The following is a 144179-nucleotide window of genomic DNA, read 5'->3' on the forward strand; positions in this document are numbered from 1 at the left end:
AATCCCTCTGTGTGTTCTGATCATGTCATACAAAGTACAAATTAGCAGGAAGAATTGAAGTTTGAGAAAAATAAATGTAAGCAAGTTAGGTACAGACATGAGTAGACACATCAGACAATGTCAGCACACAGAAATCAGTTATTTGCTACATGGATAATGATGTGTATTGATGGGGAGCATTTGGGAGGAAATTTGTGTTGCTTCAGTTTCGATTTTCACATGTATCAAACAAGTAAAGACCTGATATCAACTGAAGACTTTTTCTGCTGTGCTATAACTAGCTATAGTAATGCACCTACGTATATACAGGTATTATACACACCTACTAAAGAGGTCCAAATCAGATGTGAAATATTGCTATAGTATAACAGATGAGAAATAACATACTATGTAATACATATGCATATATGTAATATAAATAAATAGAATGACTAAAATAAAAAGTTCACTCTATAGAAAAGGTATCGTATCATAGAGCAGTGGTTGTGTATGAAAGAAAATGCATAGTCTTTATGTGTGTACACTATTGAACTGTACATGTGTAAAGCTGCCAAAAGCAAATGATTTAAAATTGCCCCAAATCGTGTTCCTCAATCTTTAATTAATATACATGTGACTCTTTCTTTCACGAAAATAATTCTTGTTTTGCGTGGAAATATAAATAGTCTTTCGTTTCTAAGGAACCTTTTTGACCACTGCAATGAATTAAATAATAATCTGCAGCCAAAGCTCCTTTAGTTACCAAAAAAGTAGGTCATTAATGATGACATGGAAAAGTCAAGTTTTCTGCAGCTTCTGTAGGGAAGTGGAAATCCACACTATTTGCTGAAGTTTGGCCATGCTACAAACAGTAGCAAAATTGTGTAAATTTTCTGTAGCTCATGCTCTGCCCTCAGAAACTGGGACCCTGCACACACACCAACGGTGACTGAAAAGGCAGAATAGAGAGTGGAGTAACAGATGTAATGCTTTCTCCTGGACGACTGGGCAACAGGAAGAAATACAATATACATGATGAAAATATATGCTGGTATTTTCAACACGGGAGCGAGGATTCATATTCCACGTGAGCCAACTGCTGCACGTTTCCTTCAGCACCCATGGGTATTTTGGAGGTATGATGAAGATGAAAGATAAGATTTGAGTCCCAGACAAATTGATTCCATTAACAACACTGGGCTGCATGTGTGCCAGCACAGTGAATCCTAATCTGCTTGAAAGATGTTTCAGGGAGAACAAAAGTCAGGATCTTGCCAAAAAAAGTGAGGAAAAGGGCTGCTGAGAAAACATGTCCTTCCTGGCCTGTCTCCCCTGTATCCCAGGAGATGTCTATATGTGGGCACATGCTATGCATGATAGTTGTATTGTTTGGGCAACCAGGGAAGCTCAGCTCTGTGCTGGAGAGGGATGCTAAAAAGAAAACATATTGGAAAAAGGTATATTATCCTTTACCAATTATTATCCAATACGTTGCACATGGGATGAGGGCAATGGGACACGGTCCCATTGTATGTGGTTGGACAGCATTTACCCAGGGTGTGGAGTACCCACCCCATCCTGCACAGCACCTCCTAGGGATGGAAAAACTCTTTTTGCTGGGAGGAGAAGGCTTGCTGCCAACTTCACTTTTCTTTGGATAAACGCTCCCTTGGATCAGTTGCACGCGGGACAGCTAAAGGAACTGCGAGGGGATTTCTCCAGGGCTGTGATCTGGGAAGAAAACAACGACAGCGAAGGGAAGCAGGGAGCACACCGTGCTGGAGGTCACACCTGCCAAGGCAGCGTCCTGTCCTGCCTTCTGCGTGTCCGTCCATCCATCCTTCTGGCTGCCGAGCGCGGCGATCACATGCATCCCGCCTGCCCCCTCCCTCCCAGCCCTGTCCCGCCGCTCTGCACAGCTCTGCAAACTCGCCCCAAGCGGAGGAACTTTCTGCAGACGGGCTTCTTCATCCCCCTGCCACGGCTCTCTGCTTCCCCTCCTGCCAAATAAAGTCTGGGAGCTTTGCTTTTACACAAAAAGCAAACACTAATGATTGCCCTTAGGAGGAGAAGCTCTTGCTCCTCGCGGCTGTGTCTTGCTCTCTGCATCCTCGGGCTGGCTGTGCTGGGGGGTCTGTCCTGGGCTGTCCCCATGGATGAACAGGATTATTACCTGCAAGAGATTAGCAACAGGGATCACTATTACTCCTTTCCATATCCCGGTGAAGAGTATTTTCCTTTCACGGAGCAACCTGGAGAGGAAGGAACTAACCGTGCTGCAGAGACAGAGGAGCAGCCAGGGTTCAAACCGAGCAGGAAAGAGTTAAAACCGAAGAAAAGCAGCAAAAAAGGAAAAGCCATTCTTGAAACTCCACCAGGTAACTTTCCACCTCCTCCTCCAGAGCTCAGAGGCTCTGAATCTCAAGCTGTGACTTTTAACATTAATGAATGTCCCACTAATGTCAGTCTTGGTACTAATAACAGTTATGTGCTTGTGGTCGTGATGATGGCAACGCACTACGTTTAATATCCTGCTGAACAGCTCTTCAGAACTTTTACAGGCTTTTTAACCCTTTCCTTGTCAAGGGAAGACTTTTTGGATTGCTAACATTAATCACTGTGCACTCTAGATACGATGGTTTTCCCTCTTATTTGCACTTGACAACTGGATTGTTGTTAGGGCTGCAGATCTATGAGCTAATGAGGAGGGACAGATTCTGCAGCATGGGCTGTCAGTAAATGTTGACACCTCACTCTGTCCCTTGCCATTTGAATATAAGAGAAGTTCTTGAGCTGATTTTATTTACAATTGTGGCTTTTTTTGAGCTTTTGCTTTAAAGCCCTCCAGAGGAGGATATGTAGACAAAGATTTTCAGTGAAATAGACTGAGTCATGGCAAGCTCAGTGTTATTATCAGCCTGTAAAAGAAAGAAATTAAGTGACAACTAAAATTCCTTAATAAAAAAAAAGACCACCTGCATTTTCCTTTGCATTTTCTACACGTGATTGGCTGAAAATATGCAAACATTATTAAAATGTGTAGGGACCGGGTCAGCTGTTAGCAGTCAGTTGTTCCCATTAACAGCTAGTTGCACCACCAAATCCCACTTGCTTGGAATCGAGCTCTTCTTTACTTCGGGAGGAAACTTTTCATGGTAACAGCCAGAGCACGGGGCAGAAAGTTGGCAGTTCAGAGACCCTGCTGCATGCAGAGCAGCAAAACAGAGTGTCAAGAACTGTACAGGGATGTTAGATTTTCCCTGTTGTATCTAGACAATAGAATATATAGAATTTTCAGTTTATGGTTAACCTCGGATAGAAACCAGTTAGCTCTTGATTCACAAAAACCTGAGCTTCTATAATAATAAATAGAAGTAAGGAAATAGCATTTGTGAAATCTTGGAAACTGTTTGCGGAGAAGCCAGAGATCACAGATGAGAGTAGGACAAGTGCCTTTTCTGGGGGAGCAGAGACATGAGACATCTGTGCCCTTGGCTCCATCACAGGCCAGCAGCTTCCTGGTTTCAAGTACTGGCTTATTTGCTATCTAACCTCGGGCAGGGGATTTTTAAGCTACTGTCTTAGGTACCAGGATTGCTCTTCTTCAGAAGAGTATAGACAACACCAGTTTTCTACCTGTAGAGGAGTATCCTGCACCTCAGCTCTGCTTTTGACTTTCCTATTGGCTTTTTCCCAGTTTCCCTGGCACTGTGGCTGCATATCTGCTCCATCAAACTTTTGCTTCAGCACATGGAGCCTTGACAGCAATTCAATGAGTTGGTTGTTAGATCTGCTATCCTATGATGAAATGCAACGTGTTTGCCTAGGAGCAGCTGAACTGTTTTAACTGAAATAGCCCTAATATAACTTATTCAGACACTCAGCAAAGAGTATGGTTACTGTCTGTTGAAGAAGCAAGTAACTGAAAACAGGATTTGTTCAAAAGGAAGTTTCAGGCAACTTTAACTGCAGAGAGCAATAAAAAGTCTGGCTGTGATATCAGAATTCTTTCCTTTTTCCTCTCTCAAAGACAAGCATGGACACCACTCAGCAGTCTGGCAAGGGCAAAGAATGGATAGATGTACATACAGGTCCAGGCAGTGCAGGGACACCAAAGTCCCTTGCCATGTCACTGGGTATTAGTTGGAAGAGAGTATCTGTACATCTGGAACCATGCAGAAAGGACTAAATAATAAAACATACCTATTCATTTCTCACATTTGTCCCTTTAGCAAGACAGATAGAAATATTCATAGTGGTAACCAAACAACCATGAACAGTAACTACAAGTCTGGCTGTGTAAACAAGTGCACGTGTTGTGTGTATGTGTATACACTGTGTACATGTTGTATACATGTGTATACATCCCTATGTTTATGCATGTATCCAGAAGTGGAATTAATTTACTGGACATGCAATAAAAATAAATAAATCTGCTTTTTGTGAGGCTCACTGGGAGCTGGGGCATGTGGGATTAATTACTTGTAACAAACAATAGGCTGGCTCAGAGCTGGGATGAAGGAGGTGGAGGGCCGGGAACGTGTGATCTGCCCTTTGGCTGAGCAGCTGGTACTGATCAGCCCAGGCTTTGACTCAAAGCTGAAATCAAACATAGCAGGCTGAAGGTTGCAGCTCATAGCAGATAACGTGGGCTCGGCTTATTTAAGCTAATTACTAGGAGCGTGTGAATGCAAACGTTTCAGTCTGTGCAATGTTAAGGCAGGAAAAATTCTATGGATGTCAGTGGGGTTGCAATGTTTGTGTTTTGTTTCTGTCTGCAAAATACAGTGAAGAACCAATATTTGCAAATACATGATTCAGGTAACAGTAGCAAACATCATCCTGCCTTCCTGCCCTCTAAATGACTCATAAGTGAAACGGTACTAGGTCATCCCTGGAAGGTAAACAGTCAGATTGACAGGTTTCTGTATATACACATTTCAGTTTTCTAATTCCATCGTTGCTTGCTTAGGCCTTGATCCAAAGCCCATTCAAATCAGTGGAAAGAGTCTCATTAACATCAATGTTTTTCTTTTATGAGTTTTTCAATAGGGTTTAATAAATGCCATCTCAGCCACCACCTGGGTGGTAAATCCCCACTGGCTCTGTCTGCCTACAGGCCAAAATTTAACCTCAGAGTTTTATGGGGCAGAGGTGCCCACAAACCCTGCTTAATGCTGCATATTGCTTTCAATATTGGATGAACAGTTCCCACTCTCACTCCTATCGTGCTTGAATTTGCCACAATTATCTCTGTAATTATATATTCCTTTATACTTCAGATGCTTTTCAGCACAGCTATGAAATGACTTCTGAAAGGTGATACTAAAGACACCTTATTCCATATCTCCATTCAGGTCTAAGATTATACCATGCTTTCCAAAACACCATCTACAAAGCTTTCTTTCATCTGAGACCATCTTTCAGGTTTGTAGGGAGCAGAGATCCAAATGTTAGCAAAAATTCTTCCTGGGAAACAAATCTGACGATGATTCTTGTGTTGCTAGTACTTCTGTCTACACTACAGTTGTGACTGCTACTGGAAAATAAAGGAGTGGTGTTTATTTGTGTGGCAATGCTCAGAACAGTTTTTAGTGAACTTTTATTTTCCCCTTCCATAGCTCTTCCAGCACCTGATTTCTGGGCAATCCAAAATACATCATGATTTCTTTTCTTGTCTGTTTCTTTCCTCAAGTTTGTTGAGACTCTTTAGATGCATCACTGTTCACTGGCCTCATATTTGTGTATTTTTATGTAATATTGGCACACACTCAAAAATCACTCCTTTTTTATTGTTAGATTTGTTTCTGTTGCACATGGGGATCACTTGCATGGGTCAAGATCTAGAGGGACCATATATCAATTTTCAGCATCTGAGATAAGACAGCCCATGATTCCAGCAGACACAGCTGGGAATAAAAAGGTCTCTTTCATCACTGTGAAAAGTAGGAGGATGAGCCTAAGGAACTCTGCTTTCTGTCAGGCTTCATGAGGCACCCAGACAAAAGGGGAAGTTTTAATCCAGAGTGAAAGGAGATCAAGGAGGGGTGCTTCCTCCCAAGCAAAAAGCTGCACAAAGGTAGGTTTTGACCAGATTGGTGCTGAAAGCTGCCTTCGTTGGCAAATAAGCAGCAGAGGAATTGCAGCATTGCTCCTGCTTGTCCTGTTTAGCAAGGTCCCATGCAGTCTTAAAAAACAGCACCAAATCTTTGTTGCTGCCTACTATTTTCTCACCATCCCCCAACTTCCTGATCTGGCACTGCACATCCACGTGTCCTGCCTAGCAAAAAAAAACAGGAATCATGTCCTGTCAGAGGCAGTAAGGTAGGAATGCTGGGGAGAAATCTCTGCTCAGCTGATGCCTGAGGAGGAATTAGAGAGGGAAGGCAAGGGGAGGATGACATAGCCAATGCCATGAGCTATTGTAGCAGAAATACTAAGTCATGGCTTGAACCAGTGCTTGAGCACCTGGTGGGAAGGCAGGCCAACCCAGGAGAGCTCAGGTGCATGCAATGTACCTGAAGTGATCAGAAAGTATGGAGCCAGGATTCACCCATCATCCCAGACCTCGCTTAAGGGTTGGCAGTGAAGGTGAGAGTATCTTGCTGGAGATCCCTGCATTCTTGGAGCCTTCCAAAGGTAGGCTGTGGCTTTTCTGTTTGAGCAAATCCTTACTTGTAGACTAGGTCCTTGCTGCTCTACCCTCATTGCTGGGAGGGAGGACAGGGTACAGGCTTTGGGGTTAGGGATCAGGAGAGGGTAAGATGAGTCAGAGGGGATGACTGCATCCAGAGGCTGATATGAAAGTGGAGGCTAGGCTGTGGTGACTCATACAGCAACCAAGAATGTTATCAGTGTTGCTGTTATCTATCCCACTGGTATCTTTTGTCTCCAGCCTCGTAGTTAGTTCCCTTTCCTCAGAGGTCCAGAGAAGGTGGCACCTACAGTGTAATTTTAAAACTTTTGCTTAAAGTTCTTAGACTAGTTTAGACCATTAAGAATGAACTTAAGAGGACCAAAATTCTTTTTGGAATATTTCCCATGGATTTTAACACAACGTATGTCATATCCTAATTGGCAGATGTGACGAGCAAAGCTGAAAACATCTGGCTTTTAATGAGTTTTTTCATTTATCAGCTTCTATTTTCTCCTCTAGAAGTATGTAGAATAATAAAACATAACCATTCTGCCTAAGAGCCCATCCTTTAAAGAATGTCACAACAAAAGTGGACAAAGATGACTAAGAATGAATAATGAGCAGGGCCTTCAAAATTGGCCCAAACTTTTTGATTAACCGTGGCTGCAATGAATAATATAACACGAGAAAAAATGTAGAATAAACGCATTTGATTATGCTAGAGAAAACCATTTCCTATGATAATTCTCCCAGCAACCTTCTCTGAATTCAAACTAATTTTTAGGGTGAAAAATACCTCTTTAGAAAAAGAATGATTTCACTGAATAGATTTTAATAATATGGACCTGAGCCTAGACCTGTTCCTGAAGTGGCAGCGTTGTATGAGTTACTCATTATTTGAACTCATTCTTGTTGTTTTTTTTATGTTATTCTCTGCTCAGTGAGCTGGTTAGAGAGGTCATTCCAAAGGTTCATAATCAAATCTCAATTATGTTTTGGATTTGGCAGAAAGACTTCTGTCAGCTAGGTGATCTTAGAAGCTATCAAAAAGATGAAGTAGTGGAAGTTGAAGGTATGGTGCAGAAGTGATTTCTTGAATTTTTGAGATCTAAGCCTTTTCTTCTTGGAATTTTTGAGCCTCGCCCAGTTCACTGCCTATATAAAAAATGGACTCCTGCAAGATTCATTGTCCTGGAACAGAGTTGAAATTTGATTGTCATATTCATACAACTGTTTGTGATTACATTATGATGATATGACCGGTCTGGTCTATGTGAGGTTATGTCTTGTGGTATTGCTTGTTTTTTATAGCATACAGCTCTTTGAAATAAGCATAGAAATACATGCCCTTAACACTCATTATTGTTTATTTGTGGGAAAAACAATCAAAAAAAGCAAGTAAAGCACTGATACAGCTGAAATTATGCTAAACACTTCATAGCCTTTACTCAGCTCAAACATTTCCCAAGGGAAAAGAGAGGTGATAGTAATAATCAGTCATGTTAGGAGCAGGCAATCACCTTTAATCTTGCTGTCCCTTGGAGATATCTTAGTTGATGGTTTTGTCCTTCCTAATTCAATAAGCCACGAGCTGAAGGGAGTCTGTTAGGATTTCACTCAAGGTTGGTCATAGCCATTGTGTCTGTGCTGTTAGGTCTCTAATATGGAGTTAATTCTCTGCAACTTGCCTGGACACACTATCTGTGCCATGACAAGAAGAAAGGAAACAGGGTAAGGGAAATAACGGAGTACTCTGGATGTTTGCTGTGTGTTGGAAGAGTTGGAGCACAACGGGAGAGGAACAAGACGTCTTATGCTCTGTGCGGTCAGCAGGCAGTGCTAAATCAATTTGACAGGTGTAAAAGGAAAAGTGTTTCTCTTTTTTACCCACAGCTAAAGATGGCAACAACAAAAAACAGTGAGAAAAACAAGAGAGGGATAGAAAAGATGATAGATGGTGATGTGGAGAGTCAGTATGCCTATAAAGACATCAGAGGTGGTGTTTGTGGCTCATTTAAGGCATCTTTACAATAGTTGGGTTTAGTTGATAATCTCTCATCTCTGTTTGAATTAAATTACAAAGCATGTTCTGGAGTCTGTTTATAGATACGAGTTCTCGTTTAGATGTAAAGTAGTTACTTTCTATGGCATAACCCTGATATTGTGAAGTAAGGATTTGTACTGTGTTATTATAGGATAAATAGAGACAAGATAAGATTTTTATTCTTTTATTTCCACAGTGAAATACATTGTTTTTCTTAAGCAAAAGGCTTTAGTGTGACATTTTGATTCTGGAGTGGTGTTTAAAGGAGCTGTCTTATATCAAGCTAGATTCCCATTTATATCTTTAAAAAGAAAAACTTACAAGAATGAAATATCAGTCTTTCAAATAATTTTTAGAAGGCAGAGTTGGAGGAGCACACCTTACATTAAGAAGAGTGAATGACTTCACATGCTGACATATAAGTGAACTGCAAACTCTCACTGCATGGTCAGCTGAAATTGAATATCTGATTTTCTAAATTAGTGAATATAAACACCACAATAATAATCAGGACAGAATTTCTCACCCTTCATCCCTTAAGTTGAAGAATCATCCCTATATTCCTCAGCTCTCATCTGGTTCCTTGTGAACTTTATGAAAAGTGCTACAGGATGGGAGCACCTGTGCTTTAGCAGATTGATGGCAACCTTAGTTGCAGGATACATATTCAAATCAATAATGAGAATGCCCACATGGCTAAAGCATAAATTTGAAATAAAGATTCTTTCATTATTTTGTTTGATGGACATGTTTCAAGCCTGGTATCAGTGCATTGTAAACATTTCCAACATACCTCCAGGAGATGTGGACAAATGTTCAGTTAGGAGTCCTAGGACATAGTTGATGATACTCTTTCCTCACATTCTCAAATGTTATCACAAATGTAGTACCTTCCTTGACTTTTTTTTTTCCTCTTGCTGGCTCTGCAAGATTGATTCTTCTGTCTGGGACCTAAGAGGGGACCTGAAGGGGAACCCCAAAAGACCCAACTTGACAACCAGATGTCTCTTTCTCTATGAAGAGGCCCAACAGTTCTGTGGCCTCTGCTGTCATCATGTTTGCCTTTTCCCCATTTCCTCATATGAACTCTGGAGAGGGAAACAATCTCCTTCTCAGCCTCATTTCAACAGCAGTTCTGTTGACAAGAGACTTCAGAGTGAAGCAAGTAGCTCCTGATTCCAACACATCTGAGATTTCCTGTACACTGCCCAATTACACTAATCATCTTGGTATGATGGGAGATGTGGCATTCGAAATGAGAGCAACTGAAAACTCTCTCTTTCCATCTTTCCCAGAAATTAAAGCATTCTTACATTTTCTTCTGAGAGGCTGTATTTTATAGTGATATGTTTATGACTCTGCTTTACTGTCAGGGAGCTCCTGAAATATCTGTCATGTGAAGGGAAAAGTTCAAATTTTCTTTAAAAAGTTATTTCAAATCTGGATCTAAACACTCCCTTACCTATGTCCCTTACTAGTGCCCTTAATATGCTCTTTGGTTTTTCACATACACTCCTCTTTCCCCAGTCTCTTTTTCTATAGTGTAATTATTTTGTTCAATGCACAGAACAGAGGACATCTGGAGGCTGGACTGGAGCTCAGCCCTTCCAAAGAGTTTCACTGGACTAGAGCACTTTGGCTTTTCAGCCAAAGGCCTTTTACATGCAATGATCTAAATGCAGGACTTAAAATTTCAGCCCTCAACAACATGAATTTTTTGTTTTTTTTTTCCTTTATTTCTTACATACTGAGAAGTTACAGAACACATTTCAGAAACAGAATGAAATTTGCCATGACATACTGGATGGCATGTGCTCTACTACTAAGGACAGACACAGTCTGATCCAACCAAGTGTTTAAACCACTCTCTGCGTGTTTTAAATTTCAAGCAAAAATTCCACTGAAAACTCTGCCAGAAGTACATCTGGCTTGTTCATGGGATGCAGATATGGAATTTCCCAGAGTAAACCTGGGCTCTGATATGATGGTGGTCCAACTGCATGGCATGTACCCTAGTTCTCAGTGTGTTTTGCTCAGCCCAGATTAGGAGGCTTCTCTTAAGGTGGGTTGACAGTGCTGTTAGTAAAGGTAGGGCTGATGGGAGGAGAGGAGTCAGTCAGCCAGTATGCCCTGGGCATATCCCAAGATGAAGAGAAAAATTCCTTACAGGTATTCAGCCAGATACACTACTCTTAGGCTCCTCTGCATATTTTTGGATCCCACTGGAGGACTGCAGTCCGGATGTCTTTCAGACTCCCCACAGAAATGTCTCACATCTGGCCCAGCTCCTTTACATCAGGTATTCCACCAGGTAAATGAGAGTGACAAAAAGAGGCTCCCAAAATTTTATTTCCATCTTGTAGGGGAACAGGTGATTGAGGAATTGTACAGAAATGCAGAAAGCCTTGAGACATCTTCCAAAGATCTTTGCACGTGCTGCCATAGTGAGGCACTACAGAGACCCAGAGATGGATGGGATGCACAAGGCTCAGGGGAGAAAATGGGGCTGAGATAAATCCCCCCTGAAATCACAAGGAATGCCATCTGTTCTCTGCCTGAGTGATTACATTCCTCTTTTTTTTTTTTAAGAAGTAAATATGAGGGTTAATATATTCTAATAAATTTTTCTTTTCTTCCCTGCAAAGTTCCTGCGTGGTACTTAGGATCTGGAAACTCTATAAAGAAAAGAGGGTGATGTCTGTTTGCAAGCAATAGTTCAAGTCCACAGTGAACAAAGAACAAGACTTTTATCCAGCAACCGAAGGCATTCAGTGTTATTTTAAGCTGTTAAATGAAAAGGAGGGAAAAATTCTTGTGGATTTACTTTCTAAATAGTCCAAATCGTGACAAAGGCTAGTAATATGTAAAATGCAAACTGCTGCAGACACATCTGAATTGTTTGACATTGCTAATAATATGCAGAGAGCAAACATATACTTTGTGTTTTTTTTAATGCTTGGATGCCAGTCAAATGGCAGTGACTGAGAGAGTCCATACACTCTTCTGAGAGGACTAGAATGGGAAACCTTTCAAAATGCAATTAAAATGCTAGTATGGGAGTTAGCTGAAATGCCACTGAGATCTTTGAAAGCATGGAGAGAAAATAGCATAGAACTATTCCTCTGCAAAACTTCCTTATTTCTATTCATTAATCCTGAACTAATTTTTTTCCTCCCAATTAGCGAGTTGAAAAACAATTTGTTATGCTCATGAAGCTTGCCTTGAAACTTTCTCTACTCCACTGCTTTCCAAGGGCAGAATTCCCATGCCCACTGAATGTTTCCAGTGGGTGGCTGGGAGGGTGGGCTCTCCACAGCAGTGACTGATTTACTGATAAATCCCAGATCACAGCCTCAACATTTCACATCACCACGTTTAATCTTTGCAGCTGAGGAAAGGAGTCTGTTGGCAACACTGTGGGCTATTGCAAGCATAAAACTATTGTGGAAGTGAAGTAGTATCTATTAGAGGGAAGCAGTATATATTAGGGTTTGTTTGAATGCATTCCAAGGATCTGAAGGATAGTGAAGACGTATCTTTTGGTGTGAGCCTTAAAGAAGCATACAGGTATGTGTGCACACAATTTTAAACTCATTTGATGTCATGTGAAGACTCTGACACACTCAACTTTGCATCATGGAGATCTCCTATGTGCCAAGTATTTGGCCTGTGATTAGGTGCCTTTTCTGGACTAGGGATGAGGTCTTTAAACAAAGCAGGAAAGTTGTTTAGATAGAATGAATTTTGGGAAACTTTTTGTGTGCTGGACAAATCTGCAAGATCATAGGAAGCTGGAATAAGGTGGAAGGACCTCTGGACACTCAGCCATTTGGTTTGGAGAGGTGCCCACCATCTGAGGTATTTGTCTGAACCTTGCTTGAACTATTTGAGCTCTTTTGCTCTCTAGTATGGAGCTGGAGCTTTGTAAGAGCCTCCCTGCTGAACCTCCAGCCCTTCCCTTTGATCTGTTCAGAAATACGGAGTGCCATATCTTTCAGTGTTTCTCTTTCTGAAGGCAGGAAGCACAGAGGCCTGTAAAAATGTTGAGTACTCAATGTTTATAAGATACTGACAAAGCTCATAAGACCGTAAAATCCTGGTGCTTTGTTGGTCTTGAGGCATTTTTCCCCCCATTTTTATTTTTAAGTTAACTAAGTTGTCTATTTCATGGCAAGTTCTAGGGCAGATAGAGATGGGGAGGTAGAATGGATGCCCCATAGTGCGTGCACAGCGCTGTCTTCACAATGGACATCTGAAAGCTAAAGGGTCATCTGAAGGCTGAAATGCTTTGAGGACATTATGATAATGAAAAACAGAGTTGGTGAAACATGGGAGAGCCCAACCACAGGGTGCTGTGTGCTTTCTGCTTTCTGTCAAATCTTGTCCTTTTCAGAAATTTCTTTACGGAGTACCTCCACACGTAGATCTCTGTGTGGATGGTGTGTTTCCCGTTGGGTTTTTTGTGCTGCCCGGACGTTTGTGTCTCACACTGAGCCCTCAAATCTCTGACACTTATTTGATTCTTACAGTTTTATTTCCTACTGCTTTGAACTTTGCTTTCAGGGTGCACCAGCTGGGTTGTAGGGTGTGTTAAATGAAGGGAAAAAGCTTTGTTATGTGAGTTCCTAAATCTTTTTAGGATTTCCAGGTGTATCCAAAGGACCTTCATTATTTTGTGTGCGCTTCGCAAATTTTTCATCCCGTCACTAAAAGAGTTTCCACTGTTCAGGACTGTAATTATATCATTTATTTCTGATTTCTTAGTATAGTATTAGAGCTAAGCTTAAAAAAAAAAAAAAAAAAAGAAAATCCACCAGAAAGAACAATTAAGTAAAGAGCAAACAAGCCAACTGAATTTAATTTTTTTTCTTCTACTGTACTCAGGAAAATACAAACATTCGTTTTTAAGGGTTGGGAAGGAGCACACGGTTTGAAATCAGGTTAATTGTAAGCACACAATTTTCCTTCTGAATCGTCGTCTAAGTAACAGCTCCAGGCACTATGGTGACTCCTATGCTTCATGAGAAGAGTTGGCTCTTATTAATTCTTCTTATAATTTCATAAAAACAGTAACAACAGATGTGATTTTGAAAAAAAAAAAAAAAAGATATATATGTATAAATGCTCCATGCTAGAGCAGACACACCACGTCTCCGTAATACTGAGCTTTACACTGTATAAAAGGTTTTAAAACCAAGTTGGATGGATTTTAGGTATTTCCTGTCACAGACTCTCTATATAGGTCAAGTATTCAGCCCAGATGTGCAACCTGGAGGAGGGCTGGGCTGCAGCTGAGAGCAGCCTGCACGGGGTGACGGCTCAAAAACAAACCCCAAGGAATGTTCCCACCACTCCATGATGGTTTCTTGGTGGACAGCCCCACTGTTGCTGCTGTAGGAGGAGGGATAGTTCAGTGCAGGGGGCTGCTGTATGCATGGTTAGGTGCTGGGGTGGTGATGGTTGGCTCTGCTGAGGTGGCCAGCATGCCTTTGGGGATCTTTTTGCTTCATGCGTGGAGGTATGTTTGCAACTGTGATTGTCTGCATACAGCGGAAAGGGATTTTAATGCCAGTTCTTATCATCCACATACCCTTTGGAAAGATTTTAAACTGACAAGGATTTGTTTTTCATAAATCAGCAGAGAAAGAATGACTCTAAGAAAGATGGTCCCAGGTATCACAACAGATACAGAATACTTCTACGTTCTGTTGGTAAATGCATATTTTTAGTTTTAATCATGAAAAAAATGAAAGCTGACATTTCAACTCACAGCTAAGATGACTAATGACTATCTGCTGCATAGAGGCACAGCTCCTATTGCTCCATACTGCTGGCACTGAAGCTTGCTGGCTTCCACCAAGAGTTAAGTCAGAGAGCTGAACTGGTGGAAAACAGCCTACTCTGGAACCCAAAAGTGAATAGCACAGTGATTTGATCTTCATCAGTCATTCACTTGGCTTAGGCCTTGGACTGCTTCATCAAAGGAAGCTAAATGCATCTCTTTTGATATCATATTCAGCACGTTTTCCATCTTTTTGGAAAGTTGAAGAAATAGAGCTTGGTCTATTCTAGAGCTTAAACTTGATTAGAAGTTGAGTGGCGCTGAGTGGAGAGGGACCTGATGACATTTAAGGATTCCTTCGAACTCGAATGATTCTGTGATTCTATGAAATACTGCTGACTGGGAAGTGGTGCATTTCAGTCTTTCTCAAGTGTAAATTGAGTACTTAAGAATGGAGGCAACAGTACCTGTGGCAATAAGATGTAATGGTTCATCACTACTGCAAAGAATTCTTTTATAATCTTTCAGTTTTTTTCTGCTCAATGTCTGTGGGCTTCGTGTATGTGCTAGGGAAAGAAAGGTGGTGGTGGGACTAGATGATCTTAGTGGTCTCTTCCAACCTTCATGAGTCTATTCTAAGATAAAAACGGCATGATATCAGTGATACCATTCTCTTCAGTAAGCTATGTGTTTGTAGAGAGTGAAGTTGTTCATATATATTTCATCACCAGGTCTGGTATAGCCCCAGGCATGTAACTCTGATCCTTGTGATGGAGAATGTTCTTTTCCTATCTCTTTTCACTCAGATACTTCTCTCGTGCAGCCTGGGATCCCTGTTTGCTCCAAAATGGGTGACTCAGCCTCAGATTTGTTAAAGCGTGTGGAATACTTTGTAGATGCTTATTTCCAGGACCCAAATTTAGGCAATTTTTTCAGGTTATGTATGCTTGAAGAATTTCATGACTACGCTGTCCTGTACAACCTCACAATAAGTGTGCTATATCTAGCTATGGGTGTACAGAGTTACAATCAATTTCTTCCCTCCTCCTATGATAGCCATAGTATCACAAGATACTCTTATAGAGCAGATTTTATGCAGTTGTCCAATTTTCAGTAAAATACACTCAAGTAGAATTGTTAAATTGGTTAAACTTTAGCATTTCAAAGGTTTCTTGTTTATTGGGCCACAGAAGTATCTGATGATAGCAGCTATTTTTGGTCTTGATTTTTTTTTTTCCTTGAAAATGGTATTCCAAGTCTCAATGTTTATTTTTAATAGCTACAATTATGTTCTTACTGTAGAATCTTTGGTCCTGCAGTATACCTCAGTGATTTGATATTTTAAGCTATTTTTGGCGTGAGTACATTGGATAGATATGCATTTTAATGGTAACTTTAGTCCTATATCCAGCCAGTCTGCAAGCAGTCTGACTGCTTTTCCTCCATTGTTTGTCTAAGTCTGTTTGTTTAGATCTGGGAAGAAAAGAGTGGTTCTCATTTCAATGGCTGTGTTCAGTTTTGTGGCTTTAGTTGGAATTACAGAAAGTCCTCATCCTGTGCTTCAGAAAAACAGCAGAGGAAACATTTTAAATGAATAACACATAAATCAATGTTACTCAGTGCTTACAATAAAAAGAACCGATAGAACACTTTAGCTCTTCAAGGGGGTGTTTCTTTCTCAGAGCCACTAAATGCACATATTCCTTTGTACAGAAAGTGAAGGTCATGGGTACCAATGAGAGCATACCATGTATTACAAGGACCTGGAAGCTTTCCTCAGGCTATGCCCACAGTGATATTTAACAACTCCATGCAGTGATAGTCAGCACTGAACACTGCTTGTTATCACATCAGTTCTTTTGTCACAACATTATAGCTGTATAACTGTGTTGGGAACATGTAGCTGTGTGACTCTCACTCTTATCCTGTCCCATGTCAGGTCAGCGTGGCTGGCTTTTCCATGGACAAGAAGAAGGGGAAGTCTGGTGCCTGCCTGCAGGCTTTCTTTTTCTCCATCTTTTTCTTCGCTTATGTTTGGGCTTGGCTGCTTCTTGCCCCATCCCAGAAATACCACATGCAGCAAGATCAAATTGCAGGAATAAAATAGGAAAATGTTTCTTGTGTTCAGGCACATGGACACCATGCATGGAAGACTGGGATCCTGTACTGCCCACATCACAAATCATGTCATCTCTTAGGTAGAATGAATGACAGCAGCAGCAGGCAGCTCTGGGAAGGCTACATGGTGTCTGGAGTGTAGCTGAGCCTCCTGAGTCTGAAGTCAAGGCTAGAAAGCTCCCATAAAACAGGCTTTCTGGAAATTCCAGCCTCCAGCTGAGCCAGGAATATTAGATACTCTTCCTGTTAAGTGTGATGTTTTGCCACATCTAGATCCAGCCGCAATCTGGATGTGTGAGGGAGGAAAGCTGTGGAAAGTAATAAAGTGTATTTTCCTAATTCAAAAAATGTTTGATTTTGTCTCAGATATGACCTGAAGCATCAAAATAATCCTTAAATTATTCTTTAATTGCTTTGAACTGCTGATTTTTCCCTGAACTTCAAAGGCAGGAGAGAGGAAACTCTTCTGCTCTTGTACAGAGTCTGCAGCCATTTGGGCAGAAGACCGAGTCCTGCATCAGTCAGCATTTAGAAGGCAGAAAGGAAGCATAGAAGTGTTCTTTGTGAGTCACAGAAGGGCTGTGAGGGTGAGGATGTAGCTTTGGTGGCCTTGGGAGACCCTAGAAGTTGTTGAGGAGTATCTTATCCAAAGTAGCTGGAAGATACCAGATGGGTCACGTTTGTGGGACCCTCATTGAGGCTTTGCCTTTACCTGGAGCCTGTGGAAATGTTCCCCTTGAGCTAAGGAGGCTTTGGTTCGGACCTCATAACAAAACTGGCTTTTATGGTTTCCAACTAAAGGTGTTCAGTGTTTTTTGTTTTTAAATATTCATTAAGAACCATTCAAGGCAGTGCTGTAATAAATCCAGCCCTCTCTCCTCATGCAACTTCTGACATCTTAGACTCCTGTGCAGTGTTTGCTGCTTGCACTAGAAATATATAAGTTTTGATGCAGCATTAGCACAATTAATATTGTCTGTGAATAGAAAAACTTGGCATCAACTCCATCCTATGTTTGATCTTTGGTCTGGGATTGTAATTCAGCTTATTTAACTTCTGCATAGGAGATACAAGTGTACAGTGCTTGCTTTGTTCTTTTGGTGCTCAGGGAGTGGGTTTGTAATAAAAAGCAAATAAAAGCAAAGTGCATTTGCCTGAAGAACCTTCATCTGTCTTCTTCAATTAATCTGGAGGTATGCAGGGGCTGGTGGCCTGAATTCGGGCCAGAAAACAAACTAGAATGCATTAATATCAATACTTTCTATGTGAACAAAGTCAGAAACTGCTCAGACTGAAACCTATGGTGCTGTTTCCAGGGTAAACTTGGGCCATACCAAGTATAGAGTATGACTCATCAACATCTGTGAGAATTTCACACTTCCACGATCACATCTTCAAAACAGCAAAATTTAGCCACACCATGTTCCCCTACAAATGGCTTGAGACTGTAAATATAACGATTTTTTTTTTAACATGAAGAACCTTTTTCTGTTAAGTCAGCCCCCACAAAGGCTGTCTGACAGCAAAGCAATCAAAATATATTGTCAGCAGGCAGCAGGTCAGCAGAAATATTCTCTTACTCGTATTTCACCTTTCAGGTGCATTGCAGTTTCAAAATACTTTGCATAACTGTGTGCTAAGTCTTATTAGAGACATGGGAACTGGATTGCCAGAGTTTCCATTACGAGTTTCCACTATTTGGAGATGAATTATAAACCACATATTCCATGGGAAAATCTCTACGCTTAGCTAATAGGGTTAAACTTATTAAGTAAGCTCCACAAAGAATTTTTGTTTAGAACTAGAAGAGTCTAGAATTGGAAAGACAAAAACTGGATCCAAATAGGATTAATAACGTGTGTTAAAGTTTTCATCCCCCAAAATATGTCTGTGGGCTTAACTAACCTACCGTAGTAGTTTATACATTTGCAGCATTTCCTCTACCAGTGTTTAAGCATTTTAGGAGCCCGAATTCTGCTTCTACTTTGTGATGACCTACATAAAGAACTAGGGAATCAGAAACTGAAATGACAGCAGCCTTACGACATGTGGTTTTGCTGTGGGTGCCTGAGCACACCCTGTCAGCAGGACAAACTTTTGGTCCCTGAAGGATGAGGTCTCTGGAGAAGGGACATGCCTGTCCCTTGGGGATCCTAGAAGTCTTTTCCAGTCTTAATGATGCAGTGGTTCTGGTTCTATGGCTCTATGATTAAAGCAGTAGGTTGCTATCAGAAATAGCATCCTGAAGTACATCCTGCTGGCACCATGCTGCTTCCCTCTCAAGCAGTGACAGACTGCCTGTTACTGCACGTGTCTGCTGCTCACTGTCATGCCCCTGCGTGGCAAACCCTGGCCATGTGAAGGATGTAATGTGCAGTCTGGACTTCTGACTCTTTAAACTGACCATCACTAATTCTAGAGATGCTTCACTGACCGTTGTCTGCTCTTGATGCTGATTGCAGTGAGAACATGGGCTGTAATGTGTTACTGGAAATCGTTCTGGCAGTGTATGTTTGGATGGAAAATGCACAGCTTAAAAAATTGGTTACACTGCAAATGCCATGAGGTCCTTTTTATAGTAAAAACCTGATCCAACTTCTATAGGAGCAGCGGGAGTTTTTCCATTCACTCTGGTGGTGCTGGCTCAAGTCCCTAGTGTAAAGCTATAGATGTCAGCAGCAACAAGAAACTATCCTGGCTCTAAAGCCATTCTTTGCATAGAGAAAATTCTGTGTCAGCCTGTGATCAGTGCTGCCTGGACCTCCTTCCTGCCTGTCTCTACAGAGTAACTTCCTTTCTCCTCAAACAAACATTTCAAAGTGCAAGGGAATTCTTATGCATTTTAAAATGAGAAAGTTGCTGGTGGTAAAACACATTTGGAACGTAAGAAATAACTAGTTAGCTGGAGCACATCCTGCCTACAAATGTCAGGGAGCCTGTCAGATGCCACAAGACTGACATTTCTCCATTTCCAGATCTGAGACTGAGGAGTTAAACAAGCCCAGAGTGGTGGGGATTGAAAAGGATTGGTGGTACTGCTTTAAAAAAAATAATTAAAAAAGGAAATGTGCTCCTTCTTTTTTTCTTTCCATTTGAAAAACGGAACAATTTCTTAAATTGATGGAAAATGTTCTTTAAATACAACAATCATTTGTCTCCTGTGCCTTTAAAAGAGTGATTTCCTAAATCCATTCCCATTAGATACCAGAGCTGTAGAGACAATCTGTGCCCACCCAGCCATCTTTATTTGGACCAGAAGAAAATAAAATAAATGAGTAATTTAATCAATAAAGGCAAACAAGAGTGTTCTCCTTGCCCTGTTCATACTTACATCTTCTATTTATGATACATTAATCTGCATTTTCAAGGAGGCCTGCTGATAATTTTAACATAAAAAATAGTTAATGTTGCAGCAGAGTAACTATAATTATACTGCAGGTGTAAGGATAACCAAGATTGGTCTGTAGAGAGTGTTGCTTTTCTCTTTGACCCGAGTTTCAGTGGCAGATGCTGCATCATTATGGCCTGAAACTGCTTTCAGACCTTGGTTAGTATTTCTGAACAGAGCCAAGCTGATATCACAGCCTGAGGTGGTGCTGGCTGGACCTTCAGCTTGTACCTTCCTGGTACAGGCAAATCACAATGGGTAAATTCAGTTTGCTAGATGGAAAACAGTCTTCCAATGTAGCTAGCAGAAGCAAAACTGAAAATCGTCGAAATAGAGATATAGTTAATGACCCTGTTATGAATTGGAGCCCCCACAAGACCACTGCTCAAGAGGCAAATGTTATTAGATCTGAATCCGTGCCTTATCTCTTTTTAGGTCTTGGAATTGATTAATTTGATCCACATATCTTCTCAGTATCTCATTTTTAAAAGTGAATACCCACTCATGGTTGAAAATTGCATGTGAATTCGTGTTTGGATACAGCCCAGAAAGAAAGAAATGCCCACACCTCAGCCTCTTCCCCAAACCTTCAGGATGAATGCCTGCTGTTTTGCCATTGGGAAACATAAATGTCTTGCTGGATTTTGTTACTGTGCTTTTATGTACATAGTATTTGGATTAAAATGTCTTCTAAAGCCACAGCTGAATTTCCTCTTTTTTACAATTCCTTTTTCAACTAGTTAAAGAAATGACAAAGTAATTGGGTCAATGCTTGCTGAATCTATAGCATAAAGCTGTCCTGGTCCATTTCTATAGCTTCTGCATGTGTTTTCCAGACTAGCATTAAGACAGTCTGCGTGGCAGTTTTCATTGTTATATGGAAGATTTCTTTAAATTACTTAGAATATATAAATTAATACTTTCAGAAGGGCAGTCTTTGCCATAAAGCATTTTATTTTCCTTTATATTCCCTAAAAATAATTAGGTTGTCCTAGTTAGCTCTAGAAGCGTTAAGGAAGTGTGTGACGGAAGAGAAACCAACAAAATAGTGCAGATAAACTGAAATTCATGGTTTGACTTGGGGATTTTTTTTTTCTGTAGTGAAATGGCAACTTTAGGTGGACTGTATGACATTGTAGGGAGTAATCTGGTGTTAATCTGATGAGCTCATACTGAAAACTATGCTGTCACTATCTCTGTACATTACAGGTCAGTGATTTGGTCCAAGATGCTTCTCAGTGTATCCACTGATGATGGCATTTGTATGTGAGAAGAATGAGTATTTCTATATTTCTAGTACTTGTACAGTATTAACAGTCAAATATTGCTATTGCTTCCTCTTCCCCAGACCAAACAGTTCTAGGCTTAAAGCCTAGTTCACCTTCAGAGACACCAAGTAAGGTGGTCTCCTATCAATTTTTATGAATAACTGTAGAAAATAAATTCCTGGGTATTATTAACAGCTGGAGAAGATCCTAATGAGGATCACTTGATATATTGTAAGGCTTGACAACATGAAGAGAGGACATTGCATTGCTAACAATACATTTTCATCAGAAGTATCTATATTGCATATCATTGCTCTCTCCTGCCTGCTTTTAGAGGCTACTCTCTTGTCTTTGACAACTCCCATCACATTGAGCATTTCTTAATATTGGCCTGCTGATCTGATGTATTTACAAGCAACACAAATAATTGATGCTGAAAAAACAAATGATGTGCAGTCAGGCATGTTTAATCAGGATCCATATGAACATTGAGGTAATACACACAAATATATGCAGCCTTTTTTTTTTCCTCACATCCTGCAGTTTAAGAAACCCTGCCTGAAATCCACAAGCAATCCCAGAATATGGCAATTTCACAACGTTAAGAGCATTTCAGTCCAAACCTAGTTCTTTATACGTACACTGGCAGTGCACGTCAGGTCTGGGCAGGTTGGGGAACCGCAGCCAGTTCTGGCAGGCAGCTGCCAGGCTCAAAAATAGCACATTTCCTACAGGTTATGAGAAGATGGGTCTTTGCATGGAAGATGGAAGATATGCTAACACCCCGCTGAGGAAAATGGGACTGCAGATTGTGTGGCTATGAGTGACAGAGATATCTGGCAACAGAATGGGGCTGTGAAATGGAATGGGGGAGATCACTGGATCTACTGCTGATGGAGCTGGCTGTTTGCTCGGTGGGACACGTTCTGCTTTTTCATTAATTCCCAGCAGGACCTGAACATTGCCCCCCTAGCCTGTATTTGGCATGGTATAAACATGGAGCTAAGTGATGCATGAGTGGCAAAACAGCTTGCTCTGGGTACTTCTGGGTAGTGCTTGAGCATTGTGAGGGTGTTCGCAGACTTAAATACACCCAAGTGCAAAAAGGTTTGCAGGATTACTTGTGAGATTCATTTCCCAACCTGTCTGCAAGACTGAACTTGCTAAAGGAAGGCAGGCAGTCCCCAGCTCCATAATTTACTCCCAGTAGAGATCAGTCAGAGCCCGAGACTTCTTCCAGTCACAGTGCAATGAAAGATGGAGCAGTCTGCAAGGAAATGCGATTAAACCAATCTGCCAGTGAAACCCAAATCCTGTCTGCTCTGTCCTCTGGTTCTCCTTATCCATCCTGTCTCTTCTCTGCTTGGGGTAATTAGATTGAAAGCTCTTCAGAATGAGGAACTGTCTGCAGCTTGTCTCTTGTGTGCCACTACGATAGCAGTTGGTACATCAGAAAATGCATCAGTAATTAACGTTTGTCTTTACCACCTCTGATGAAGACATAGAGCTTTGGCCACCGATTTCTGTGAGAATTTCCTAAGGATGAGCACAGAAATGTTAGCACAAATAGCACGCAATGGTTTTCCTGAGGGATTTTAGATTGTTGTGAGCTGAGCAGGAGCGCAGGAAATCTCGTATATGTTTTGACAGTTTGTGTGCAGAAATACAAAACCAATGTGAGAGTCAGACTGGGCTAAATAGGCACTGAGGCACTGCTTCCCACCTCTGTCCTGTGCAGACTTTCCAATCTCGGACAGTGCTGACTTCAGGGCCTCCACATCTCCCAGTTGTGCCCTGCTGTACAATTCAGACACTGCCAGAATCCCTCTGTGCTATTGTCCACCTTCTGTGGAGCACTGAGAGTGCACCTCCCAGCCCCACCACGGTGTTTCCAGGACAAATACGCAGAGGACAGAGTGACTCAAAGACCGGGGTCATCTCAGACCACAGTGTTTTCTCTGAAAATAATGAAGCAGACTCTTTCCAACGCCTTACCTTCCAAAGCCAGAGCCCCGGGCTTTAGCTTGCTGCATTCCCGGCTCGCTGTTGGGGCAATGGCATCTGTTTTTCTTTCTCTTTCCAATTTGGAGCCGAGAGAGATGGCCCCTTGTTGCAGAATTGCCCTCTCTGTGCTCAGTCATTACCTCTGCAGCTCGGCGGTCAGCCTCCCAGACCTCTGTAACAGATGCTATTGTGCAATGTGAGCGACCGTGATTGAAGTTTCCAGAACGGATTTTAATTAGAACCATAACTTCATACAGTAGCTTGGAACGAGTACAGGGGAAAAAATCAAAACGAGTTGAAAAAGAAAAACGCCAAAAAAAAAAAAAAAAAGGAAAATAAAAAGCCATTCTCTTGGCATCTTGTACTGAAACGCACCGGACGGGAAATACTCTGCATATCTGTGAAAGACAAAACCATAGAGCAAACAATATTGATGTTATGAGAGTGACAAAAAGCCAGATCCTCACTGGTGTAAATCAGCATTGCTTCATTGGTTTCATGAGAACTGCCATTTCTCATCGACTTCAATGGGGCTGTGCTCGTTCCACCAGCTGAGAGCCCAAACCAGCTTGGCACAAGTGAAACCAAGATGCTTTGAATGCTTCTTTCTGGTTTGCTTTTTAAAAATAAATAAATACACACACGCACACACGTGATATATAATTTGAATAAATCTTTTGTTTTGTAGATTGTCCTCCACTTGGTCTGGAGACACTAAAAATTACTGACTTCCAGCTCCATGCCTCTACAGCAAAGCGATACGGCCTCGGGGCCCACAGAGGAAGGCTTAATATTCAGGTAACATCCATTTTGCTGCTAAGTGGGAGAATGGCTTCAGGTTGTAAGGCTACATAAAGGGAGCCAGTGGACGGTTATTGGTTCTGACTGCCTTGACAGCTCATGTAATTCAAGTGAAGGGGAAACGCTGGAATTAGAGCAGCGAATAAGGATGATGGATCACCCTTAAAGTTGTGGGGTTTATTTCCCCCAGTTCTAAAAGTCGTGTGCTGAGGGTGCAAACCCGAGTGGGGCTCCGTGGGTGAGCAGGAGCTGCAGGAGCAGCGCATCTTACAAGGAGGCTGCCAATGCCAGCGACTTTTTGTCATTTGCCTGTCGTTAATGACAGCAGTTAATTGAAAGTATGTGGCTCTGAGCAAAGCTCTTGCCCTCAGGCCGCTTTTCAAAGGCAATGAATATGCTACAAAAGATCCTGCAATTCGCAAGCCATTAGCAAACAGTCTGCTTTCTCTGCTTTTATTTATTAACGCTGTGCTTAGCTGCTCTGTAGGACCAACACTAGTTTTCTAACTCAACGCGTTTCTCTTTTCAACTTCAGTAGCTTTAATGGGTTAATTTTAGTCAGAAGGCTCCGTAAATCAATCTGCAGTCACTCCATCAGTAGAGGCAGCTTCAGGTGAGCGGATGGGGTTCAGGTGCAGCAGTTGAGTGCATGTGAGGTCCCACCTGCGGGCTCTGCAGTTGACTTCTGCTGAGGGCTGAGCAGTTTGCATCTTCTCAGCAAGAGGAGTGATGCTGCAACAGGCTGCCCTGTTCAACGAGTGTCCCAGAACAGTGGAGCTGTGGCTCTGAGGGATGTGATTAGTGGGTACGGTGGAGGTGGGTTGGGTTTGGATTGGGAATCTTCATGGTCTTTTCCAACCTTGGTGATTCTGTGATTCTATAAGACTAACGATATAGATCAAGAACTGTGATGCATTTCTCTGAGCTCTATGTCTAATGTTAAAGTCCCGTTCATTTATATACACGTGAATAGCTGTGGGGTCAGACCAGGAGCCCATCTAGCCCAGTATCCCATTACCACTAGTAATTCCTCCTTGAAATAAGTAGAGGAGAGTCTTTGGTATGAATGATGGTTCTCCTACTGGTGGTCCCACGTGTCCAATGGAAGCTGAGGGAGCAGACTCCTGCTGGGAAATGAGCAGCAGCTAGTTCTTCCCTCCCAGAGGTACCTGAGGCTTAGGGCAGGCTGGCTTCATTTCTTTTGGTGTCTTGTCTCCCGGGATCTCAAGGCTGTGCTGATCTCCCCCTACATTCACCTCCTGGTTATAATAATGCTTCTGCCGGGTCTGTGATGATGGATTACTGCTTCATTTATTATACAAAATATATACATATATCTCTACCTCCTCATTCTGCAGCTCTGTGCCCTCCCTGCAGGGCTGTGGGGTCCTGGGTGGAAGGACCTTCATTCCAGTGTCAGCTTAAATGGGGCATCTTCTCTCTTCTTTGGACTGAGGTCTTTGTGTGGAAAGATCGTGCATGGTTGGTTGCTTTGTGTGTTTTCTCTTTTTCCCTGTGAGCAAAAGTTTCATAATGTCACTGCAGCTTGATACAGATTTTCATGTTGTCATTTCCTTCAGCTGCAAGTTCTACATGGAGTGACTCTCCTTAATATGCAACAGCTATTTTTTGCAGTTCTTTGGTACATGGAGTTATCTAATCCTGTGGCTCTAGGAGGCCTGTATACAAAATAATCCAACAGCACCCAGCTCATGGTGAACTTTGACTTCGGTGCCTGCTCTGCTGTATTTTCTTGTTGAAATGTAGCCTTTTTCTGTGCTACAACTTTAGCTCTAATGGAGATTTTTAATAATCCACCAATCCACAGTTATCTCCAGGACTGAAAGCTTACTGGTGTGCTGTAGACACAGTAATTCCCCAACCCCCTTGACCATTAGCAGTTACCACTATGTCGGGCAGCATTAAGGGATGCTCCTGTGCTTATTTCTCCTTAGATGCTGCTCCCTTTGAAATCAGCTGAAAATTAACAGCATTAACTTACATTCTGCAGCTGAAAATTAACAGCATTAACTTACATTCCCTGTACCTTGCTTTTCAGCACTATGTTTTATGACTTGTGAGTTTCAGTTACATTGCTGTGGTGTGTATGCTTATAGCCAAGCACAGGTCAGGCTTAGCAGGGTTGTCTACTTCTGCAGTGCCCTTTGTTTGTTGGGTGGCACCTGATATCAGCTGCTGGAATTCCAACTTGTTGTTCTTTGACAAATATTCGATGATAATTGTTCTCATCTTTCAGGAATGAAAGTTTTCCAAAGAAATGTGATATTAATTTGAACTACTGAATAATAATTCTCCTCTCTTTCTGTCTTCTCTGTGATGTCGAGGAGAGGTTTAAAACCTAACGAGCATCATGCTAATGGGCAGCATTCTTAGTCTGATTGAGGGCCGAGGATCCCAGCCACAGCACTGAGGGATATGGGTGTTTGGTCTGCAGAAATTGGTGGAATTTCATCAGTGTGCAGGGAATTAGCTTGACATTGGTTCAAGGTGCTCTGCAGATTGTAGTGCTTCCTGACAAGCACTGGTTTTCAACCCTAAGGCTCCATCAAATTCTGATTTATTTTAAAATGCTTTGAAACCTTTTCTTGAAAAAAGGTTCTAACTAAGGCAGTGATCATATCTGCGTTGTGGTTCCCATTGTTCAGGCCTTCTTGAAGAATTTCTCTTCCATTAATAGAGCTCCTTTCCACACAGTGTGCTTCCCCTTGCATATGAGCGTTGCTTTTAAGATACTGGAGTGAGGACATAGAAGTAGGTGGCTTCACACACATTTGGCAAATGCATGAAGTCTGATAACATTTAAGCTACCCTGATGTCAGATTTGAATGCTTTAGAAAATGAGAAGGCTCAGGAATTGAATCTGTGTCTGTTTTGCAGCACTTTCTTCAGACATTACTGGACTCAGACAGGGAAAATGGGATTGGCAGCTGCCTCTCCTTGTTATGGATTAGACCAATCCAACACCTGTTTTGGTAGAAATTGTGTATACAAAAGGAAGCACACAGACCTGTCAGTATCCAACACTGTTACCTAATGATGACTATAATTTCCATCACAATATAGAAGAGCTGAATATCAGAGCTTAAAGGAGTCTCTAATACACATTTTCAAAGTTTTCCATACTCTTCATTTCTATTTGGGAAATATTTAAAAATATCCTTTCTTGGAGTTGCATGGATGGCAATGATAAATCCACATTAAACACAGATGATATGACATAAAAATAAATGTAGCCTCTGAGAACCATATGGAGAAGCTTCTGTGCTTTCTATGACAGTAGCCAGCTTGGTGCAGAACATTTCCTCGGTTTCAGTAGCAAGATAAATATCTGAAGACCTTGCACGACCTGTTTCTTTGACTATTATTTCTTGTGTGCTTAGACTGTGCATAATAAAAATATCTTGCAGCTATATCCCCTTTGAAATGTGGAGACGACTGCTTATGGGGGGTGTATTGTCACTGCAGTTCAGAGTATAGGTTGGTAAGAAAGTTGGAGTCCAGCAGGGAGCTAGCTGGGTGCTCTTGAATCCTTAAACTTAATTTTGCTGTAAGGTCTGAAAACCCCTGATGTTGAAAATTTAGTGATGGGAATGAGAACTGATGGAAAATAGCATTGCTGTTTCCATATGCTTTACGCTCTCTTTTGCTGATTCTGGGGGAAAAGGAGTTAACTCCACCAGTAACCATTATTGAAATGGAGCAGAGATCACTTTTTAGGACTTTCATAACTCTGGAGGCCACGTGGGTAATTTGTTTTTGGTGAAGGCTTTGTCAGGCCACAGGCACAGACAGGTGGACTGGACTAGACTGAAGTTCTGTTTGTGCTTTCTGAGCTATATTTGTAAATAATGGTTCTCAGTTTTTTTTAAGGGGTTTTGCAGAGTTCTTTCTCTCACACACTTTGAGCAAGAAAGCATTTTGGTCACTCCATATAACTGTGGAGAATGACAGTTTCAGGGTGCTTAAAATTGAGCCAAAGGAGAAAATGAAATGAATGATGACTTCATGTTTTCTTTTCTTTTTCCCAAGAAGGACCTTTGGTTTCTAGGTTCTGATTTATGAAGAGAGTTTTGCTTTCTTTTCAGGCAGGTGTTAACGAAAATGATTTTTATGATGGTGCTTGGTGTGCAGGAAGAAATGATCCATTTCAGTGGATTGAAGTAGATGCTAGAAGGCTAACAAAATTCACTGGAGTCATCACACAAGGAAGAAATTCACTCTGGTCGTAAGTACATGCTTGATTTTTTTTTTTCCCCTGATATTCTGAACTTACAAACCAAAGGATTCATGTTTCAGAGTGCTTCTGTTTTTGAAGAAAAAGGAAGAATGGAAATGATGCGTGAAGTTGAGTATTGAGTGGAGGAACACTAAAAGATGAAGTTCTCATATGTGGCATAAAATGCAACTTTAAAGCTAGCAAAATTCTGTAGTCATTATTTACATCTGTGAAAGGAGGCAACAGGTTATGTGTCTTTGTACTTATTTAGCCAAATTTGATTGTGTTGAGCTTTCTAATTCTTTTCCAGTATTTAACTTAGTTAGCTTATCATATTAAAGAATAATTGGTGAAATTCCAATGTGATTCTTAAAGGAACAGTTAAAATTTTTTATATCTATATTTTTTGTTCTAAATTGGAATTTATAACTCAAACCCACACAGAAGGTTTTGACCAGGAATGAACTGTTAGGTAGCAGGCATGCAGTTTGGGCTTTATGGATGGGAGGAGGACTCTATGCATTTTGAGACTGTGTGCTTTGAAGATTTTAAGAAGCTTGCCATGAGTAAGGCAGCAGCCCAATTCTGTTGTTGCAAAGAGGCAATCCAGCCGTGTATAGCTGAGGTCTACTACATTTGGTTCCCCAGTGTTGGCTGTTTCTAATGCTGAAATTGTGAGCATTCTGGCTATTTCTTGAGTTATTGGTTGAGTATATTGCAATGGGAAATAACTGCTCTGCAAGGAGTCGGATGCATTTGAGTGCGTTTACTCATTTGCGGCCTGCTTCTGAGTGTGGGTGCCCAGATCACTATGATACAATTTAAATGGGATGCAAATTATATGCCAGGAGTAGAGCAATAAGCTGACGTGAACAGGAACTGGAGGCAAAGGTTTATTTTCTTCCTGATCTTTGTACAGCATTCATTCAGTCTCTTTTAACTTCTGGTTGGGTCTCACTGTATTGTGTGAGCAAGTTACCCTGCTCATGGGGAGAGACCTTTTCCAGCAAGTGCACAGTATTAGATCTGTTCTGGTCAGATCCCTCATTAAGAAAATTTGTGTGATGTACAGTAAAAGGCAAACAAGAAAATTATGTTTTTCTTAACTATAAAGATATAACTTGCCTTCTACCATTTAATTTTCTGGTATTTTATTTCTTTCAACAGTGGTGTGGAAGCAGGAGCCTTTTTGGCAATAAAGTTTCTATATTTATTCCACACTGTTCTGCGTTGGATAATTATGGTAGCCAAGAATTGTTCTTTCCTGTATTCATACTCTTGACATTACTATTCTCATCAACACCAGCACTGCACTGCTTTATCTTGTCACACTGCTATTATTAGTATAGCTGTATTGTGAGTTTGCAGCCAGACAAATGTTCTATTTGTAGCTGGTATTCAGTCTGGGTTTTTGGAGGGATTTTTTTTTTGGTTTTGTTCTTAACTTACTGAGTCTTGCCCCTTGAAGAGTTTGCAGGCAGAATGGTGACAGCCTGCAGGAGGAATGGGACTGGAGCTGGTGGAGCAGATCCAGGCTCTTCCTGAGTTGTTGCTCAGTGAAACTGGCACATTTCTGCCTTGTGGGGCAGTTGAATATTTCCTGGAAAATGTGGCCTCTCTTGTCAGCATTTGGTTTGGTAGGCATGGTAGGATGGGTTGATGATTGGACTAGATGACCTTAGTGGTCTTTGTCAACCTTAATGATTCTTTGATTTTAACTTGGTTTGTGGGAGTAACCTCCCTCGTGTCTACCTCACTTCTGCTGCCCCCATCATCAGATAGAACGGATGAAAATCTCTGTAGTTGATGTTTGGGTTATCTTTTACATGCGTCAAACTCTAGATTTTAAAAACAACTTGGTACCCACTGAGGTACAAAAATAAGATTTATAATATGCAGATCTCATCTGGACTAAGAGGGGGTGTCCTATGGTTTCCAGTGCCTCGGCACTTGAAGACAATGGGCCCAGAGCAATGTCAGGTGCTGCCTTCTGAGTTAGTTGTAGCAGAGCATCCCCCCACAGTCAAGGACGTGAGAGGAAATTAAAACCATGAAACCCTGAGGTGGACAGGAGCTGCACAAAGAGAAATAAAATCTGAAGAACAGTAGAGACACTGAGCATGATGCAGAGCGTGCCTTGGGTTGGAATTGAGGAGCACTGGTGACTATGTTGGCACTCGTGATGGCGGCAGAATTATTGAGTGCAGTAAATTGCCCTTTGTAGCCCTGCTGAGGAGAAGCTGATGTCAGCTTGGTGGGTTTTGTGCTGCTATGGGCAGGTGCTTTGGTGAGTGTTCTCTGTAGAGACAAAGGGGAGACACATTACCTTCTTCCTCTTATGCTTAGCTGCCAGTACCAGAAAGGACTTTTTATGAAACGAGAGCTTGTACAAAAAAATGCCAATATGTTACCTGAGGCATCTTCCCAACTTTATGAAGTTATGTGACAGGAAAAGAGTGCATTTGTAGATAACAGAATCATAGGTATATTGGAAAATAAGCTTATTTTGGGTAGGAGAGCCAGAAAACAGCCCTCTCTTCTGTGTTGTATTAGAAACAAAAGCCTGCCAAGCTTGAGAGCCAAGGTAGGATTTTATTTAAGCCTTGGAGATTTTCCCAGCATTATATAAGAAAGTCAAGACACTGGGGTGTGTGCATGCTAGGTTCACCAATGCTATTATGTGATACAGATTAAGAATCAGGAAAAACAACTTTTCTCTCTTCATATTGAACAAGAAACGTGAACAAAGTGGGGAAAAAAAAATACTTTCATGAAAGTCAGCTCTGAACTTCTGCTCAGATCAGATTCATACCTGTCCCTGTCCCTTTAGCTTCCTGCAGCTGACTTAACGGGGACACGTAAGATGACAAGGAAAGGCAGGCAAGGACACTGCACTGAATGCTGCAGGAAATCACTCTTCTCCTCACTGTGAGGCTGCAGTTCTGGAGCTGTTGGGAATCTGGCCTTTGATTCTGCAGCTGCTTCTGATGCTACAGCCAAAGCTAGCTTACTGGTGCAGGAAGCAACTCTTTATTGCTTTATAACGGCTCTGGCATCTGTCACCTGGCTTTGCTAATGCCTGCTCCACCCAAGAAGAGATAGTCTCCTCATCTCAGCCTTATTGATCAGTTTTAGGGACTTCATAGGAAATGGATGACCTAAAGGTCATGCTTGACATAATGCAAAGAACACAAAAATGCATGGGGCTGTCGCCCTTTGTACACCAGCAGGAACTGCTTCACTTTAGTTTGTCCTGTCTCAGTTTCACTTGCAGAGTTGATTTTTCTTGTTTGCCTTCCCAGGGCACTTGTGCCCAAGCTTGAGACATGAGAGCATTAAGGAGGAAGAGGCCAATGTGCTGAAACAGCTCTTGAAAGCACATGTGACCTGACTAGAGAAAGAAAGAAACCATGCTTGGTTAGTAATGAATACTTGAATTGTTTAATCATTTCCTTTATAGAGAAAAACACTTCTCGAAGTCAAATTCTGTACTCGAGCTGTGTGGCTGCAAATTCCATGACAGCTACTTGGAAATAAATCTTTCTGCTTTTTTCTCTCCCTCCTGTTACAAGCAGCAACAAGCCTTGCATGAAACCTCCTGAGTTGGGAGAATCTTAACCAGTCAAAGCAAATATGTGCACTTGGTGGGTGTTGCTATTTGGGCACTGCAGGTGCTCCTGTGAAACCCAAAACCATGGCAAACCACTCTGTTTATCAGTGCCAGCTGCAGGTTGGGCTCTCCTGCAGATCTGCAGATGTTGAGTTTCTGAGGCAGTGGGGGATAGCTCAGAGAGCCAGGGCTCCTTTCTGCCTCCCATTCTGATGAGATGTGAAACTCAGATGTGCTACTCTTGTGGGCTGGTATAAATAAGAGTTAACACCTTGAAAGTGAGTGGGATGCCCATTCCTTCCTACAAAATGAGCAGGTGTGGAGATGAGTGTCTTGTTGCAAAAATCATCACTAACAGAAGGATATTTTTGTTCTCTCTTTGAAGAGCTGTTTTGTTTGCCTTTTAAGAAGGTCCTGTGAGCGATGTAACCTTTCAGAGATGCACATGACATCCTCTCCCTAGAGGCTGAGGATGCCAACAGATCCGATCTAGCTGAGCTACTGGAGGGTTTGTGGCTATTTGGGGGAGAAATATAGTGTGGAATTCTCCTTATTGCTGCCAATACATCTTTGAATTTTATGAATTCTTATCTTTAAACAACTGTTCAAGGCTGAGTGGGACACTGGAAGCATCGCTGTGGAATTGGACCATATTTAAAGCAATGATGTGATAGTTTAAAATATGCACTCTTTTGACAGAGAGGAAGAAGAGATTAATCACTCTTACCAGTTTGGCAAGGATCTAAAAAACATAGGAAACATGTTTCCCACAACCCAAACAATCTTGATAGCTCAGCGCCATCTTTTGTGTTGAGAAAAGACCCATATGTTTAAAGTGACTCAATGTGTTAATACAAACTAATTCAACAATTTCGAGGCAGAGGATGTTTTGATGTTAGAGAAGTGGATGCGATTCCTCAGCAGGTTGTATTTGTGATGATACATCCTTTTAAAGTTAATCTTTCAAACATGTCAAATGATGCACTAATATTACTTGTCAGGAAATAAAATAGTGTAAAAAAGCACGGTTGAAGCAATTTGTGCAGAATGCTCATTCTAGAGTAAATCTCCACAATTTTACAGGAGAAATTCAAAATACTTTTATATATATATATATATTTATTTATGTATATATATATAATATGTATATATATATATTTAAAGAACTCACAGCCTCATGAAAATACTGTAAGCTTTTCTTTTATACAAAAAGTTCTTTTTTAATTTAAGAAAGCAAGTGGGGGACAGCAGTTCTCAGTGCTCAATTTGAGTAGAGGTTAGTCTGTATGATTTCTTGTGAGACCAGGGTGATTCCCACCTGTCTGCTACCCTTGTAGTATACTTCAGCTGGATATCAAATATCCAGTAAAATTGACTTAGTATCTGATAACCCTTGTTAAGTTTGTTAGGGGAATAATTTTGCAGTTTCCTATAGCCCATTCACAGGCTTTTCTGTGTGTTCACCTCCATTTCCTCAGGAGCCAAGGGATGGTTCTTAAGTGAGGAACAGAAGAGCGATTACTCATTGGTATTTGAGTTGTTGCTACAGATACCCAAGAAAACAATTTGCACAGTATGTGAAAAGAAGGGGTAAAATACAGAGAGAAAACAAAACAAACACAGCACTGCTGTGGAAGCATAGTGGAATAAATTGTAACCTTGGTCTGGTTCACAATAACAAGAGACATGTTTGGCATTGACTTCCAAAGCAATACATTTTTTTCCCCATGTTGGGGATGTGAAAACAGACCCTGACTAAAAACTTAGCAAATTCAATGAAAAAAGTCTTAGTGTTTCATCCAAATCCTGTAATAAAATAGGCAGCTGCTGTGTATGGACACAAAATGTTATGGCACATTAAATCAGTGTGAGCTGATATTGGCCCTGACTGGGTGACAGGGGCTGCAGAGATTGTTATAGCTCCCTGAAGTCAGGTCTCACTGAGTGAGTTCCCAGTCCACTAACATCATATCATATATATCATGGAAGTTATGAAACAGTCTGATTTCAGTGTCACTGGTTATCTGTTATTAAAGAATCGTAGAATGACTTGGCTTGGGAGGGACCTTAAAGATCAGTTAGTTCCACCTCTTTTCCCTAACTCTGGCGTGGTGGAGCTGCCCCGTGGGGGGAGAGCCTGCCCTGCTCTTGGGGGTGTTCAGAAGGGAAAAGGGACTACAATGAGAAGCTTTAAACCGAACGAGCTGAAGCTTTTAGGAAAAGGATATATCGCATAAGGTAAACAGGTTCATCACATCTATCACTCACAGCATGGATTTGTATATCTTTTAATGGATATTATCCAGTGAGAGTTTGGGCTAAGCATGGGGTTACCAAAAAGCTGTTGGGCAGCTGCTCCTTTTCCACTTCCCAAGCCAGCATCCCTCCTGCACACAGCAAGAGCTTGGTCATAGGTGGGCCCTGGACAGCCCAAGTTGGTGGGGGCAGCCAGCCCATGGCAGGGGTTGGAGCTGGATGAGCTTTAAGGTCCCCTCCAACCCAACCATTCCATGAATTTCAAGGAAGGTTAGAGATTAAAACCTTGTAAAAACCCAATCTAAGGTGCTGCCATTGGGTGGGAAACACATTTTGCAAACTCGCTAAGAAGGGAGTTTGGGGAAAAAGAATAAATAAAAAATCCATGTTTAATTCATTCAGAGCAAGAGAATTTCTGGCCCTGAGCTTTTCTGCACAGGGCCTCTGAAGAGCCAGATTTCACAGCAGTGTATTCATTTAAGTCAGCTAGAAGCAATTTTAAAAATTAAATATTCACAGATTTCAATTATTTAAAGAAAAAAAAAAAAGCCCATCCTTGCTTGCTGTTCTAGCTCCATCTCTTAAATTGTGTTCATTTTAATTAGTTTGTAGAACTTGCTGGGCTACCTGTGATTAGCCAGAGCATTTTTTAATTTGGCTTATTTCTGAAACTGTTGGGCGGTGGGTGCTTTAATACGGTATCCACAGAAATATTACTGTTATATAAATGGTTCTGTATTTATTTGCATAATGAGATTACAGATTGCTTTTCCAATCAGAAAATCATTAACTACCAGCACGCTGATCGTATTGCATCATTGGAGATTAATCTAATGCTTGGCTAGCTTTTTTATTATTATTATTATTAATTCCTCTATTTCAAGTACTTGATTTATTGTTGAAGGACACAAATCTGTTTGCCTATAGTTTCTCTCTTCTACTTTTGAGTTTTGCAATGCAGACATATTGGATTGGCCTGACAGCAAATGATATGGACAGCTGGAATTGGGTCCACTGTAGACGGTGCTCACCTGAACTCTGCCAGTGCTTTCTGGTCTCCTCTGCATCATCTCCGTGGCTGTGGGGTTGAATTTTTGCCTGCTTGTTTAAATCCTGTGGGACTGAGTGGTGTGGACAAGCATCCTTTGAGGCTGGGATAATTCACCTGTTGCTCACATGGCTGTCTGCAGCTGAGAAGCTTGGCTCTAAATAGTCCACGCAGCAGATCCTGTTCATACAAAGTAAAACCATATCCAAACAGTCAGAGGTCGATGTGCTCACCTGCTGGCAGCCAAACATCCTGGCACCTCTCCGTTGCTGCTCCTGGAGGAAATCTGCTCTTGGTTCTCTACTTTGATTCAAGTTTCCCCTTAGTCCACGGACAAGTTATTAGGCTTCCCCCAGCTTGCTTTTTTGGATGAAAATAGATAACATTTCTCATTCATCACAGGAAACTGAATGTAAAATTGAACATGTCCAGATAAGCATATTTTGAAGACAGTGCATTGCAGGTGAAAATTAACCAATCACAGAAAATGCTTTTACTTCCTGCAGTGGGATTTAAAAAGAAATTTGGATTGTATTTTGATATTTGCATTTAGTCATAGCAAAGCACACTGGCACTTCTCAAATAATTTTTTCTTGAAAAGGTAAGGCTGGCATAAACCTCAAAAGGGATCATGAATGGGAAATGCCTGAACCAAGTAAACCCTGTCACATCTGTATCTCGTGACCCTTTTGTAGCACAGATGAAATGAAGGCAGGCATGAAGGTGGTGTCCAAGCTCATCTCTGTGCTAGTTCACGATGAACTGGATATAAATGCTAATAATGTCAACCTACATCTTCTAGGTTCCAGCTGAGAAAACTCTTGGTAACTAGTTCAGCCCTTTCTGAGTGCTGGCACAGGACTTTTCCCTGAACTGTCCTCGTGACTCTGTAACACAGATTTGTGTATTTCATTGGAGGTTTTAGAGTGAATTCAGAAGAGCTTCTTTACACCTGTATGAACATCCCAAGTGCAGTAATGCTTTATGGCTTTCTTTCAAGTTTCCTTGGATGGGCCCAAAATATGTGATGTGACTTGCACCAGAAATTGATGTCTTCAGATCCCAGACTCAATGAGATGGAACTTTCTGTCCCCAGGTGATGCCCACCAGTCCTTCTAGCACAAGACTTTGCTTCAGCTATTGTGTTTCTGTGATGGGTTTCTCTGAAGGCTTCACATTTCTGCACATACCCAAATGAAACAGGCGCTCTGCATGTGTTGAAATCTTCAATTCCAGGGAGTGCTGTCCTTCCCTTGCTCAGACTGGCTGCTGGTTGGAGCATGTGCACCACATCCATTTGCTTCCTGGAAGTATAAGACCTTCTGTGCTCCATGTGTGTGGAATAGCTGCAGCTTTCAAGCAGATTGAATGTGTTAAATGCTGATCTGGGTCCATAGGATTTTCCTGAATTTAAATACATTCAGAAATGTCACTTCAAAGCAGAAGATGCCCTTTTTGGAGGGGAATCTGAATTTACATCAGCTTCCTTAGTAGGAGCAGAGGCTGGTTGCTTGGTTAATGGCTTTGCTTCTTTGTTTTTGGTGGTTTTTTTTCCTTATGATACATAGAGGGGAAAAAAAGATGAAGAACTTACACCCATAGATACAGTTTTGGTATTTATTGCTAGTGGGAAGGAGAAAGTCACCCGCAATTTGTTTATTCTGTACCTCAACAAATGCAAAGGGGTTGCTTATTCTTTACAGGAGGACCAGACTGCAGCATGTGACCTAACGCACTGTGATGATTTACATACTCCCATGATCGTTTGAAGTCCTTCTATTCTGCAGCTGTACAAGTCTGGATGTGGTCCCATATGTATTTTAACTGGCAGACTGCCTCTCAGAAGCATTCCACTTGTTATCACTCAGGATGGATTATGTGTACAGCTGATTAGTATACATTTTCCTTCAGGAAAAGTTTGAACTTCTGTGACTGTACGGATTGAGAAAATTAAAATATGGTAAATAAGTCCTAGCTGGGGAATGCTTCAGAAGCAATAATATTTTCTGGCTCATAACATTGCCTCTTTTGGTTGTTTATCCTCATTCTGAAATCTGGCCCTAATTCAGTTATGTGAATTGAATACGTGCACCCCACATTCAAACCTGGGAGTATTTCACTCAGACTTGCTTTCTTTTTCAATTGGAAAAGTTATTTTTCCCCCTTCTTGGAGTTTTGATGACCATTTCTGAAATTGTCTTGTCTGTGCTGGATGAATACCATCCTTCCTTCAGTGTTGATCCTGTTGCCACGTTATTGCCATTGTTGAGGGAAGAATGTTAATTTCTCTACAAGAGTTGCTAGAAACTTACGTAGGGCACTGCAGTCATTGCCTTCCTTGTTGTATATCCTCTCACAGCATCTTGAGATGCCAACATGGCACTTCCGAGGTCCATCCAGAAGAATTCCTAACCCCCAGAAGGCCATCTACTGGCAGGCAGAAAATTAGTATTTTCAAGGGCTGGTAACTTGCAGAAGTCTTCTAATAAATGTGATGTGTGCATTACAAACTATACATAGTATCAGTAAGTTCAATCTCCTTTACAATAGCCAACATTTTCCCCCTTAATATAACAGAACAAAAACCATTCATCTAAAAATCCTGGTCAGATGTTTGTAAAGGTCAGAAATGGAGCCTAACAGCCAGGTTTGTTCAGTCAATGCTTTCAAATTTGTGTGTTATTTAGCCTCAGAGTTTTGGTGTCTTCCTCTCTATTGCTAATAAAACGATGCAGGTTGTGGTTCACAAGCCATAGACTTCTCAAGACCTGTGCCAGGTGAAGGACTAATGCTCATAGCAAGGAGTGGAACCAGCCTGCAAACAGAAGAAAACTCTGAACCAGGGAATAGGAATGTTCCTGCTTAAAATTTGCAGACTTTATAAAGGTTTTATTTTATTTTTCTAAGCTCCTGACAGCAGCAGAAACAATAAATGTTCTGTAGCTTGAAAGGTAAGATTTTGAATGTCAGAATATCTGTTTTTTTTCTTTCAGGGTAAGCAGTCCCTCCAGGAGAGCAGTGTTCCCTCACATCCTGGGTTTCCAGGATATTGACTTGGGATTTTCTCTGCTTCTGTTCACTGGGATTTTTTTTTGATCATCTGCTAAATCTAGATTCACGTGTCACTTTTTTCATCTAAGTGTTGATATGGCTGTGCTAAGTGGGATTTCCATTGCTAGCAGCCTCACATGCTTTATAACATGAAACAAAATTTGCAGTTTTAGCTGTGGAAAAATAACTTCAGCTTTGTCTTCTTCCAGGAGTAACTGGGTGACCTCCTTCAGAGTATTGGTGAGCAATGACAGCCATGCTTGGACTGCTGTCAGAAATGAATCTGGAGATGTGGTGAGTACCAAGAAGCAGATATATATATATATATATTCTTGGAAGAGAAGTAAATCAAGGAGAAAGGGAGACTGTCTATATGGAGTTTTGATTTGTGACATCAGTCAGTATAAAGGTCCCATCAACCTGAAGTGAATTTAAGAGCACATCATGCAATGCAGAGTTGGGCTCAGGCTATCCTTTAAGGCAGATCTCCCTGTGTCTGACAATGGATGTGAGTGCTGCCCTGACATTACTTGAGATGAGATATGTTATTAGCATCAGGCCACTGTTTCATGGGGCCATGTCATGTACTCAAAGTGCTCACTACAGAGGGAAAGTGCAAACTCCTGCTCCTCTGCCCCTCTCTCAGGAGCACTCTCAGTGTGGGACTGTAACAAGGTGACTTCAGCTGATTCTGTCACTGTTCCAAAAGTCTTTTTGAAGAACTGATCTTACCATTTTCATGTTTGTTGTCTGCACAGATCTTTGAAGGAAACAGTGAAAAGGAGATCCCTGTTCTCAATATGCTGCCAGTGCCACTGGTTGCACGCTACATCCGCATAAACCCTCGGTCCTGGTATGAAGAAGGTAGCATCTGTATGAGGCTGGAAATCTTAGGGTGTCCTTTACCAGGTAAGTCTTGCTCAATTGGTGTTGCCATCACTGCCTGTGCCAAGACACAGAAATTTTATGTTCTTTGAAAAATTTTTGCTCTTGACACAATACCTCACTTTCCCGGGCAGAACTATGCAAAAAGAATTGGAGAAGTGTGGGCCATATCAGGAGAACTCATTTCAAACGCAACTCCATAGTATTCATAATTGGTTATATTAATAAAACAAGATTGCATGGCAGATCTAACAAGATTGTCTCTGTTATTTGGGTTGAAGTGCAATGCAATTAATCTTACTGAGAGCACACGTACTAGGGAGGCAATAGAATTATATATTGACAGTCACTTGCAGATATCTTAAGCTTTTAGGGCAAGAATGAGCCATTATAATAACACAGTTTATTCTCATTTTTTTCCTTAACTTCATTGCACAGGCTATAGGACTTCTTTGAATTAATGTGAAGGGAAGTGCTCTGACTGATAGTAAATGATCTTAATCCTAGGCTGAGACAAGTAACTGGGTGCTGAGCAGAGATGTTGAGCATTTGATGTCTCTTTTATTATATGTGTGAAGTATAATTAGAGTTTGTTATTCAATACCAAGTGAAAACTTAAAAATGGGTCCTTCAGTGTGACAGACTTGTATTTCTGCTAATCATGTTGTAAATAGTCATATGGTGGATTATCTTCTGCATGTCTGCAGAACTCTATGTTCAGAGCTTCTCAAAGCTGTCATTCTGCTCACTCCAGATCTTTCATCTCCTTTTTCTCTCTTTTTTTTTTTCCTTCTCTTCTCTTAAATGCTGGCACCCTTGGGCATAGATCTCTCTTGGGGCTATGAATAATATTTTCAGAAATACTCGAACCACAAAGAGAACTGCCTTTCCAGAGCCTGTTTTAATTGTGCCTACTGCTGTTCAGAGACTTGCTGCCTCCGGTTCTACTGTTGATGTAGGGTCTTCAAATGCCAAGTAGAGGTAGCCTGATTTTTGTCCTTCAGTTGTTTCAATATTATTTTAGACAGCAGCTTGTAGAGTAATTCTCAACCCTTCTGAATTCTATAAAACAGTGTTTAAAGAGGAGAGAGTAACACTACAGGTATTTTGTCAATTTGTTTTATGCTGCAGCAGTTTTACATGTGTACTCTTATCAGGTATACACCCATATAGGGCCAAATTCTGCTTCACTGTTGACATCCATCACAGCTTCACAGGACCATATTGGTGAAGGTGTTACTGAGATCAGAATCTATCTGCACTTTGTCCGTTGTTGAAATAAATACTGTTACAGCTTGTTGAAGAACTTGGATTAGCTTAGAAACAGCACTGGGGCTTCCTCCTGACGGTTCTTTATTGAGTTACTTGTCTGCACTGACCAGTTATGTTTATTTTTGAAAGAAAATATTATACTCATTCATTGGGAAACACAATGAGAATGGGATGGGTTCATTCAAAATGTAATTGGACTGCGGGAACTAATGGGTTTTGATAAACTGCTGACCCATCTTTTTAGCTCAGATTGGGCTGACATTTCTTTCTCCTAGCTCACTTTATTAATTGCAGGCAAAACACTCAAAACAAAATATTCCCCAGGTTGCACAGACATTTCCATGCATATTTTCCACCAGCAGAATATGGTTTATCTTTTGCAATTGCCTGTAAGTGAATGTCCTCACCCTTTGAGGGTTCACTTGATTTGGTTCCAGTTAAATAGCCAACTGGTTTGGCTTTGAGTCCAGCCTTGTTGATTGTGCTGCTCTGCTATACTGCATTGACTATGCAACTAGAACTCAAACTTCCTGTTCTGAAAGGGGTTTTCCATGTAAAACTGAGAAATGACAAATTCATCAAAACCAGTATGTAGAACTCTGTCAGTTTACCCAACTCTGTCCTTTCAGAAGCCAGTGTTTTATGGAAGTAGTTACACAATACTCAGTTCTCTTGAACAAATAGTGTACTTGTGATTTCTATCCTGCATGTTGATGTACAAGATACCAAATTGTCAAGAGGAGCAGTTGGACAGACTTCAGAGCTCCTGTGCACTGTGTCATCCTGAGCCAATGTCAATGCACAGGTAGATAGGGTGTAGGGAAGCTCTTCAAGGTAGAAGGGTGGTTTGTAGAGAAGGAAAATGATTCTGGAGGTTTTTCATACCAGACCCTCATTTCATGTCATTTTAACTTGTAATGGTACGTTTTATGTCTTTATTAATCCCTGAGTACGTTGAGTGGTTGGCACTCAGCCTGTACTACATATCAGCTTTCCATCATGTAGGCTTAAAGGAGAAGGAATATCAGATCAAAAAAAGAAACCTGGGTAAAATATTAATACTCTAGGAAAGCTTGTTAGCACTGGCAGGAGGCCGTGAAAAAAGCAAGGTCCTGTGGTAGGACCCTGGTAATGAGACCTGCTGTGTATGCTACATGACCCAAACATGGACAAAAAGTGAGAAACTGCTGCTTAAAAGACTCTCACAGAGATATTACCGATTAGATCAATAGTATTACTAACATACTTGTCACTTTCATCAGTGCAAGGCTTATATGTTTATCAGAATGCATTTTTGCTGTGCTGTAGGCTAGTTTTGACAAATTTTCTAGATTATGACTATAGCTCTATAGAAACAGCTGTGCTATCCAACAGCGTCATTATCACCTTTCAACCAACAGAAGCCATTTACTGTTTCACCTATGGAAAACCACTTAACTGCTGGGCATAGTGTCAGCAAATCCTGCCTGTGTCAGGGGGTTGGAGCCACCAGTACTTGATAGCGAAAATAAAAAACAAATGCACCCACCCATAATTCTCTCCCCAATCTCCAGAAATATCAGTGTTTACATAGATGTAGACCGACATGCACCATCTTTTGTAATTGGCTCAGAGGGATGGATGTACTTTTTTTGCCTGTTCTTTTTCAAACTTGAGAAAAAAATCAAAAAGAAAATGCGTATGATCAAAAGTAGCCAGAGAGGAGAGAGAAAATTAGCCTGGCTCTTCATGCATTTATTTATACTGTCGAGTATTCAAGGCAATGGGCAATCTTTTAAATCGAATACATTCGTGATAAAATTTAATTTTTAATAATTCTTATATAGAAGACTATCACTGATATCATGATTATGCCATCGCTTTCAACTTGAGATAAAAGATGAACTTTAACTCCCTGGTAATGGAGTGCTGTGTTCTGCAGTGGATGCATCATTCGGTCCTATTTTCACTGCTTACCTCTTTTTGTCAAGCTACCTGGTTAAGCCCAGGGATGTGGTCATAAAACTCCACAGTTAGCTTTGATTACTGGTGATTGTGCATGCAGCAGCACCGAATTCAGTGCATTACTTTTGAGAGTAAATTTTTGCTTGAAGTGACAGCCTGTCCTAAGGTTCTGCTTTTATCGTTACAAAGCTAAAACTTAATCTTCTGTGATTTAAAACTTTTTTGGAAGTTCTCCTGAGCAAATACTGAATAAAAATGAGACCAATTTCAGTAATGCTCCTGGGAAAGGCCAACCTGTAATTTATCTCCATACTCCTCACAACACATTTGTCTTCCAAAAATGCGGTGACCATCTTTAAAAGGATTTTATTCATATTTTATCTGTAAAATGTTTATCGTTCTAAAGAAGTATTTCCAATGCTTGTTGTCATTATGTTATTCCTTTTTTATAATGGAATTGTGCACAAATGTGCATGGGAACTTCTTCACAGTGCTGGTGATGAAGCACTGGCACAGGTTGCCCAGAGAGGTGGTGGAGTCTCCTCCTCCTGCCTGGACACCTACCTGTGCAACCTGGGCTGGGAGTTGCTTTGGCAGGGGGTTGGACTTGGTGATCTCTGGAGATCCCTTCCAACCCCTACAATAATTTGATTCTGTGATTTCCATTAGAGTTTTCTGTTATTACTAGAATAGAACTGTAGAAACTCATTAGGAAGATCAGATGAAGGTAGAAAACTGTTCAGAAGAAACCACCAGAGGTCAGGGATTTGTTTTCTTTTGGATATCTCATTCAGTCTGTTGAACTGGAATTAATTGTGAAGTATTGGACTATATCTCAACATATGTAGAAAACAATCCACATATAGTAGAATAGTGTTATTTCATTTCTGATTTAATATGAGGTGGTAATGTTCAAGACTGCCATGAAATGGATCATGTGGAAAGAAAAAGAAAAAAAAAAGAGCCTTATAACCACCGGATACTTCTGCCAGTAGGTTTTTTTGAGATAACAGTTTTGTGGAGTCCAGTGGAATTCACTTAAATTATATTGAAATGAAAAAACAAACAAACAAAAAAACCCAAAGAATAACCACAACAGTCATTTGCTAAAATGGCCTGCTGGGATTTCCAAAGCAATCTAAATGATTTCGAGTATTTTCTTCTTTTTGTTTAAAAACTTATCTAACTCACCTGGAATTAGTTGATTACCTCAACCACATGAGCACCACTTCTGAACTTGACAGCTCCATCCACATGATGCAGTGGAGGTTCATCAGTGAGAAGCATATGAACAAATTATGAATGGCCGCAGTGTTTACTTACTGAATGAGATAATTTAGGTTTTGTGAATTTTTATTTCATCTTCGACTCACTGCAAAGACTTTCTTACCTTTACAATGCAATTTGAAGGGGTGCTGAAAATTAAAGGAGGCAAAAATTCAACACAAGATGGGTGAGCAAAATATTTGGCAATATATTGGAAGCATCAGGGCTCCTGCACAGCTTCTGCAGGTGCTGTGGAGAGCTGCAGTACAACAGAAAATTCAATCTATATGTCAAACTGCTCAGCAATAGGTCTTCACTAGTGCTAGGTTTAATTTGTGGGCAATCCCCAGAGCTGTCACGATGGACTATTGGGCAGTTTCAAACGGATCTCCTTACATAGAAATGGAAATGGAAAAGGCTTCCTAGCCCATCTTTTTGAAGAATTAAAGTGTGAAGGAAACAGCCCACCTTTACCTGAAATCTTATTTAGTGGTCATGTAAAGACAGATTAGTGGAAGAAAAGTGAATATATTCTTCTGTTTAAATGGAGGCACCACACATTTGCAGTATCTTTCCCCTTTGGAAAAAAGAGAGGCTGTCTGAGATGGTGTTGTGAATAAATGAACACATTTCAATTCAAATTATTGTCTGGTTTGAATATCTTGCACTGTTTTATGAGAGATAAAAGTTTTGCCAAGGTGGTCCTAGACAACTGTGTGGGATATTTTTATGCATTTCTATGTGCTAGTTTTTAAGTTTCTGATCTGAATTCCTGCTGTAGCAGAAATCCAATGATCTAAGCTGACTTGGAGTAGAACCTGGCAAAATATGTGTTAAGTCTCTGGGGAGCTGTCAAATAGTGTGAGTTTTCTGATGAAGGTCTAGAGATGCCATTGTTCTCACTGTATGTGTGCTTCAGTTCCTTGAATTTCCACCAGCTCTGCAGTATTCATAGCCATTCCTATGACATTAATGTTTGATGTATGGAAAAAGTGCCAGACTTTGAAAGGAATGGGATTAAAGTATCAGGAACAAAATCAGCTGCTGTATACTTTGGCTTGTGGGGATAGAGAATGCTTTCAACATCCCAGCAGTTGGGTTTTAATATTTTTTTAATATTTATTTTAATGCTAATTTTTACAACAGGTATATTTTTATGGTGTTGAAATATTCCTTGAGGCATTAAGCACATAACATCTTTCTACAAGAAGTGCTCTTACAATTTCAATTTCTTTGCCATCAATACATTGACAAGTAACCTCTGAATTAGCATGGGCTGACCTTGAAATGTTTGGCATACCGGAGTTGTCTGTTTCATTTCATAAATAACTTAAGTGATCCAAAGGAAAAACAAAAAGCAAACAAACAAAAAAAAAACCCTAAAACCAAAATAAAGACATTAAGAATTTTATGGGGAAAGGAAATGTGAGAATTTAGAGATGTTTATATCAGAAATATGAAGATTAAACATGTTAAGCTGTAAGGTGTTTCTAGGTAGTTTTCCATAATCTCAAAAAGCATTAGCTAGGGCAAGAAATTGCCACAAATATTTCTACTACAACTAGTTATCTTTTTCCCTTCCAAAAAAATCACAGCTACTTATAGTTCTGGTTGTTTTTTTTGGTTTTTTTTTTCGTTTTTTCCTGTAGAGATGGTGCTTTTTCTCTGAGTAGCAACAAGATAGAATGATATTTAGATTTAAATATTTGGTTCTTTCCCCAGTCATTTTAAACCAATTCAAGATGCTTTTGTGGGAAGAGAAACTATTTCTCGGTTTGATGATTACACTAAGTAAGACATTCTAGAGAGAGCATGTAAAGAATATCTGTTTTCTAAAAGATTTTTGTTTATCTCTAAAATAAATCATGCTAGATTATATCACAATATATAAATCTAAGATCTAGCAGTCTTGGCTGGTTGATTGTTGGTTTTTGTTTTGTTTTATTTTTAGTCCAGGTGGAAGCATCAAGGAGGAGAAAGGTTTTTTTGTTCAAACCACATATTCACCTTTGATAGTATGAAGCATATGAACTGCAAATTATATCCATATAGCAAAAAATGTGTAATTATTTGAAAGTTTCCTTTTTAAAAAAGACCTTAGACTGCCATAAGAAGTGATGGGGCAACAATTAGGAACATTTTGTAAGTTCAGTGGTTCCTTTCTGTAGGCAGCACAAAGGCTCTGAAAATACCATACAGAGTAAAAGGCAACGCACCATTCCTTGCAATAGCAAATTAATTAAGTAGAAATAAAACATTTACTGGGGCTTTTTCCTCTGATGTGATACTTCTTTTTCTGCTCTTTCATCTCACATCTGACTCATCGTCTGCCTGTGTCTTTTGCACTCCTCTGTGGCCCTAGTGTGCCCTTTTGCATCTCTGTTGGAGTTCAGCAGCGTAGCTGCCGAGTGAGCAGATGCCTGCTGCCTCCTTGCTTTTGTTCAAATCAATACCTGTTGATTTGTGCTGTAACGAGAGATATTTCAAACTCTTTTCTTTCGAGTTTTGTTTTTGAAAACCTGCGTAGGAGTGTGGAAGTCAGGTTCCATGCCTTCATTACACTTAAGCATCTTTCTACTTCTAAATGGCTAATAAGTACATGTAAATTGTTTGGTTTCTTTTCTCAGACCCAAATAATTATTACCACAGAAGAAATGAGATGACAACTACTGATAATCTCGATTTTAAGCATCATAACTACAAGGAGATGAGGCAGGTAGGCAGAGTCTAGTGTGTGATCTTCTGGATGGCGGGGGGATGGGTGCAGCTCTTCCAGAGCTCATACAGAATAGAATTTCTTCCTATTGAAATGTTATTAAATGTGCCTGCAATCTATTCAATTTTTATCTCTTTTACTGTATTATTAAAGGCTGCAGTCTATTAAAATCTTAAAATCTAAATCTGTACTTCATCTTAAATAAGTGTCACTGCATGACAAGGGACTATTTACACCAAACGTGAGATCATTTTGCTTTCCATGTGTGTTCCATTTAACTGGTGAAGATTATGTGAGCTTCTCCTTACAAATTTAACCCTGATTTGGCCATTAGATTTCTCCTATCTTTCAGTGGATTAGCATAGCCACAAGAAATTATAGAGCATCAAATTCGGTAGAGTTTGAATTGTTTTGCTGAAAAGGAGTGTTAACAAGGAAAAAAAATCCAGTTAGTATAGTACTAAACCTCCCAGCCTTGTTAATCTTGTTCCTGTTGTTTCAAATAGTCAATCTTGGTTTTGTTTTTGTTGGTTTTTAATCTTGTTCCGTATCACCACAGACATAGGTGTGGGTTGCGCCAAGGAAATGTATTTGCCTCCTTTCTCTTCAGATATAAAGATAATATGTTTGGACTTGAAGTGTGTGAATCATTCGCTGAATTTTCAGTATATTTGTACTGCATGAATCACTGTTCATTTTTATTGAGCAATTGTGTACTGAGTCACACGCTTATTTCAGCAGAGATTTCATGGCCTATATCTCTTAGCTCAAAGATTAGACAAGTAGAATTCAATTGGCATAATTACTGCCAAGAGCAATAAAGTAAAGGGTATTTTAGATTCTCATTGCAGAAAGACAGGTTGGTCAATTTAGAAAGGTCTTTGGAAAAAAAAAAGTTCCGTTTTAAAATTGGATGCTTTTCCAGTTTTAACACAAGCAGAAAATTTGCAGCTGTGGTTGAGACTGCTCAGTTGTGACCTGTCTCCATATTCTCCCATGTTTGTGTTCCCGCATGTCAAAGCAGTTAGTGTGTTTTGAACTGACTGCATTCTAATTGGGTTCTGCTGGGGGTAGGCAGAGTATTGCAAGCTGGGTTGTGGTAAGTCTTATATCCCCCAAATTGCTCTTTGGTGACAGCTACAGAACTTAATGATTCCTTTCCCAAGTATAAAATGGAACGATTACTGCCTATTTCTAGACTTTAAGATCTTTTTTTGGTCATATAGAGCATTATTATCCATTTTGTTAGCACTGCCAATCATCTCAGAAAAGCACTCTTCTTTGGAGTTATTTATCATAAACACTGAAGGAGGAGGAGGAGGGTGTTCCCTGGGCCATGTTTTGGAAGCATTACATTACGCTGCAGTGTGCCAAGCATTTGTAGGAAGGAGGGATTTTTCAGTGTCAGATTATTTTAATAGAACTCTCTATTTAGGAAGTTGAAATCTATATTATGAAATTTATCAGGACTCATCCTTCAGTCAACAGGGACACTCTCTGTAACTCATACTCAGAAGCAGGGATCATCTTCTAGTCCACAGAGTATTTATATATTCTAGAAAGTACAGACGATGCATTTCTACTGTATAGCAACCTTTGAAAATGGTTGGTGGATATCCCTGGAAATAATTTGAGATGAACGCTTGAGTACATATGTTACCTGTATAACCCAGGTGAATTGTACAAAAGAATGGAAAACCATCCCTTCTCATAAAATGAAACATCTGATTAAATAGAACATAGGAGAGAATATTGCCAAAGTATCTGATATTTCTTTCCATGATAGGGCTAGCTGTTCTAAAACAGACATCTTAAGCTTCAGAAGGAGGTGAATCTGAATCTGGCCCGAAGCTTCAGCCTTGTCTTTGTTACAAACTGAAATGTCTAACCAGATTCATACTTCGCCTAGAAAATTGGAGTGTTAATTTTTAAATCTGTTTAACTGTGTGTAATTCTTTCCTTTGGGAAAAGCCAGATTGCAGTCGCCTTTCAGGTCTTGTGTTGGTGTCCACGGACAGCTTTGTTCATGGAAGTGGTGGAATGATAGTGTGGAATGTTCTAGATTTGAGCAGTATGTGATACCTGTTGATCTGAGGGTGAGCCAATGAAATCTGGAAGACTAGAGCAATTAGCAGTAAGCATCCTGTGTTGCATGCAAGGCCAGATTGATGATCTCCATCTCTCCACTCAAGAAGGAGGCAAGTTCTGTTTTGACATGAAGCAAAAGAAAGAACACAGAGATATCCATACCTGCTCTGTTGCAGGACTCAGATACCCAAATGATCTTCATGCCCTAACCTGAAAGGCACCTTTTTGTCTCCTCCAGGTTTAGATAGCACTCAGACCTACATTTAACAACCTTTTCTGCCAAATTGAAGAATTGGACCTTCAGACACCAGTTCTGAAGGGCTTCTTCAAAGACTGCTTGCAGTTTTTCCAGGGCGCTAACAAGATAAATAATTGGTAGTGACAAACAAACAGGATCTGTCAAATAAGAACTGCTGGTGAGCACAACACTGGAAATGTTTTACAGCCCTGCTGGTTGTTAATAAAGCCCTGACGGACTATTATCATCAATTGTCTCTGACAGTTTGTACAAGCGCAAAGAAAACACTGTGACATTCCAGGTGACCTATTGTGCCGTTTGTAGGAAATGGGCATGAGAAAAGCAAATATGAAATATGTTCGTTTCCAGCATTGTATTTATATATAAACACTTAGCCACGTACTATACCCACGCTGCCATCAGAGGGACCACAGTGCAGAATGCTGCAGAGGCCCTGATTCAGGAAAGGTTCTTAGTTTAACTTGGAAATAGTTACATGCCTGAAATAAAACAGATGGTTGGGAGTTTGCTGAGGCCAACACAAATATTTCCATTGTTTGTGAAATGCTTTGAAATCAGTTCTAGGCATTTTTCTCACCAGGAACAAACTTGCTTTCCTCACTTGATGCTCTGGTTATTCTGTGCCAGGTATGTTGGAAAGACATTGTGTTGAGGGACGTTGTTTACAGAGAACTGTTGATGTTAGGTGGATGGTTGGACTGAATGATCTTGTAGGTCTTTTCCAACCTTGGTGATTCTATGAAAGCTTCTGCACTGCAGAAGGATTTCATGGATAGCTCTGCAAGGGACAGGCTCATCTCTCCCTATTTCAAAGCTGGGTAGCTGCTCTAGTAAGAAAGAGCTCCATAGCTTCCTGTCCATTGGTATTTCTAGTTCCTTGTGAGCACGTTCAGGCACAGTAGCTCTTGACTGGAGAGATTTAAAGCATTCTGTCTTAAATATTTGGGACTGACTTGTTAAATCTTGTGTAGGAAATGAAAAACAATGTCTCCTGATTCCTATATGTGCTTCAGCTGGAAAAACAAATCATGGCGTACCCTTATGTACATGTCTAGAAGATTAAAAAAGTTCCATGGAAATATTTGGGTGCTCATAATACCAGCACATTGATGATGATGATGGCAGTGATGGAAAAAAGTAGATATGAAACACAAAAACATACCAAAGAAGCATATGTGAATGCATTTTTAGAGGACTCTGGATGTTTGCTAAAGAAATTGTTTCTTATATGTATAAAGCCAATGCACAAGACAAACAAACCTTAAAAAACAAACAAAAAAACCCCATCTTTTCAGACTTTTAGTGTGAATATAAATAGAAGTCTTTTATGAGAGGAATTTTAATGATGTTCTTCTCAATGTGAATTGTGCTTCCTCTTTGATTTGCTAAATGGTGACATGGGAATTGGACACATCTAATTAATGTGTTGGTTTTTTTTAATCATCGGCTTTGTTATCATCCATATTGTCTCTATATTAATACTTTGCAAGCAAAGAGGTTTTGTTATGCTGCAGTACTTCTTCAATAATGTATGCACCCTTGTTTATGGAAAGACTGTCTAATTAATAAACCCCAGGGCTCCAATTTACTGTAAAGTCCTTATTTATTTCTTTAATCCTTTCCACTGAAAAAAGATCAAGACAGATACATTTTGTCATTTAAAGCAACTTGCAGTAATTTGTCAGTAAGAACACACGTTTTTAGTTTTGTTTGTGAATCTTAACGTTCACCTGAAATGTTGCAGTGAAAATAGGTTTTGTTTGTTTCTTTGTGGGATGATTTAGACTGCAAATGTCCTTGTCTGGGTGACATCTGCACAACTCCATGGATGTAAACAGAACTACAGCCCATACCATGACCTTCCTTCTGTGCTTTATTAAGCAGTAAGGCTAATTGATTACATTTAGAAGATGCCATGCAGTATCTGGAGGAATGATTAACAGAGTAAATTTTGACAAGAGATGTCTTTAGACTAGATGTTGGCATTGGCAGAATTTTTTGCTTAAATCTGGTAAGGCAATTTACACGAATTGTGTTATACCATTTATTTGCTAAAAGAATATATCCTGTTATGTTTTTGGGAGTAATTCATATAACACCTATCTTGCTATTTTGGCCACATCAATACTGCCTATGACAATGATTTTACTCATATGAGACTTTATATTATAATACAGGGCATGTACCTCAAGAGGTGTTGAGAAGCCTAATTACCCTCCATCCATCGTGTAATGTTTTGAGAATATGTGCTCTATTGTCTCCTGATAGCGTAGGGCTTATGCAGTGGATTGTTTGTTTGTTCTTTATTATTTCTTTAGACCCTACCTATCATGTAGTTAATTGTGTGATAATATTACAAATACATCTCATGTAAGAAAGGTCTAGAATTTCACCTACACGGTGCTGTTTCAGCTTGTTCTTTCTGAACAAAGTTGATGTTGTGTGACAGTAGAGCTGTAATTTGTAAGTTAAACATAAAGCATTAACAACTAAGAAATAAAGTAGAAGATGAAGAATATCTGAAGCAACCAATCTGGAATAAAATCATAATAGCTGAACACTGTTGATGCTGCTAGTCTAACTCTATGTCATTTTTTCTTTGGCAGTTGATGAAAACTGTGAATAAAATGTGCCCAAATATCACAAGAATTTACAATATTGGAAAAAGCCACCAAGGACTAAAACTGTATGCTGTTGAGATTTCTGACAACCCGGGAGAACATGAAGTTGGTTAGGATTTAATCTAACTAATTCTGTTGAAGGGTGTTGGGCTTTGGGTTTTTTTGTGTTTTTTTGTGTTTTTTTTCTCCTCATTCTCTCTATCTGCAGTAATTATCTCTGATGGAATTATATTCATGGCAGCAATGATTTCAAATGTATGTGGGAGGAACTTCAGTGCTGAGTTTCTAAAATGAGAAGAGTAGGATGAGCACAAACAGAAGGCATTTTGAATGTAGGATCAAATTCTTCAATGATAATGAGTTTTATTCTTTATAATAATATAATAAAAGTGAATCCTAGTACTGGGGAATGGATTTTCATGCTGAAATTTGTGTTACTCTGGACAAAAAATTGCATTTCTGTATGGGAGTTGTATGCATTGCAAGCAAAGGTCAAATCTCCCAGTATTCTTTCACTGGTGATTGTTGGGGTACAATTTCCTACAGTGATATAATCCCACAGGACAGATCATCATTCAATCTGTGATCCTTCTTTGGAGATGAATAAAGATCTCACTGTGTTGTTGTCCAGGTCAGGCCATACCTGTGAATACCTTCTGCTAGGTGCTCGCCCCATACAAGGGAGGTGTGACCCAGGTGCTAGCACCAGAATAATTCATCTCATGTCCTTGCCCACTCATCAGTGCCTGAGATTGTGTGTTATGGGCTCGACAAGCAGGAGGGTCGACCCAGCAACGAAGCCAAAGGTTGCTGCTTTGGGGTCTGTAAGTGTTATTCCTTCAGTGGACTTGGCCTCTGTGAACCTCACAGGGTTCACATGGGCTGACTAAAAAGGCAGAGCCTGTGTGTACTGCTGAGGTGATGCCGTGACTCGGATTTGAACCGAGGTTGCTGCGGCCACAACGCAGAGTACTAACCACTATACGATCACGGCGTGCTACCGGGGCTCTGATGCATAAGCCTGTTATTTTAGAGTAACTACAGTAAGTAATTATTTGTTTCCTATATGTTTTCATTTATTATTTTTTCAGTTAAGGCATTTCTGCAACCCACACAAAGTGAAAAGCTGCTGTTTGAGACCTGTAGACCCTTCAGTTTGCTGCTCTGACTGCATTTCTGTCCTGTCTGATTGCCAGGTGAACCAGAATTCCGGTACATTGCGGGAGCTCATGGGAATGAAGTGCTCGGACGTGAGCTGATCCTTCTCTTAATGCAGTTCATGTGCCAGGAATACCTCGCTGGGAACCCACGCATTGTCCATCTCATTGAGGATACCAGAATCCACCTTCTTCCTTCAGTCAACCCTGATGGATATGACAAGGCATATAAAGCGGTAATGTCAAGGAATTATTTAGATCTACTAGACTAATGAAGCAAGCTCCTGTTGTCATTTTTTTTTAAATATAATTTTCTGGAGATGATATTTTACAAGCAACTAAAAGAAACAAAATAAAAAATTAAAGACAGAAACATCAAAACAAACATAAGCTACTGAAGCATCTTACCTGGGGAAAAATCTGAAAAGGACTTTCTGCTATATTGGCTAGTATGAGGATGTGTATGGAAAGAAGGGGGCTCTTAGACTTCCACAACAAACTGTACTTGAAGAGCAGATCAGTGAGAGCAGCATTGTGTAAACAGGAGTTTTTGTGCAGCCTGTTTTGCCATGGGAAACCAGGCTTAAGCACATGAAAATCTGTGTTTCTCTGTAGCTGAAGTTTAGTATAACATGTTTAAGAAGAACGAAATGTGTTGGGCATCGTGGTATTTCAGTCTGGAATAAGACAGACAACAGGAAGGGAAAATTCATGGGCTCTGTTCAAGAGCACTGGAAAATCTTTCTGTAGCAGCAGGTTATAATACAAAAACTGTGGTCACAACTATGGAAGGGATGTATGCCATCTCCACTGCAGCCTAGGGAAAAACAGTCTTCAGCATAAACCTTGAAAACAAGTCAGAACATTTTGGTATTTGCTTTACCTCAATCAAGTGATGAAAAAAAAATCCACGTTTTCATTTCAGTCATAGAACTAATTCATCCTTCTATTTCTCTGCACGGAACATCCTCAGTCACTTTGCTGGTGATCACAGGTTTTGTCATGCTCTGAATGATCGTTTCTTTTTCTTTTTTAAGGGCTCAGAGTTAGGGGGCTGGTCTTTAGGTCGATGGACTCAGGATGGCATTGACATCAACAATAATTTCCCGGATTTGAACTCTTTGCTCTGGGAATCTGAAGATCAGAAGAAGAGCAAAAGGAAAGTTCCAAACCATCACATCCCCATTCCTGACTGGTACCTGTCTGAAAATGCCACTGTAAGTAACACTGGCTCTGGAGAGATGGGAAAATGAATTTGGGGGAAGGTAGAAAGACTGAGCTTTATATTTCTCGTGGAAAGAGCAGCTTGTTGCTGCATACTTGCTCTAAGACAACTGTCTGGGCTTCCCTGATAGTCAACAGAAATAAAATTGCACCGCAAAGATACAGTTGAGTCCCACAGTTGTGCAGCTGCCCTTGGGAAGGGAGCAGCTTCCTTGAGTGCTGTCTTTACCCTCAGCTATTGGGAGAGCCTGGAGGACTTGATACCCAAATTTGAGGTGTAATCAGGTAAAGAAACAGAAACACAAGCCCACAGTTGGGCTTATCTCTGAGTCAGGCTGTTCCCTAGCTTTGCAGCATGGATGAGCTCTTTGCCAAGCTATGCACCGTGCAAACTTCTGGTTTTTTTTCCTGATGTTGCTTGAAATAACGTCACAGTAGATTATGTTAGCTGTGTTCAAATTTAACTTATTTTTTTGCACGGCCTTTGAAATAACTATTCTTAGTGTCCAAGCTTTCCCTGTTTTGTGGGATGGCACTTAACTGCAGCAGTTTTGTGAGCTTTAGAAATATTTCCCTGCTTAAAATCCCTTATTTCCAAAATTCATTTCAGCTGATGCCACTGGGCACAGCGTAATAATCTGACAACTTGTTGGCTGCTGTTCTAGATCACTCCTAGGTTCATAGGTTCATAGGTTCGTTAGATTGGAAAGGACCTACAAGATCATCTAGTCCAACCATCCTCCTATCACTATCCCTACCCAACTACTAAATCAAATCCCTTAGCACCTCATCTAAACGCTTCTTGAACAGTGCTAGGGATGGTGCCTCAACCACCTCCCTAGGCAGGCCATTCCAGTGCCTGACCACTCTTGCAGAGAAAAAATGTTTCCTCAGGTCTAATCTAAATCTTCCCCGGTGCAACTTGTGGCCATTCCCTCTCGTCCTGTCATTACTTATCAGGGAGAAGAGGCCCAGCCCCTCCTCACCACAACCCCCCTTCAGGAAGTGGTAGAGTGCAATAAGGTCTCCTCTGAGCCTCCTCTTCTCCAGACTAAACAATCCCAGCTCCCTCAGCCGCTCCTCATAAGACTTGTGCTCCACCTGTACTCCTGCAGGATAAATCACAAATGTTAAGGTTGTGTTGGCTTTTATGGGTTCCAGTGGCTTCCAAATCGTGTCTGGCAAGCACTGTCATTAATAGATTTTCTTCTTGGCCACATCTCTTGCACTGACCACTCGCTCTATGAGAAGCATCTTCCAGTCTGCCTCCAGAAGATAAGCAGATCTCACGGGCCACAACAAAGCTGTTTCTTTCTCTCCTAGGTGGCAGTGGAGACGCGAGCAATCATCGCGTGGATGGAAAAGATTCCTTTTGTGCTGGGGGGCAATCTGCAGGGAGGAGAGCTGGTAGTGGCGTACCCCTACGACATGGTGCGGTCCCTGTGGAAAACACAGGACTACACACCCACGCCAGACGACCACGTCTTCCGCTGGCTCGCCTACTCCTACGCCTCCACGCACCGGCTGATGACGGATGCAAGGAGGAGAGCGTGTCACACAGAGGACTTCCAGAAGGAGGACGGCACAGTTAATGGCGCCTCGTGGCACACCGTGGCTGGAAGTAGGTGCCTTAGGAAATCAGCAGAATCACAGAATGGCTTGGGGTGGAAGGGACCTTAAAGGTCACCTAGTTGCAATCCTCTGCTGTGGGCTGGGTGCCTCCAAGTGGCCCAGGCTGCCCACGGAGATGAGCACCTCCAGCGATGGGAACCCACAGTTCTCTGGGCGGCAGTGTCAGGGCCTCACCACACTCCGAGTACAGAATTTCCTCCTAATTTCCCATTCATTGTGCCATTACACTGTCAAGCATGGTAATAACATCACTGCCTGGTATTCATTGTGGAGGTAAAGGTGATAAAATGTGTTCTGAGAGCAATATTTCCTCACCTGGGAATTCATTCCTTGTGTGTCATCACATAGCAGCAGATTGACAGGCGCTGCTTTGTCACTGATACCCAATGGGCCATTCCATGTACTGACAGCATTTTTAGAAGCACACATGCAATGTGTAATGTATAGATTACGTATATTCAAGATGGTTTGCTGGGGGAACAACAACCCAGTCTAAACCCTATATCAGGGGAACCTCAGCCTCCTGCTCGTTGCATCAAACTACTTGCAAGACCTGCTTGCCTGCTGCCATCCTCTTTTTATGAGACCTGGATGTGCTCATGCTTAAAATATGAATAGGCTCTGCAGGCATTTTTGCTGCCAGAATAAATTACAGAGCACATCACTCACAGGGTGCCCCAGCCTGTGTCACTGTCACTGAGCGCAAAGGGGAAGCCGTGTCCTGTAGTGCAGACAGAGCACTGCTTTCCAGGGAAACCCAATTAAAGGCACATTATTATCAGCAATAGCTGCAGTAATCTCTGCAGGTGCACATTTGAGCAGACTGATGAGGCACTCTGCCGAATCATCACAGCTCTACTCAAAACCTTTGTTTCCAGGTGCATCAGTTAGACAACACTTACTACAGAGTTAAGAAAGAAGCAGCTGCCTGAAGGACAACAGGAGCCACTGCAGCCCTAATGGCAAACAGATGCAGGAAAGCATCTGTGCAGACCACGTTTTTATTGGAGCTGGCTCTTGTTTGTAACTTGCAGGTAGTTTCACTGCATAAACATTTCTGAGCTTTGGACTTTTTTTTACATTGGCCCGTGTATGATTAATGTTGGACACCGTTTAAGGGCCAGAGCCAAGAATTAACTTTTCAAATATTTTTTCAGGTTAAAAAGTGGTGGGTGAGTTTCAGGGAGGGGGAAGAGAAAGATAGAGAGATTAAACTGCTCGGTTTGCAGGGCCAGTATCTAATGATATATTTGTATGCATTTCTCTGAACTATTTAAAAAAAATCTTTTTTTTTTAACTTGGTTGCTAACTCAACTGCTTAATTCTATAATTTATGAGCTTAATTTTCCTAAGTGCTACAGAAACACGATTATGAATCAATAGAGGAATGATAGCACTGGCCATGGCACTGACAGATATCAGTATTAAGTTACATTAAGTAATGGTGTGTAATATGGATGCTGAATAATATCTTGATTTCTTAGAAATGATTGCATATTGGATTTTGTTCATCTGATCTATTTTATTGCTTTACGATGTTTCTCGTTATATTACATATCCTGCTTTATTCCATTATAATAAGACTTCCAAAATTGTCTTTGAGAGAAATGCTTGAAGTATTGCTTTTGCCTTTGCTCTTTGCATCCCAGAGTCTAGGCTAAACCTCAGATGATGTGGTCTCCGTTCAACCTGTGAGATGGTTTTAGACCTTATCTCTATACAGAGAAATGGAGGAGAATGATTTTTGTGGTGTAGATATACGTACACACGTAGATGTGTGCATGTCTTTCTCCATATGCACACAGACATTCTACAGCTGACAGCTAACCAACGGTGCTGTGTTGTGAAGGGTTATCCAAATATGATTCCAGAGTTGAACACGAGTTTCTCCCATACTTTTTCCATTCCATTCCCTCTGTTTTCCCACGCTGACACAAATTGGTCACTCAAGTTTCTGTTTATTTACCCTTTAGTTCAACATATAACAGTTTCTGCATGCATTTTGGACCACAATGAATCCAAGTTCTTTAGGCACATTTACGTGTAACATTTCTGCACTGGGTGAGCTGCTCAAAGGCAAAGAACAGATGAATTTTATTTTATTTCTAGTGTTTTCTAGACTGGAATTGCCTGTTAAGACACTACACAGAGTTGCTCTTGGCAACATTAAGCCATTTTCTAAAATACATGTACTAAAACTGAGCAATTGCTATATATTGCAAAACATTTCACAATAGATTAATCAGGATGTGATAGAATATATGAGGGAAAAATAACTGTGGCTGTTTCTCAGATGGAAGGGAAGCGTGTTTGTGCAGTGCAGCATATGCCACTGTCTGACATTCAGGCTTTCCCCATTAACAAATGTGAAGAGCATAACATCTGCATTACATAACCCTCCCGCTCTGCACGCAGGAGGCTCTGAGGACTCATTAAATATTTGACTACTGCTCTGTAGTAATTGGATAGGACTACTTTTTTTTTAGTCTTTAACTCTTTTCCATTGGAAATGAATGCATTTCCTATATTAATCTTTGCTATTGTGAAGTATAACACAATGATCATGAATAAACATTTAAGTAATTTTTTTTTATTGTAAATGCAGGTGGATAGTAACAAGGGAAGCTCCTATCAATTCTTTTCCTAATGCTCATAGACTGTACTGGGCTATTGCTGTGGTTGTGAAGAGCTAATAAATGGAATTTTTCAAAGGAAAATAGCTGCAAGAATTGGAAGCAAAAGCTGAAAAGTGGGAATAGTTGAGATCTGAATCTAAATGCAGTCTTCCATAGCAGTCGAGACCTTTGTAAAGGTCACAGCACTTTTGTTAATGTAGACAAGCAACTCCTCACAGGCACTGAGCTTCCTGGGTTTTGGTCAGGACAGATTTCTAATGGAAGTTCCCATTGCAGAGTGGTGATGGGGATTCTATTCCTATGGAAAACCCTAAGAGGAAACACAGAATGGATTCTTCCACTCATGACAAGCTCATATATATATTATATGTACTAGATATATGTATAAAACTGCATGCAACTTAAACTTGTTTTTACTTCTTTGATTTCTGCTTCCTGTTGCATGGAAAATATTTGAACTGGGAAAGTATTTAATAAACTGTTCTGATAATTTCTTTTTAGCTAACAAACAGTGTGTGCACGTTATAGAATCATAGAAAGGTTTCGGTTGGAAGGGACCTCTAAAGGTCATCTGGTCCAACCCCCTGCCATGCACAGGGAAACCCACAGCTCCATCAGGTACTCAGAGTCTCTCCCCTGACTTTGGGTGTCTGCAGAGACACTGGGCAGCTCGTTCCAGTGTCACTGGGCAAGCCCGTTCCAATGCTTATCATATACAACTTTTTCCTTATATCCAATATAAATCTCCCCTCTTTTATTCCATTTTATTGTTTCAATGTTATTTTCATTCCATTTTGTTTTGCTTCATTTTATTTTTATTTTTTTTTACTCCCCGTTGACAGGCATAAATGACTTCAGCTATCTGCACACAAACTGCTTTGAGCTGTCCATCTACGTGGGCTGTGACAAGTATCCCCACGAGAGCGAGTTGCCTGAGGAGTGGGAGAACAACCGGGAATCCCTCATCGTTTTCATGGAGCAGGTATTCAAGAGCATAATAACTCCTGACCCACTTGTTGCCTTCTTTTTCTTCTGATTTATCTGTCTCGGATTCAGTGTTGCTGGGATCCTACCAGCATTTGTAAGCTGGATTTGCGTTGTATGAACCCCAAAACAGGAAAAGCGTATGCTTAATTCACATGTGGGATTAATGATTTGCTCTGTCTTCCTAACTCTGCACTGATCCTTGCTGTGTAATGTTTATTTTTTGCTTGTTCTCCCAACAGGTCCACCGGGGCATCAAGGGCATAGTGAAAGACATACATGGAAGGGGAATCCCAAATGCTGTTATTTCAGTAGAAGGTGTTAACCATGACATTCGCACAGGTAATAAACAGTAATAGTACTGAGCAAATGAACTTCCATCTGCTCTGAACCAATTGCCTGGGTCAGGCTGTGTTAAAAGCACGATTATTCCTCCTTTTGTCATGAAAAGTGAATGCAAATCTAACCTGGAGCAGCACTGACAAACAAGCTGTAGAAGCAGCTTGCCATGCAGAGTGCTCCTCTGGCTGTTAAACTGTGGGAACAGGAACGTGTTGGAGACGTGAACCAGAGCTGTGTCCAGAGAAGGAACAGCTGCTGCAGGGAAAGGGTTTCTTCTGCAAAGCATCACAGCTTTGGGAAATAGAGCTTGAATAGGCTCAGCCAAAACACTGCTTTGTATGAGTGAATGTCAGCCTGAGAATTAGCTTCCAATATGTATAACTAAAAGTAAAACATGCACAAATGTCTGTTTGCCTTGTTTGATCTACACCCAGATGTAGCTATCTGTGTTCAGAGTAAACTCCAGACCTATTTAGTGGCCTGGCAAGTAGCCATGGCACTAAATAAAGCATTGCTTTATATAGACACTAGTGACTCCAGGATTAATAATAATACCCGAAAACTGTTGGTGGCAGGTCAGGGGCTGGATGGTGTCCACCAGCTGTTGTGTCTGTGGAAGTTCTGTGTGATCAGTGGCTGAGCCACTTGTGAGCTCTGTCACTGGGAGATGGGCATGGAAAGGATGAGCAAGAGGTGATGGCAAGGGCTGGTTGCTGAGGTACAGGATGGCACACTTTGATGTGTTGGCTGAATCCAGGTTATGGAGTACCACATAGATAAGAGACTTCCACCTCTTTAATCTTTTGTTGGAGCCAATAATAAATCTTGGAATATCTAACAGTTTACAGATAATTTTATTTTGGTGCTACTTTGTCTCTATTGTAAAAGAGAACTTTGAATAACAGATACTTAATTAGGCAGTAATGACTCTTCCTTAAATATTTCAAAATTGGACAAGTGGGAGATGATAGCGGGAATGAAAGTAATCAGTTTGTTTTCTCAGTCTTGGAGGAGCGCCATAAACTGTCAGTTACGTTATTCTGCTAATGGGATGAATGTATTTCTCTGGTTGAGACCAAACAAGTGCACCAGGCTCCAGCTCTCCATGTGCTGGATTCCCACTAGAAAGAAAAATCAATTGCTTAAAGACTGTGAACAAACATATGGAAGGGAGTCCTGGTGGCATGGGAAGAAGCGTGCAAGGTCCCAGAACCCAGCTTGTACCACTCGGGAAGCTCACAGCTAACTTGTATTAGGATTACAACTGAGCTTTTGTGGCTCAAGGCCATCTCAGTACAAGCAAAAGTAATTGTTTTATTATTTTTATTCATATTTTTAATGAGAAATGCTCAAGTTGATACTGGGTTTGGAAATGACTTTTTAGATGGGAGCTACAGGAGTTTATCTTGTTTTGTATTATACAGATATCAATGTATATGCTGTTGAAGACAAAAAGCTAAAATGCCACATATAGCTTCAGAGAAAGAAGGCAAATTGTTGGCATTCTCCTTTCCTCTATACCTATTAAGATGAAAGAAAATGTATCCATTTAAATATCTGAATTGTGTTGATATAAAAATAGTCCAAATGGAAGGAGAGTTACGGTCTCTATCTTTATTCATGTTACATTTGTTTAAAGCAAGCTAGACTGCAAGGTACCTGCTTCAGCATGGTAGACTACCTTGTGGAGCAGACAAAATTGTCTGCAAAGGCCTTCTAACATTTATTTGTTTGAGAAAATCTCTTGCCAAATGTGCACAGAAAGCACTTTTTTTGTTTTCTCTTGGAAGTACAGTATGTCTTATGGGCAAAGGAGACTGGTGGCACGAAGCTGATAATATTAATAGGCTATTTGGAATTATTGATTTTGAGAGTAAGAGCTTTATGGAAGATTATGCCATTTTCTTTTGATGCAGATGCAATTATTGATTAACTGTGATTTAGTTAGAATCATTCTGTGATTCTATATAATGTTACGATTAGACGTGGACTATTCTCTATGAGATTACCTTTGGAAAGGAGTTCATCAATTGGGTGAAGGAATGTACTGGATGCCTTTATGTCCTGATGCAAATGCAGCCAGTTGTCATAGAATCATAGAATCATTCTGGTTGAAAAAGAGCACAAGGATCAAATCCAACCATTGACTCATTATCACCACGCACACTAACCACGTCCCTGGACCACTTCTTCTCACTCCCACTAGCAGAGATCAGTGGAATTTCCATTGCAGGGGGAAAGGAGTTTGCAAAATGCTTCTGATTTACCATGGCCATTGTGTTTTAAATCAAACTTCGGTGGCATCTTTCTGAGTGCCTGGCAAAGGATTGCGTTTTGATTGCTACCAGCTGCATGCAGTAAGCAATTAATGCATTAGTAAACCTGGAATATTTAGTGAAGAGTGAAACATTTTCTGATTTTGCACACTTTGGAAATTTCAAAGCAAGTCTTGACAAAGAAATATACAAATCTCTTCCAGTGAAGCATTTTGTGCCGGAGCCTATACCAGAGTTCAGAGACTTGTGCATTTCTGTGTGATTTTTTTTTTTTTTTTTTGCAATTAAGCGTAATTAATTTAATTTCACACAATGTTCAGAGGAAAAAATTATGAATATTTTGGTAAACTTGATGTGCTTTCAACATACATTATGTAACCAAACTCAAAGATTTTGAGTACTATTTAGTTAGTATTTAATATCATTAGTCTCAGCTAGGCATATTTCTACTGTTAGAACTTTCCCTTTCTTTTCTCCTTGCTGGCTGCCTTTCAGTGGAGAAAAGTTGGGTTTTAGTTATAATATTCATAGGGAATGCAGCACTGTGACTCACTTTTCTGGGGACCTTTTTGCCAGTAGCAGAGTATTAGGATAATTTATATAAGGTATTAATAACATTTGCTACATTTACATTAATCACTTAATTTTAAAATAGACTTCATCGTTGTATCAGAGAGGCATGGAATCTTTAAGGTTGGAAAAGACCACTAAGATCATCAAATCCAACCTTCAACCCACCACCACCATGATCCTGTCAGGGTCAAAGAGTGAAATGCATCCTGCTCACAGCTTAGTATCCAGTGTTGTAATGGCTTCCCAGTGATGTGTCAATGCTTAGATATTTTCCTGGTGAGGGGCTGTGATAAATTGCTCATTAGATGTATTAGAAAAATGTAGGTCAGCCTCAGGGTGGGGATGAAGCATCCCAAGGGACGTAGTGTTGGGCACCGCAGTGGGAACACCATCCCCTTCCGAATCATTCCTTTTCCCTTGCTGTGTATAACACAACATGGCTGCAGTCTGAGCCCATGGGGAGCCACAGTGTGAGCTCAGGAACTGCCAGAGCTGAGAGGCATCTACAGCTCAAATGGACTTTTAGTGAGAAATTCAAGCAATGTGGGAAGCTTTCAGTTTTGCCTTTTGACCCAACAGTGAGAGAGAATAACTAAACAAGCTCCTCAGAGAGCCCATTCTAAGAGCACTGTTCCTAAGGTCCTAAGACAGGAAATCTGGACCTTGGCCATCACCCCACAGGCTGAAAGAAAGACCTGAGCAAGGTGCTATGCAAGAACAAACACAGGTGTGCTTGCACACAGTTTCCCATTTGCAGTCAGAGGCTGTGATACTGCAGTATAGTTCATATTTCTGTTTTGCTAAGGTTTGCTATTTGCAAATTTCTACCATGCCCTAAATTAAAATCATATTTCTTTAAACCAAGGCCAGCTAGTCTGATATTTTCCCAAATATCATATTTTTACCCAAATGATCTTTAGTTTTTGCAAGACTGCATTGCAAGCAACCCAAGGCTAGTAGTAGTAAGACTGTCAGCTGTCATTAGAGCTAAAAACAAGAACAAACACAAAAAACCCTCTCTGTACAAGAGATGCTGTGCTTCTGTTTATATATAGAATTGCATGCTTGATTGAAACATACTGTCTTTTTATTTTTTTTCCCCACCATTTTGGAAATGTTGGTGCCGTGTTCTCCTGTTGGGCTGGCAGGAGAAGGAAGGGCACGTGTGCCACGGGGCAGCCTCAAAGCCACCCTCCTGCCTTGAGCTTGTCACTCTACCCATGCACTATCAAGTCTACATTCACATCAACAACACTTTCCTCAGCTTTCCTTGGGGATCAGTGTCACTACTATGTGTTGTTTTAACCCCTTTTTTCTCTTCCTCCCTGTGCTTTCACATGAATGCATTTTCTACATGATTATTTTAAGGTGGTCCTTTCTAGGAATGAACTGCTCTTCTTGCAGTTGATTTGAACTTCTTGCGTGGTCTTGCTAGAGACATTTCCTTTAGCCCTGTGTGTATTTTACTATCTAGGGGAATATCTGGGGGGAAGTAGGATTACTTTGCATTTAAATGTACAGAGTGCTGAATAGGGAATGAAAGTTAAGATGGATTTTTCCTTTCTGTTGTTTTGCACATGGAAGCTCTGTTTGCATTTTCATATACAAGCCCAGCTCATAATATCTGCCTGCAGCCAGGTCCATGTTGCATCTCTGAATCAGGAATGTTCCTTCTTCAGAATGAGGAACATGTTTTCCCACTATTTTTTGAGGAGTGGTTCACTGCAGAGGCTGATTGCAGAATTATAGAATGGATTGAGTTGGAAGAGACCTTTAAAAGGTCATCTGGTCCAGTGTCCCTGCAATGAACAGGGACATCTACAGCCAAATGAGGTTGCTTAGAGCCCCATCCGGTGATAACCTCTTCCAGCTGTGAGTTTTCCTATTGGAGCTCCAGAAGAAAGATTTTTAGGGAATACACAGCAAGGAATGCATCCCGCTCCTCTTGCTTCTTGGGCTGGGGAGCTTGTATAGCTAGATTACCCTAAAATTCCTCTGTATTAAGGGATTGCTGGGTTGCTGTGAGGGCCTCAAGGGTTTGCTTGTTAGCTACAAGGTTTGGGTGGTCAGTTTGAAAAGCAGCCTTCAGCTCCTGCTGGGTACCATCCTGCACTGCGTGCCAGCCCATGTTGGGTACCAGCTCCTGTTGGGTCCCAGCCCATGCCGGGCACCAGTATGCATTGCAGGAGAAAGGAGCCCTGACTTCACAGCATCCCTTTTCCAAACAGGATCTGATGGAGACTACTGGCGCCTTCTCAACCCAGGGGAATACATGGTCAGTGTGAAAGCAGAAGGCTACACCACCGCCACCAAGACCTGTGAGGTGGGCTACGACATGGGAGCTACCCGCTGCGACTTCACCATCTCCAAAACCAACCTGGCGAGGATCAAGGAGATCATGAGGAAATTTGGGAAGCAGCCCATCAGCCTGTCCCTGCGGCGGCTCCGCCAGCGAGCTCGGCAGTGGAGGCAGCGCAGATAGAGCCTGGCTCTGCCAACATCAGCCCAGCTGTAGCAGTAGTGAGAGTTGCATAGCCCATCCCTTCGTGTGCATTTTCCAGTCTGAAGCCTTTCTGTTAGTGGAGCTGGATGTGGGTTTGCCAGTGTGGCAAAAAGTTGGAAGCAAAATTTTGTTTCGAGCTTGAAGTGAAATGAGCCCCGGTCTGTAGGGGGGAGAGGTGGGAAGAATGAAAAGATGTTTTGAGTTGAAATGAAATGTTTTGTTGTTGGTTTTTTTTTTTTTTCCCTGTGGATTATTTTAATAATATGTAAATCTGTTTTCTTCAAAAATAGCAAAGGAAGAAGAAAAAGTACCTGTAAATGAGAAATAGTTTTGACTGAAAGAAAAAAAAAGAAAGAAAAACGATGTTTCTAAAGTATAAAATTGATATGTTTTTGCAATTCAAAAAAGTTATGACAGTCTTACATTTTATTCTCATATGGGAGAAAAGTTGAGAGGGCACAGCTTCTGCTGAACCATTGAGTCCAAATTTCGGTCTCCCTTTCTCTGTAAATTCACATTTTGACAAGGAGAAAAATATCCTGAATTAAATAACCCATCTCAGCTTTTCTGTTTCGGTATTGAAGAACACCTGGTGACTCCAGGATTTAGTGCCCAGTGTTTTCTCTGCTTTCAAGGGTGTGTTTTCACTCTGAACTATACCTAACAGAATGGGCACTGGATAAGGACCACTGCAGCCACAGCACCTCCTCTCTGACACAGGAAAAAGACTTGAAGTGAAGCTTTCCTTGTGGATGCAGGCTTGGGCATGAGGGAAATCCACTGACAGCATCTTTCTTTTTGATTCTTGCCTGCCTATAAGCACCTTTGTGCTCACGCACACCTCATGTCGCCGTCTTCCACAACATGGCAGGGACTCATGTTCCCCTGCATGGTCTGCTCATCTTGCCACTACAGCTGCTGCTTTCCTGACCTCGCCACTCTAAGAGCTGGACTTGTGCTTTATTGTTGGCTTTTAAGCAACAAAGTTGTACAGCAGGATGGAATTGATGTTTGGGAAGGAATGAACTAAATAAACACTGGTCAAGCCATCAGCTGGTAGAAATCAACTTTGCTGTGTTAGCTTCAACTTCGTGACCTTGGTTGTATGAAAAGAAGGGCCAGCTGTACCTTTTTAGGCAGTCAGAAGTCTGTGGATAAATAAACATCTCTGGTATGCATGATAGTGGGGCCACAGTGTGCACTTCCACATAGAGTCCTGTTTAGAACTTCTTAATTGCCATTACAGTGCTCGCCTATATTGATGTGATTCAAGGAAAAGACATTCACACAGCCATTATTCAAGACCAAGCAGGAATAAACTGTGAGTAGAAGACTTAATGTAAAAATATTACATGCCATCTGTACTACAACTTTTTTTTTTTTCTCAGCAAAGAATCTTGCAAATACAAAAGGCAAAATATGGCAGAGTGAATAAAATAATCATAAAACCCTTACATAATAAATAACAGTGTTTTTAAATTTCTTAGACAATTCCAGCCCATCCTCGTTCTGCAAATACCATTTAATAACAGCAATCAGTGTCACAGTGAGGGAGAAGAGAAAATAGCAGAGCGCAGACACAATTCTCTACATCTGAAATTATGGTACTCCAGCTCCATTGACAGCACTGTGTAAACTAAATCATTGAGTCAAACAAATAATATTAGCATTCTGAGCTGTGTTTTACATATGCCACTCTATTTACCACCTTTGCAGTGTTCTGTAGCCCATTTATTTATTTTGAACTGCAAATGTAACAGCACAGTTGTCAAGAAGGGCTTTTTAGCAGCCAAGATGTCATTCTTTTCTTGGGCAGTGATGAGAAATGCTTGGGAAATATTGGAATAGTGACAGCATATCAGTACTCCCTGCTAATTTGGCTCACTCATTGGCATACATAGGTTTTGCCACCACTGTGTTATGATCTGATGAAGGTCTTTAGGTTGGTTCTCCATGGAATCCTATGAAGTCTCAGTCATCTTTCTGGGGTGAAGGTCTGAACAATCATACAGCCACATTTGTATCACTGATAGCTGGACTGAAGGTGGAAAGCAGTAGATGGACAGTCTCAGTCCAGGTAGGTCAGTTCTTTCTACTTAGAAATAATGTACTTTGCAAACTAAAAAGTCCTTGTGCTCTGTTCTCAGGTATGAGGTTATCTCAATCACCGGGTACTTTTATTCGAGGAGTCAATCTGATGAGAAATTCTTAGATATCTGTGAGCTAAAAGTAAATGGCCCTTGATTGCTAAGACTTCAGTAACATCAGATAATGAAGATGGTGGCCTTGGTGCTCTATGCTGTCAGTGGCCATGCTTGCACTGAATGCAGCAGCACTATCACTAATGCAGGTGACTTCATCCTACTGTGTTCCAGGCATCACTAAGTAAATGGCCTAATAGCCATGAAATGCTTTTATCAGTGCAATTATTTTTGTTTTTCAGCACCTTCCCACAAAACATCCCAGTTCAAAAGGAGTAACCGTAGATGCATGAACACCTCATGCTGAGACAGGATGCTTATGCCTGCCCTAAATACAACAATACCAAAATGAAGCGTGTCCTAGTTATTATTATAGTTATGCAGTTGGGAGCTAAATATTCACTTACAGAATAATATGTGGCACTGCTATTTAATTTCCATGTAGATCCAACAACAAACCAATAAAGTCAGTATTTTGCAGTTGTCTATCTTCTCCATGTCTTTAGAACAAATATTTTTTTCAAAATTCTTTGGGTTTTTTTCCTTTTACTGTTGCAGGAAAAAAAAATACAACCCTGCAGAAACTACAGGAAATAAAACTGGAGGATAGATGCACTCCTTTTATAATTACAGATCCATTCTAACAGCTACTTATGACTTGGCCAAGCTTTGTTCATTCCTGATATAAAGGGAAAAAAAAAATCTCTTCAAATAATAAGAAATTCAACGTCACCCACATGGTAAAGGTTGAACAAATAAAAGGTTAAAGCAGGACATATTCCATTCTCCTTGATAATACCAGCCATCAGTCATCTGCTCCCACACAGAGCCCTTGAAATCACAAAATTCAGCGTGAGCCCACTGCCTAGAGCACCTGTGCTATGCCATCCAGTTCCTCATTTGTTAATCTCTAAAATGATCCCGATTTCTATCACCACGTGTCTGTTTTTCTCATCCATCTTATTTACTACAAGTGTGCAAACCTCTGGAAGACAAAGCTCATTATCTGCAGATCAGCTGGGGAATGCTGTAACCAATAATTCTGTATCTACTAGAACTGTATCTACTTACACCTGTTGGGATGGTTGTACTGAATCGTGGTAATCTCTAACAAATTTAATCAGAAAACTGTTAGGATTATCTGTGCCTTCAAGTGTGAGGTTGAACTCTGTGCAGATAAAAACATGCTGATAAAAATGAATGCAAATGAAGCCATCAATGATGTTGGGGAAGAAATGCAATTTTTCATGGGATAGTTTATACCTGCTGTGTGTTTTCAGTTTCTCTCACCTTCTTTCCCCTCCTTCATCCATGTATAGTTGTTTTCACTCTGACTTCAGCTCATTATTTTTGCTCGAACTGCAGCTCATATTTTCAGTGAATCTGGGACATCTTACCGAAGTATGGATTTTAGCTGCCAGTAACAGAGTTACACAACCTGATTTACTCGTCTCTCATCATCTTGCAGTGGGTGCTTGACCTTTCTGAGAAATAACTGAACAAAGGCAGGTTAACTTGGAGTGGAGTACAAGTGATTCCACGCCAACACCTTTCCTTAATTAAACCTTTAAAACTGGCATATAAATGCCCAAGTTTGGAGGCAGAAGTGATGCTATCACTTTCTTTTGTAATGATTTCCTCATGAATTCAGCTACCAGTCTGGTGTGAAGAAGTGTACGAGCCTGTGCCAGTGGCATAGGATGGGGCAGTGTCACCTCTTGTGCATGCACATTTTTAGGCTGGTATGGGAGCACTGAAAGTCAGCTACATGTACACCTACAGCTATCCAACAGCAGTGCAGAGAAGCCTTATTTCTTACTAAAAGGATGTGACACATCTTTTCTTTCTCACTATTGCACGTGTGGAGAGGGGGGAAGTGGTTATTATGGTTGATTACTGATAAATTTAGTACCACTTTTACATGTGCTTATCAGTGCTACCACAGTGGCATCAAAATATTTCAGTCCTCTTCAGTAACAGGTGTACCAGTCTTTACTGAAAGGCACGATTGTTTTTAAGCTACACTTGTAGATGGTGAAGATCTTTATTCCAATATCTTCTCAATTTTCCAAGCTTAAATCATATCTGTACATGCAGCCTAACATGCTTACTCGTCTTTAATTTCTTTTTAAAGGTCATTTAGCTTGAGATGACATTTTTGTATTTCACTGTGACACTTTAATAAGATTTTTGAGCAGCAAAATTTATGGTCAATGAAGCCATCATAGTGAATGTGCCTGGAACAGCAAGTCACTAAATAACCAATCTCTGCCATCTCCGTTGCTGTACAGTATGTATTGCCTGTTTACATCTAGGTGGCACTTGGAAACCCATCAAGTTCACATTCAGATTTGTAGAACAATTTGTTCATGAGTTTTTGTGCTAGATTTTTTCTCTTAGCCCACCCAGTTATGTTTTGTTTTTTTTTTTAATTCTCTGTGGAGATTTGATTACTGCTTCACATGACATTTTTAAATGGTGTTCTCCCACTGACTGTATGGTCCTTGCCCATCAGGCAGCAAAAGGACAGGTTTATGCCTTCCATGAATTTCAGAGGGGCCTCTGCTTGGTGGTTTGCACAGGCTGGATCAAACAGCATCCCACACAGCTCTACACTTGGCTCTCCCTACTACGTGATCCTCAGACACCTCTCAAACACTCACCCATCCCCACCAGCCAGGCTCACACACGATGCTCTCAAAGCATGGCAGAATACAGCAAAGGAGCATCACACCTCTCTGCCGTTGCTTACAACTTCAGCCTCATCCTATTCCAGGAGAAGACACTAAAAAGCTACCGAGATTAATTTTCCAGGTCATACACAATGCTTGTAAAGAAAAAGCTGGAGAGTTGACAAACAGCAAAAAATAAAAAAACGTGGTGATGTGATAGCTCCAAGTCAGAAAAAAAGGGTATATGGAAGAGAACATACCCAGACATGAAGTTATACAGTGTACTGATTCAAGCAGGGCAGCATGGTATGTGCCCAGATAGTGGGAGCCCAACATGGGCTCTCTTGTGATAACATCCCTGTCTAAAAATGACAAATATAGAACAGTCTCTTCCCTGAGAATGAGATTAAAACAAACAAACAAACAAAAACAGCAAAAGCACTTTATTTTCTGCACATGAAACAAACAGGAAAAGTCTTCCACTGCACATTTACCAATAGTAACACCAAAACATGGTAATGGAAAGAAAGCTTTCTCTCCTAATTTCAGTTTATTTCCATTAATTCCATCTCTACTGTATATTCTGAAATTCTGGTGCTTTTTAGACCTAACAGTTAGCAAATATTCCCTCCTATTATCAAATTCAGTTATATCAATCATCTGATATATATATATATATTTAATCATTAACTCTTTCTTAATTTGCAGCGGCTGCTTTCCAGAATTCAATGTACCATTTATGTCAATGCCACAGTCACTCTCATTAACTGAGCACTACCCCAAGTGCAACAGAAAAGAGCACTCAGGGTAAACCACCAGTTAAAGAGCTAAGAAAATCCAGCCAGCCTTATTGTCAACAAGCAAAGATATGAAAAATGGAATTACTTTTCATGTTTTAGGTGTGACAGAAATTCAATACCTAGGTTAATAAGGATCAATGGCAGCAGAATCTCACTTGAATAGACCAGAGGGATTTAAATTTGAGATCTATTTCTTACCACAAAGACCTGGATCTGATTACACGGCTTCAGGTGTTGTTGGGTTTTGTTGATGTAAAGGGCTTTAAAATCACATTCTTATTTATTACAGTGTTCTGAGACCTCTAATTGGCAGGTGAATGGAGTCATTACTCTGGTTGTCTCCCAGAAGCATGCCACAGCTTTAAGGTAGCTCACTTCAAGTGGCCTCAAGGCTGGATCAGGCCCTCAGAAGCAGAATTGATAGATTTGCAGTATAACCTGGAAAGGAATGGGATGGAAATGGAAAAACAACCTTTGTGTATATATCTATCTTGTATCTGCCCAAATGCAAAAGCTTGTTTTTACATATTTGGCAATGAATGGCATCTAGAGCTGCTCTCATAAAACACAGTGCATCCTTGGCAATATTTTGGCACCCCTCTGCTTACATCAAAGGACCAAGGCCATCGAGCCAACAGCTCCAACAGAAACTGTACACTATGGCACTTTAAATCCTAAAACATATTGACTGAATGTGAAATCTTGAGGCATTCTTGCATTTTAGTGAAATTTTGCAGTAATATTTCACTGCACACGTTATGCCATTTTTTGCCCCATAATGACACCAGGAACAAATATAATGAATCGGAGTCACTTGAAGTGTAATGATTCATGTACTGGTGGTACTGTATTGTCAGTAACTGTGCCAATTTCAGCACTAGATAATGTGCAGCACATATATGACTTAGAGAAAATCCAGCAGTATAAAATCAGTTTCTCACTAATGAAAGTGTTCATAAAATTAATTGATGAATTTTCACCTCAGCTTTGGAGGCAATCTATCATTTCTAAAGCAGTATGGGCCACCTGAGAGTGCTTTTCAGATTATCACACTCCTCAGTTGTATTATTAATTGTTTGACTGTTGGATGATTAGTTGTTAGTCTGAAATTCAAATGTAATTAGCAGTTCAGGACGGGAGCTTCACTTGGCTATTTGCTTGAAGGCTCACCAGCTCAAACTGTGGAGACAATGAAGAACAACAGTCTCTCACTTTCTGAAAATGTCCCAGTAATGCTGAATGAAAGGGATGCTTCTTCTCACCTTTATGTCCACACACATTTTCTCTAAAATTATTCCCATTCCTGACTTTTCAGACAATCTGATGTTGGCTTTCATTGAAATGTCCAACAAAGAAGAGCCACAGAGGTGGCTTTTCAAGATTTCCTGTACAAACCAGAGAATTGAGAAGCAGATATTTCTCCCTAAGCTTTGATAACTGTAATTTTTCAAATAATAGAAAATGACTGAATTTTGAGATCCGGTAGGAGGGAAGAGAAGATGCAGGAACAGAGCTGGTAAAAGGTCAGGATAGGAAGTTGGATGGTCAAGAAAGAATTCCATCAGTGAGTTAATGATTTGACATGAATTTCACGTTTGGTGTGAAAGAAGAAATGGTGTTATAAGCTTTTCGTGGCAGGAAGATGGACAATCAGTAAAACTCACATGAAATAAGCCAAGATAGGACTCCATCCATCTCCCATTGTGCTGAATACTTGGCCCATGCCAGGGACAGCTCTAAATTATCACTATCCCTCAACTGAGAATCTAGGGAGAAGAGATCAGTTTCTAGAAAGATACTATAAAAGTAGCATAGACGGCTGAAATAATCCATTCTAAATTTAAAATACAATAAATGTATAATAATAGGGGGAAAAGATTAAGTCTGGATGGGGAGAAAGAAACAAATAAGGATGTTAGAGATTGTAGAGTAGAAATGAGCCTTTATGACCCATGACAATACTGGTATGTGTGTTTATGTGCTGTTGTGTAGGCATGTAGCATACACTTCATATGCTTACTTGGAGTAGATAGAAAAAATTATGAGGACAGGCAGCCCTCAGGGGGCATCAATGCTACAAAGCTGCCAATTGCTTGACGTTAGGAAAGCCAAACTGTACAGATGTAGCCTTATTATAGTAACAATCAGAGCAGAGTGTGGGAGTCTGTAGTATTTATCAGCTTTCCTGATTATGTCTCATTGAATTTGTTTCAGTGATCAAGCTGTAGCCTAACAACTCAAGATGGTTTCACCATTGCTCCCACTCTCTAAAAAGGGAGTAAGCTGCTGAAGGGAACCCCAAAGTCTCCTGTGAATTCTGCATTTGAAAAAGCTATCCTGAAATATTTAATACCTTGGCCAGGATTTTAATCTAGTCAGGATAAAAAGAGGCTTTAGGGTTGTAACAAGAACAAATACCTGTTGAAGCTGTCTCAAATCTACAGGTATCAAAATAAAATTTCCCAGATGCTTTTTGCTGCATTGGCTTTCTTATCATGGCTCATGGGCATGGATCATGAAGAGTTTTTGGTTTTATCTGGCTCCCAGTGCAAAGTATGATGATTTTCTCTAGTGTAAGAACTACAGACCCATCTCCACTTGAAAATCTGCAGAACATTCCACATGTTGTGAGCGCTCCTGTAAACACACTACTAACAAATAACATATAACTTGAGTTGTGGTGAAATGCTGACAACACTGATAGGTGTGCTGGAAATCTCCATGAAGAATTTCCAGGGTTTTGTTGTTGTTGTTAAAAGAAATTTCTAGACTTAAAAGCTGTAAAGAAAACCCCCAGATCAGATGTCTGCAAGCTGGAGAAACCATGGCCAAATACCATTGTCCTCAGTTATGTTTTCCTTGCAATTTCATCATTTTTAAGCTGAACTCATGACTTTGCATGAGCCAGAATAAAAATCTGAAGATAATGTTGAGAGGATGATTTGTTTTTCACTTATTACTAACTAAGACTGCTGCTTCTCACATGAGTTGTATGTTTATCATTAACATTGAGCTTGTAAGCACATTTTCTGGACCTGGGAGATCAGTTTAATGACCTCTTTATTAACCAGTGCAATCCCTCTCTCCTTTGCCTCTTCCTCCCACTCTAAGCTGTAACCCCAATACCTTCAGCAATAAGTAGAGATGGGCCCATAGTCCAGGTCACTGCTGAAAATCGATAGGTTTCATTGGAAGATGGTTTTGTAAAGTTGAATTGCTGCAAGAGGGAGAAAAGAACAGCTGCAGGATCTCAACAGAGTCTGGTGGCAGTGAAAGGGAACGTGGGGACGGGGATGGATAGCTGGCACATCCAGTACTATACATTAGTGAGTTGTAGAGAAAACACCCTAAAATTCAGCAGTACCTGCCTCCCTCAGCCAGTCCTTACTGATTTGTAATGGTGTAGATGGCAGTGAGTGTGGAGGGACAACCGTATTTCAGGCTCCACATATGCAGAGGGCAGCAGACATGCAGTTATGATCAGGAGAACTCAGATACCCCACAGAAGCACAGTAGGCTCCAGGTGAGGTGCTAGATCTAGGGAAACCAGCCTGGAATGTGCCCCATTACATTTCAGAGTCTGAGTGTGTGCTGTGAGCAGCACTGCTTGCACGTCCCTAGACCAACATATCTGAAATATATCACATTGGTGAACTAGCAAGGGACCATTTATAAACAGCAAATAGGGCTCAATTCAATCAGCTGCTCGCAACACGGAGTTTGAACTCCTCTGTACACAAAGCCAACACAGATAATTTTAATGTGAAAATTATAGCAAATACACAACCATTTTAACAGGATGATTAAGAGCTGCAGGCTCCTGGGGAAAGCACTTCAGCAGTGTGTGCACCTGCACCTATTAAAAGTAAAACATACAGGCTAATAAGCAATAGCTCATCAGCCCACAGGCATGTCATAGCACGGGGCAGGTAAAGCTGAGGCAGAAGAGGAAATGCAGTGTAAGGGCCATGTAATGAAAGTCTTCAGCTTAAAGCATAGCTCATCACACAGGCAGCATCTTCAAAGTCCCACAAACTCAACCTCACAACTCACTTCTACCATGGGTAAGAATATGGAAAAAGTCAGGGCAACTTGGCCAAAAATAAGAGGTGCAAGCAACACAAATTCTTCCAAGATGATTCTCTCACTGCCTAAATATATTCAGTATTGGCTGGCAGCACTATTTTTTGGCTTCTATTGACACAGGAGAAGTGAAAATAATTATACTTTTAAAATATTAATATTTTTATAAAAATAATTGAGTAATTTTTAGCAGATAATAGATTTTATTGCCTTTTTTGTACCTTCTGGAGGAATACATTTGTAAAACACATACATATTTATATGTAGTATAAATATCTAAGTGTATTTATATGAAAAATGCATGGATATTTTTCCCTGCCTCTTCTATCTTTTGCATTGCAATGGAGAAATACAGCATGACTGAAAATATATTTGGACAAATAAACCCTGGCTCCACAGAGTGGTCTCTTACTTTTCTGGTTCCAGAATTAAAACAAGTTGAGCAAAGCAAAGAAAATTATTAATTGTGCTTATCCACACCCAGAAGGATCAGTAGGAACCTTGTCCCCATACCCATAAAGAGGTGGGGGAGTCCCCATCCCTGGAGGCATTTCAGAACCATGAGGATGTGGCACCTGAGGGATGTGGGCACAGTGTGGGTGGGCTGGGGTTGGCCTTGGGGATCCAAAAGGTCTTTTCCACCAACTAAGGCAGCCTAACAAAACTCATCCACATTCTATGGTACTTAACTCTCTTTCCCAAGCTGGCTTAAAAATTGAAAATACTGCAATACTGCAATCCATCAGGGATTCAGCTAAGAGTTTATGTATAACATAAATGTTGTATGTCATGTATATATTATTTATGACGTAAAATCTTAGGCTTACTACTGTAGAGTGTTGAGAGACAAAACAACACAATGATTTTAACCAAATTTTTGGTAAGCAAAATTTTAAAAATGTGGGTTGTTGGATATTTTTTTTTCCTATTTCATCATTTCCTGAAATCTTTTCAAAAAGTATCATATGACACTTGCCCTTGATATATCAGCAGCTTGGAAACAATGCAAATAATTTGTGCCAGCATGCATGAAGTGTCCTATTGTGCAAGTGTTTATCCACTTCAAGGGCGTTTTGCAGGAGAAAAGAACTGGGGAACTTTCTTCTTTTCTCTGAAAGTTTCCTTCATATTTTCAGTGTCTTAAAAATAGAGCTTTCACTCTTTGAATTCGCACCTGTTAAAAGTGTTTCCTGCCATAACCACACATGCATAAAACAGATTGAGATCTATAGAGTTTGCAGCGTGGTTTGCAGCAGTGATATTACAGAGATTAATCTAATAGCGGGAATCATAAAATTGAAATAGTGTGAAGAGGATAGATTTATGGAACAGCCATCACTGGGGTTATTATGTGCTGCTGCTGGATTCGTTTTAACTGAGCCCACCTGAAGACAGGAGCCCCAAATACCCGATTTGTTACAACATTTTCTTTACCAGTTATTTTCTTTGCTCATTTCCAAAACACGGCAGCTGGAAATGACTCTGTTAGTGTACACATGGCAGATCAGCCATCAGCCAGATTGTAAATCTGGTGGTTTTGCTTTGAGAGGGCTAACAGGGAACTCGATAGCCCAGCTTCTTCAGATCCAAGACTTTACTTGGTGGAATGCCCCATCCATCAGGTAGATTCAGATCCTCTCTTAAGATTCTACTGCTGTCATCTGCTGTCCCATTTTACTTTAAATAGTTCCTTATGTTCCTATGAGAATTTCAGCTGTTTGGGATTATTCATGCTCACAATAGAATTACAACAAAAGACAAAAACTATGTGCTGGGCTTGTATAGCTGCATTTCAAATAATATACATAAGCTTTGATTGAAGTACTTACAGCAAATTTGTCAGGAGACATTCGAACGTCAGGTCATACCACATACATGGGTATTTTTCTGCGTCCAACATAAGGTTTTTGAACTGTCTTCTGAAAATGCATGTCTCTATTGACTGGAAATGCAGTCCTAGGCACCAGTCATGACACGTCGCCACTGGCAGAGAGGCTGTTGAAAAACAGCCTACAACATAAGCTGCCTTAAACAGGGATGAAGGCGCTCATGCAAGTGCATGTTCAGCAGAGCAGATTACACTAATTCATTGAGAAGGTGTCAAGAAAATTGCCTTCCTAAGCAATTGAGACAGAGGGTTTCCTAAAAGTCTCCATGAAATGTTTATGGATATTGGCAGCTCTTACGCTGAATAAGAAACCGAAAACGTACTAACATGTGTTGATCTTTCTTCTGTCCACTTGAATGATGACAACTTTGGAGTGGTGGTCTGAGGACTGAGTGACACAGGTGATAATGTGGAGGGATGTCTCTTGCAAGGGAGATGCTGAGGGAAAGCCTGATCTGGAGCCAGGACCCTGCCTAGGAGACCATGGGACCCCATATGAGCAATCCTGAACGATATTTGCCTAATCTCTTTCTCTGAAATGCTTTTTTCATCTTTTCATACAATGCTAAACATGGCTAGCTGCTTATTTACTGCTACATAACTGTGTTTGATTTGCTTCCTTTAATTATATTTTTCATTTGTCTTTCTGTAAAAAAAAAATACATTGGGAATACAGGGAGAGAGATGCTAACAGATGAGTTGAGTAAATGACACTGATAAGTGTATTTCTGCACTGTTTGCAAGGCACATCTGGACACATCTATTGGAAAACCATGGAAACGTCCACACACAGTGATGATCAGTGATTATCTGATGGCCCACAAACCAGTCAGTGGCTCTCAACCTTTCCCCTTCAGAGTCTTGATGTGATGCACCAACACTCCTCTGCTCATCTTTCACTGAGGTGTGGGGGGATCAGACTGACTCAAGGCATGTGTAACACCTGTATGGACCAACTTGCATCTCTCTTTTGTGCTTGGACTTCTTAAACTTTGGCTAGCAGCCATTTCTACGCCTCTAAATACAAAATATAAGTAAGAACTTTATGTTCCCATGATGGATGCACGTCCACTGTGGTGTAGGTGGTATAGCTGTTTCCTTCAAAATCCTGGGTAGACGTCAGCATGAAGCATTTAACTGGGTTCTTGCATGATACAGCCAATAGAAAAAAAAGTTTTATAACCATGTTTACAACAAGCCCTTTGAAATGGAATGTGTTTTCCAGGGTAATTATTCTGTCTCTGCTAAATCTCCAGGCAAAACCTTCCAGGAATTAATGTTCCTTTGCACCAGCCTTTGTAATCTGAAAGGCAATATTTAGGTTCCTCCTAAGTGAAGAATAGTCATAACAGAGAGCGGAGCAAAACAAGGCCTCCCATGGATTCAGAGGGAGCAGCCTCACAGCACCTCACACTGAGTTAGTGGCCTTCCCTTGGGCATCTTCCCCTGTGAGAGGCCACTATCCTGGTGCCAAGGGTTGGCAGAGCCACCCCATCTCCAGCATTTTCTCCCAAGGGCAACAGGAAAAATTCCTTCTCAGAAAGAGTGGTGAGACATTGGTACCGCTCTGCCCAAGGAGTGATGGGGTCACCATCCCTGGAGGAGTTCCAGACTCACGGAGATGTGGCACTGAGGGATGTGGCAGTGGGCACGGTGGGGGTTGGGGTTGAGGTCCTGGGAGGTCTTTTCCAGCCTCCACGATTCTATGAGAACTACTTCCTGGGCTGACCAGTCAGACTGTTTTCATGCTCTCAACTGACATCTGGATCTTTCTTTCTGCACTGACCTCAGTATAAATTAATGTGGCCATGAGCTGAACATGAATAAATTATTTTCCCCATCCTGCCTTGCAAGGCTTTCTCAGATAATTGCATCTCAGCACCAGCACTCACAAACCCACACACAGCACACAGCATCCTCACAGCACCATCTGCGTGTGTGAAAAGGGAAAGTGCACACACTGAAAGACAGAAACTGAGCAGTTTAAAATAAAGGGGGATATGGGAACCAGCGTCATGGCACAAAGAAATCATACTGGTTAAATCTGAAATTATTCAATGTCTGAGAATTTTGAGCTCTTTTGGAGGTCTCGTCTGCTTTTCTGAACCCACAGGGGAAGCAAAAAAGTCATTAAGAGTCTTCAATGATGCGCTGAAGTGGAATTTAATCTTCAGCTCAAATCTCTGATCACAGGAAGAAGTCTGGGGATATTTGTCCCCATTTCAAAGTGCTGTGTTCATGTTATCAAGGAAAGCATAAGGACCAAATGCTATCATGACTAGATAAATGCACAACATATTAAGGTTCTCTAATTATTTCCCCTTTGTGTTGCTCATAAGCACAGTGCAGTAATATTCTGTTGCAGCTGACTTTGACTTCAGCCAAATTTTGGAAATCAGTGAGGTCCAAACACTGCCATGGCTTTGCAGGCCTGACCTTCACAACAATGAAATGAAACGGATTTTCTTTTTAAATGTAAAGTTTTATATAAAAAAAAATAGCTCACACGACATCATTTAATCATAATCACATTTCATTAACAGTAAATATAACAAAATCACAATATACATACACAGTACGTATTTATTTATATGTTACTTTGTATCAACCATTAACTTTATGTAATAAAAATATATTACAATATTTGATATGTATTCACAAAGCACAAGCCATTGTAAACGGAATAGGCAGCACAGGCCCCTTAGTCAAAAATCTGGTCAGGATTAAAATTTACTCTCTTGTATTCCTTTCATCCGTATTAATACAACAGAATTTTATGTTTCTGTCCTTAGGTGAAAGAATATGTATCTCTGAAATAAACACTGGGAAGTGAGAACATTTTAGCTTTCTTGGGACTCCAAAGTTCCATGGTCCATTTTAACCCATGAAACTCTTGAGCATTACAAGTTGGTCTGTGCATCACTCTACCCATGTTTTCATATTGCCTTTTTCCCCATATAAGTAGCCCCTGAATTTACAACTCATTGTTATACAAAAAAAAAAAAAGTAAAATGCAATAAATTATAATAATATAGTTGAAACATGCTCTACCTACAGCATTTATTATTAATGCTACTTCAGAATTATCTCTCTGCAGACTGACTAGGTGCTAAGAAATAGGAAACCATGTATTTTTGATATCTCAAAGCAAATCAGAAAGGTTTAAATACACAGGCCAGACCATTTTAAACCTCTTATCCTACAGATGGTCCTTACTCACCCAAGGAATCCTACTGTTCTTGCAGCAAGTGTTTGTAAAAAAAAGTCCCTAACTTTTTCCTGTAAGGTTCATTTATTTATTTATTTTTAATCTTAATCTTATCTAGAGGAAAATATCTAACTGCATCTATTAAGACTGGTAATACATCACATTCCTGCAAGAATTCAGAAGGGTATGATAAATGATTGCCAAATACATGAGATTTTTTAATCCTAAAATGATGTTAAGAACATAAAAAGAATATGAAAAAATTCAAGGTTTACAAAAATGCTCTGTGTAGAAATAAAAGTAAATCAAGGCACCTTTTAGTTATCTATTTCTATTGTCCAAGGCAATTTGTGATAACGATTTTTCGAACGTTATTATCTGGGAAGCCCTATGGTTTCTATTATAAATGACCCATCATTCACTGTGGCTGATGCAGGTAGGATTTCGAGCTCAGAGAGGCAATATAAATTACTTTAAATACAACAGGTTGGTTCTTTAATTGTGTTCCAGGACTCGAGATCGAACAGGTGCAAAATGACTGAATGGGACTATCTGTAGTGGTCAGCAAGGAGATGGACACAGCCACGTTTGCACACTGGGTCACACTGTGTTCCCACTGGCATCCCACTAGGATGCACTGGCACTACATTTGAAAGCATTTGTTTCCTTCTTCCTTAGGAGAATGATCTTCTTGGATCAAATCCCAGGAGGATGGAGGCTCTCCATTTCCTTTTTGCTATTTCTGTGATCTTTAAAAACAAGTTTGCTCCAAAGCTGTAATTTTATAACTACAGTGAAAACAGTTTCCCAGCATTCAGTAAACTCCAAATGGAGATCCTTTTCCTAACATATCTTTGAGGATTGTTGATCAGCCGTGTGGACTCAAGCCTTTGGGTATGTAGTAACCATGTACAATCTTCTTCAACAAAACAGACATGTTTTACTATATAATAATCACACGTGCATGCTGTCATACAGCAGATACATTTGCTTCTCAACACACAAAGTTCTGAAGTGCACTTACAGTCTATAGGGCTCCCCATCTCTGTTATAAATATAGACATATATGAGAAACCATAGCAGCCTCTCGAGATCAGCATCATTTGCTTAAAAACCAACAATTCTCACTACATATTTACATGGCACACATCAGGACTACAGGTAAGAAGCAGACATTTTACAAAGACTGCAGCAGCTCTTATCTCCATGTAAACTTTTATATCTTCCAATAAGGACAGCTGTCTATTTGAGAAGGATGGTTTTCATAGAGAAACTTCATCCATCAGAGATTTTGAGATATAATTCGTGCTCTGAATTAAAGCATAACATGCAAATTAAATAATAATAATTAGTTTAAGGCCAAAACGTTATTTTTGTCTCACCTGTCCAGGCTCAAGTAGCTTATACAGTCCCTGAATCTACGAACATGGAAGCCTTTGTTTAGAGCTAACTACCCAGGGCCTCCTAAAGCAAACACCATAGGATCCACTGATCTGAGCTTTCTGTGCTGAACATGGTGTGCAGTAACATATTGAGATCTTTAGGGCCAAGTAGCAACAAGCTGACATAAGCATGAAGTCTCTAGTTTTGAATCTAAGCTTCATTTAATCAGAAGAATACAAGGGAGAAGATTGTCCAGCAGTGGAAAGTGAGCAATCTCCAATGGGCTGTTTCAAATATTCACTGCACGTGTAACGATGGACTGGACAAGATGCTTACAGGCCTCAGAGCCTTTTTAAGGCTCACACATTAACGGGTGGTGAAAGAACCCTTGAACCTCCAGGGCTTTAAGAACTAGGCTATTTCCCTCCCAAGGCAAGATTCACCCAGGTGGAGCTGCTTACAGGCCATCATTGTGAGGCTTTCCCACTCACCCCACCTGAAAACCATTTAAGCATTCTCAAGCCAACCAGACCTCTTCTATGGAGGCTGTAGTGCTTGTGGAGACTCAGACTTCTCTGTGGCAGCTACTGAGCTTTGAGTGAGATCACTCTTTGGGGGTGAGTGGGTGGTTGAGAGATCTGGAGACCACTGCAGCCAGAGTAATGCACATCATTGCAAGAGCAACAAAGGAAGGATAAGGATTCCCAGACTTTCTGGCCCCAAGCCTCTCAATCACAATTTTGACCCAGGTTGGTAACCTCTGAAGTTGTGCTGACGCAGCTGTTTTTGATGTCAAGTCTAAGCTCCAAATATTTTGTAAAATTAATTTCTAGGAAGACTATTTTTTATGTAGACTGCTATCGTCTCCCAGCACTGTTGTAGAGCACACAGATGCACTGGGAAAACTAAGATGGTAGTGTGAGGTAGGGATTACCTCTTGGGAGGTGGACAAGATCACCTCCAGAGGTCCCTTTCACCCTCAGCTCTTCTGGGATTATATGATGCATGTAGTACTGCTGCAGAATTCCTCAGCTTCATAAGGAATTTTCTGGGACTTTTAAATTGTCCAGGCTTGATTATCTCAGAAATAATATGCTGTAAAAAGTATGGTTTGGGGCCATCAAAAACAGTTTTGTGGATCTTTTACCCTCAAAAAGATGTAAAAAACGGGGATAGACCTCTTTTAGAGATGGGTCTCATAGCTGCCTAACACTGCAAGTGGGAACTTAAACTCAAAAGGAACTCATTAAATCCTGTTTACATCTTGCCATGTGTAAATATTTTTGAAGATGTGGTCTTACACATCTAGAAATCAGATCTATAAAACCTTGATATAGTTATCTAATGGGACTGAATCATCAACTGAAACAGTAGTTATGTTGATGTATGTCTGGAGTGGATTTGGTGCTGATTTTTTGGTAGTTTTTTCAGTAAACTCATTTCATTGTCTTACGCGTTTTGCTGAACAGAATTACCTAGATCTTCACAGGGGTCAAAAATGTAATTAAAAAATGGTGCTCTGAAATCATACTAATAATACGTGGCTGTAAAATGAGCAGCAGGAGAAGCTTGGAACCTGCAAAATGACTTACTGGGTTTAAATACTTATAACTATCTGCCAGTGTTTGGCCTGTCAAAAGTACAGGATAGGAAGAAAATGTTAATTAAGCATGTGAGAAACAGATATTGCATATGGGTTGCAGATACCACCAAACAGACAACTGCGTATTGCCTGAGCAGCCGCGCAAGCTTTGCACATGCAGTTCCATATTTTGGGCACATGTTGTAGCCATAATTTACAACATTTTTCAAAAACATTTAAATAACAAATGGGAAATCCACCCCTCGCACACACCCTCACAGCATTTGACAAGAGAACAGTTCTGACTGATGATCAGAGATAATGAAGTATTGAGCATTAGGTTTGCCATCGTTATTCTAACTCGCTGGAGTGGAAGTGTTGTACTGTACATATAATACTCAGCAGACATGTAGTTAGTCATAGCTACATTCATCACTTAGACGTACATTTCAGAACATTTTGCCAATTGCCTATGAGAACTCAGCTGAATAGCTAGCACTTAACGAGCCACAGTATCATATTTCTATATCTTATAAAATGTCATCTGGAAATGTTACGGTATTATTTTTATTTGTACATGGAGTCAGTTTGTCAAGCGCCAGCATGCACAGCTCCCGCTCGCTTCAGATGGTAGAAATATGACAACGTGTGTCAGAGATCTGATGTAAGTTAGGAGAAATTATGTTTATTCTCTGCTATCAGATTAATTCTGGAAGAAAGGCACAATGAAAGAAAGACAAAGTTTTAAACACGTACAAGGGGAGAGATTTATTGCTTATGGTGACACATAAATCAACCAGGGACTGACTGTGATACACAGTCTGATGCTATATTCTTCTCCACCTGTTACCAGTCATTCTAACTGTAGCTTTGTTATATATATTTATATTTTTTTTTCTGGGAAATTATTTTTCTCTATTGGAATAATGGATTGAAAGTATGAAACCTCTTTAGGGCTGGATTTATCAACATGCACACGTCCCACTGACTTGGTGGCAGTCCAGTGTATAAACTGACAACACTTGCAGACTTCAGCCACCACCCTGTTCTAATCTTCTTACAAAGAAGTGGTCTTAGTAAAACATATAACATCTTGGTACAATGTATTTCACCTTTTTAAGCTCACTAATAATTAGATTTCTAATATCCTTTTGGGATACAACGAAATCATCCAAGCAACTTGAATTTTGTAAGAAACGAGCATTGAACAGGGTCTTTTTACCTACTGCACCTGAGAAAATTACATTAAGCCTAACAAGTCCGATGGTTAAGATGAGGTAGATGATGTAACATGACTAATGGCTAACCTTGAACACAGTGTCAGCAAAACTTAGAGCGCATGACTACATTTGTGTATGTATTTTACTGCACTTAAGTTGCAGTTTTAGAACTAAACTGGATAGCTAAGCTGAATATTTCTATTTACATGGCTATTACTGGTCTTCCTTCTATTAAATCTTGCATTTACAAAGCAGGTGACAATGAGATTAACATTAGATGAACATTTTCCTTGCAGCTGTGATATCACGCCAGAGAGTGGGTTAAGGCGAGGCTCTGCACACCAGTACCTGAGGTATTACCCCCAAATATATTAACTGCGGGGTGAAACCATTCACCGAGTTACCTATCCAGGTTTTGAACTGATGGTGAGAAACTTCAGCAGTGGGTGCTTTTTTGCAAGGTGTGAAGAAAACTGCTGTCATAGCCTCTATTGTGCTGAAGGAGAAATATTCATGGTGGATCTTGTAAAATAGAGTATGCTGAGGTTTGCAAAATGATTGGTTGGTTTGTTTGTTAGTTTACCATAAATGAAGCAGAATACATTAATTTAGCTGCTGCCTCTTCTGTCTTCCAAGCAAGGAGAAACTTTTTTGCAGAGCTATAGATGCCACCCGGTGTCTTTTGCTAGGACACAAGAGGTGGCAGCTTCCATTGATATGATTGTGATTTCTGTATTTACAGTTGGAATATAAGGAAGAATAGATGCTAACAGAGCCAGCTGCATGCATGGAGCTGGATTAGCCAAGACTGTTCATAATCTGGGTATGTGATGTATTTGCTGTTTCACCCATACCAAAAAGCTGTGTACTTTATGGACACTGAACAAAAAATCTCCTGACTTACTGAGGAAAAAATTCTTTTCTTATGTTAACTTACCATGTCTTGTAGACTTGGCTGGAGACAGTTACAGAGTTAAGGTTGCAAGTCTCAAAGTATAAATGTAAAGCCTTTGAAACCAGTAGGTCTTTACCTGAAAATAGTTTTAAGGGACACATTTTCTTGATGCAAGTTGTTCTATGAAATGATTATCACTAAAATCAGCAGTGACAACCAATTAATTATTATTCTCGATTTCTTGAGTTTTGCAGCTTTGGGACAAATTCCATCTCTTCATAATTCAGAAATCCTAAACAAGGGATTGAGGGTAGGCAGAAAGCATCCTAACCTTTCCATCCTATCTACCTTTAAAAAAATTTTTTTTTTACTGTTTTAAAATTTAACGAGGAGGAAAATAATAGAACTTTGTGAAAGTTACATAGAAGACACAGTAGAATCCAGCCTGTGGTGTACTACAGAAGTGATTTTCTCTCCACTCAGTTCTACAGAATTGTTCAAATGGTATGCACCAAATGAGATTGAAAGCTATGCTGGGCACTGTATGAGTACTCAGTTAAAGATTTTGCTATTAAGATTTTCCGAGTATGATCTTTTCTATAGAGTACCTGCTGAAGCAACCAGGTTAAGGTTGTTTTGTAAAGCTGGCAGATCCATCAAAGAGACCCTGATCTGCAGCCAGTGAAGAACATGGCACAGATACCTGTGTCGCTTTTTTTGAAGTAATCTCACAATTACACCTTTCTGCTCCTGCTCATCTCAGAAGCCCTTCCACCAAGGAGCAGCTTTCCACTCTGTGTGTAACTGCTGATGGAAATCGATGGGAGATTGGTCTTGGTGAAGTCTGCAGGACTATGCATCAATAGCACACTGCAGTTGGAGGGAGGAGGCACAAAGCAGCCTCCCATGGGTGTATGGGGGCTGTGGGAGGGACACAGCCCCTGTGACCACCTCCTGAAGCCTTGACAGCTGAGGATAGCTACTAGGGATAGGCCAGTTACTGCTGTTTCTCATACTATTTAATGCTTCTGGAAGATCCCATACCCATGAGGAAGGCTTCTCATTCATTCAGCTGCAATATATTTCGATTGTGTGACTCACTCGTGAGGGCGGAGGAGTTGATGGAGCTCCTTTTGAGGATCTTGTTTATGATGTCCTTCCATGTCTTCTTGTACTGATTCCGTAGCAAAGAGTACACAAAAGGATCTGAAACAACTTTGCTGTAAGCTAAGCACTTGGAGATAATTCCCCAGTGGGAATTGATGGGGATCACAGAGGATAATTCAACAAGTCTGTGGGAAGAGGAAGGTTGAAAGAGTGAATATTCCAGCAGCGCAATGAGAAGTCAGTGACACACCCCTCCCCAAATTTCTGAGCACTTGCAAGAAAACAAAAGGGTGGAAAAAAAGCCATACTCATGATAATGTGACTGTACACATTTTTTGTGACTCTGCAATGGTAAGCTTGGGGTCTACACAGCTCCTGTTGAGGCATCCTGAACTATGAACTTCATGGCACTTCATACATTTGGATGTATGCTTACTGAAGGTGGAATTGGGCCTTGGATGCGTTGCTTCCTGAAAGGTTCTTCATATCTTTGCCTCAAATCTGTTGGACAATTGCACACAAAGTGCAATAGCTCCAGCAGAAAGAGGCAAACTCTAGGAGAGTCACCATTTGTTACTGCAAGACAGCCTAGGAGACTAACAATTGAGTCCAACTCTCTATGTAGGATAGAGAGCATTTTGAACTGCTATTGATGAAACAAGCACGATGGTTGATAAAGGGTCAGCTCACTCTGTATATAGTACAGTAATCTAGCCCTGATTATTTTTTTTTCTCTGTAGTGGATACTGTGTTTGGAATCATAAATACTCTGATGTCAACAGGTTAATATTCTGCTTGTGAAAAATCTCTACTCATAGACATTGCATGTCATACCCCCAACCATTATGGCTTTATTCTCTGCCAAAATTTGTGCACAAGGACAACGCGTATTATTTTCTCTGATTTCTCTAGGATTTTCAGTCCTAATAAGATTTCTTGTTAGAAAGCTAAGCCATCATAGTTGATATTTCTTTTTTTTTTTTTGTAATTTAGTGTGGAATTTTCTGTGTAAATTTTTCTAGTAGCACATGCCATAGGATAATGTTTTTGGCAACTGAAGCTCATCACAGACTTGATAAAACTCTAAAGGATACGAAAGGAGTGTAAATTTCCCCAACAACATTTCCAGATTACTTTCTCACTTAATCATTGAACCCATTGTGCACAGCATACTGTATTATCTATATTGTAATACAGATATCTATATTGTAATATAGATATATTTCTGTGTAGCCCAACACAGTCTCCTCACTATTTTTGTAAAAACTTTGAGCGCCAAAGTCTGAGATTGGGACACTCATTATCCATTAGCAAATGGCACAATTAATCTTAACTTTTAAAACTGGTCATTTGAAGCCCAAATATATTTTTGCAATAAATCTGGCCAAGAAAAAATTTTAAGCCATTGGGAAGGGTGGAAAGGAGGGAAGGAGGGAGGGAGGGAATGAGAGAGAGCTTTATATGCTCCTCACACCCCAGCAAGGACTGTTCACTTTGTTCTGCGACCTCCAGTGTTTTTGACAGCACAATATTGATAACTCCCCGAGATTTTCTTTTCCCTTGTCTTTGAGCAACACTGAAGGGCAGCTCTGTTCAATACGTCTCTACAAATGTTGAGAAACTATTGATTTTCCTAGAGAAGAATGATTCCAAAGGGCATATGTGCTGCAAGAGAGACCCACTGTGCAATGGCAAATGAGATCTTTGCTGACAACTATCTTCAGACACAGGTGCTTTTAAACCTGCCTGGAAAAATCTTCAACTGCTAACATTCCTCCAGACAAAGAACCATTTCCAAGGAGCATTCTCAAGTGGCATTCCTACAGCATCAACACCAACAGTGTTAGCATTTAAAGCTGTTTAGAAATAAGGATTTCCTCAGCCATTTTGTTTGTGTTCCATAAAGTTTCCCTTCATTTTGTTGTTTAAAATAGCACTGGCAGATGGCATGGACTAGTCACTGGAGCATGAAAGTGGGGCTGAGGAGCCTGAATTTGGTACAGCATGACAGTAGTGCTCGAAACATCCCCAGTGCTCAGGGGCACTTGGATAGCTACTGCTCTAAGAACTACTTCTGCTCTTGAATGTTCTTACTTACATGGGCCTCTTTGTCATCTTGAAATGGTTTCTGAGCACTTCTTTGCCATCCATTTGCATATATTGCAACAGCACGCAGTGCAAGCTTAAGCTGTATTAAATGAATAATCTGAAGGAATCGTGAGATAAAGGAAACTAGCTGAAGTTTGACAATTCATGTTATATGCTCTTAGTTTCACTGTCGAATAATTAAGCATTAGTCATTGATAACCTTCATGTTTCAGAGAGAAATATCTGTCACAAATAACATCTTTACATTAGTATGTGCTATTATCAAAGAACAAATTATTTTCAGGTTCTTTAAATCTTCACTGAACTGAATGGGCATTTCAGAAATGTTCTGCATTTGTGTGCTGTTCTCCAGAGAGACCATTCATGCTTCAGTGGAGACAAGGGCTGAGAGGATTATGTCTATGAAAAGGGGAACATTTAGTAACAACTGGGTTAGGGGCTCACAGGTATGTGAGGCATTGGAGGTGACCAGGCTATATTATATGAAAATGCTTGAGGATTTGGCTCAGGTCATCACTGTGGGCTCCTCTGAGATCCCAAAGAACTGCCATCATTCTTCTCTCCTTTCGTCTTGCCTAAGTAAATTCTGCTCTTCTAACCTTTCCTAACTAACTCATGGTTGATATCTTTTTTACAAAGCAGCATCCAAAATCAGGCACAATTACCTTCTACTCTAGCTGCTAGAGGTCTGGTCTGGTGTATTCTGTCATATAAGAAAATGTAGCTATGACACTCATGTAAATATGTTCTAAAATGAGATTTGAATATTTGGACATTAATCTACTGAGTCATATTTACTCTATAATCTACTGCGAGCCATCCTTCTTCACATATTTAATGCCTCCTTTGCATTTTAAATTTTATCTTGAATTTAATGTGGTTGATTTACTTTTGTCAAATGTTTTACTGATATTGAATTTGATTAAGTTTCACTAAGTGCATTGGATGCCTTGAATGATCAAGGTATAACAAATTAGTGTCTGAAGCTCTGTCACCCAGTTCTATGAGCTGTTAATGATCTCCATTTAATGCACATCACACGGACACTGTAGGGTTGTAAGTCTAGGCTTACTAATTCTGCCTTCAGTGACTGACCAATTAAAAAGCCAACACTTTTATCAACAGAATCTATGATATTTTCTTTAATTATTTCCTTGTGTCTTTGACATTTACAGGTCTTGCCATTTTTGTGTATTATTTTTGACAGGAAATTACATTTGCAGACACACAGCAACTAACAGCTGAGGATAAACCCTAAGATACACAATTCTAGTTTGTGTAGAAACAATTAAACGTCTTCAAGTCACATCATATAGCTTATTGCCTTTGGAAGAGGGGTTTGTTTCCCATTAATGAGGGAAATTATATGCATAGCTGCAATTTTCATGAAACATTTCAGCCAGAAAGACATTTTCAGTGAAGGTGCATTAATATTTCAGGGCTACCTGTGAATTAAATTGTACAGCACTGGCTACATAATTACCTAACTTGCTTTCTAAAGCTACTCTTCTACTGTCTGAAACTCAGTTGCTGTACTTCAAAACTATAAACTGTTTTGCCATGATCATTTTTTTTAATATTTTAGAAACATAGTTCTGTAGTGCACTTGGTGACAAGTGGAAATCCAATTATTTTGTTTCACTTTCAGTAAACAAACAAGAACATGACCTTGAAGAGTAGGGCCTTGATCTCTGATCTCTGATGCAGATAACATACAGTGAAAATGCTTTACATACATGTGCAGTTTATCCTGTTCAAATATGTCAACCTAAAGCTGCTTAGGAAGATTGTGCATTTATATGCAGACAAGCAAGATCATGGATCAGAACTCCTCTGTGAGTCTGCCTTTCTGTCTGCCCAAGTAGGATTTGTATGCAGAGGGCAGCCAACCAATGTAAAAATGCATTTTGTTTGTCACGTTTCCCCAGAGATGATGCAAAACAATTTCAGTCTTCTGCCTCTTCTGCCATCTTCCTCTAACCCAAGGGCTTGGGACTGCACACTTCTTTCTGATATTACTTCAGAATTTTTAATTTAGGGCCAATTTCCCCACAAAGTGACAGCTTTTATTGAATCACATGAGCAAAGTTCTGTATTTGTCTGAAAGGCATAGAGTTGGACACGAATATTAGAAAATAATACGACTCCTTTTGATTTTTCCTATGAGGAACTTCTAGGAGAAAGCAGGTTTTCAATACCGTTGCTCAATCACATAATGACAAATACAGCAAAAGAACAGATGCATTTTTATAGCATTTTTCTAAAGCAAGCAACCAACTACACCTAGGAATATCCAACATACATCTGGTACATGAAGACACTGAATCAAGAAGAATAGGACTGCCTAGATGAACTGCTTAAGGTCAGCCTCTGAACTAATTAGATGGGCATTTCCTTGACAAAAGGGGGGACAAATCTGATCTTTACCCTGATGCAACCTGAAAAAGACTCTGGTTGAACCAGAGAGGCATCTGTCCAACTGAAGTTCTAAGCATGGCTCCCAACCTGGCTCATGGGGTGCTGCAGACAGCTGCTGGCTTTTGGCATGGAGGCAGAAAGATGTCATAGCGTAAACCAGTACCTGCCTGTTTGGAGGCCTCAAATCATCAGCTAGTTTATAGTACATTTAATGGAAGTATTGTGCCAATTAGAGCCTGCTGCTCATGGGGGAATAATACACTTCGTCAGCTATCTTCTGTTCACTGCCCTGAAAACCGACTGATGGCCCCATCTTGTGAAGTGCAAAACACTTGGGATTTAGTCCAAAAAATAATACTTGTTTACTAATTAAGTCTCCTCATTCCCCTAGGTTTGACATCTAAGCCACGTGCAGAAGGTGTCCTCTAATATCCCTCCATATATCACGGTGCAAAGCATCTCTTTGCCATTGGGACCCTATGCCTCAACACTTCTGGTCACCCCCTGCAGAAAAGCTATGGGTCCTTCATGGACTGAAGACTTGTGTGAATATATAGTGACCCTTGTAAGGATTGAAGCAGGTAGGTTGAGATTTTTTCTAACCCCTCCTTTTTGTACTTCAGGATCGGGAGAGCACAAATTGCTTGGGAGCTCAGTGGTAGTGGGGAAGTGGTAGCTGAATTCTGGGCTGAGCTGTAAGGAGCACAGAAATACTTCTGACAGCCCTGGCTTGAGCGCTCGGTGTCGCTGGGGCTGAGCCAAGAGCTATTTAATGCCTGTGATGATTTTCATTAGCTTCACACAGCCAGTATAAAATGAAATTTAACCACTTGCAGCAAGACACACTCTAATATCTTATAGCCTGAGAGTTAAGGCTAAGTGCCCGTAATTATAAATCCTTTCATACCCTCAGAGCACGGGGCATGGTCTCTTTGCCACTGTGAAGTCGAGGTGAGGAAAAATTTCATAATGCTGTACAAATGTATTCCCAACACTGTCACAAGATTAGCACAGATCAATTAGCTATTATTACCATGAACATAAAATTAATGTGGCATGCAGGTTTTCCTTCCCAACAAGAGACTACAGGACTGCTTGTTAATTGTTTTGTTAGAAACAGAAATTCAGGATATTGTACTGCAATGGAAAAGTGGGTTTTTCTATTGACCACTTACACCGAGTCTTAATTCAGCTTTTTCAATGTGTGTATTTTTGTCAATTCTGAATTTGACTGACATCAGCCCCAGTAATTTCTCTCCAATAATACTGGAATAGGTGATGCTTTAGATATATATATATTTTTCTTTCCCTGCTCTGCACAGCAGAATTTCAGTTGTTCCAGAGTTTTAATAATGAGCACAAGTTGTAAATTTCCTTCCAACAACTTGATAACACTAATCCAGATACACTTGCTTTTCAATAATTTTGTTTCACAGGAGTACTTTTGTGTTTCCCATAGGAGTCATTTTCAGAAATAAACTGCTAGATAAATAGGGACATCTGACCATAAATCGCAAGAATTTTTAGCTATAAGCCACACTAGCTTTGATATTTGATGTTTATGACCAAGAACACTGCCCAAGAAAGCAGTTGTTTAAGTCTGTGGGCCATGTTCTCACCTCATCCAAGTCTTGTTCAATCAGAGTTCTCCATCCTGACCTATTCAGACTAGTGTCCTACACTGTGGGTTGGCTCACCCCTTGGGCCACTGAGGTAGTCCAAAATGTTAGGTAAATTCTTGGTCTCAGAAAATTACCATAACATTGCCTGGCACCTGAGGACTGAACCTCTTCATCCCTCCCATGCAACCCACACTTTGGCTTGGCTCATTGTATGGGGTTTTGCCCACAGACTATAGGGGGATCGGACTGGAAGTGCTGGGACGTTCTACATAACGTGGTTAGCTCAGCAAACAGGATCTCTGGTAGCTGAAACATGACACAGAACTTTCATAGGGGTCTTGCAACAGTTTCTGGTTCAGCTTTTCTGAGTTAAGAGTTCATCTTCCCCATTTCTTCAGTTCCCTCTTACCTTGTGATAACATAAGGTGCAAAACAAAGTATAAAGGTACCAATGAAGGTACTTATTTTCTTTGTTGCTCGTTGCCTCCGTCTCTTTTGCTCTTCTAGACAACGTTCTCTTACACTGTGTGACATTCAACACAAACAAGAACATGAATCATAATATCAGGTAGCAGACTTTAACAGCTATACTTCTGGAATAATTGAAATCAATTCTTGCAATAACGTGCTGTTTCACATAGCCCAATAGCCAATGCATTGCATTTCCATAGGAGAACAGTGAGTGTTAGTGCTTTGCTTGATGTTACTTTCCAAAACCAATTACTGAGAAATGCATGAATATACACTTATATATACATGCATCCCGTTATATCAATTTACATATGGACAGGCCGGTGGCATTCAGCCTTGAATCCCATTGCATCTCCTTTCTGAATCATTGCAAGCTGTATTTGAGTTTCCCTCATGATATTCAAAGGTTTACAAAATAACAGAGTGGGATAGGCAGCATCCTACTTCCCTAGGAAAGGTAATTCAAACAACCATATCATGGATAGGAGAAACTGTCCAGCGAGGTAAGCAATAAACAAGATGAAATCAGAACAGGAAAAACACCCTCTTAACAGTCAGCACAACACTGGAGAAATCACTGCATCCAGTAGCTGTGAATAGTGCAGCCATAAATCTCATGACAGCTTGTGCACGTGTTGAGCACTTTGCAAAGCCAGGAATTACACAACAAATCTGAAAAGCTGAGTTGTTCTGACTCCAAGGCTCAAACCAGCCTTATTTCCAACCAAGCAGACACCAGTTAGTCCTGCCCTGATTTCTCTATCCTCCTCTACCTCCCTGTGCAAGTTCTGTGCTGGCTGAGTGAAGCCCAGGGACGTGTCTGTGGTTCTCCAGGTGTTTCTGTGGCATTGGAAGCACAGGTTGTACCTCCCAGAGTCATCTGTACCTGCACTGCTGAATGTGCCAACAGATTCCCTTTGGGAAAGGGTGAAACCAAAGCCAGGCTGCTTGCCAAAATCCCTCTCTAGGTACATAGCAGCGTTGCTGCCTGTGGGCTCATTGCGCATGTCTTGTGGCAAAGTACCCACATGTCCTGGGTGAACCTGGTGGTCTGGCCCATGTGCTGCACGTTGTAACAGCTTGGAGCTGGTCTCCCTCTGGTTTTATTGTAAATCTGTAATTGATAACTCACTGTCAGTGTTCTTGAGGATCTCAAGGTGCTTTGGTGCTATCTGTGTCAGACAGTTCTAATGTTATGTTTTGACTGGGCGAACAAAAAAAAGTTTCATTTCTTCCTCTTTATTTACACTCTCGCATCCAGTTCCCAGAGCAGCTGCCATGATAGAAGTGAACAAAAGAAATAGTGGACTGCCTTGCTCTTAAAGAATATGCCTAAGTAGAACCGAAACGCATCAAACAGTGCTACATGATCTACTTCTGAGTTATATGCAGCTCAAAATGACAGCTGAGCAGTAAAAAAAGAAATCCACCTGTTTCGGGGAACCTTTGCTTCCAGTTCTGCAAGAGCTGAGAACTTGGAGTACTTTTAGGTGCAAACAAGATCCTACAGGTTCAGCAGTTCACTTAAGATCTGCATTGAGACTCATAGTATCCCAAGCATGCTTCAGTATAGGAAAAAGACATCCAAAGCCATTTTCTTTAGGACGCTGTTAGGGTGGGGAGGGCTTTTTTTGTCTCCAATAGTTCCCTCCATAATATCCCTCCACACATTAATTGCTTCATACAAAGTCGTTTTTGACTCCAGGAGCTCACATGTGACGTGGCAAGTCCTGAAGACTTCGACTGATGTCTTTTGTTCAGCATTTCCAGATGTAGCTAGTAAATACCACATCACAGATTGAAGTATTTTATCTTGTTCCTTCAAATAGATCATGTGCTCTGGTGGGTATTTTGCTTTTGTGCACTCTTTCATGCAGTTAGATAAGAACATAAACATGGGTTCCAGGGGTGACACTGGTAATAGAAGTGGATTGTTGACTAAGCTTTCATTCAAAGATTTTAATATCCTGGAAAATCTGAGATATATCCTTTTCAAGGTTTGGTATTTTAAACAAAGCTTGTGAGATACTGAACCTTAAGATCCACTATCTTTAAGAGCTGGATACACTGAAAAGATAGGATAGATAATTTCAGTTGAGTTAAGCGCTTTAGAGCTCTCACATTAACTCAGATAGTCTTGGGAACAAAGTCAAGAGAAAGCAGTATCCAGTAAAAATGCTGAAGCTAACTTGAAAGGACGTGTGCCCTAAACATTCTCACGATTCTGTGTGGTATTTAGAGGTTTCCTTCGTACTCATCTCAAATGATCTTCAGAAGATCACTCGTGTCTCTCCAAGTCACAGGTAATAAAGCCATCTGTCGTAACGCCTGTCCCAGACCCCTGGCGGGTGGATTCTGAGTCACAAGGAGCAGAAAAGTGTCTGTACACATTTCTCAGTGTTAAAACTGGACCACACAAAAGCCAGGGGTAGTCTAAGCTAAAAATGCAAACTTTAGCCTCTCATGTATGTCCTCCCAGCACCCATGTTACGTTGTTAGGTACCACTGCAAACAGTAAACATTCCTGTACACGTGGCATTTATATAACTCAATGCAGACCACTTCGTGAAGAGCCTCTGTGTAGGGTCTAAGATCTGACCAGCTGTCACTGATAGAACAGAGCAGCACAGGTTGGAATCAGCCATCACTGCTGTAGTCTAGAGAAATCAAAACTCCCCTTTCCTACAGAACGGCCTGATGTGAGAGCTAAACAGCTGCAACAGGGGATACTGCCAGCAAAGTGCCTGTACAACTCCATCTCCTGCAAAGAGGTACAATACCCGCAGCCCCATGAACCTGCTCTCCTGTGAGAGGATTAAGAAACGCAGGAATACCTCCAAGTTAACTCAGACAAGAAAAAATGCAGAGGAGGAGAATAGCACTGTGATTTTTGCCCTTTTTCTAAGCTTTTCTGTGCAATCCAGCCATACTTTAAGCATTAGGTGTAAGGATTGCTATTTCAAACAGCCCCAGCACGTCTACAGCACAGCCGTGCAAGTGGCTGCAGCATCCCACAGCAGGAATTAGGAGTGACTGGGGTACAGTTTAGCAAACCAGACAGCACGTGGGGTAGGAGGCTGTTTTTTCCTCTCTGTGACTTGATGGATAAGGGAAAATTTATACACGAGTTTCTCAAAAGCAGGAGCAGGACTCACCCGAAGTCCTGCTCCGCATTTGTGGTCAAGACACGGATCAGACAGCTTAACTGGAGAATTTTAAGCAAATGTTTCTGTTCCTCTGACACAGCACTGTCCTGCCCTGATCCTTTCAGACTTCTTTGCCTCAGGCTAAGGAATCCCCAAGCTCTGACCTCGTTTTGAGGACAGCCACATGTGCTTCCTTCCATTCCTCAGGCTGGCTGCAATACAGGAGCAACTTCTCGTCTCCAGCCTGCAAAGAATGGCAAGGTGGGATGCTGATATGGGACAACCCTCCTCCTCATCTGTTCGTGGTTTTCCTCTCTTCTTCTCCACGTCGGACACCTGCCTGCAGTGCCAGCACCTTGCTGAAAGACACTTCCCTTCAGTCTGACAGCGTGAACTTTAAGATTCAGCCTCTGACAGTCTCCCAGGCAGCATGCACATCCTTCACAGGCTCATTAAGGTTGGAAAAGACCACTAAGATCACCAAGTACAACCAGCAAACCATCACCACCACTGAACTCACTGAACCATGGCCCATATTTCCCCTGCCCAGAGCTCACCCTCTGGCTTTGACACCTTGTCCCAGTCCCAGCTGGTTTTTAACCTATCTGCCTCAGCTCATCTGAGCCTCCAAGCCCTGAGTCTATTGTGGTCCATCAACCACTCCATCCCACCGCATGCTGCCTCAGCTTTGTGGATTGATTTCTAATTTTCCCTTTTCCCAGGCAGATTGCTCTGGCTTGTCCTGCTGCTACCTTCTCACAGGCCCCAAGTCTGGGACTTGCATCCAGCAAGCCTTTCTCACCTGCTTTACAGCTCTGTCCTCTTAATGACCAGGAAAAAGTCTCTCCCACTCTCCCTTCCCCAGCCAAATCTGCTTCCCTTCCAGAGCCAGACATGTCCTATTTATGCAAGATTTATAGCTTGTGCATCATCTCTGATGGGACTCTTGCACAGCTTCTCGACACACATCCATGCCTGCTTGGTGCTTGCCTTTCTCCTCCCAGCCCCCAGAGACTTTTCTCCTAACAATTCTCTCGTTTAAAGACTCTCATTAGCAATGAGCTTCCTACATCCCTCACTTGCCACATTAACATCACTACTGAAGTCTCTCCGTGGGATTTAAATACAGTTATTCAAGCTGACATATTTAGCAGATGCTATTCCCTTATGATGCTGCCTTTGGGAAAGATAAAGTTACAGAGAGCACGACAACATGGACACAGCTGGAGGAGCAGCGAGTGCCCCAGCTCCCCTTCCCTCTCAGCTCTGAGCCAGGGACATGTGCTCCCTCTCAGCAAGAATCACAGTGTTTCAGGCTGACAGCGCTAAAATCCGTGGATCTATCAATCGCTAAATCCACCTTCTGAGACAAAGAGCAGTGGTCTGATCACTGTCTCAAAGGGAAATGCATGCTCAGCCAAAGCTGCTTGTTTCTTTGCTCTCCCTCCCAAAACATGCTCCTAAGAAAGAAGACTTGTTTCTGCTGCCAGAGAAACACAAACACAAGTGCAAAGCAACGTGCAGGACAGACACCAGCAGGTAGGATGCTTCTTTTCTCTCCCCCTCCCTGCTGTGACACCACTCAACTGCATTTAACATAACAGTAAGCCCGGTCCTCACTTCCTTTGCAGCCAATATTCTCTCTTGCTGAGCACACAGGCACCTACCTGGGATGGATGTCCACAAGCAGCACCAGGGTCTGCATAGTGATCACGTCAATCCGTTTACAGTGGAACCGTGCCACCTTCAGCACTTTCAGATAAGTGAAACACAGGACTATAAGGGAGAGGAGGAAGCTGAGGGTGTGAAAGACCCCAGTGAAAATCACAAACTGTGTCCTATCCTCTGGTCTCTTGTTGTACAGGGTGCAGGAGGCATAGAGGTGATGGAAACCCACCCAGGAGAGAGACGCTGCCACTATGGGGAACGACACGGAGTGTAACCACGTGTAGCTCAGGATGAGAGCAGCATCTCTGTACCTCATTTTGGAGTGGTAACTTAGAGGGAAGACCACGGCAATCCACCTGTCAATGCTCAACGCTGCCATGCTCAACATGGAGTTCGTGGTGAGGAAAGTCTCCAGGAAGCCCACAACGTGGCAGATCTGATCTCCTCCCGGTTGCCTCTTGTAAATGATCCCAGCCAAGGTCAAGGGCATGCTGGAGACGGTCATCAACAGGTTGCAGAAGGTGAGGTTGAGGATGAACAATCCCGGGACCTGCTTGCGGATGTCGGCGCTGTACAAGAAGCACATCAGCACCAGCACGTTGGCCAGCAGGGCCACGAGCATCAGCACCACCACCACGAAAGCCAGGATCACCTCCCAGATGCTCATGGTGCATCCAGTCACAGGAGGGACATCTCCGAGTGTCCGGGGACCATGGTGCGAGGTGCTCTCCCCTCACCCTCCTTCCCAGCCTGCTCGCACTCTCGCATGCCCTCCGTATTTTTAGAAGAGCTGCAGTTTTTTTTCTCCAACCTCCCCCTCCTTGCTGCTCCTTTCCACGTCAACGCTCTCCGAGACGTGCACAAAAGCACTGGGAATGCCCATCAAACTGCGAGGAGGGCTTTAAAAATATCAGCAGGACTGAACCACTGTCTCCACGCGGTCCATCCGAAGGCGAGCAGGTTATTCTCAGAAACTGCACCCCTGAGATCCCTAATTATCAGCCCAAAGCTCGCCAGCAATTCACTGAGCGAACCGCGCTCTCTTTCTCTCTCGCCTTCTCTCTCCCCTCCCCTCTCCTCCAACCCTCACTCCCTTCCAGGCTGAATGTAACCTGCTTTTTATGATCACAGATAAAAACCCCATTAATGGATTAAAGCATGCACACTGCTGGTGATTCGCAAATGTGATTATGTCATCCCCACTCCACAACCCCTCCCCTTCTCCTTGCAATTGTGACTAGACTTTCCTCAAGAGAAATCCCATGCTTTCATTTAATTGATTTAGCCATTAATTTGCAAACAGCCATGTAACCGAATTCCTGCACTACACTGAGTTTCCTGCATTTCAGTGCATCACTTTCACAGTTTCTGCCTGATCTCTGCTAGGGCAGGGGAATTCTTTTCTGAGCTCAGAAAGATGGGGAAATGGATGTATTCTGCTACTTCTCTGAAGCTGACATTAGGCTACCGAATGATTTAACAGTCCTCTGCCTCCAATCACGATGTGTAGGAGGAAAGCAATTGCCTTCTTTCATCCTTTAAAAGTAGGGAAAGCAGAACCCCAAATGCCCCAGTGACTTGCCCGAGGTAGCAGTGCAGGTGAGAGGCAGAGGCAGCGAGGTGCAGCCAGCCTCACCACTCGCCTGCTTTCACAGCCCATGTTTCCCCCAGTTATCCTTCCTTCGTGCAGGGTGAGCACCACAATCACGAAGGGGCTTGGCAGAATCAAGCAGGGCTGAGTCTGCAATGCATTTAATTAGATGTTACAATTAAGTTTGTTTCAAGAGAAGGAATGGGAACAGTTTTCTGATTGCCTCTGCTGTCACTTTAAAACCACTTCAACCGGGAATGCTAGAAGATTGCAAGCAATCAGGACAGCTTTCTCATCAAGGCAGCCAAGCCTTAATCCCTGTACAATGAGGAGGGAAACGATAGCCTGCAGCAGCACAGTTATTGTGGCTTGCTAAGTGCCTCGGCACATGTGCGAGAACTGGATGCTGAGGTGGACTGTTCCTCTGTGCTTGCAGCAAGCACTTGCCAGAACCATGCACACTTGATTTACAGCAGCTCTTCCTCTCAGACACTCGCTTGCTTGGTGGTGGAGCTGACACTGCACACAGCATCGACACTTTGCACACTATAGGAAGGCCCTTTTGCTTCCACTCAGCTATTTCTGCTGGCGTTATTTTTTCTTAGACTGAGCTTTAAAAGGCTGACTGCAAAAGGAATTCACTTTTTATGTCTGAAGACTGTCATTAAAGACATTAAATAAAGCAGACAGCTGTTTCCTGAGGTGTTGAACCGTGTGAGAGATCCATTCCAGTGGCTGTTCTAAAGTCCCCGCTAAGGGAACCTTGTAAGAGGGTACAGGGACACCATTAGGAGAGCTATGCTGAGAAGGTGCAGAGCTCACTGCACTAGAACATGGGAATTCCTTTGTTGAGTAGGAAGGGAAAGACTTGGCTGAGAAAGATAAGATTTAGCTGAGAAAGATGCCCTGGAATCAGCAGCCTGAGCAGGGTGATGGTGCTAAGGGATTGGACATGGCCTGAGGCTCAGCCATGAAAGAGAAAGAAACGCACTGTGGGTCCCCAGAGAGGGAACAGGAGAGCTGTGAGATGCAAATACAAAAAGTCTGGGAAGTTTCTGAAGAGATGTTGAGGCCTCCTGGAAGGATAAAGAAAAAAAGGAAAGGAAACTCAGGGAAACATGGGACGGGTATAGGGCAGCAAGCCTGAGCCCCACTCCCACTGATGGTGTCAAGGTGACACTGACCACTCACTCCCATCCTCCTCCTCCTCCTTGGTCCTAATCAACACTATGTTGGTCATACATATCATGCCCAGCAGCACTGGCCCTGGGTAATGAGGATGTTTATCTTGCCACATTGCCCACAAGGCCAGCTCTGCTGCATCTGTCACTGGGGAGTGACAATGACACTGCCCCAATGTCAAAGGGAGACCCCCATCTCTGTTTGGTGTCAGCTACTTCTTCTGAAACCCGACATCCCGCTCCTCTCCACTCAACCATTTTTCCAACAGGAGTTCAGCATGGTGCTGATAATGTTGGTGTCAGTGTAGAAAAGCTACACTCAAGCAGTAGATCCTGCATGTGCTTCAGTAACTGCTAGTTGAAACCAATGAATCTTCCTAGTTCTAGTTTCACAGTTTGCTGACTGTTTTGCCTTTTCCTATCAAGCAATTTTCGTACAAATTTTTCTGGGGTAAAGAAAAAGCTAAACTCCCTGTACTTCTAAGAAAAATCTATCAGCTAAAATCTACAGTCTTGGGAAAAAGCTCTCTGAAGTTCAGGGAAAGATAAAGTTTTCTGTTGATGACTGCCTTGAGACTCAAATTGTATGTCTAACTCCAAAGGCCCACATACTTTACATAACTGATTCCCCTGCTGGTAATCCCTGCAGTTGAGGATATTTATTGAGTGTTTCTGGATTTATTTATCTTGCATAGCTAAGTGAGCGTGATGGATCGAACTAATAGCTTCATTTTATACAAATCAGAAGGAAAGAGTTTGCAGTGCATATTTTACCACAGAAGAGGAGATGAATGCTTTGCACAATTTGCCTGTGAGCTCCTAGAGGTGGGGCCTGCATGTTTTGTTTGTAGTATTTCAATGACAGACTACATTATGAATTAGCAATAAGCACTACTAATAAATGACAATTATCACCAGTGAACTCTGACAGTATTAGGTCTTGACTGGGAAAATCAGTACTCCTTCAACATTTGCTGCATTGTCGAGCACATAAAACCACAGAATATTTACTAGGTTTGCAAAGGTGGCTCTGTGAAGCTATGGCCTGGAGGACAGAGCTTTGGACTGACGACCAGGAGACTTGGGTCCTCCATGGCCATGGGGACATCAGTTCACCAAAATCTCCCCCTTTTCCTCTGTCCATTTACACTGTAAATTCATGGGGACGAAGACATGGAGTTTGTACAGAATGAGGACCAGATCTCTGAGGGATCCCAAAGGCCTTATCTCGATCGAATAATGAAGTCTATCCACAAAGGACTTGATCTAGAAGGGTAACACAAATCTCTTGCTGTTTTTTAAAACTATAGCTGATGGATTAGTGGCCTACATACCACACGCATACCTTGACTGAGAAATGATTTGTAATGATATTGTACCAAACAGGAGGGTTATTGCAACAATATGAAACTTCTCCAGATAAGAGGTTAATTTATCACTCTCCATTTGGTAGTTTGTATTGCATTTTTTTCTATATTTGGCAATGGACAATAAAAAGCATGAAGCTGACAAGACTGTCAGTGTTTAGGACTGACCTTTGGTTCAAAAGTTCTGTGACACACAGACGGAAGGTTTGTCTTTGCTGGAGTGTTCATAAAGGAAAAGGCTTTTTATGCATGCTGCTCTACTGAGATCATGAAACAGCTACTTGGGATCAGCAGAATTTTTTGAAGTTATATCCTATATATGTGGTATAAGAGACTATTTGATGGCCTAACTAAAACATTTCTGTCACTCATTTCATAGGAAACTAGTGTTTAAGGCTTAATACCACCAAGAAAACTAATTGAAAATCTAACCTGAAGATGCATTTCAGAAGTGATACATTTCCTTTGGACCGAAAGATGCAGCTGCCAACTTTCCTCTATCAAATTCTGGCATCTCCGTGTCACGCTTTCACTGCACTTTCTTTCCCCTGTTGTCTTGCCTTCCTCCTTTGATCAACGGTGTACAAACTTCTCAGGTCTTTAATAACAGGAATACTGACATATGGAAGAGTTTTTTCCCCTCTATCTCTGTCTCCGCCAGCTCAAAGACAGCAGATTTCCTCTGGGAAGCCTACATGCCTGCAGACAGCCCATGGGTATTTCCTCTTGCCTCCATCAGCTTTTGCTTTTTGCTTCATTGCTGTTTGGAGTGTTTGTTCATGAACTGCAGAGCTGACCCTTATGGATACCTTCCAATTTGGGATGTTCTATGACTCTACAAATCACTTCCTTTTGCTGTCAATTAAACTGAACTTGAGTAACAGCAGTATCTTTCTACTGATTATTTAAGGGTCAAGTGTCACGCTGTAAAAAGCAAAATCTTATCCTTTTTTACACATATGAGCAAGAAAATGGCTCACGAAATCATCATTTGGGTGGATTGATAGTAGACATTTCATTGACTTCAGCAACTAGAACTTCGCCATATACACACTGCACAGATAACTAAGTAATGACTTGTGTAACATCTACATACTTGTCAGGATGGCAGACAGACTTAATGAGGCAGCTCATTGCTCCACTGAAAATGTCAAGCAGCAGACAACACTTTCTCCTCTGCATCTGCAATAGCACAACTTTTGTGTCAGTGCACAGAAGGAGATCGAAGCCTCTGGTCAGATGGCTTCCCACAGGCCACCACTTTGGGGAACCAGCAAATGGAACCTTCATTTTCCTCACTCTGTGGCCGTGAATGCTGCTGCAGCTACAGCACTTCACCGAAGCCCTCCTAGTGAATTATTCATGCTCAGGTTGTCACTGCTAGTTTGCTTCACACAATCAAAGAAACGTCAGGTCCTCAGGCAGATGGCTGATGCTGCTGGCACTTCTGCCTGCCGGATGGATTTTTAAGGGCTGCAAGGGCAGCTAAGGAAATCAAATCAACTCAGCAGCAGCAGTGAGGCATGGGAACCTTCGAGTCAGGTGGGAAGATGTGTGTAGGTGGGAGGCACTGCTCTCCCTTTCTCTGGGCTGTTTCTGAGCAAGGTGAGAGCTTTCTTCCTGGGGACCAATTAGTGGATGAGCAGCTCAGTCACCTCCAGCCAGTCTGAGTAACTTCATCTCTCAGTGTTATTTCTGCAAATGTAAGATGTTAAAGTACATGTTCCAGCACATTTTCGCAGTTTATATTTTAGAATCACTCAATGGCAATATCAGCAATGAGGCACATCTTGAGTCACACTTCATCCTGAGCTATATTAGTCCCGTTGGAACTGTATATATTTTCATAGGAAATGGTGTTCACCTAAAGGAGACAGTTCATGGATGCACCAGCCTTACGCCTACAAGAGACAACGAGGAGGCCTCAAATTAAAGCTTGGTCCATAGGGTTTAAGTGAACTTTCTACTTTTCAAATAATTAGCTATATTTTATTCATATCAGAAAAAAAAAATAATCAAAGAAGACTTTTGTTTTCTGTTTTTTTGTTTTTTGTTTTTTTATTATTCTTAGTCTGTTTTTATGTCTTACTTATTCCCCTTGCTTATGCGCAAATGAAATAAGAGAATAACAAATGAGAAAACTCACGTAGTTTTAGAGATATTTTGAAAAACTCCATCAAAGAAACGATCAAAATATTTGAAACAGAATTAAAAGAGTATAACCATAATATCGCAACATTTAGAACAGTATCAGAGAGAGGAACTAAATTTTTTCTATCAATCAGCTCTTCCACCATTCATCATTTTGAATTCATATCTCCAGCCCAAATCCCAGAACATATTTCTGGAAAGGCTCATTTCCAGCCTCTGGAAACTGCTGAAATATGACTTGGGATGCGATATGCACTAAATGACTGAGAATTGCCATTGGGAAAATGGCTCCCATGTCCTGATAACTAAGCGGTATTTGTCATACCTGTGCTTTTCTAGACAGAATTGGCTCTCTTTACCCCATAGTTCTTCAAAATGTCAGAGCAGAAATCATTTTTGTCACATTTGCTCTTTTTAGACATGCAGTAATTCAATTTCCTCTTGTTTTAAACTGGGCCAGCTCCTTCTCACTCAGAAAAGACAAAAATAGAAGCTGGCAACAGAAGGCTTTAAAAATGATGCGTTGATGGCACTGCCTATTTCTATACCCGAAGTAATCCGTGAGCACCACTCTCAGAAACTTCTATTTATCCATTAATTCGGTATTTTCATTTCTTCTAATTGTTTCAATTTCACTTGCTATCTAAATCTACTTCTTTGTCAGCAGGAAACATTCATTATTAGAAATGTTACCTTGTGACTGAAATAAATAACTTTTACATCTTGTGCTACTGAGCAGAGTGCCATCCCTGCTTTTTCTAATGAGTTCTGCAGGGGAGGAGGTTAGTATACTTACAGGGATCATCTAACCAGACCCATCTGCTTTATGAGGGAAGAATATTTGGCTCTGTGATTCAGGCTGGGCAGAAGAACTTGGGTTCGAAAACATTTGCATGGATTTTTTACATAGCTTTCTCTATTCCCCTCATTGTGAAAGGACCAGAAATTCAGAGCTCCACTAATTGTCTATCACCGGAAATTCCCCACCTCATCACTCAGTATCTTACTATACTGAAAAATCAACATCATTTCAAATCAGAGCATGTAACATTACATTCATAGGCCTTACAGAGACTAAAGGGCGAAGCAGTCTGTTAAAGGCTTAAGTTATTTCCCTGTAGCAGTACTTTTGGGTCTGTGATCCCTTTGGATTTCTGATCAACTGATAATGTATTTATGAGGCTTTTTTTCCTTTTTTTACTGGAAGCTTTTCTACAGGTTCACTATCTTTGAGGATTTTAACATTTTAATTATTACTTTAACTAACTTGCTATGGTAATGAAGGACTTAGGCAACCTTTCTGATGAGCCCAGGCAGCTTTTTAAAAATAGCTACGTTATTTCCAAGCCTGTCGTTTGGAAAGCAGTACTAATGAGGTACAGCATGCTTCCACTATCAGTTCAGCCCTTTCATTGTAAAATGCTATTAGTTTAAAGGTTCTGTGGTAGAGCCGGCAAACCTACGGCAACACTTTGCAATCAAAATCCATTGATCAAAATCACAGAATTGTAGAGGTTGGAAGGGACCTCTAGAGATCATCTAGTCCAAAATAAAAAAAAATAAAAAACCTCCAAAATATATTAGTATTAAAGATAGTTGATTGCTGTGTTAATTCCACAATCATTTGACCACCAGTCACAAGTAGGTCTCACATGAAATTAATAGAGCAAGAGCTCTGCTGGCATCTTATCTTTGCAATCAAGACAGACAGAGCACTGCCTCGTTTGAAAAAACATTTTTGCCTTCTTGTATCAAATTTTTGAGACAGCAATAAACTGTATGAGCTGATTCTGTCATCTTTTATTGACACCGAACAGGAGCTTATCTCCATAATATCCCAGTTGTGATTTCACCGCTTGCTTTCTACAGTTGCAAGCAAACACCACATTCACTTTACTGCAACTCAAGAGCAGTGGCTCTCCTCAGTTCTGGAGCAGAACACGCTCCAGCAAAAATACGAGTGTAAATCAGAAAAAAAATACAAATGCAAAACTATCTGGTGAGCAACCAAGCTGATCAGTGCAGAAACTGCAGGGGTGGGAGGTGCTGCTGACCTACAAGAGCTCACAGGGGCACCAGTGAAGTCAGAAGGCTCTGAATGACTGATGGTGAATTTAAGCAAAATGAAAATGAAAATGTGGGGTGACAAAGGTGCTGACAGCCAAGCAGGCTAGATGGGAAATCACTGAAAAGTTAGCCAAACAGCTTCTGGAGTTCGTGTGGGCAAACAACGTACACATGATTGAGATGCATGGATCAGAAAGCTACAGAGCAAGCACTAATTTATCTTGTTGGGATATTAGTGTCTGCTAAGAAATAGGGTTACTGTATTAGGCTAAATAATTTCATCTTTTTAAAAATTATTTATTTATTTCACTGACTTACATCATTTATGTGCACAGTGAATAAAACTGTTGACTGATAACACCTTAGATTGCTTAAGAGACCTCTTCAAAATTGCATAATGATGACAAAAGCCTTTAATGTATCAGTGTTTTCTGAAAGGTGTAGTAGAAATTCTAAGTCACAGCTTGAACCAGTGACCAAGCACCTGGTGGGAAGGCAGGGCCAACCCAGGGAAGGTCAGCTGCATGCAATGTACCTGAGTGACTGCAAGGGCTGGAGCCAGGATCCAATTTCTCAGCCTTCATTTAAGGGTTGGCAGTGGAGATAAGGGTATCTTGCTGGAGATCCCTGCCTACCTGAGGCTTTCTGAAGGTAAGCAGCCTTTTTCCTTTGTTTTTATGCCCATAGCTGCTGCATTTGAGCTGATCCTCGCTTCCTGTAGCCTAGGACACTGCTGCTCTGTTATAGTTGCTGCACTTCCCATTGTATTATGCTTGATGAGCCAGCTGGGTGTGACAGCCCTGTTTAGGATGGATTCTCTTAAAAAGAGGATGCACTGGCTGGTTACCAGGACCCCCTAATACCCCAAAAGAGAAGCTCCTTGGGGAAACCCTGGGATTTCTGTGTTCCCTGTGGCTGAGTGCCACATGAGTAATATAAGAATGGATCCCTATAAGGGACAGTGGTCCCATTGTTAAATCCCCTTCCAAGATGTCAGAATTTTTGAATAAATTAGAACAAACTTTCTTGACAACTGAGGAAGGAGCAGTAGAAATGTCTGCTGTGGTGTGGCTGCTGTTACTATTAACTCATATCATTCCTCTGAGGAAGGGCTGAAAGATGAAAATAAGCTTTTAAAAGCCTGTATCAGAGAACCGGTAAATAAAAATACACTTCCGATGAGGCAAACTGTCTGATCTTCAAGTGGTATTTCCTAAATTAAAGACTATATTGTAAGTAGAGGGAAAGGTTGAAAGTGTCCTTCGTTTTGCCACTGGCATAAAACATGTGGCTAAAAGTCCTCTAGAAGTCTGTACAGCTTCAGTCAGCTGCAACTCCGCCTTGTCATCTCCTGTATTCTTTTTTCAATGCAGTAAATATTTAAAGTTAACTCAAGGAATGAAATAACAAGTGTTGACTACTTTCTTCTGTGTTCGTATCTGTCAGCATGCTCCATCTGGGTCACTGATAGTGAAAGGAAACTTAATTAAAACTCTGTGCAGAGAGAGTCTGGGCAAAGCAGGAGTCCAAGTTCAGCAAGCTGCTGATAGACCAATCTGGAATGTGCCTGTTTCACAGTAGTACTGGGCAGCTGTAAGCAGAGACTGATTCTGTTAGCTCTCACTAAAGGCTTCTCTTGACTACTCTCAAGGGAGAGAGTATCCTGCAATAGCAAACATAAATTTAATCCATATTCAGAATATTTCCATGTCTACTAGGCAATGCATTTGCCCCCTTAACATGTTCTTCTGATAAAGGTTCAGAGGAGCCACAGGAAAAGAAACAACCCAGCTCCTCAAGAAGATTTAAGATTTGTGGAAGAAGCGAGTGAGGAAAGAGACCCTGAAGTGATCAGTTACATCCTTTATATCATAATATTCTAGGACACCTTTGACTTTTCTTATATTAAATTTCACCTGGTAGTTGAGTCTAGCTACAAAATCTAATTATACGGCAGAAAAGAAGGAAGTGATGGAAGTTTTGTCTATGTCCTTAATCACTGTTTGATTTTTATCAACTCCAGGCATAATAAACATCACCTGCAATTATCTCCCACGCAGAAAGATTATTTCCTTTTGTCATGAATACCTGTCATCCAGACCCAGGAGCCCTGTGCTGTTATTACTTGGGGCTCAAGGAGCACCTGTGCTTTTCTGGCAAGCTCTGGGAAGGATAATGCTTCAGCAGTGTTCATGTAAGAATTTCCTCTGCATTCATGGGTATCTCCTTGATCTGGTAACTGTAAAGGAAGAAAAATTAAAGGAGCTGCTGACTAATTTCTGCTAACATTGTTGAGGATCTTCTACTCTTCAACACAACTTTGAGATGTGTTTCTCACAGAAAGTGTTCAAATTTTGTTGGAGATCTGAAATCCCCAAGGATTTGGACAAAAAGCTCCAAAATGTTTGCACTTTCCTGACAAAATGTAGTTTTCTCGTGTGTGTGTGGGGGGGGGGGGGGGGGGGGGGGACGACAACTAATTATTGCCATTGCTCTTCTCATTTTAAATATGTAAGATTCAGCTCATTTCAAAGGTTTTTTTTTCTTTGCTTTGTTTTTTTCCTCCTCTTCTCTCTGGGCATAAGAGGTGAGGGGGCTGTACCCAGGAGGAGCCTTCCACGCCTGGAGATACAAGCAGTGTCCTGCAGCTCTACTGAGGATGCTGAAGTGACCTTTTCTCTGTTCTATGTGAAAAATAGCATCCATAAAAACATCATAAATGCAGAGAAATTAAGGTTGTCTTAAAAATATATATATCCCCTGCAGTATTACAAGCTGTGTTGCTATTTTGGATTTCCAGCTAATTCAAATTCTATTCTCTGTATGTAATCCTCTCCCTTTTCTTGATACCAGCTCTGTAAGGTCACAGTGGGTCTTGAATTTGTTTACTCTAACCTTTCTTGCAAATTAGTGGAGAGAAGTCAAACAGAACTAAGAACACTGATACCTTCCTTGTTTGTTTGTTTTCTCAGTAGACCTTTTTAGCATCTGACAATCTGTCTCTTCTTCAGTGTTGTCTCAGGGGAAGGAAAAAGCATTACAACGATCTACATGGGAGAGCACACTGAGAATAAGAAATTCAATCTGGTTAGTATAAAGAGTGTGTTTTGTTTTCTCCTCAGGAAAGCCTCTAACATACATTGGCAGGGCAGAAATTCAACTGTCAGTGACTCCTCTCAGATAAACGACCCTTCAAAAGAGCATTGCATAGCTAGTGACTGAACCAAGTGCTGGGTCCCTCAGATTAGAGGATCCCTGCCTCCAGTGCTGCCTGCACCTTCCCAGCAAGGCATTTTGTCTGCATGGCTGTGCCGACAGCCCACTTGCTGCCTGGCCTTGTTCTCTGGTGGGATGTGACAAAGCCAGCACATGCTGATAACTGGAATCACCTCTGATGGAGTCAGCCAGGAGAGCTCAAGTGCTTCATAAATTGACACAAGTGGACTTATGCTGCCTGGATTTCAAAGTAACTGTTTGGAAGTGATGCTAAGGTTAAAGTTGGAGGTGAAAGAGGAACGTGTGCTTTATGATGCAGGAGTAATTCTGGCTTCTGGCACTGGAGTTCTGCAAGCCTAACTAAAGGCCTCATGTATGGTTTCAAGGAGACCATTATAACATTTAAAACTCCTTGAAATATTAATGTTTTAGCCATACTCTGGTCTTCTGGTCACAGAATCGTAGAATGTTTTGGGTTGGAATTGATTTTTAAGATCATCTAGTTCCAACCCCCCTGCTATAGGCACTGATACATCCCTCTAGATTAGGTTGCTCAAAGCCTCATCCAGCTGGTCATGGCTTAACTTGTCCTTCTGGCTAAGCAGAGGCCAACAGCTCCTGCCAAAGGAGGCTTCTGGGCTGCCAAAAGGGCAAACGACCTGACCTGGGAGGAGGATACAGCATGTGCTTCAGGAAGGCCTGTTAGAAACGTATGTTTTAGTACTTCAGGCCAGAGGATAACGTGTAGTTACAGCTGTCTGCTTAGGAGACAATGAAATGAGGCACTGCTTTAAATTCTGTTTAATAATTCAAGAACTGTGTGTGTGTGATGCGTATGCAAGCTGCTATATTGGCATATACACTGTGAATGACATGATGTTCCTCTTCGCCTCCGTATGCTTACAGATAAAGGTGCAGGTTACTCTTCAAATGTATATTTATATGTGTGTTTGTATGTGAACTTGTAAGAATCTGCCTATCTTAGGAGTGAGGAAATGCTGCTATGGTAAGAGAAGGTGATGGCAATGCAATGTGGAAGCAAGCTCACGCTTGCTATCAATGAGCAGTTTGCCTGGTGTAATAAACTGGCAGTGTAATTCCAGAGCAGCCCCCTCCCTCAGCAGCAGGGGCACCCAAGCCATGTTTTGAGGGCTCCCTATGCAGGATAAAAGCTCAAAGTTATCCACCAAGTCATGAATCAGCTAGAATCGGTGCTTTTAAAGTATTCTTTAGGTAAAGTATTGTTTGGGATTGCTTCTTTATAAGCCTCACAGGTGGAGGGCTGTGCTGTTAAATCTCTGCTTTAAACTAACTTTTTCTGACATGATATGCATCACTGAAAATATGGCTTTGTAGCAAAAGTGATGGCACAATGCTGTAGCGCTGAAAACACAAACCTGCAGTGACAGCATCTCAGAGTTCTGCTCTGATTTTTACATGTCTGTTCTTCAGAAGTTCACTTACCTTAGTGACATCCCATGAGGGCTTAACCCATACCAGATCTGAGCAATGATTCTCTGTGTCTTTAGGACATTAAATAAAATGGTCTCATCTGTGGCAGCAAAGGGGATGAAGCAGTGAGTAAATCACCACCTGAAGATGCTCTGGTATGGATGGTGTCCCTGGTTATAGCAGCAAACCTTTACTATGTTTTCATCTGTCACAGCAAGAAAGCGTAGAAGCTTTGTCTCCCTGTTATCCACAGAGATCCTGCAATGGAGAAGGCAGCAAAGTAGCCTCTCTTCTTGGTTGCTGAGCCAAAAACAGGCAAACTGTATTTGAAGCTCTTTTTATTTATATTGTTCTGCACGCTTCCTAAACTCCTTTATTTCCTGGTAGAAAGAAAGCTATTTCTTTCCTAAGCACGATGATAACCCTCACTTCTCAGACCTCTCTTAGTTGAGTACACTAGATAGGCAGACAGATAGACAGACAGATAAAATATCCAGCAATATTCCAGGATATTACCTTTATCCACTAAAGGATAGGACTGCTTGCTGTGAGACTTCATGAAGAACTACGTCAGATCATTTTCATCACGGGAAGCTGTATCGCATAGCAGATGAAAAAAGCACAGAGCTTGCAATAAATATGCTAAGAGGCAATTCATTATCCAAACTCAAAATCCTCTGAGAGATTCTGAGAACACAGAGATGTCTCACGTTATCAGTTTCTTTGATTGCCCATTGCAAGGTGCTCTGTTTTGCACGTAGAAAGCCAAGGATGCGTTACCTGGTAATGTGATTTTCAGAACAGCAGAGACCATATCTTTTCAAAGCCTCCTGAATTAGATGTATCTCATTTACAGCAAGACAAATGAAGAGAAGCATTCTTTCTTAGAAAGACTGTTTGCGTGAGCACCCAGAGATATAGAATATGGGCTTTGAAAAAGTGTGAACTGAGAACTGCCATATCTTAGTCTGAGCAGACTGTTCTTTCTCTATCAGCCCCACCAAAAAATATATGTTCTAGCATCAGTTTGAGTCACTAGGATCTACCCTGACTGCAACCAGGCTCTGCAGCTTTAGAAATTGCCCCACTTATCTGCCACTGGCTCTGCTGGAGGAAGATGCTCTAAAATACAGTCATAATTAGAAAGTTCATCTTTAGTGATTTACTCAGGTTAAAGTGTTTGGGTGGATTTTTTAATTATTATTATTTTTTAAACAGCCACAGTATCCTTATTTAATCTCCTGCAGAACTATTCCCTTCTACCTTGCCTCATCTGCCTTCTATTTTTCTACATCTGCTAGACCAATGAGTTTCTTTTCCAGCATCCTTTGCCTCTTCAATATAACAGGATAAAAGGGACAAATGGAGTATGCTGTTTTCAAAAAGGATCTGAAAAACTATGGCTTCTGAGTTGGATTTGGTTTTCCTTTCTTTTCCTTAAGGAAAATCTCATAGGTGAGAAAGACACGACAAGGAAAATGACTTTTCTGACCAATATATACCTAAGAAACTCTTCAGGAAAAGTTAATCCTCCAAATATATATATATATATATATATATTTATTTATTTATTTATTTATTGAGCAATTCTGGCAAGATTAGGGAGGAAAGACTGTTAATTGTGTGTCTTGCTGCTCTTACCAGGCCAGAGGTGTCAAGACACAAGTTTACCAGGACTTTGATATTTTAGTTAGTTCTTTCTTTGGCAATTAGTGTTATTCCTTATTCATGTTACTGCTATCCTCTGTTCATTATTCATTTTAGACTTCCATCCCTATGACAGATGGTATTTAAGGCCCTATCCTAACGTTGGCAAAGTTAGTAGAAGACTTACTGAAAGACTAGTGGAAAGAATTTGAGGGGTTTCAATGAACTCTTCTTATGCTTTCCATCAAGGAGGAAAATGGGAAAAATAAAAGGGTTCTGCTGCCTTCCTTTATCACCCAGGAAAGGCTGCTTCTGATGCTTCTAGAACTGGGACAGCATGGTTTAAGTTGTGAAAGGTATACACATAGCCATTCTGTATATTTATACCTAAAAACGTGAAACGATAAAACCAACTGAGTAAAATCATTCATGAAAAAAGGCCAAAAAGCCATGATTGATGCTGACAATAAGAGAGATGTTAACATTTCAGGTTTATTTCACTGTGTGGTACTCTCTTCTATGCAATGATGGTTTATGGCATATGATCCATGTGATAATCAATGCTTCTTGCTAAAGACAAAGCATCAACAGGTCTGGTTAGAGCTAGGAGCCCTAAAGAGTTCCAGTGGATTCAAGGATGAGCATCTCGTGGCCTTTCATAGTAGCAGGCATCACATATGATCCTGGTCATCTAAAAAGAGATAAACCAGCACATAAACTACTCAGTTCTGGGCAGAAATGAAATATGGTTTGTTACAGTGTGGTCTGAGGTGTGAGTGACTGGGAACAGACCACCTATAGGGAAAGGAGTTTGGAAGCTATACAAAAGATCTCCTTACAGGTGATGGGGAGGGTCTCCACCGGGCTGTAAAAGCCTGGAATATGAAGAGGATTTCATGTCTTCTGGAGCTGTGGAGACATTTCTCCATGCTGGACTCTGGCACCACATCGTGTCTCTGTCTGTTCCTGACAGAACTGAGAGGAAAGACAAGTGACAATCAATCCAAAGTGCCAGACTGAAAGCCTACGCCAGCTTCCAACACATCTTTCCCAGTGAAGTGTCTGCCAGCCTGAAGGGTTTTCTTCAATCAATTTTTTCTTTACTTGCTCATAATTGAAAATTGTCAACAAGTGTCTGTGAAGATTCCTTCCAATCTTTTTTTTTTTCCAAGGGAAAATTACGAGTACACGTCTCAGCTCCTTGCCATCAGCAGTGTATGCTGTACCTTCTCAAAATAGTTATTATGCTCTATCTTGTGCAAAGCATGACTGAAACACCCCATCCCCCTCATGCAGCTTTCCTCCTTCCTGCCTATTTTTGGCCACACTGAGCCACACTAATCGAGAACTAACCTGATTGTTCAGTGACCTCACACAGGATGCCATGGTTTCCTTCTGGCTAACTTTGCAACCCCAGTGGCCAATTGTCACAGTGTGGTCTTTCAGCTGGGGGTAAGTTTTAATTTTTGCTCTTTTTGAGGGGTATGGTTGCTGGCTGCTTGTTGCCCACACTGTGCAGGCACATTTTTCTCCCACACTTCTGTCTCCAAACAAACAGGACAAGATGCTCTGTGTCTTAGGTAAGTGCATTCAGGGATATGAAAGAAAGACCAATCTGAATTACAAAGGTTAGGATGAGACCCTTTTTATAAGTTTGACTACTTACTGCCAGCAGAAAAACTCATTATTTCTATCTTCTGCTAAATATGGTTTCACAGATTTGAGTAAGGAAGTGGCTGCATTCTCATGTGTTTGGTTTACCTATTGCTTTAACAGCCAGAATTAGAGTGCCATGTATTTATGTCATGCTCTAACTGTCACAAACTTGATTTTTGTCCATTAACATGAACAATCTGCAGTTAACTCTCTAACAGAAGGAGCTGTACATCTGTGTGGCTCTTTTTGTTCTAGACATGGACTTAAGTGCAATATAAAGATGGTTCTAGCTAAATATGTTCCCCAGAGCTTTTGAGCTAAGTTTAATTACAAACACGTATTTTATTCAGCTACTTATCTGAAATTTATCAGCCTCAAGATACTCTGTAGCTGAGGTAATCATGCAATATTTAAACTCTGTAGGCATAAGATGGTCATTAGAATTTAATACAAGTGGTATTTCAAAGAGAATTTGTATTAGGGCTGATATACCCCATTGAGGTTTGTGCAATACAGGCATGCAAGGACAGTTTTTCAGTTCTGCAGAATAAAGTAGGATCAGAAAGGTGTGGCAAAGGGTTCAGAATGGGTCAGAAGCCCTTACTATCAATTCCAGTGTGATAAGGGCACAGCAGAGTGTGTAAAGTCTGGTAGCTCTCTTATCCACAAGGCATAGCAATTCATCTCCTTCTCATGAGTGCACCCCTTCCCTGTGGCAACCATAATCCACAAGGAAGATGCAAATCAATGCTGTACTGTGTTTTAATATGATTTATTTTCTGGACCTGGAAAGGAGAAAGCACAGTAAAATCAGCTTGGTGTTTGTGAACCATAACAAGCCCAGGGAAATAGCACTCAGACACATGGGCTTGGGCATGCCCAAACCTTTCGTTCTCTGTAAAAAAAAAAAAAAAAAAAAAAAAAAAAAAAGTCAAAGCCTAATGTTTTGCTATATCCATGCTCTTTTAAACTTTCCATTCTTCAAATCACTCAGCTCGATGACTTTTCAGCCCAGCTTAGTATGAAAAACATCATGCTTTTCCACGAGGTGGAAAAAAGAGCTGGGAAAAAATGCTTATGCTAAACCTAATTGGCAGTGGGGAATAATATCAGATTTCTGAAAGAAATGTTTATGTATGGCAGTCCTTGCTGCTCTCTTTACAGGAAAGTTAAAAACTGCTGCTGGATTACTCATGTCCCAAACTCCTGGCCTTCCTAATGGCAGTGGCACAGATAGTGGGGCCTTGAGAAGGAGCTGGGATCCTTCTGCTCTTCAAAGATCATCTGAATCTACAGAAACTGATTTATCCAGAAGCACTGTGCAGCTGTATTTTCCTATCTCTTTGGTTAATGAGAGGATTTCTAATGACAGCATCTCTGCGGTCTGTCAAACCTCAGCGTGCTGCTATCCAATACGGAAAAACACAATCAAATGGATTAAAAGCAATTTAGTTGGCTTTTAGATTTACAATGAGAAATGACTGACAACACCTTGGGAATTTTTCGCATGGAAAAGAAGTGATGAGTTTTGTTTTTCCATCAACTCACTCGCTAAGACCTTAAATCCAAAGACCTTTGTCCAAAGAAGGGCAACCCAAGGCTTGTGAAGGGCTTGGAGAATATGCCCTACGAGGAGAAAGTGAAGGAACTGGGGCTGTTTGGTCTGGGGAAAAGGAGGCTGAGGGGAGACCTTACTACTCTCTTCTAATATTTGAAAGGTGCTTACAGCAAGAGTGGGGTTGGTTTCTTCTCACTGGTGGTAGGACGAGGGAAAATGGCCTTAAGTTGCACCAGGGTAAGATTAGGTTGGGTATCAGGGAACACTTCTTTTCAGAAAGGGTTGTTAAGCACTGGAATATGCTCCCCAAGGAGGTGGTTGAGTCACCATCCCTGGATATGACTAAAAACCATTTGGATGTGGTGCTCAGGGATGTGATTTAGCAGAGGGCTGTTAGAATTAGGGCAGTATGGTTAGGTCATGGTTGGACTCGATGATCTTTAAGGTCTTTTCCAACCTGAGTGATTCTATGGTTCTATATCAGTGTTCTGTGAGAGTTCGCCTAAAATGTTCTATGTAATTCTCAAGAACCAACGTGAAAATGGTAACTGGAAATGGAAATGTTTTTGTTTTCATGACAGAATTCTCTGCAAACATCATCCTCTCTCTCAACTTCAGTTTTGTCTGACAGGTTTCACTTCTAATATAACACATGAATTTCCACCAAACCATATCAAGAAAATGACTTTGCGATGAGCTGACTGGTTGTTATCCTACACCTTTCCACATTTTATTAAGTTGGTTTTTAACAGATGGCTTTTAATGAATAATTACACAGTAATGAAGAAAATATCTCGTACTTAAATAAAGCTTTATGCAGATTTACTAATCAATTTAGACACTGTATCTCATTTGCATACGGTACATCTCCCGCTCGGAGTATAATTATCCAACTTTGTGTCTGTGTTTAACTGCCTAAACTGAAAGAAATAAAAGTGGGTAGAAGTAAATATTTGTCAGTGTTACCCACCAACTTGTAGCGAAGGCCTCATCAGCACAGAGCTGGTGAGCACCAACTACTTCAGGCTTTTACAGATACTGAAGAATATTATTCACCAATTTTTTCTTTTTCTGTGGATACACCATCACATTGTTCACAATCTGCACCACTCACGATCGATCTCTTGAAACGTGCAGCTGTATCTGAAGTATCACAATCATTTTTTGCTGCAGCGCTGCAGTGGATGGAAGGGAAAAAAAGAGACTTTCAAATCACTTCAAAGCATGGCGTACGCTGCTGCACAGCACTGTGTACTTGTTAAGTTGATGAGTCTGGTCCAGCTGCCCCTCGAGCCCATAGAAGGCACCACTGAGCCCTTGATCTGTACCCTGATGGGCTTCCTGAATCTGGGATAACTCACCACCAACTCCCCACTTTCCCCATCCCTTAAGAGCCTCTCTGTCCACTCCTAATTCCTCGGTTCCTTTGCTTGGGTCTCCCACAGCACTTTCATGCGCTCCTCATCGCTGTACACCTTCCTATTCGCGGCTGAGCTTTCAACTTGTAAATCAGAACTAGCAAATCCCAGCAATACTGTGTTCACCACAGAGCTCTCCATGAAGTAGAGTCCCAAATTAGCCATACTAATGGTATCTAACTGGTTAGATGCTGACAAAGCATCAGCAAGACCCAGCAGCGGCGTGAGCAGCTGCAAGCAGTGGTGATTTTGTGGGGCTCTCTGGAATGATGGGATTTCACAGTCTTTGTGTGGCTTTTTGTCTCCGCTTCTGTCACTGACAATTTTCCATTCTTCTCAGCTTTTTCCCTTCCTTTTAAATGGGCTCCTATAAAGGACCCTGTTCTGCTTGGGTTTGCGTGCACGGGGAAGCCTCTTATTTAAAAGCAGACACCCTGGGGCACTCCCCAGTGTCATTTTATTATATTTTTTCTTCATTTTGTTTATCAAAGCTTCTATACTCTGAAAGATTGTTATGTTAAAGCTTTTAGATACAGTGCAACTCTGTCTTAAACACCCTTAGGGTCTGGCGTTCTGTATATACTCTCCAGGTATTCATCATCCCTAGAAGCAAACTGCTAAAGAATTTAGGGCTAATAACTAGATCATTTAAGTAAGTGAAAGTTTTAGGCTGGTGGGTGTAATTACAGATCAGTTCCCAGCTAGTGCCTAATTACTTCTAATACTTGAGGTGGTTTGGAAGGACTGAAGGTTGACAGCTCTTCTTTTAAACGCATTATTATGGCTGATCTGATGGATAGTCAGAATAAAAATTTTATCTGCTTGGTTTTTGTTTTTTTTCAGTTTATATGAAAATAACAAAGAAAAAGAGCATGCGTTGCTGCTCTCCTAAGGTGTGTTGCTGATGTTCTACATTACAACAAATGGCACTTTTAAACGGCCAGTCCACTGTGGGAAGAGCTCTGGCAAAGCCAAGAGAATGGAGGAGGCAGTTTGGAGCAGTGCATTGTTCAGCTCCAAGGTAGGCTGCACTACTTTAAATCCAGGGCAGAAACTTCAGCACAATGCTGATTTTGTTCCCCAGTTGCTCTTATTTGCAAACATTTTACACAGACAGGCACCTATTTAAAGCTTTCCATAACAGCTTTGTCATACATGCTACAGATGAGTGAGAAGGCCCAAAGATGCAGTGAATCATTCCATCTTAACAGTGAGCATTACCAAGTCTGTGCAACAATATGGAGAATTACAGCACTGCTGCCCATCAGGGGCTTGATCCAGGACGAGATCTTTTGGGAAATCATGCTAATAGTGAGGCAGCTGCTGAGTTAGATGAAAGGCTTACTGCTGTCTGCCACGAAGAGCTCAGGGAATCAGACACAAATCCCGCTGAAATGGATTTGGGGTGCCTTAAGCCCCAGCACAATTCCCAGCCTAGGTAAAGACAGTGACAATAGATATTTCCACTTGAGACGTGCCTGCAATTTAAGGTTGGTCTCACTGCAGTTCCAGTGAGAAACACCACCGTGACGAGCTCTACGGGCACTGCTGCTGATGCTGATAATCCACGAGTGGTCCTCAGCTTCATGACACGCAGAGAGAGCACTTCTGGATGGAAAGGACACTGGAGATAGCACCATCTCTCCTTGATTCACCCAGCCCCTCAGCTCTGTTTAAGCTGGGGAAATTAATATCACAAAGATTATGAAGGAAAGCCTCTCCCGGGGCTGCTGGCAATGGTGTCGGGCATGTGGGAGGGTGACACAGCCTCACAGGACTGCATAGCACAGGGACATCATTTTGGGTACTGGAATTGCTGCCATAGTTGGAATTGTAAAAAATAAAAAAATAAAACTGGTGATTTTTTGCAAGGAGCAGCCTCTTGCTGAGTTTCCAAGGAAATGCCAACACCCTGGGAATCAGTGTGGCAGCGAGACGTAGCAGTGTGACACTCATGGTCCCTTTCGACAGCGGCTGCCAATGTGCAGGAAAGAAAATAGCAGCAGCCTTGGCACCCTGCTGCCGTGCCTTGCCCTCACAGCCTGGCTGGCTGCTCAGGGGGCCGTGGAGATGCAGGGTTATTTCCATGTCTTTGAGCAGCTATCGAATGAGTAGGGTCTACTGTGCTGAGAAAGTCCATAAATAAAACGGAGAAGAAACTGAAACCGACCGAAGTGGGAATACAACACGTATAAAAGCACACATATGTTTTGTAAATCCACTGCAGTGTTGAAGTTTACGGCAGCGTGGCAATGCTGTCAGGTTTTTAAGAATATGCTATGCCAGCTGTTTCAGGACCATATCTCAGTATTATTATTTAATGAGCCCTCCCAGCCTGAGTACGCAGAAATAAATAAACCACTGGGTTAAGTGCAAAAACAACTGCACTGAAAGGATGTGCTCTACTTGCTCTGCTCAGGTATCGCTAGTAATAGAAGTATCCTAAAATGACTCAAAGTGGAAGGGCTGAACGCCTGAGTGCACAGCACAGAGGAAAACACGGTCCTACAGACACTGAAATCATGTCCCTTCACATTAGTTTGGGTAAGTAAGCAAATGCCACATATCCCTGCTACGTCCTGTCCAAGCAGCAGGGTTGTGATGGTATTTCTGCTCCTGTTTGCCCGGCCGTATCTGGGGAAGACAGGATCCCCTTGGAAAAATAACCTCTGCACACAACAGGCACAATATTTATTCATCAGAAAATGTGTGTTTAACAAGCTCCACTGGCTGCCCTCTGCTCTGGCAGCTTCAGGAAAGGCTCTCTATGCCTTGTGCTCTGCTTCCCCAGCGGTCTGGGGATGCCATCCGCTCCTTCGCCTCTGCTGGCTGTTTTCCACTTATTTGCTTACTCTTTTCCATCCCAGTTAGCTCTGCATAGCCTGGAGGGAGTGAACTAGATTCTCTTTCTGGGGCATCATCGAAAGAAATGTTTACCAAATTGCAGACAATCGCATCTGTGTAAATCTGGTGGCAGCACATGGGGGGGATGGCAGTGGCCTGTGGAGATTTTATGTTTTCCCGTTAGCTCAGGAAGAAAAGCATCCAGTCCCCCCACCCTATCCTGGAAAACAAAACCATTTTAAGCTGAGACCACTGGGAATTATGCCAGTATATCATTTAAATTCCGCTATGAAACAGTCTTCCTCTGAAACAATCGTCTTCCGCCTTCCTCTATCAGCTGTAAATTGCCAACAGTCAGATTCTTAGCCACCATACCAAATAGAAGTTTGTAGCTCCTCAGATCAAATGTGTCAACCAGAATATTAACATAATCAAATTAACATGCCTTTAGCATGCATATTTCTTGAGGCAGAAGTGTTTCTTCCTGTTTCGTAAGGCACCGAATTCACTCCCAGCCATTAGTCTGTACTGACAGAAATAAAACCTTCCTTCACATCTAGTTCCTTGGCTTCCAAATGCAGTTTTCCAGACAAACTCTCATTTTGAGCAGGTGTCATGCATAGCAACAGTGCACTCAAATATCATGCCATGCAATGGCAGGCTGCATCTGTGTACTGGAAATCCCACCTGAACGGGCCAGAGACAGGCAAGTACAAAAGCAGAATCGTTCACTCACTTTTATAAGCTTCCATCAGATCAAAGCCATTTTTTTACATATGCACCCATTAGATTTAATCAGAATTATAGTGGCTCTGCCTTTGCAAAATATTTGCCTCTTTCCCTCCAAGAATCAGTTCTCTGAGCAGACAGATCCCAAATTTGCTCTCAGAAATCTGAGAGCAATCCACCCGTCTTCCCATCAGCAAACATTGGTTTGTTCTTCAAGTAAGCTCTCTGACAGACATTTAAATCATCAAACCTGATACACAGTTCACTGAAACTCTCTCTAAACCATCCTTTATCATTCACTGAGACCCTGACTTATTTTACTGGAATTGATCACAACTGACCTCACTGCTGAGGATTAAGGCAAAGAGGCACTAAAGACTACTTTCATTGCATGACTTGTGGACACCCTCACACTGTGAAGCTGCAGGACAAACTCTTAGGAAATGACTCAGTATTGCTGATATACTTGCAGATTTTTTTTCTACATTCCTATTGCTCTTTTCATTTTATATCCTGTTTCTTATTTTACGTCCTCACTTCTCTGATTGTTATCTTACATACTTATATCAATTGTCTCCAATAACATTACATAGTTTCCATTTCCTTATGCTTCATTCACACAATTTGTGTGCCTGTGAAAAGCTAGTTATTCACCTAAGATGGTCATTTATTGTCTATCTTCCTTCTACAGTGGGACACTTTGCACTTAGGCCCTTAATATCATCTATTTAAGGTACCACCAGAATCCTTCATTCATTTTTTGACCCCTTAAGAAAGATCTTGGGGAAAGTTTATCTACTCTGGGTTTATTACCATCTGCCTTCCTAAAACAGATTATATTTGTTTTATTATTCTTCCTTGCCACCAGGCCTGTAGAATCTGTCAATACATAGTGATTCACAGCAGATTACTTTCAGCTTGTTTCTCTCAACTAATGCTTTTTTTCCTGCCAGAATCTCACTCAGGTGCCAAAATCTACCTCTCTCCTTGTCTCTCTCCACTTGCCTTTTCCATAATTGACAGAAAACATCTCAAAAAGACATTCTCAGACTAATCTGGGGGTCATTCCCTAAAATATCCCTGGTGCCAAAAGGGTTCCAAGTTACAGGCACACCACAAGCACAGCCTGTCCATGCAAGCACATGTGCTGAGGACCAAGCAGTCAAATCATTTCATGAGAGAATAGATGGGAAAAACATGATGGTGAACCTCGCAGAAAAGGATGCAAGGGAGCATACATCATGGGAAGTGAAGCTCTTAGATGGGGGAAAGGGACTTTAGGAAACAGACTCTGGGCTTTGCTGGAATTGATGGCATGTTTAAGACACAGGAGGTTTCCTCCCTTTCACCAAGAAGCCCATTGGTCCTGGACCATGCATGAACGTTTATTTTGCTTCTCAGTCAGCTGGGAAATAAGCATTTAAAAGGGCTTAGCTCTACAGCACAATCCCTCTCACCAGGATTCTCACAACCTTCCCTTTTAATTTTATTTACTGGTATTATGAGGGCCTTATTTCACATATGCTTCATTGGAAAAGCAGCACTGATAACTGAAGGATTGTTTTCACTTTTACTGGAAAGACTTTTCTGAATATTAGCTTTGGATTGGCAAATTTTCAGTAATTTGTACTCTCAGCAAAATCGGTATGAAAATTGGATTTGGGCAATGGGCAATCCCTGAGCTACTTTACTTTCAATGTAATAACTTTAGCTAAGAAGTTGAGCGTATATCATGCTTTCATCTATTGCTTTTCTGCTCAGGATCAGCTGTACATTTAGGGTTTGAGTCTTTTAGCCCTTATCTACATGGACAATACCTGACAATAGGAAAATAGCATCACTCTGATTGATTTGTGGAGCTTGACAAAGAGAGATGACATTAAAGCCTCTATTAAGAGATTGCTTTAAAAATTAAAGTGTAATTAAATTGTGAGCATATCATCAGTTGACCCCAATTAATTTGTAAGGCGCCTCAATTTCAATGGCATGATTCTCTGATTGTTAGGCAGGAAGTTTAATGACACTAATGTTGAAGTAGCTTTTGTTTAGACTTGAAGTAACACTTAAGATGGACTGCAGCCCATCCATCCATTCGCATGGCTGGCAAGATAGATGGCAGATATCAGGGTCAAAGGGACCCTTTGTTCATCTCTTTTACTGAGAAAGTTTCTCTCTTCCTGGGAATCACAGAAAGGTTGAGGTTGGACCACTTGGGATCATCTTGTCCAACGTTCCTGCTTCAAGCAGTGCCACCTATAGCACATTGCCCAGGACCACATCCAGGCAGGTTTTGAACACCTCCAGAGAAAGAGACTCTACCATCTCTCTGGGAGCTTGTTCTAGTGCTCAGTCACCATCACAGTGAAGCAATTATTTCTCACGTGCAAATTGAACTTCCTATGATTCAGTTTGAGTCCACTGGATTAAAAGCATTGTTTTGAAAGTAAAGGTAGTAGGTGATTCACAAACGTGTCTGTGAGTTTAAACAGGAGGTCATAAGTTTAAGAAATAAGCGCTTTTTAAAATGGCATTAAATATTATTGTTGTTTATCCAAGCAGGAAAAAAAAAAAGTCTTTTTATCAAGTCTTGCTACACAAAATGTGTTTTTAAAGGCAATTAAGAAATTCCTACAATCGGCAGAAATTCTTGTCTGCCTGAGGCCAGACTCTCAAGATGTAAACACCAAGCAAATTGGATTAGTAACTGCAGCTCTGGAGCTCCCATTTTCATTGCTTTCCTCATCCCTAGGATTAGTCTGTCACTTCTGCAGCCAAAAGGAGGAACTTGCATAATTTAGGTAGTCATAAACCTAAAGACGCCAACTGTGCTCACCTGCTGTATGGCAGAAGTGATGTACTTATTAACTCCACTCATTTGCCTAATGACTCTGACCAGCAAGTTCTTCTTCCTTCATCAACTTGTAGGCCAGATCATGATGCCCTGGGCAGGCTAAGTGACTTTATAATGAGTAAGCTCAAAGGTATATACCATGTAATGTTTCTCTTTCCTTCATTCTGACACTGAGCCCTAGATATGTATCTCTTAAAAGTATCAGGAGATATATGGAGGATGGTTTTGGACTAAAATTTCAAAAGGTAAAGAAGCAACAGTAGTTGCTTACATAAAAGGAGGAACTGATGTACAACTCAATTTATCCATTCTCATATCACCAAAGCTAGCTAGACCTAGAATAAAGCACATCACAGTTCCCATGCCATGACTCAAGGCAAGATAATCAGGGAGGTATTTCCCTGTTCTACCTTCATTTGTTTAAAAGCATAATTTACATTTACAGCCAGCTGAAAAAAGGAAGTTGCCATAGATGAAAATGTTTTCAGCACCTTTCAGATGTGGTGACACCACCCTCTGGAGTCACTTATCTCACCGTAGACATTAAATGCGTATAGCTGAAGGATCCAAGACAGACTTTCATGTTGCTAACAGTATTGAGATACTTTCTTCCTCAAGATTCATCGGAACATCTTGCTCATCTTCCTTCAGGAAATATTTATCCAAAGGAAAACAAAGATAAGTATGTTCATTTCTGTGGTAAAGCTCTTCCTCTAAAAGAATATGCTAACAGAATCCAAGTACTTCTTCCAGACCCTCTGAAATCCTTGCTTTATCTATCTGCATAAAGCCTTGCTGCTTACCATATTTTGCAAGAGCTCTGAAGACCTAATTTTGCATACTCCAATTATTATTAATCTAGAGAGATGGAAAATATAAGCAGTCTTTCTAAATTAATACCCATCTTTTTGAGCAAGCTTTTAATCAACGAAGACAGCATGACACCTCCAGAGGCTTGTGTGCCATTGTGTTGCCAATAACATTATCATGTTCTATTTGAAATACATTTCCTTCCTCTATTCTCAGGGTGTTTTCAGTTCCTTATAAATTGCTTCCAATTATTAGTTTTGTCTGTGGTTGGTCTTCAGCTCTGGAGACTGATTTAGACATGGACTGTGTTTTTATCAGATATATGTATATACATATCTTCAGCACTGCTCTAAGTTATGTTTATTAAGTGTCTTTCTTTCTTGTGTGTTTCTGGAGTAAAATCCCAATTTGTGTGCCTGTGAAATGCTAAAGAGCCAGTTGTTTTCTGAGAAGCAGGAGGCCCCCCCAGGACAGCACATCAGGCTCTGGACATCATGTGCAGACACCCACTGGCAGTGGGTGTGTGGTGTCTCAGAAGGGGCTCCCACAGGCTCTTATCAAAGGTGTTGCAAACACTTTCCCAGAAGCTCTCCCAAGATTTTCTCCCTTCTGCCTGTGACAAATCACATATCCCTGGGGTGTATATGATGGCAGATGTGACAGGAGTAGATGAGCTGTCTTGTTTCTCATTAGAACTAAACTTTTTCATCAATATAATCACAACAACAGAAGTAGTACTGCTGGTTACACCATTCCTCATAACTTTAGCACAATAGTCCTTCTATTTCCCCAGTTGTTTAGTATTCCCAGGAAGCTGTGGCACATAAGACAGACTCTTGGGGGGTGCAGATTCTACTATGGGAATTACAGAGATCAAATCCTCATCCTATTAGGTACTGCCAACTCTGAGAAATTTCTGGCTCAGAAGAGTTTTCAATCTATTTAGGGGCATGAATGAATTATAGCCCCCTCCCTAAAAAAATAAAAATAAAGCAGTCTTAAGCCCTAGCTCAAAATAAGCAACACTTGGTGCTATGCTAGGGAGCTCCACCAAGTGCTATGCAGTTGTTTCTTCCCAGCCTTCCTTCTGCTTCATGTGGACATTTTTGGCACAGTGGTCCTCAGTGTGCCTGAGAGCTAGCATTAGCATATTTCATTTTCTTTCTGTATGTATGCACACCCACACTCACACATTCTGTGATGCTATGACTCATGGGGACTGCTGAACTCCAGCCCCTGTGCCTCATCACCAGGAACACCACGCTCCATTGCTTACAGTCCCACAGGCTCTGCCCTGAGCATGGAGTGAGACCAAGACATTGTCTGTGGAGTAGTCACGGGTTTGGATGTTGTGTTTTTTTGTAGCTTTTGTTGCTGTTTTTGTTAAATTAGAGATCGGTGTAAGCCCTGCTAGTGGCAGTGGATAGGGGAGGCCTCTTGCAGGGCTGAGAAGCATCCCTGCTGTCAACTCTCTCTCTGGGGTGCTAGGATGAGCAGTCTCAATCCCAGCTAGGAGTGAATGGACTGTGGCTGCAGATCTGAGCAGCAGGACCTGCTCCCGTCCCTGCTCCTCATGGGATTCCTCCAACTCTCTGAGGGTGGGAATGGTGGGAGGGTCACTGAGATCCCCAGGAAAAGCTGAGCTGGAAGTGAGGGAAAATCTGACAGAACTCATAAGCTTCCTGCGGAGTGGGCAGATGAATTTTCTCCAGGTCCACTGGAGGATACAGTGGAGGCAGAAGGAGTGGTTGCAGGGAACCACATAGGACACATCAGATCTCATGTCATGGCAGATGGGACATGAGCACACCTCATCACCACAACATCACAACATCACCATGTTTTTCACATGCAGTGGGCTGCATGGAGACGAAGATGAAGAGCTGCTCCCCTTGCTGGCACTGCCCAACAAGGAGAGGCCAGTCACTGTCCCAGTTCCTCAAGGGTGAAGGACATTTGCACATCCATGGCAGGGAAGTTCAGTGATCAAGTTTGTGGCTCAGTGAGCAAACTTGGATGAAGCTTCATCAGTGCTTGGCTGATGTTTCAAAACCCAGCTTTATTCCTAGGCTCCAAAATACCATGTCTCTAAGCTGCTGATTGAGCTTCTAACAGAGCTATCCAAAAATGTCTCCATTCTCAAGTTTCATACAAGGCACATACATTCACTATATAATGTGGAAGCTACGGGGATTACTGATCCTTCAAAAAATGCATTTCAAACAAAATAGAGTTTTAAAATTACCTCAATTATACCTGGTTTTGATGTCTTTCATATTTCGCTTCACCGTGACTTTATAAAAAATCCTGACAACTGCTTTCATTCTGTGGATGATTTACAGCAATACACCCTGCAGCGACTGCTGTGTTCCTGGGGTTACAGTCTCTTACAATTTTTTGTCTGCTATTTATTGCTTCTGTGCAATTATTTCTTCTGTGCAAAAGGATATAACCATATGAATGTTTCTGATTACTTGTGACGGCTGAAATACGCTAAGGGGGATTTCTCAGCATTAGGAAATTCTGCGGCAACATGCGGCAGAAAGGAAGAGCAGAGGATTTAAACCTCTAAGAAGCGAGCGGACAAGGTCATTAATATGTACCCACCTACAGATTCAGGCTGCTGGGAAAGAGCAGGGGTGTAAAGCTAAAATAACTCAGATTTCACATTTAGACTTGGGGAACAATAGCCTGGAGGCTTTGCTTGGGAATTCAGCATCACAAGCAGATGGTGGCATGGGCACGGCCACAGGACTAACAGCACATACACTGTGCAGTATCACTGACAACTGCACCATGAACCCACAGCATACCAACCAACCAACACAACAGATCACCATTTTCCTGCCCCCTGGACACAGTGCAACCTCATTAATGTGATAGCAGTATACCCTTCAGATTTTACCTCCCCACTTCCCAGAATTGCTTATGAATACAATTTTTGACTTTCATCGTTCCTCAAACTTGCTAACGCACTTCTTTCAGCAAGTATTCAGGACCTATTCTTGTACACTCATGAAAATCAAGTCATACCTCACTTGTCTTCTTGACTACCCATACGAGAAATCATTTGAGCTGATGACTTCAAAATTTAAAATATATATATTCCATTCTAGCAAAAAAAAAAAACCCAAAAACATTCAAATCAGGGCCTTCTTAGAATAGCAACACTTGTTATTTTTAGTTTTTTTCTTCTTTTTTCTCCGAGCAATAGCTGACCAAAGCAAATGAGCATACTTTTCTATTACTCACAGGCTTGCAGTCAAGCCACTGGTAGCATATGGCACAACATAACATGAGTAGGAGCAGCAGAATCTTTCCCCTAAGTGTTTATTTGCACCAAACAGCTTCCCAATGAAACAGTTTACCATGACTTTATATTTTTATAGGTTTGGGGTTTTTTAATTATTTCAGTTGTTAAACTTAACAATGTGCTGTCAAGATTGGTCCAAAAATGTAAGACCTGGTTTAGACACACCTTGACCTCTGGCTATACAAATATGCCTCCAGCATCAGCAAATAAAACAGCAGTGGCTTCAGTGAGTTTCCAGTGAGATGAAAAAGAGAATACCCATCCTGAAAGTCTGGAATATCAGGTAAAATCTCTGAAGGCAGTGGGTGAGAATCACAGAATCACAGAATTGTAGGGGTTGGAAGTGACCTCTGGAGATCATCTAGTCCAACCCCAGTGCCAAAGCAGGCTCCAAAGACAGGAAGAGTCCTGCTGACAGAGACTTCACCTCTAAGAGTGAAGAGAAGAACAGTGGAGAACAAAAACATGACATGCTGCAGAAAAAGACCTGTGAAAACCTGATTGTGCAAACATATGGGAGTGAAGAACCTCACACCAGTGGAGATCTGACTCCAACAAAACATACGTTATGTCTTTGTGTATGATATCCTTCAGAGGAGATCTCTGTGTGTATCCTACTTCAAGGCCACTAAGTATGTCACTGCTTTTCTCCCCAGTCACCCCACAAATGCCAAATGTTTCTGGGAAGGCTAATAGGCATATTATTTGTATTCTTCAGATATAGGATGCTACGATGTACACAACTATTTAGTCAGATATGAGTGACCATAAAACTGTGCTTCTCTTGAAGCCTACTAAGTTACTTCAGAGTGTACTGTGAAACACAAGAAACAGGAATTACACAATGGCTATGCATACTGAAAAACCTGAGTGAGAAATCACACCTTTTAATTACAAAAGATGAAATCTAAATTGCTCACAGGCCAGCATAGCATGGCTCATATATACTGCTTTGCATCCTGGTACGTTGCTTATGAAGTAGCAACATATGGAGCTGGGTGCTGACAGAGATGACAAACTGCACCTCCAGAAGCAGCACAAGCTGCCTTTATTGGCATTAATTGGCAAACTGAAAGGCTTTAAACGAAAGGAAATAAATAAAAAAAAAGATTTGGGAGAATAAAGCACTCTTGACGTGGCTCAAAGCCTGAAGAAAAGCAGGCCAACACTCCTGCATGACAGCAAGGAGCCCTCGTGTGTGCAAAGCATAATTTATTTTGCTCAAAGCTACCTCCAAGCAGGTAATAGTCAAAACACAGCTTAGTATTTTCAGTTATAGGACAGCAAGCTTTAATAAGTCAATCACTGAAGTCAAAGAAAATGAGGAAATCTGGGACTTGATCCAGCCTTTAAACCACCAGCTATCTACAGCTGAATTCTTCTTCAAAAAAAGTTGCAGAGAGAATGTTCCAGACCTGACCAGAAGGATGACTGTCTCAGTAAGTAGTATGGAGAGAAAGCAGAGCTTTGAGGAAAGGATGCTAGATGCCATTAAGGAAACCAAATGAAAAGCAAAGTCTTTTTTTTTTTGCAAGCATTGGGAATGTATTTTAATACGAATAGCGAAGTCTTGTTTAGACAGGTATCTATTAAAAGCAGAGAATATGGGTTATGATGCAGAAAGGGTATTTTAGAGGCAGGAGGTAACACACATAAGGCCCAAAGTTAATTGAAGTTCTGCTTCATTTTTCTATAAAGTGATGAGGGCAACGAGAACTGCAGAAAAAAAAATAAATGAATGAAATGAATGAAGGTATGGAAGTGGAATATACAGCATTAAACTGCTTCATAAATGCAAAATTTGTAAAGCAATTTGCATTAGTGAAAGCCAGAGAAAGCAGCCATGTGAAATGACATCTGACACCAATCATTTCTAAGAAATGGGCACATTAGAGGGACAACTGCTGATGGGAAAACAGCGAAGACCGAATAAATAGCAAAGGAGAAACACTGAACTTTACAGAGAAGAACTGCAAGAAAAATGTGACTCTCATCTGTTCTTTACACAGTCGAAAATCAAATCAGAGTTTTTTTTTGTCTGCAGAGGAAATGCTGAGTCATGGCCTGAAGCAATTACTGAGCACCTGGTGGGAAGGCAGGGCCAGGTGCATGCAATGTACCTGAATGATAGTAGGACTAGGGCCAGGATCCACCCCCTTCCAGACCTTATTTAAGGGTTGCCAGTGGAGGTGAAGGAGCTTCATCTGGAGATCGCTGAATACCTGGGAATGTTACAGGCCTTCAAAAGGTAAGAAGCTTCATTCTCTTACTTCTGCACCTGTAGTTGGCGGAGCGTTGTAGTTGGCGGAGCGTTGTAGTTGGCGGAGCGTTGTAGTTGGCGGAGCGTTGTAGTTGGCGGAGCGTTGTAGTTGGCGGAGCGTTGTAGTTGGCGGAGCGTTGTAGTTGGCGGAGCGTTGTAGTTGGCGGAGCGTTGTAGTTGGCGGAGCGTTGTAGTTGGCGGAGCGTTGTAGTTGGCGGAGCGTTGTAGTTGGCGGAGCGTTGTAGTTGGCGGAGCGTTGTAGTTGGCGGAGCGTTGTAGTTGGCGGAGCGTTGTAGTTGGCGGAGCGTTGTAGTTGGCGGAGCGTTGTAGTTGGCGGAGCGTTGTAGTTGGCGGAGCGTTGTAGTTGGCGGAGCGTTGTAGTTGGCGGAGCGTTGTAGTTGGCGGAGCGTTGTAGTTGGCGGAGCGTTGTAGTTGGCGGAGCGTTGTAGTTGGCGGAGCGTTGTAGTTGGAATACTGACGTCTAACAGCACTCTCTTGTGTATGAAGTTCTTTGATGGATATAAGCAGAAGCTGTGAATCCAGATTGAAGTGCAGTTCTGTAGATAAGCTTTCACAGACATCTAATAATGCACGTGTAGTTAAATAAGCCATGCAATGAAATCCGTAGCCAAAAGTGGTGGTTATGTTAAAAACAGAGCAAGTTCTCAGCTACAAAATACCATCAAATACTGTTATTGTGCTCTTTTCTGTTGTAGTTTCTGTAGCAATAGAAGGCATTGCTTTCAAAGTAATCTGTAGTTGTATGGAAAGCTAGAAGTCAACTATGTCATGGAGTGAGATATTACTCACTATGGTTATTGTACATGATTTCTCCAGAGGCTATCATTTCATTGATGAACTTAGTCATTGTAATTCATTTTGTACAACAGTCATGCTCATAACTTATTCCACAGACTGCATACGTCCATGGTTGCATTAGGTCCTGATTAGCAGCCCTCTAGGGATAGCATGCCCCTACAGGGGACTTTCAGCACTCTGTAATACTGTACTTCTGGATATCAGCTTCTCCAAGAGAGGAAATCTATTAGGTGATGCTGTAGTCTGGATTTTGGATTATTGAAGGATTGGTTATCCCAAATGAAACCTGAACAAATGGTGTGACCCAGGGCTAAGACAGGGTGTTCAGCATGCTCTGGGAATGCCTTATAGTGCACTTAGTTTATCAGAAAAATAGATAAGAACTCAGGGTAGACTGCGTTCTCCCTCTGTCTTCACAGCAGCCCCACTGACCTTCTCAATCACAGAGGGAGATGCCTTGAGCGCAGAGGGTCTTCAGCTCGCTATTATATACTTGGCTACTAAATCTCAACTAAGTACTCTTTCTGTTAATTTAATCCTTTATTGAGTCTAGTTCTTTGCCTCGCTCTGCCTTTACTTCACTGTAAGGCATTATTGTACTGAGGCTGGAATACCAGTTGGCTTCAATTTGCAGGAAGAACAACACAGCAGAGCCATGAGATGAGTTAGGGGCTTCTTAATACAAGCCCATCCAGCAGGACTGGGTCAGAACCACAGGGCACAAGGTTTGATAACATAAGTGGTGTGGAGGATTGCTTTCCCAACAGTAGTTTGTCAACATTGCAAAAATGCCTTGCAGTGGCTCTAATTGTTTTCTATTGGTATGTTTGATGGTTGAGAGGCTCTGCTTGCCCATCTCCCACTCGCTTACTCAAACATGAAAAAGGAAAACAGGTAAGAGTGAGCATTGAGGACAGACTCACGTCAGGAGACAGGCTTGTTTAGGAGAATTAAAATCACTGCTTTCTCAATGTAACTAGACAGTGAGTATGCAGTCCTTGGCTATTTATATCTCACAAATAAGGCAAGCAGACAGCTAATATAGCCACGGGCTGGCAGAAGTGAGCAATGCAGTATTATTAATGAGTCTAGGTGGACATTTTGCTTGATACGTCCATGTGTGAAAGTATTTCTATCACTTATATGTTCAAAAAGGTCACAGAAGCTTTAAATATGGAACTAAATAAAATTAAGCCTTACTGAAGATAGCAGTGTTCTTCTGGCACTTGGAGGCTGTCAGTGGCTTAAACAACAGTTGTAGGGAGTGGACTAACCACTGGGGACTTTAGCCTACACAGGGAAAAAAACAGTGCCATCTTTGAAGTAGTTAGAAAAAGAAACAAAGATTAAAAACATAAGGCAATTATTGAACAACAGAGGAAAAATAAGCACCTAGCTACAGACTTCTGTATGTAGACTTTCTGGTGTATGAAACACTGTTCAGTTTAACCTGGAATATTACAACTGAAATAATTGTACTGGATCGTGTTATCTCAATTCCATTAACCTGTTGATCTCATCAGCTGGCTAATTACCCAGTGAACAATTTAGGCACCTGCAGAGAGATGCTAGCTGGCTTAATACACCTGCATATATCTCTTGCAGAGATAGCTTTGTACTGTGAAAATTAAATAAAATAACAAGACCTGAATCTTAATACTTCAGGTATTATGCTTTACTCTTTTCTTGAAGTGCTTGGAGATATCTGCCATGGCCTACTTGTTTGCTGAAGCCTAAGTGAGGCCCCAGCAGAATTAACACACTCATCTTACACTTCTGAAGTGGAAAGCTGCCATCCTTTTTCTATTGTCATGCTTTTTTAAACATTTTATTTTACATGAAGTTTCTGAAGGGAGTTTGTGTTCTTTTTATCATGTTCTTATGCTGTTCATTTAAAAACTACATGTATAGAAGGTTTAACCAGTATCAGCAGTCTTTAAAAAATGAAATACATAACCATGTTTTCCCCTGGACTCTTAAAGCCTATAGAAGCTTCCAGAAACAAGGGGCAGGGAGGGGGGTTGGGAGGGGAAGAGAGAGACACAGCAACACTGTCCTTCCTCAAAAAGCTCAGCATCAGCTGCAGTGAAGGCTCACTTGACTTGATGATTCCTTGTATATGTGAACCTGTGGCCAATGGAGCTGGAGAAGATGGGTCGTGTGGGTACCCATATAAGTACTGATCCTTCCAGACTGTGTGTGGGGGAAGTTTGGGTGGGCTGATGCTTTTTGTGAAGCCAGAACACAATAAGATGGAGAAGGAGCACAGAGGGATACTGATCTTTCCAGTATGGAAGAGTGCTATGGCTATGAGAAGAGTATTGTAGCATCACAACACAGCTATGGAAGTCAGTTTTCCAAGCAAATTACAACCTCTCAAAATAATATCTTAACAAAACCTCAGTTTGCTGTTCTCTCTTTCCTGTTCTTTTTTAATCCTTCCATCTAAGTTCCTTTTTGGTTTTTATCTTGCTGTTGGGGAAGTCATTAGCAGGGCTGAGCTCTGAGAAAATCCAAAGTGCATATCTGTGTGAGCATTTGCACTCGTCTTCCACTTCAAATACTGGGACAGCAAAAATCTGACCTGAGAATGCTACAGGTAGTGCTGAAAGAGAACAGCAGAAAACTTCAGGATAGAAGGCAAAGATTTTATATTGCTTTTGCTTCCCCTCAGCTTGGGAAGGAATGGTCCTTGCCATCAATGACCCAGCCTGTGTCACCAGATATGTTCTTATGTACCTCATGCTCTTCCACAGTGATGAGAAACTCAGCGTTTTGTGCATATGAGAGAAAATATGGTGATTTTAAAATTGGTACATTAACTTCACCCATTAAAGCATAACCCTTCTCTGTTTTCCTAATGGAAAAACCTTGCACAAACCCTAGTGAAGAATATAATAAATAAGACATGCCATATAAAATTATGAAGTAAAGTTTGTAAAAACACTATCTAACATAGCAGCTTTTGATCTATGTTGGGGAGCGTTCTGGGTAACTCAGAACTCCAAGGTAAGATGTCATCTAAATAGACTTTTAGAAGACAAAACACCTTTTAACTGTTGGAACATCATTTAATTGGGGGTGTTTCCTGGATTTTCTTGACTGGGATGGCAGAACTGCTTTCCTCCCAGAAACAAAGCATTTCAGCCTGCACAGGATTTGTAATGCTTGCAAATATATGAAGATGACATTCTTGAAATGCAGACAGTGACTGCCTAGAAAAATGAGAGTTACCACTCCACAAGCAATGCTTTGAAGGAGTAAAGCATTAATAAGCGATTTAACGTTTCATGAAGCATTTGGAAACGTACCTCTTTGGTTACTTGGTTAAACCAGCTTCGACCTTCCTTATCAATTGCTATTTTTAGAGTGGGACTAAAATCAGGATGCATAATGAAAGTCACAACAGTCTTCTGATGTGCTCCCTTTTGTTTCTTTAAGTTCCTTAATATGTGTTTCTTGTTGTTTTTTAATTGAGGCAGTCCTACTGGGAAACTTCTTCAGTGAAGGGCAGTTCTGATGAATTCAAGAATGCAGATTAGAGAAAGCAACTGCTGTTTAATCAATAGCCAACCACACTTCCAACATACAAGGAGCGGTTGCTGCATGCTATGCTGCACAAACAGGCGTGGAGATAAACCCCTTCATTCAGGGGGGAAATAATAGGTGTGGCTGTACGGTTTCCAGCATTTTGAGCTGTATGTTTTCTTCTTCGGCCAATAATTAGTCCCTGCAACCCCAACAGAAGCATGGACCACCAGTACTTGTTAAGATAAACTGTACCTTACGTACTCGGAAGAGAATGACCGAGTGATTAAAACAGCTCAGCCTGATTTCCACCTCCGTTCAACAAGAACGAATTCATCCACCTCGGGAAACGGGTGCCACCCGCTTACACCCCAAGGCTCTGTAGGGCTGTTAATGCTAGAGCTGGAAGCCCCAGCCCGGCCTCCCGGAGGGGGTGGGATGGGGTGGGATGGGGTTTGGGGCCGTGCCATGAGGCTGCAGCTGCGGCTCGGCAGCCCCCCCGCGCGGCAGCTTGGTCTACAGGCAGAGCGCTGGCAGCTTGCTTCTCAGAGCATCCTCTGTCGGGGGATGCTTTCCTGTCGCTCCCCTTTAGAAACTGAAAGGAATCGTCTTCAGCCGGGACACGGTGTTTTTTGCGCTTTTGCATCGAGTAATTTGCTGATTGTAGGCTAAGTGCTGGCTTAGTGTGAGTTTTCCCTCCTGATTTTAAGCAGAGTGGGATTCACTCTTTGTCTTCTAGTGAAGATCAAATGTGTATCTTGCAACCATGCTGTTAGTTATGCTATGCTGTTATTAAGCCTTTTTCTATCCAAACAGGCAAGGTTAGTCTTGTCTTCTCTAATACATGCCGGCATATTTAATTTGCCTTTATCCTATCCCATTCCTTCTTTGCTTCCTGATGTGTTTGTATGCATTAACACATCAAGTTGTCTATAGGATGCAGGGCCATTATCACCCCAGTGCTCTTCCAGCATAAAGAGCCACATGTAGCAACACTGCCCTTTGCCACTGGATGGGTACAAGCAAGCAAACCTGCTTTCCTTAAACAGGAAGGATTATGCTGATATAGGAAGGTTTGCAGAGGGGTTTTGGGACAGGCTGAGGGGCTTACATTCTTTTGTGATCAAGGTCATTTCAATTTTATGTCTTGTTACCTCTCTTACTCCCCTCCATCTGTTTTGTTCCCTCCATCCCTGTTTGAGCTCTCCAAAAATACACATTCAAAGCTTCAGCTCACCTTAAAAAGGGAGTTGCTGACTTGCACCTGGACTAACAGGGCAGGATTTACCCCTAAAGCAGCAGCACAGAAGAGAGCAAAGCTGCTCCCAGCAGGAACTGGGGCTTGGAGCATCTACCTAAGAAATCTCTACCACCACAGAGATAATCTTAAATTTATCTCAGCCATAGCAGAGCCAGGAATATTCCCCTATCAATTTTGTTCTCGCATTGTATTTCATATTGTTAGGCAATCTTTTCCAATTTTTAGCATTTGCTTTCTCAGAATGTTTCATGTATTGAATAAAAAAAACTAAATGAAGCAGTAACAAACTAAAAATGGTCTGCTCTTTTCTTCCCAGGTGTATCTGTTGAGATGCATTGTAAGTTTAGTGTTACTGATCTGGTATTTATTTTAACTGCTGCTTTGCTTCGGCCCTGTTGATATATTGGTGATTTTTATATATGGTAGGCCATTTGTGTGACTGATTTTACAGTTCATGCTGTCTGCTGAAGGACATCCCTAGAAACAGACCTCATAGCTGTATTCTCAAGATGAAAGCAATTGGACAGAAGTACCTTTCTGAAAAGAGGGACCTCTGTTACATTTATTTCTTGAATTGCTTGCTCAAGCCAATTGGTTGGGTTATTGGAAAAAATGAAATGGTAAAATTGATAAGATTCGGGTGTCGGTGTGTGGCATTAAAACCATTTCTTATCCTTAGCAAATGGTGACTTTTGGATCAAATTCCAGTATATGGCCAAAATGCAGTACGAAAGAGAAAATATTATGCTTATCATGATGGTAGCATAGGGTTTGGGGAGGTGAATACAAGAGCATCAGAAGAGCACAACCAGATTACACAGGGTTGTTATTTTGGGCAGCCAGTTGCTCGGTTTCCCTTTCCATGGAAGAGGGATACTGCAATAACTGCATTGTCACAGGAAACCTGTGTTTTAGGGGCATTTTTAGTGTCGATATGGAAAATCAGGAGCCAGACAGAAAATTATCAAAGGCTGGTAATAGAAATAGACCTTACATTGGTAAGGAGGTTTGTTTTGCTTGCCTGTTAATGGTCTTACGATGTAGGAAACAGTTGTGTTGGTCTTGTTTTGCTTCTGGAGGTCAATAACTTTAGTGAAAGCTATTCAAATACTTATGACCTTCAAGTTAAGGGTGCATGGTTATGATTCCTCAATATATGAGTAACAGTGCAACTGCTTGCTGAGATTAGGTCATTAAGCCCTGTTCTTAGGCACAACTTGGCTTAGTTGATTCCGTATGAAATTTGTGGGCACAATGGGACCTGGATATTTCATACTGAATAAGCCCCAGCTGGATGAGCTTGAGCTGAGTGAAGGGTTACTGAGATGCTACTGGTAGGTTATGGGGAAGAAGGCAGCAGTGAAATGCCTCTGCTGAAGACTGTTGGAGTAGTGCTACTTTCCTTGCTAGCAAGCTCAGCAACCGAGAGAGTCATAAATCAGAGGTTGCTCTGTGATTCTAGATGACATATGAAATGAGTTTCACTAATTTCCACTCAGTTCAGTCACTTCAACTGTGTTTCTCTCAGACATACACCCCAGTAAACTAATTGGAAATAAATATGAACCATTTATAAATTAGTCACTTTCCAAATTATAGAGGAGCTTTGTTTGTGAAATCTCACTCTGAAGCACTGCATCCATCTGGATGCGTGAAGCACAAAATGTGTTCTTCTGTAAGTGCGATGGAGTCAGGAAGGCTCATGCAAAAGGCATTGAAGTCATGCAGGCAGTTGTTAGCTTTCCCGGTCCACTGAACAATATGTCATTAACCTGGTTTGGGATATGCTCTGCTTTGCTTCAGTCATTTCAGGCCTGCTTCATACTCAAGGCTACTCAATTTCAACCTCAGACTGCCAGAGGAGCTGAGCTGGGGTTCTAAAATACGGTATAGATTAAGGCATTTTCATTGGTCAAATGTAAATGAAGGCACTAAACCAGCTGGATCCATGCATGGTGGATTAGACCCAATGATGTGATGCTCTACAGTGTCTCAAAATTCCTTTTGGGAGTTCTGTGTTGTGTGAGTGCAAGCCAAGAAGAAGATACAAACAGAAGTGGTAGGAAGAAGTAGCACACAGTCCAACTGTCGATTACAGTGGCTGCTACCTCCATCCTCCCCAAAATGTCCCCGTTGTCCAATCTCAGCGTCCATTCCTATTGAAATAAAAATGGATATGGTTCTCTCAGGGAACTAATCAGTTTACCATCAAATACCTTGTTGATGTGGAAGGTATAGGGTGTTGTTTTCATTTCATATTGGAGGGTTGGTTTTTTTGACACTGTGCCGTTTTTGTTCAATTATCTACTCCTTACCCTTTTCACTGAGTCTAAGAGGGCATTTTCCTTTCAAATCCTCCCTGAAGAGAACATAAACATAAAAAACTGAGTGTCTTTGTATTTTATTGTGAAATCCAACAGCTGGATTCCTCTCTTTTGGAACAGAGGGGACAAAGAGCAAGGATGGGCCTCTTCTTAAACAGCATATAGGATGTTTTGCTTGAAAATTGATGAAAACAAAAAATTGGGACTAGCTTGCAGGTAGTTTTTCCACAGAGAAAACATGCAGGACTTCTTTTTCGGAGTCACATGTGCTCAGCAGCAGTACAGCAGTAGCCCACAGGGTAGGGAGCCTGCATGAAGCCAGCTGAACCAGATGGGAATCTCTCGTAGTGGATGTGACAGATGGGAGCAGGTCCCATAGAGACCCTCTATCTTAAACGTCCCCTTCTTGCCAGAAGCTCTGCTTTTCTGGGGCCGGACCAGATGGTTTTTGAAGCTCTCAGATACAGCAGTGATGGGTTTGGGAGAAGGTGGATAAGTGGTAGCAAGAAGCTCCTCACAAAGATGAAGGTATGTCCCACTGTCCGACTACATTGTGGATCAAAGACTTAACATAGTCCATTTTTCAGCTGAGAAAGCTTAATCTTTCAGAAAGGTTAAAATTAAAACAAAGTAAATGGGAAACATAAAACGATTCGATCCTGACCAGTGAAGCCAGGCTGCAGGTTTCTGCTGCCATTGGCTTTTGCAGTGCTCTGTCTCGGCTCTAGAGGGCTGCATTAAACCGCTGAAAGATCTGAGAGCCGTTGTTTTTCAGCGCTTTCCTTCTACTCACATCCCAATTTCTGCCTCGTCATCAGCGAGACAATTAGCTATTGTGATGGGCTAGAAGCAAGTGTCCTTTGGAAGGAGACTGCTGCCTGCAGCTCTGATCTTGGGTCTGCACAGTGTTACACAAGTGAATCAACAGTGCTGAACTGAAGATTTGAATTAAATCCTCTTGACATTGAGCATTTAAGCTCAGGCTGGTGGAAGAAGTGCAGGTTTACCAGCAGAGTTAAAAGCTGTCTGGTTTTTGTTCTGAAATGATCAAACATTGTTGTATTATATACTACTATATAATAAAATAGAAATCCAATGGATTGTACAGGAGCACGTATTCAATTTTCATATTTTAAAACCTGCAGGACACTTTTAATTGCTGTAGCTTTTTGAGAGCAAATCTGTTGAGGAATGTAAGCTTGTACAGTTCAGTTGTTAAGTGGCTGTAGTTTGTACAAAGAAGAAAAACATGAAGTGCTGTCATCCAGTAAGGACCTTTACTCCTCAAATAGTTTATGTTGCAAACAGTCTTGTTTTGGAAATCTGATGATAACAAAGAACCAGCTCTGTTTTAAAATAAAACAAATTCTGTACTTTTTTTTTTTGGTTCTGAGGAATGCTTTGAGAAAGCGTGCTGACTTTGTAGTAATTTGCAGCAAACTCCTCTCCTCGTTGCCCCTGGACCAGAAGAGGAGCTGACTCATGGGGAAAGCACACAAACCTCAAATAAATCATTGCATATGTGGAGGAAAAAATATATAATTCAAAACTTTGTAGGTATTTGGGAAGCTCTTTAGAAACTTGTCATGTAAACCTTGCAGGGTAAAAGCCCTTCGTGGTTGCTCAGTTACTCTTGTTAACCAGGCTGTGTGTCCTGACCGAAGGATGAGCCTGCTGAAGGAGGGATTTTTTTCTTCCTGTGAATGCAGAGCTCCCTGGCTATGCTTGTGATGGGCAGAGCCTGGATGTCCCCGTGTCCCTGCACTCACTTCTGGATGAGGTTTAACCTCAAACACAGCCATGTGTGTTGCGTTCGTGTATTGAAGCTCTTTAAGGAAGGGCTGTGACTTCTTTATAAAAAGCACAGTACTTGAACAATAAGCAAATACATGTGTGCAAAACAAATGTGTTTTATAATGTAGACACAAGCATGCTAAGTTACTTTGCAACTGGTCTGTTTATTACATAGCATTCAACCAAATGGCATGGATGGGATAGTTTGCACAGTGTGAAGAGGCTGCATTTACTAAGCTGCTGTGGAAAATTATAGGAAGAGAATCAGATACGTTTCCTGGCTTACCTGTACATAGGATATGGTTTCTTTCAGTACTGTCACCGGTGTTAAAATTTACGTGATGGAATATATCAGTAAGAAGCATCTTCAAAGAGGATTAAAGGTTCAGACTTTTTTTCTGTTGTTGTTTGAGGCAACAATATTGAATTCTTTTGAAGTAATTAAACTTGAAACTGATCCAGCTTTTTGCTTTTTTTTTTCCTTTTTGGGTACAATGGTTCTTACAGTTTACAGCTAATTGGCAGGTGAGCAAGATTAGTAGCACTGAACAGCACTTGGTGCTGTTACTGCCTCCAAGGGAGAGTCAGGCAGCCTGTGGTACAGAAGAAGGCTGCTCAAACACTTATGCAAGGGAAGCATAATGAATGTTCACCCAAGGAGATAATGCAATGACTTAACCTCCCACAAGAAACAGGACCTTGGTGTTCCGGGAGATTTCTTATTGAGAGAGTGTTTCAGGGATGACAGCAAAGCTTCTTTGTGACAACCTAAACACTAAAAAGCCTGTAGGTTGCTTTGCTACTTGGTTGAAATTACAGAATCAGAGCACTTGACTTGCATTCAGACCGCACTAATCCCCATGGAGCTTTATCCCGTGTTTGTCATTAGTTGGCTGCACTGACAGGCTCCCTGGCTTGCCCTCCCTAACCAAAACAGCAACAAAAACTCCTTTGCATCAAAGAGAATTTTCTTTCAACTTTGATCACATTTCTTGTGGTGCTCAAGCCTGTTGCTAAGAGAAAATGCTCTGGTAAGGAATGGGAAAATCATTATTATAATTACTCTTGTTACACCCCAGTGAGAACAAGGCTCTCTGAGCACTCAGCTGAGTGACAGAGCAGTGTGGGCTTTAATTGATGGAGCTGGTGACAGCCCTGCTGGGCTGAGGCTGCAGGAGAGCCCAGCCACAACATCAGCACGTGCAGCAGAGTGCCTGGCTGTTCCCTTGCAGGGTCTATGGTGCAACACCTGCAGCTGTGTTGCAGATAATCAGAATCACTAAGGCTGAAAAAAGTCCACTAAGATTCCCAAGCCCAACCTCAGCCACCATGTCCACTGCCCACATCCCTCAGTGCCACGTTTCCATTAGCTCTGGATCACCTCCAGGGACAGTGTAATGTTCAAATCAGAGGCTTCTTTCCTACGTTCCCAAAAGTACAGTATAATACTGTACAATCTGCTTGAAGATGTCATGAAAAACATACATGCATCAGCTTCTGAGACTGTAATACAAGAGCTGTAAGAAATACATAAAGCAACGTTGAGAATATCTGCAGTTGTTTGAAAACATGCTTCTGTTTCCAGAGTGCTTTGGTATTTCATAAAGGTGCTTGTTCTAAAATAGTGGTACTAAATAAAATGTTTTTAATTTTCCAGCCGGTACAAATAGAGTGATTTATCTTTCTGGTGAAAGAAAGAAGGGAAAGGATTCTCTTTTTCACCTCCTGTGTTTAAAAGGTATCGCATCAAACTCAAGATGACATGACGTTTACATGGATCACTGCTTAGTCATTTGAGATTCAGCATGGCTGAAAGATGTCAAGTGTAGGGCAAACACCTGCATATTTCAAGGCAGTGGGAGTTGCACATTACATCTAAGACTGGAAAAGGGCAGAGTGAAGTGGTGAAGCTGCAATGGATGTGAAAGGAAATGAATGTGGTGAAAACTGAATCTGTAACATGGGAAAAGAAATATTTGTTAGTGTAAAATTAGGGCACGTTCTGGTGGCTGATATTTGGGGAAAGTAGTGAAACGTTGCTGTGAGGGTTCACAAAGCAGCATCTGGCAGCATTGAAAGTGACTGAGAAAAATATGAGCACCTGATTATAGAAAGACAGCCCTGTGTGTGTTTTGTTCCATTTTGGCTCCCCACGCAGCTGCTGGTGGCTCTCATGCCCATCAGCAGACTAAGCAGCTGGGAGAAGTCCCCCTGCTGGTACTCGTGGTACTTATAGTATAGTGCTCATTTTTTCTTTGGGATGTCCAGTGCTGGGAGACCCATTTGGACAGGATGCCCTCTGTTTGCTCTTCTCCTGCCATCACTCAAAGCCTGAGACATAAAACTCTGTCTCAGACTAAAAAAAAAGTCATCTCTTGGCCTTTAGTAATAAGGAGTGACAGCTTCCTAGAAGTGGAAGCCTTGTAGATGCTTTAAAACAGATTTCACAGGAAGGCTGCTTTGACTTCCAAGCACTTCTGAAGTTAATCAAAGAGTACAGAAGGACAGTAAGCCTGCATCTAGCTACTTTCTTGGACTTACAGCTATTGATTACAATTGCACTGATTATTGGAGCATTGCAGCTAATGAAATTGCTCTTGGATGCTGCTACCACAATAGAGATGAAAATGTGGCCGACTTGGAAGGAAAATTTACAGGTGTTGGAAGAGGCAATATTTAGGTCTCATCACGTAGATGCTTTGGTTAGCACTTGTTGTGCACTGACTGTTGTGTTGAGCTGCATTTCTGTAGGATTCCTGAAATTAGAAGAATATTGTTGTTTCGCCAGGAGTAATGTAGAAGGGAAATGCTTAGTAGTTTTCCAGCTGTTTCTATGTCTCTTTCCACGTGATAAAGTTATAAAACTTAAACTCTAATGCTGAGTCAGTAACACTTTTTTGATCAGGAAGTAGATACAGTCTGAAGAGTTTTTTAGGTAATTATGCTACTTGTTTTAGATAATTATGCTACTTGTGGCTTGATATGGAGGAGTGTTAATCATTTATGCTGCACATGCTGTTCCAGAAATGAAAGCTATGATGCATAAGAGAAGATGGGATCATAAATTAATGCTTTGTAAAACCTGTTCTTTCCAAAAAACAAAAGAAAAGGTGATTGTGTATTGGAGTAGTGCAAGACATCACAGAAATAGTACATCAGTGGTGTTATTTTCAAATTAACATGACAGTTTCTTTACTCATTCTTACATCTTTGATCCCAAAATAACCCAAGGAGTACCTGGTTGCACAAACTTTTTTAAAGTCTGAGTTTCAAATCAGATTATTTTGATTATTTCACCTAGCAAAGGTCTTCAGAGATATTTTAGAAAAATAACCTTTGCACTCAGGACAAAGAAGCAAGAGAGAACCTGTTTGCCCTTGGACAGCCCTTCATTGGTTTCCGATCGTGCTGTATATTTCTCTAGGTAAGAGTCTCCTTAGAAGAGGATGGAGGCTATTCTGCTGTTGCTGTTGCCCACAGCATGCTCACTCTGAGCCCAAGGAAACACATGCAATCTGCCTTCCTGCAGCAGCTTCCACTTCTAATTATTCCTCAGTAACTTTACAAGATAATGTCTTTTTCCTCCCTAATTAAGCCCTGACATCCTGTCTCCAGCCCATCTTTGGTAACCACAGCCACCACATCTTCCAACAGAGCTCTTGGGTTACCCACTGTCTCCCATGCTCAGGCCTGTGGCCACTTCACACCAGTGCTGCAGCACTTAACTGCAAGCATTAATTGATGGAGCCCAATTAATGAGAGCATTTGGCCCCGTGGTTTCTGCCAGCCAGAGTTTTGCTATTGTGTCAGACAAAGGAATTAGAGGACCTGCTGGCTCCTATCACCTTACATGCAGGTAGTGCCTGAGCCCTGGGAGCATTACAGGTGAATTATCAATTTGGGCACTGGCCTGGCTTAGTGGGACTTGGCATCAGGACTCAGACAGGAGACACTGCAGAGTAATCCAAGATGGGACCACCTCTTTCTAGTAAATTGCGCATGAAAATCTCTTAAATAGTTAAATAGTGATGCTCAGTGAGTTGCTTTGTCTCCTATTCTTCCCCCTCCTCCCTGTACTGCAAGTTTAATAAGCCAAAACCCAAAGCATCTCAGCCTGGAGCTTTCTATGATTTAAGGCTTGAAAATGTGAAGCACCTCATTATATCTGTCCATTTCCAATAAAAAGGGAAGATAGCGGGTGTCACTTCAATGTCTTATCAGTGGTATTTGTTTGACTTCTCTTTCCTAAGTGCACTGCTTGCTTTTTTTTTTTGGTGATGGAATCAAACACTTCTGAACTGTACAGTATAAGAAGATGTATCAGTTTTCACATAAGGACTTTAAAAAGGAGACCAGTCTGTGCTTCACTCTGTAGAAATAAAGAACTATTGTACAGTATAGCATATAACACTTGCAACATGGCCAATTGACTTCCTTCCTATTAATGAACTACTCTGTTTACCTTCTTATACAAACCATTTCAAAACCATTAAAACTAAGAGGATTAGCATCACATTTCTGGCAAAATGCACCTTAATTTCAGCAAATGCTACTTTCACTCTCTGAGGAGATTTAAAAACCAAAAAAAAAAAAAAAAAACTTTGAAAGAAATGGATTCTTTATTGTGGCAAATTCATGGAAATTATGTCCCCCATTAAAAATAGTGGGGAGGAAAAGGGAGGGGGAAGAAGAATGCAATTCCCGTGAGAGGGGATTGTGTTGTGAAAAGATTAAATTACCAACAAGGGAAGAAAATTTGAAGCGATCCTGACATGTGAGTTAAATCCTGACAATGTGAATAAATTGTTCTTTCCTCACTGTGTACAAATGGTTCCTACTTCTGTAGCTTTTGTTTAGGAAACACACAGCTATGTTGAGCTTTGTTTGTAGGTGGTACTACAACACACGTTCAAGAACTAGTGCTCCCCCTTCCTGTATCCTGAAAGTTTGTCTGGTGAAGAAGTCCTCCTGTGGTTTATTGCAACTGTGCTTCGTTTGGCTTTTAGTCTTTAAGTCTTTTAGACTTTAAAAGGTTTGCAAAAGCTAAGGAAAATTAAAAGTGCTCCCAATGCATGCACGTGCCATAACTTTGTTTGTCTCATGCACCTTCAGCCAGGCATTGTGCTTTGTTACTGTCTTATTTCCAAGGCACTTGAGTGTCCCCATTGAATGGGAATATATGATAAAGAATTTATCTGGACAACCAATAAGTGAATAGTGCATTTTTTTCCACAGTTTTCTTTATACAGTTTGAGCAGGGCAGGGAGT

At 41.2% G+C, this 144179-nt stretch overlaps 2 protein-coding genes and 1 non-coding gene across 3 annotated transcripts; 1 reads left to right on the plus strand and 2 right to left on the minus strand.

Annotated features, from left to right (window-relative positions):
* Positions 1-1613: 1613 nt before the first annotated feature.
* CPXM2 (carboxypeptidase X, M14 family member 2) lies at positions 1614-64836 on the plus strand. The gene is made up of 13 exons (XM_065746070.1): positions 1614-2357; positions 23909-24018; positions 28128-28267; positions 38433-38517; positions 38982-39132; positions 46218-46306; positions 51260-51383; positions 52471-52667; positions 53469-53648; positions 54979-55276; positions 58766-58905; positions 59150-59249; positions 64327-64836. The coding sequence occupies exons 1-13, from the start codon at positions 2030-2032 to the stop codon at positions 64578-64580; spliced, it is 2196 nt and encodes a 731-aa protein (XP_065602142.1). The 5' UTR covers positions 1614-2029; the 3' UTR covers positions 64581-64836.
* TRNAH-GUG (transfer RNA histidin (anticodon GUG)) lies at positions 52197-52268 on the minus strand. Its single transcript has one exon. It is a non-coding gene; the product is annotated as a tRNA-His (tRNA).
* A 20757-nt stretch (positions 64837-85593) lies between the features above and the next one.
* GPR26 (G protein-coupled receptor 26) lies at positions 85594-97741 on the minus strand. The gene is made up of 3 exons (XM_065746674.1): positions 97074-97741; positions 92199-92312; positions 85594-85825 (listed from the first exon to the last, which is right to left on the minus strand). Exons 1-3 carry the CDS (start codon positions 97739-97741, stop codon positions 85594-85596), a joined length of 1014 nt encoding a protein of 337 aa, XP_065602746.1.
* Between the last annotated feature and the right edge of the window lie 46438 nt (positions 97742-144179).

The sequence above is a fragment of the Cyrtonyx montezumae genome, unplaced genomic scaffold (assembly GCF_038088225.1).
Source record: "Cyrtonyx montezumae isolate F1298 unplaced genomic scaffold, pur_monq_1.0 scaffold_4, whole genome shotgun sequence".
Classification (NCBI taxonomy): domain Eukaryota; kingdom Metazoa; phylum Chordata; class Aves; order Galliformes; family Odontophoridae; genus Cyrtonyx; species Cyrtonyx montezumae.

Bases quoted from the DNA above. Each gene is read 5' to 3' on its own strand.
- CPXM2 (XM_065746070.1), top strand. From the start codon at position 2,030: ATGATTGCCCTTAGGAGGAGAAGCTCTTGCTCCTCGCGGCTGTGTCTT. The intron at 46,307-51,259 runs GTAGGCAGAGTC...TTTCTTTGGCAG, and splicing joins ACTACAAGGAGATGAGGCAG to TTGATGAAAACTGTGAATAA. The intron at 53,649-54,978 runs GTAAGTAACACT...TTTCTCTCCTAG, and splicing joins ACCTGTCTGAAAATGCCACT to GTGGCAGTGGAGACGCGAGC.
- GPR26 (XM_065746674.1), bottom strand. From the start codon at position 97,741: ATGAGCATCTGGGAGGTGATCCTGGCTTTCGTGGTGGTGGTGCTGATG. The intron at 92,313-97,073 runs GTAGGTGCCTGT...AATGTCACACAG, and splicing joins CTTGTGGACATCCATCCCAG to TGTAAGAGAACGTTGTCTAG. The intron at 85,826-92,198 runs GTAAGAGGGAAC...CTCTTCCCACAG, and splicing joins GCACCTTATGTTATCACAAG to ACTTGTTGAATTATCCTCTG.